This window comes from Musa acuminata, chromosome BXJ3-1 (assembly GCF_036884655.1).
Source record: "Musa acuminata AAA Group cultivar baxijiao chromosome BXJ3-1, Cavendish_Baxijiao_AAA, whole genome shotgun sequence".
Taxonomy (NCBI): Eukaryota; Viridiplantae; Streptophyta; class Magnoliopsida; order Zingiberales; family Musaceae; genus Musa; species Musa acuminata.
This window is the reverse complement of record NC_088349.1, coordinates 19,059,458-19,203,636: the sequence shown is the minus strand read 5'-3', so window position 1 is coordinate 19,203,636 and position 144,179 is coordinate 19,059,458. Positions and strand designations below refer to the sequence as shown.

At 37.2% G+C, this 144,179-nt stretch overlaps 2 protein-coding genes across 3 annotated transcripts; both read right to left on the bottom strand.

Moving 5' to 3' along the window:
- Nucleotides 1–43,415: 43,415 nt before the first annotated feature.
- On the bottom strand, nucleotides 43,416–106,865 carry LOC135629582 (probable polyribonucleotide nucleotidyltransferase 1, chloroplastic). The gene is made up of 24 exons (XM_065137142.1): nucleotides 106,469–106,865; nucleotides 106,159–106,227; nucleotides 104,856–104,962; nucleotides 104,738–104,780; nucleotides 101,358–101,441; nucleotides 74,518–74,582; nucleotides 74,224–74,380; nucleotides 72,853–72,909; nucleotides 63,545–63,658; nucleotides 60,536–60,799; nucleotides 58,218–58,292; nucleotides 56,126–56,239; nucleotides 55,421–55,513; nucleotides 52,687–52,865; nucleotides 52,323–52,506; nucleotides 52,177–52,224; nucleotides 51,937–52,009; nucleotides 50,244–50,317; nucleotides 50,049–50,156; nucleotides 49,876–49,970; nucleotides 47,025–47,088; nucleotides 46,638–46,691; nucleotides 46,507–46,548; nucleotides 43,416–44,509 (listed from the first exon to the last, which is right to left on the bottom strand). The coding sequence occupies exons 1-24, from the start codon at nucleotides 106,769–106,771 to the stop codon at nucleotides 44,105–44,107; spliced, it is 2,871 nt and encodes a 956-aa protein (XP_064993214.1). The 5' UTR covers nucleotides 106,772–106,865; the 3' UTR covers nucleotides 43,416–44,104.
- Nucleotides 106,866–108,155: 1,290 nt separating this feature from the next.
- LOC103992019 (sulfate transporter 1.2) lies at nucleotides 108,156–111,597 on the bottom strand. Of its 2 annotated transcripts, XM_009411572.3 has the most exons (13): nucleotides 111,529–111,597; nucleotides 111,048–111,429; nucleotides 110,761–110,968; nucleotides 110,510–110,684; nucleotides 110,367–110,432; nucleotides 110,182–110,295; nucleotides 109,984–110,100; nucleotides 109,769–109,895; nucleotides 109,416–109,702; nucleotides 109,146–109,336; nucleotides 108,845–108,930; nucleotides 108,654–108,730; nucleotides 108,156–108,576 (listed from the first exon to the last, which is right to left on the bottom strand). In XM_009411572.3, the coding sequence occupies exons 2-13, from the start codon at nucleotides 111,415–111,417 to the stop codon at nucleotides 108,433–108,435; spliced, it is 1,962 nt and encodes a 653-aa protein (XP_009409847.3). In that variant the 5' UTR covers nucleotides 111,418–111,429; nucleotides 111,529–111,597; the 3' UTR covers nucleotides 108,156–108,432. The 2 variants fall into 2 exon arrangements, with proteins under 2 accessions (XP_009409847.3, XP_064990661.1); XM_065134589.1 differs by having other exon boundaries at nucleotides 108,290–108,576; nucleotides 109,416–109,895.
- Between the last annotated feature and the right edge of the window lie 32,582 nt (nucleotides 111,598–144,179).

The window sequence follows — 144,179 nt, the reverse complement described above, 5'->3', positions numbered from 1 at the left end:
CCACAATCACCAGAGTACAAAAGGGCAGTTTAACAATAAGTAGCATATATCAGAAACACACGCGGAACAACAAAAACATACGTGTGCCTTTTCGAGACAATACGATGCAAGGAACAAAGCTCTCACAAATGTATTCAGATTTGAAATGAAATGAAAGCCAGAGTATATAGGGATTCCAAGCAATCATATTTGGCTCAATTCAAATAAGAAGAATAGATGAATTCAATATCCAAAGGAACGAAACAGAATACGCGAAATCGACCAAAGCTCGATTTCTGACAGAATTCCAATGGCACATAGAACAAATATTTCAGATTATCAATTATGCTCCAATACCCATAAGAAAACTACTGTTGAAAGATATATCAATCTGTTTTCTATCGAAATAAGTTTCGTACGAATCAGGGTTTCCCACAAGGAGTTACCTTTGATTTGGTAACACAAGGTCAAGGACACAATCACTGTTTTGCAGAATACATAGGGTCGGATTCAACAGATAATAGGGTAGGCATTTGAATTCCAAAATTTTCAAACTATATGTCAAAAGAAAGGACTGCAAGTCTAATTTCGGACAAAGTCGGTTTGGTACAAATCAGAATTTTTAACAAAGAGTTATAGGCATTTTAGTATCGAAAGGTCAGAAATCTTGATCCCTGTTTTGCAGCATCTATAGGCTCATTTGAAACAGATGATTGGGTAAGTATTCGGTGTCCAAATCTACAAAATCAGTGTCAAAAAAAATTTATAAGAGTCTAATTTCAAACAAAATAGTTCCTGCTTGAATTCACATTTTGTACTAAAAATTATAGCTGAAACAGCGTATAGGGGTCAGTTTACCGAAAAAATTTCAGAATCCATGGTTCTATGTCCAAAGAGAGACATATCAGTTTCTAGATATAAATCCTTCAGTTTATTTTAAAACAACATAAAAACAGAGACTAATTTTCTGTAGGATGGGGTTAGAAATACTTGCCTTTGGGAATTTTGACCCTAAGTGAAAGGATTTGGGCAAGAACCCTTAAAGCCCCAAATTTTTTTTTTCTTCTTCTTCTTCTTCTTCTTCTCCTTCTTCTTCTTCTTCTTTCTTTCTTTCCCTGATCATCCATGCAGCTGCCTTCTCTGCTTCCTTAAGAACAAAGGCAGAGAGGCTTAAGCGGTGGAATTTGTCATTTTATGCATTTTTACAGTTTAGTCCTTGTTTTTATCATATTCACGATTAGGTCCTTAGGGTTTACATATAGGTCCTCAGATTCTTTCTTTTTTTTTTTTTTTGAACAGATCTCCCAAATCTTAAAAATAAGTTACCTCTGATTCATACTCTATTTCTTTTGTCAATTTAAAATAGATGCTTACATTATCACCAGAAATTTATACGAAAATTCGGAAATGAGGGATGTTACACTCTCCCCCCCTTAAAAGAAAATTTTAGTCCTCTAAATTTATCGTACCTCTATCGATGAAAAGACGGGGGTACACCTTTTTCATTTCCTCCTCTAGCTCCCAAGTTGTCTCCTCTCCAGAATGATGTCTCCAAATTACTTAAACCAGTGGGATGACCCGATTCCTTAGGACTTTTTCTTTCTTATCAACAATCTGAATAGGCTCTTCCACATAAGATAAATCCTTATCGATCTTCACCAGCTCATACTTAATGATGTGAGAAGGGTCATATATATACTTCCTAATCATCGAGACATGAAATATATCATGGACATGACACAATGTTGGTGGCAAGGCAATCCTGTAAGCGACAGAACTAACCCTCTCAAGAACCTCAAAAGGTCCAATAAATCTTGGGCTTAATTTTCCTTTCTTCCCAAACCTTATAATGCCTTTGGAAGGGGAGACCTTTAAGAATACAAAATCTCCGATTTCAAACTCAATATCTCGTCTTCTATTGTCGACATAACTCTTTTGACGACTCTGAGCAGTTTTTAACCTTTTCCTTATTACTTGAATTTTCTCGGTAGTTTCTTGTACCTTGTCCGGTGCTAACAGCTTCCTGTCACCAACTTCCTCCCAACATATAGGTGTTATGCACTTTCGCCCATATAAAGCTTCATAAGGAGCCATCTGAATACTTGAATGATAACTATTATTATAAGTGAACTCAACAAGTGAAATATCTTTATCCCATTCACCTTTCCAATCCATAACATAGGCTCTAAGCAGATCCTCAAGTGTTTGAATTGTTCTTTCTGACTGACCATCAGTCTAAGGATGATATGCAGTACTAAACTTAACTTTAGTGCCCATAGATTCCTGTAATCTTCTCCAGAATCTAGAGAGAAATCTGGAGTCTCTATCAGAGATGATCTCCTTTGGAATACCATGAAGTCTTACTATTTCATTAACATATAAATCTGCAAGTCTATCAAGCGAATAAGTCATATTAATCTGTAGGAAGTGTGCAGATTTTGTTAACCTATCGATGATAACCCAAATAGCATCATGCTTTCTAGAGGTTCTGGGTAGTCCTGAAACAAAATCCATAGTAATACATTCCCATTTCCATTCAGGAATATCTAAAGGTTGCAACAACCCTCCAGGTCTTTGGTGTTCTACTTTGATTTGCTGACAAGTCAAACATTTTGAAATATACATTACAATTTCCTTCTTCATGCCTTCCCACCAATAATGACTTTGAAGATCTCTATACATCTTAGTGCTTCCAGGATGTATGGTGTACTTTGAAGTATGACTTTCCTTTAGGATTTGATTCTTGATATCCGGTTCATTTGGTACACATATTCTCTCCCCAAATCTCAATAGGCCATCCTTTGAAACTTGAAATTGTGGCTTCAATTCCTTTTCTACTTCATTCCTCAAGTAGATTAAATATGGATCTCGTAATTGTCCTTCCTTAATTTGTTGAATAAGATCAGATTGCACTTGAATGGAGGCCATCAATATCGTCGAGTCTTGCTCTTTCCTCAAAGCTTTCAAATCAAAATTTTCTTCTAATAACTTCCATTGCTTCACGACCAAACTAGCCATAAAACTTATAGATTTCCTACTAAGTGCATCAGCTACAACATTGGCCTTGCCCGGGTGATAACGGATGGCACAATCATAATCCTTCAGAAGTTCTATCCATCTTCGCTGCCTCATGTTTAACTCTTTCTGAGTGAAAATATATTTTAAACTCTTGTGATCAGTAAAGATTTCAAACTGTCAACCATACAAATAATGTCTCCAAATCTTTAGAGCAAAAATAATTGCTGCCAATTCCAAATCATGAGTTGGATAATTCAATTCATAACCTTTAAGTTGCCTAGAAGCATACGCAATTACTCTCCCTTCCTGCATCAAAACACATCCTAGGCCCTTTCTTGAAGCATCAGTATAAACTACAAACTCATCACTACCACTTGGAATAGTGAGAATAGGGGCACTAGTCAATCTTCTTTTTAACTCTTGAAAACTTTGCTCACAATCATCACCCCATACAAATTTCATATTCTTCTTAGTGAGTTTGGTGAGAGATTGAGCAATTCGAGAAAATCCCTCCACAAATCTCCTGTAATAACCTACCATGCCCAAGAAGCTTCTAACTTCCGTTATATTTGTTGGTGCTTCCCATTCAACTACAGCTTCTATTTTTCTTGGATCAACAGATATACCCTTCCCTGAAATCACATGGCCTAAGAAAGCAACTTCATTCAACCAAAATTCACATTTGCTGAACTTTGCATACAACTTCTTTTCTCTTAGTATGGACAATACATTTCTCAAGTGTTCCTCATGCTCTTGATTACTCCTTGAATACACCAATATGTCATCAATAAATATAATTACACAGATATCCAAGAGCGGTTGAAATATCCTATTCATTAGTCCCATAAAAGCTGCAGGGGCATTTGTCAAACCAAATGGCATCACCAAGAATTCATAATGACCATATCGAGTTCTGAAAGCTGTTTTTGAAATATCCTCCTCCTTGATCTTCAACTGATAGTAACCTGACCTCAGGTCAATCTTAGAGAATACTTATGCACCCTGCAGTTGATCAAACAAATCATCAATTCTAGGTATGGGATACTTGTTTTTGATGGTCACCTGATTCAACTGTCTATAATCAATACAAAGCCTCAATGTTCCATCCTTCTTCTTTACTAATAGTACCGGAGCACCCCATGGGGATACACTGGGTCGTATGAAACCCTTATCTAATAATTCTTGTATTTGCTTCTTTAATTCCTCTAGCTCGAGTGGTGCCATTTTGTAGGGAGGCTTAGATATTGGGGTTGTACTGGAGACCAGATCAATAGCAAATTCACCCTCTCTGTCTAGAGGTAAACCAGGCAAGTCATCTGGGAATACATCAGGGAATTCTTTGACCACTGAAATTTCATCTAGGTGGGTTTCCTGATTTGAATGCTCCTTTACACACACCATATAACAAAAACTACCTTTCTGTATAAGACGATAAGCTTGAAGTGCTGATATCAAGCAAGGAGGCAAATCATGCTTAATGCCCTCAAAGAAAAATACAGGCTGATATGGTATGCAGAAAGTAATTATTTTTTTGTAACAATCAATACTAGTGTGATGAGAAGATAACCAATCCATGCCAAGTATAATATCAAAACCCTGGATCTCTAGGAGAATCAAATCAGCAAAGAGTTCGTGGTCTCCAATAGAGATCAAACAAGATGGGTAAACCAAGTTTGTTGCCAATGAATCTCCAATAGCAGTTGTTACATATAACATATAATCTAGGGGTTTAGGTAGAATATGCAAGTGACAAGCAAAGTATTGTGAAACAAACGATAAGTTGGAGCCGGGATCAAACAAAACTTTTGCATTTCTTTTAGAAACATGAAGAATACCTTCCACCACTGATTTAGAGGCTTTAGAATCTTGTTCAGTGATAGCATACACTCTAGCATGGGCTGAGGGTCTAGGAGACAGTGGCTCTTTCTTCTTCCTCAAAGGGCAATCTTTTATTTGATAATCCAACTTTCCACAACCAAAACATGCTCCAGTCACCCGAAAACACTGACTTGTTTCATGATTTAATCCACATTTTGCACATGACTGAGTCCTCTGCAATGGTTTCCATTTCTCAAATCCAGATGTCTTAAACCTCTTGTTACCAGCTTCATATTCATTTTCTCTCCTGCTTTTGCTAGTAAATTTGTCCTTTTTGTTCTTGCCAATGATTTCTTGAATTTTCTCCACGTCTCATTCAATTTTCAAAGCTCTTTCTACCGTATCTGCATATGTTTGTAGTTTTAAAGCTGACATTCGGCTTCTTATTGCTGGCCGTAATCCCCTTTCAAACCTTCTTGCTTTCCTAGATTCATCATCAGTCATATGTGTGGCAAACCTGGAGAGCTCAGTGAATTTAGATTCATACTTTGTAACCGTCATACTTCCCTGGATAAGATTCAAGAACTCCAATTCTTTTTGCTCTCTCATACAATCTGGAAAATATTTATCATTAAACTTTTCTTGGAATAACTTCTATGTCATTGGCTCATGTTTGATTTCAGACATCCTCTTAATCATTCTCCACCAGTGTTCAGCTTCTCCTTCCAGCATAAAGGTGGCAAGAAAAACCTTTCGATCATCAGGGTAATTTAAGGCATCAAATATTTTCTCTATCTGCATCATCCATCGTTCTGCCACCATTGGATCAGACTCACCACTAAAACTGGGAGGACTAAGCTTCTTAAACTATTCAATTCCCAACCCCGTCTGGTTTGATGTTCCTGTTCCATCATTTCTTCCTTGTAGGACAGGTTGTTGTTATTGTTGCATCACTTGTGCCATAGTCTCCAAAGTCCGCATGATACCACTCAATTGATCAGCAGTAGATGCAATAGGAGAACCAGATGATCTCGTCATCCTTGCTTCCTAAAACACCAAAAGAACATTTTCTTTGATCAATCTCTAAATAATAGTCAATAAACCTAAAAAAAAAATAATATTCTTAGTGATTCTCAAATCATGCTCTGATACCAAATGTCACGACCCGGGTCTGATGAGTTAACTGGCCAATAACTCCATTTTGGTCCTCAACGGCGGACCAAAATGCTTAAGCGGGAGGTAACGTAGTACACTCATCAGGCCCTTATAAGTTAATCATATACATTCCCCACTTCCGATGTGGGACTAATGGGATATTACACTTATCCCCAACTCAAATAGATTGACGTCCTCGTCAAGGCCAGACATAACCCAGATCGAACCCTAGCACAGTGCATGTGAGGTTTAACTCAATGGTGGCTCCACACCATGATGAGTTCTCTGACTCCATCCACGGGTAGCCCTTTCCTACTGCAGCCCTCTCACCCTGCCCTAATGCTAGGTCGGCTCTGATACCAAATGTCACGACCCGGGTCTGATGAGTTAACTGGCCAATAACTCCATTTTGGTCCTCAATGACGGACCAAAATGCTTAAGCGGGAGGTAACGTAGTACAAGTCATACGTGCGATCACTTACGTGATTGGCTTGCTGGGCACCTATGACTAGCAGTTTTCGGTATGTCTTCTTTGCACACTCATATTTGATGATACCCGGATCAAAGGTCCAGCTTTGTAAAGATTTGTGCTCCCTTTCATCTAGTAATTCATCTGCTATTGGAATAAGGTATTTGTCCTTGATGGTTATGCCATTGAGAGCTCGGTAATCAACGCATATTCGCCATGTTCTGTCCTTCTTGCGTACAAGTAGCACCGGTGAAGAATAGAGGTTGCAACTTGGCCGAATAACTCCTGTTTTGAGCATTTCTTTTACAATCCTTTCTATTTCATCCTTCTGGAGATATAGATATTGATATGGCCGAGTATTTGCTGGAGGTTTGCCTGAAAGAATCATTATATAATGATCATACCGATGGGTAAGAGGTAGGTTGTACGGTTCGTCAAATATATATGAAAATTCAGCAAGCAAAGGAAGTAGGTTTGGATCTTCAAATTGTATTGGCTCTCCCTTAGTTTGCTGCTCAAGTTGTATAAAAAATCTGCTGCATGGTTTATGCAAAACCTTCTCCATTTGTTGTGTGCAAATCGTCGTTATGTTGCCCCCACGTCTCCCGTTCAGTATCACTTGTTTCTCCTTACTATAAAATTTCATAATTAGTTGCATAAAATTCCAAGATATATCACCTAATGTCATCAACCATTTAATTATGAACATGGCCTTATGATCATCAGGAGGGAGAAGGAAGAAATCTACAATTATCTCTTGGTCCTGCAACAATAGTTTCTCCTGCGGGTGCCTACAGTCATAATTCAAAATCCGTCCGTCGACGACCTTAACGTCAAACCTGCTGCAATTCTCAATAGGTAAGGCCATCTGGATAGTAACCTTACTGTTTATAAAGTTATTAGAACTGGCCGTGTCGATGAGAACAGTGATCGGTTGTTGTTTGAGAATGCCTCCAACTTTCATCGTTTCCGGGTTTGAGTAGCCGGCTAGTGCATGTACTGTAACTTCAGTCGGTTGTGGCTCTTCTTCTGCATCTTCTTCTTCATGTTCAAGGCTCTCTTCTGGATGTTCAATGATCTCTTCTTCTATTGGTTCAATCATAAGAAGTCTCCCTTTACTACAGCGATGCTCACGACTCCACGGCTCGTCACAATGCCAACATAACCCCTTCGCATATCGCTCCTGAAGCTCTTCTCTTGTTAACCTCTTTAGTGTATGGACTTGGTCGACAGTAGGGGGGGCTAAGGGCTTCAATATTACTAGTTGAGGAGCGACCCTAGTCCTCCGAGCTTCATGATTCAATTGCTCCTCTTGATGTCATGCGAAAGAGATAGCTGCCAACTTCTCCTCGGATCTCCGGCTTCAAGCCCTCAATGAAGGTCCTCAATAGCTGTTTTTGAGACCAATCATGAGTTTGATTAGATAACCTTTCAAACCTAGTTTGGTACTCCTGAATGGTGGAGGTTTGTCGGATCTTTGCTAGTTGTCCGTCAATATTCTCGTAATCGGTTGGTCTGAAGCGGATTAGCAGTCCTTCTTTGAATTGTCGCCATGAAAGAACTCCATAAGTATGTTCAAACCAGTCAAACCACTATATAGCATCCCCTTCAAGATGTATAGCTGCAATTTTCACAATAAATGCATCCGCGGTTTTGTGGTACTGAAAATATCGCTCCGCGCGCGAGATCCAACCAATCGGGTCTCCTTCTTCCCATCTAGGGAAGTCCACTCTCATGCATGGATAGTTGGGGTCAGTCATAGAGCTTCCCCTCTCTTGGAAGTCATATCTTTGGGTTTGGTGCGATTGAGCATAGCTCTCTCCTTGATGTGATTTCTTCGTGCTTAGTGGTCGGCCCAATCTGAGTTCGGTAAAGAGCGTCCGAATCTTATCCTCCATTCGCGCCTCGAAGGCTTCGAATTTAGCATTGATTACCTCCTCAGATGCCATAGTATATGCCGTCAAATCTGTGATGTTAAGATCTCTCTTTTGTTGTTGGGTTAAAGGCATGTATTGGTTGAGAGAGGTGATGGTCGAAAGGGTTGGTAGATCGGTGGATGTAGGCTACGGTTTAGGCTTGTTTTGTGGCTATTTTGGATGCAGTTTAAGGGTGTGGTTTGGTGGAGTTTTAGGGCTATAGATGAAAGTTTTGGATCTGTGGTAGATAGTAGCAAAGGTTTGATAGAAATAAGTAGAAGTTGCAGCAAGTATGTGATGTCTTGTAAGAGTAGAATTATCGTCGAAGAAATAACAGTCTCTCGACGTAATTTCCACCAAAAACTTGAGAGAATTGAGGAGGAAATTGATAGCAAAATCACAGTTTATATGACAGCAAGGATATCTAATTTAATCAAGAAAATTTCAGCAGTATAACAGCAAGGAAATTGGTGCAAGTTGCGATTGCAGAATTCTCGTCGAAAAATTTCAGCAGGTTACGACGAAAATTTGCAGCAACATAAAATCATTTTTAGAGATGAATTTCTTAATAGATCAATCTTAGATGGAAGCCAAGATGATCTATAAAGTGTATAAGAAATTTCATTCAAAAAAGATTACAAATAGATGGGTTAAGGCAACAATATGCGGCTGAAATTTTCTGCAGCACAGATTTTTAGGTATAGCAGATTGAACGTAAAAGATCAGTGGTTTATATTGAGAATTTTTTGATGAAACCAAAGGGAAATCCACTGTTAAGAAGTGTCAAAGCTGTCATAAAAATTTCGTAGAGATTCGGATAGAAACAATATAGTATCAAGATCAAATAAACAGTGCTATGCGGCTGAAATTTTACAGTGCAGATTTTCAAGTATAGCAGATTAGACGTAAAATATCAATGGTTTATATTGAGAATTTTTTGAAAAAACCAAAGGGAAATCTGCTGTTAGGAAGTGTCAAAGATGTCATAAAAATTTCATAGAAATTTGGATAGAAAAAGCACAGTAGCAAGATCAAAAAGATGGTACTATGCGGCTGGAATTCTGCAACGTATCTTTCGTCGTAGAGATGAAAACTTTGTGACGAAAGGTTTATGCAGCAATATAGTAACAGTTTTTTTTTTGGATTTTCGAATAAGGATAACTAAATTGCAGCAGCAGTAAGGTAGGAAACCAGAACCTGTTGCAATTCACGGGGAGATCAAAGGATGATCCGCGGTGGTGGAGATGATGGCGGAATTCGGCGACGATCTTTTAAGCAATTGTGGGAATTGCTTTGGGCGGTTGTGGAGGGCTGATGGATGGCAGTGGAAGGGCAGCGAGATGCCAAGAACGCTGCTCTGATACCAGGTGTTAGAACCCTTGCAGATTCTAAACTTGGGGTTGATCTCTTTAGGGGATTGACCTCCTTGGAACTCTATAGGGGTTCCTCCCTCCAAGTTGCTGCTCAAAGGCTACAGAAAAGATTCATCTATTGCTTAAGAAAAGAGAAGGAATACATGGCTATTTATAGGGCTTCTAAACCCTAACTCCTAATAGGACTCCTACTTAAGACTCTTACTTCTAACCAACTCCTAATAGGGCTCCTAGTCAAGACTCCTATTCCCTTACAACTCCTAATTCTTCTCTAAGAAAACACCTCCTATATGAATGCCCCTCTCAATTAGGACTCTCATAGCTATAGTCCGAATAGAATGTCCCTCTCAATTAGGACTCTCCTAGCTAGAGTCCTAACAGTTTTACATGAATGTCCCTCTCAATTAGGACTCTCCAAGCTAGAGTCCTAACAGTTACCTTTCATTGCTGAAAGGGTGGGGTATTTATAGGCCCCAACCCAATTTGAATTTCGAGCTTAAAACTGTCATCTCTCAAAATTCCGGGGTCTAGTGGTTGCACCGCCTAGTAGAGCTCGAAGACTAAGCCTCTAGGCAGTGCCACCGCCGACCCAAGCGGTACCACCTCTGGCCAAGTAATCTGGGTCCGAATGGGTTGATCCATTCGGCCTAATTTGGGTCTTTCAAGAGCCCAATTGCCCCAAGATTAAGTTAATGGGATCACCTCCCATTTCTAACTTAATCATCGTGCTAACTACGAATTTCTTAAGGCATTTACTACAACTTGCTCCGGTGCGTCAATCGCTTCCGGCGAGCTTCCGGCGAACATTCGGTGATGCTCCGGCAGACTTTTGGTAAACTCCTGGACTTGCGATGATCCACTTAGCGAGTTCCGACGAGCTTCTTTTGGCAAGCTCCTGGACTTCTCGGATTTGTTCCCGTAGAACCTCCGACGACCGTCCGAACTTCCGTCGAGCTCTCGAGCTCCCAACGTGATCATTGTCTTGACTCCGGTGTAACTCCTGCTGCAAGTCTTACTTTCATCATAGTTAATCCTGTACATGTAAAACAAAACTTCGATCGAGACAATTAATCCTAAGCAATTAACCAAGTTGTCCGACATGTCATTGGTCCCTCGACGCTTCGTCCGATTCTTCGGCGCATCATCCTCTCCTGCGGCCTATTGCCCAATCGGCCAGTTGACTCTGCAACTCCGATATCGTTGGCACAATACCCGCTCTTCTTGGCCCGATGTCCGAGTCCATGACCCGAAGCCTTCTGTCGATACGTCGACCGATCCACCGGCCCGACGTCCAATCTTCTGACATGTTCCTCCGGCACAACATGATTTTTCCTGCTTTAATTGTCTCATCTTAATTGAAGCATCCTGCATCATTCAAAACGCAGATTAAAACATAAACACATATTAAGTGGTTTCATCATCAAAATACGAGATTCAACAATCTCCCCCTTTTTGATGATGACAACCACTTGATGACGGAGTTAAACTTAACTCCCGGAGTTTAAACAAACTCCCCCTATTAATATGCCATATCGATAGAAACTCTTGGATTCAAAAATCCAAGCAACATGTCATCATAAGCTTATGCATAACATGTCATGTCATCAACATACTTCTCCCCCTTTGTCATCATCAAAAAGGAGAAGTACAACTATTCTTGTGTTTGTGATATAGGTTTAACTCATTGCATGAAAAACATAATATTAAATTTTTATCATGCAATCTAGCAATTTTACAACATTTTAGAACTTGGAAGCTAGCAATTTAGAGATGTTCAAGAAAGCAACTCTTGCTTCTTGAAATATGCAAGTTTTAAAAGCTAGCAAATTCAAAGATATGCAAGTTGGCATATTTGCGTTTCTTGAGATAGGCACGATAGCACATTTTTGAATTTTCTTGATGTTTCAAGCTAGCAATTCTCGGTGATGTTCAAGATAGCAATTTCTTCTCTTTTGAGAAGTGTAATTTTTGTTTTCTTCTTGAATTATGCATGCTAGTTATCTCCCCCTTAGTCATTGTCAAAAAGAAGGGAAGACCCTTTCTAAAGAAGGGAGGACCCTTTATGTCAATTTTTAAATCATGACAAAGGTGAGTAATCATTCTTATTTCAAAATTCCATAATTGAGATAAACCTTAAATTCAAATTAAGGTAATTTTAATCATGATTCATATCATCATATAAAAAGCATAAGTATTGCATGAATCATTTTAGCAACAAATCGTAGCATTTCATCACATGGCAAGATATCAGCAAGTAAAATTACAATGCAAGTTATTGATATCTTAACATGATTCAAACATTTCAGGTGTTTAGCAATCATAGCATTTCATCTATTTCTCATTCAAATATGACACTCATAGTATCAATTCATATATTTCTCCCCCTTTGTTATCAACAAAAGGAAAAGTAGCTCTAGATATTTTAAAAGATATGCAAGTTTTTGTAACATCAAGCTAGATTTTCATCACAACATATAAGCACAAAAGCATAGCAAGATTCTTAAGTTCAATCATGGCAATTCAACACTTGCTTCTTGTGCAAGATTGCACTTTGCTTTTCTGTGCATGTTCTAACTAGCATTAGCTTTCTCCCCTTTGTTTTTGTCGAAAAGAAGGGAGAAATCAATGACCAAAAATATTTAATCATTATACAGTCCATATCATGTCATGATATCAAGAAAATTCAAGAAGGACATGATTCATTCGACAAATCCTTTTAATAAAGCAAAAGAATTATACAACCAAGGATCATGATTAAAATATATCAATATCATAGATCAAGTCATGATTCGTGATTTATCATAAAGCAAATTAATTTTCAGTCATCACATAAGGCATTTAAAGAATTTTTGAAACATAGGAGAATGATTAATTTAAGCATGCAATGTTTCAATCAAATTCAAGTCATGAATACCAATACTTTCATATTGTGAGTATCAATTCATGAATATCAAAAGATATTATTTGTGATTCTAATTTTACAAGATCAAGATTATGATTTAGATAAAACTCATTCAAATCAAATTATTAACTTGAAACTCATAATCAAGTCATCAAAATCAATTTCAAGATTCACAAAATATCATAAAATTTTTAATCTCGATCAGATGGGAAATGCATTTTTTAAGTGATTATTTTTCATCTAAGCATGCCTTAGTCTTTATATGCCAAATCAAGATAAGCATGAAAGTTCAAGACGTAAAGGTAAAATCTTATAAAACAACTCATCAAGCAAGATTTTAAACATCCATTTTCAAGCCATATAAAGAGTAAGTCAAGGATTCAATTATCTCATGTCATGAATTCCAATAGGCATCTCAAAATATCAACATCACATTAAAAAGATATTTCAAAAAGATATATCAATAAGTGATTCATTTGTATCATTTCATTCATTCGAAAGATTCTCCTCTTTAGTGAATAAATGTAGGAGAACAAAATGAATTAAGGAGATGTAACATGATTAAAGCATTGAACATGATTCATATTTAAAATGTGTCTCATGTCATAAGTATGAATCAAGCATTTGTAAAATCCGAAATCATCCTCAAAGTCACATTCAATAAATTCATTCATGACAAGCATAGATTTATTGAAAAAAATGATAAGATAGAGGATCACATTTCATTTTTATAAATTTCTATTCATGTGATTTGCTTCTTATAAGCATGCCATTACCTTTAATAAAACAAGTGTCAACATTTAAGATGGAAAGGTAAAAAACAAATCATCAAGCATGATTCCAAGATAACATCCTTTTAATATCTTGATATTCATCATCAAGTATGATTTCAAAAAGTATGTTAAAGAGAAATCATTAAGACCAAATGCATGATACACTCATTTATTTTCAAAATATTCATCATGTTTATTTTCATGAGATTCACAAGCTTGGTAAAATAAATTCATTAATCTCAATAGGATAGAAAATTATTTCCATTTCATACAATTGATTTCATGTGAGGGTATTCAAGTCTTTTGTGAAAACATGTATCATCATTTAAAATCAAAACATAAGTTTCATCATGAAGCCATCAAGACCAAACACATCATGATATCACATCTATCAAAAGACTATCAAGAAATTCTATAGATGTACATGCACTATGTCATCTTAATATGTCATGAGAATGTCATCTTAATTCGTCATAGAAACGATTAGACTAAAAACATATTAATCTAAAAAGAGAGTTTAAAATCAACATTTACTTCAAAAACTCATGCATGACATACAATCATCAAGATACACATGCATGGATTAATCCTAAGCATTATCATATATCATATTATCATCCCTAATGTTAAATACATCATTCAACATTTCCAAATATAACATGCATGAAACCTTAGTAATATACTTTTCATTATCAAATTTTTAATTTTTCAAAGATGCTAAAAAGAAAAACATGATATAATTTTTGAAAAATAATTTATTTATTTCCTATTCCTACTATCTAAATTAAGCACCCATGAAAAACTTCAAGTAATTTCAAAATAATTTAAGAGAGTTGAGTTACTTACCTTGTAGTCGAAGCTCGTCAAAGCCCAATTCACCGTTTCACCTTTGGAAGTTTTTGATTCATCATTGGTTCCCTTCCTCTTCTTTGGCCTCTTCATCCGTTCAAGTTCATTATTTATTTTAGATTTTTATTTAATAAACTTATTAAGATTTAGCATTCAAAGTTCAAGTTCATCATTGTCCTCATCTCTTGAGTCATCGCTCAAGTGGTATCCATTTGTCCGGAGTTCCAAATCCTTCCTGTTCTTTGGAAGGTGATTTTGTTCATTATATTCATCATGTGCATTGTGCACCATTTCATATGTCATCAACGAACCAATTAGTTCTTCAAGTGGAAAAATATTTAAATCTTTTGTTTCTTGTATTGTGGTTATTTTAGGATCCCACCTTTTTGAAAGGGATCTTAAGATCTTGCTTACGAGATCAGAATTCAAAAAAGATTTACCAAGAACTCTTAGATTATTGACGACATCCGTGAAACGGGTGTACATGTCGCCTATAGTCTCGCTTGGTTGCATTCGAAAAAGCTCAAAATCATGCAATAAAATGTTAACTTTCGAGTCTTTGACTCTACTAGTTCCCTTGTGCGTGATTTCAAGTGTTCGCCAAATATCAAAAGCCATTTCGCATGTCAAAATCCGATTGAACTCATTTTTGTCCAAAGCGCAAAATAAGGTATTTATAGCCTTTGCGTTTAAAGAAAAATACTTCTTCTCCAAATCCGACCATTCGTTCATCGGTTTAGAGGGAAGTTGAAAATCGTTTTCAACAATATTCCATAAATCCAAATTCATAGAAATCAAGAAAACTCTCATTCGAGTTTTCCAATAAGTGTAGTCCAATCCGTTAAACAACGGTGGACGAACAACCAAAAAACCCTCTTGAAAGCTATGAAGAGTCATTTCTCTCGAGTGTAAGTCCAAAATGAGAAATACCGGGCTCTGATACCAATTGTTAGGATCAAGAGCACTAAGAGGGGAGGGGGGGTGAATTAGTGCAGCGGAAAACTTTCGATGATTAAAACTTTGTTCGTACGATAAGAGCGATTTCGGTAGAAAAGCCGATTCGTAAATCACTTTAACTTGTGATCAAGCAAGATGCAGTTAAAGCAAGTCTATGAAGGCAGTTTGCAGTTATGATGGAAATTAGAATGTAAGCGCAAACTGAAATATGATGTTCGTACGATAAAACTAATTTACGTCTAAACACCGATTCGAAAAATACTGAACTTTGAAACACGATCATAAATGTGCAGAAAGCAGTAAGCTATTGAGGAGGTTTGCAGTAAAGATAATATGCTCAAAGTAAATGCAAACCAGAGAGCACCGCAATTTGAGTGGTTCGGTCAATCTTGACTTACATCCACTTCTGGCTTCCTCCACCGACGAGGTCACCGACATCCACTAGAGGCCTTCCTTCAATAGGCGAAGGCCAACCATCCTTTTACAGTTTCACTCCTTTTGACGGGCTTAGGAGACAACCCTTACAAACTTTTCTCTCCTCTCTTGAAAGATCAAAACTTGGAAGAAAAGAGGGAGGAGAACTTCTAGACTTTACAACACTTTTGAGCTCTAAAATCACAGAGTAAGATCAAGCTTTCGGTGCCTTTGGGTTACCTTTCATTGCTGAAAGGGTGGGGTATTTATAGGCCCCAACCCAATTTGAATTTCGAGCTTAAAACTGTCATCTCCCAGAATTCCGGGGTCTGGCGGTTACACCGCCTAACTGGGGCTGTCGCACCGCCTGGCAGAGCTCGAAGACTGAGCCTCTGGGTGGTGCCACCTCCTGTCAGGGGCGGTTGCACCTCCTGCCAGAGCTCGGAGACCGAGCTCAGGCGGTTGCACCTCTGTCAGAGGCGGTTGCACCGCCTAGCCAGTGCTCAGAGACTGAGCCCTGGGCGGTGCCACCGCCGACCCAAGCGGTGCCACCTCTAGCCAAGTAATCTGGGCCCAATTGCCCCAAGATTAAGTTAATGATATCACCTCCCATTTCTAACTTAATCATCGTGCTAACTACAAATTTCTTAAGGCATTTACTGCAACTTGCTCCGGTGCGTCAATCGCTTCTTCCGGCGAACTTCCGACGAACATCCGACGAACCTTCGGTGATGCTCCGGCAGACTTTCGACAAACTCCTGGACTTGCGATGATCCACTTGGCGAGTTTTTGGCAAGCTCCTGGACTTCTTGGATTTGTTCCCGCAGAACCTCCGACAACCGTCCGGACTTCCGTTGAGCTCTCGAACTCCCAAGTGATCATTGTCTTGACTCCAGCGCAACTTTTGCTACATGTCTTACTTTCATCGTAGTTAATCCTACACATGTACAACAAAACTTCGATCGAGACAATTAATCCTAAGCAATTAACCAAGTTGTCCAGCATGTCATTGGTCTCTCGACGCTTCGTCCGATTATTCGGCGCATCGTCTTCTCCTGCGGCCTATTGCCCAATCGGCCAGTTGACTCTGCAACTTTGATATCCTTGGCACAATACCCGCTCTTCTTGGCCCGATGCCTAAGTCCACGACCCGAAGCCTTCTATCGATACGTCAACCGATCCACCGGCCCGACGTCCAATCTTCTGACATGTTCCTCCGGCATAACATGATTTTTCCTGCTTTAATTGTCTCATCTTGATCGAAGCATCCTGCGTCACTCAAAACACATATTAAAACATAAACACATATTAAGTGGTTTCATCATCAAAATACGAGATTCAACATCAAGGAGTGAAGGCCATAGTACCGCAGAGGCGGGTCTTCCGTGCGTGCATCGAATTTTGCATCGGATGAAAGCCTTGGTCATCAGCTTATGGGGGTTGTGTTCCACCAAGGGAAAAGTTCGAATGCAAGTATCAGTGAGTCTCATGGGAGGGACTTGATCATGCAGATGTATGATCGAAGCAGTTGGAGAGTTGGACTGCTCCAGAGCCATATTCGCTTAAGGGAGCCCGACAAGTCAGAGGACAAGGTCGAGTAAGCGAATGTTGCTACCAAGGAAGCTAAGGAGAATAGAATCGGCGCAAATCTTACAACGTGATGGCAGAGGCCATGCATGAGAGTTGCAGTCTGTCTTTCCATCGACCAAAGGGATTTGCTTGGAGAACACAGAGGTGTTGAAGCAAGGGGTCAAAAGGGGCGAGGAAGCGATGACGAGTCCAGAGGGACTTAGCTACCCAAAATCAAGCATTAGTCAGAATAGAGGTGGACTCAGAGGAGTGCCATAGAGACATATCTACTGATTGTGAAGAAAAGAGATGTAGATGCGAGGCGATGGATAGTAGGGTCATGGGCATGGCAGTGCCATGGTACCGCAGAGGCGGGACTTCCATGAAAGTCATTGTTCCCTTGCTCTCATGGAGGGAGAGCACTTGGTCGTGAAAGGGGCCGAGGAGGTGGAGCATGCAGAGGTAATCTTCAAGTATCGAGACAAGGCTGAAGGGCAGAGGCCAAGGAACTTCGTAAGACCGATGTCAATGAGCTTCTCATCAAGATAGCCAAAAGTGAAGGACTTCGGGTCATGCAAGAGTGCCCGACCAAGGAACGAAGCAGACAGTACGTGGTGTTGTACATTTGCTACTCAGTGGAGTAGGTGGCAAGGTTGATGGAGAAGATGGTACAATCCCAGAGGTGACCAAAATTACTAGAGACTTACTCCAAGTTGGGGTGAAAACTTCCAACATTCCAGAAGTTTGATGGCATTGAGAAGGTGAATCACAGTAGCTAACTCAATGCAAGGAGTGCAAACACTTCAAGTGCTTCAGAAGTGTAAGCAAAGAGCAGGCGAATACCAGTAACCAGCTCGATGCATGGAGTACAACCTCGAGGAGGCGGGCAAAGTCAAGTAACCTTTGCTTTCTCAACTCTTAAGAGAATCGACGAAACCGAGTACCCCAATTCTCTTATCTATCCAGCAGAGGAGCTCTACACAGGTTCAACGACCCTTTGAAGATAATGAAAGACAATAGTTGTCAAATCCTCACCAACGGTGATCAGTACTTTTGAGAGTAGATAGTCCGCTTCATTTCCCAACGAAATACCAATCGAAAGAGGAAGTGATGTGAACCTACTTGGAAGGGACAACTAAGTGAAAGAAGAGTCGATGAGCAAATTTTGTGGAGAAAGGACCCAAAACTTCAAAAGTTTACGAGGCGATACTCGTTAAAGCTCCAACAAGCATCCACCCAGTTCAAGCAGCACGAGGCATTTGAGAGACTGACGCATAGTAAGGATGGTCTTTTCCTTCATCTAGAGGATCCGCAGGAATCAACAAGGATCAACAAAACTCAGCCAACCCCACACTAGAGTCAAAGTCATTGGTGAGTTGAAATAGCATAGCAGATCAAAAGTTCGACTACTCAACAACAGCAGTGGAGAGTAGCTGGGAGCCGAGAGGCGCATTGCAGCAGGAGCAGAAGATTGAAGACTCAACAAAGGCGAGGAGTTATAGTGTCCACAAAGGCTTCGACGAGGACGTCGAAGGAATGGGTGGGAGAGAATGTCATGGACAAACTTCGAAACAGGATGCTTGATGTAATGCTTATGTATGTCCGTGTCTTTTGGGTATGTTCATGCTTTGCACAGCATGTAGAGGGATGGCCGAAGGCTTAATAGTCCCATTTTAGTTGGGTTTGGTGGCTGCTTGTTGGGAAATCTTGGGGGCGACATCATATGTGCAGCGGAAGAACAAGAAAACAAAATCCTCGATTCCCAAAAAGATGTTCGTCATCGTGCGAAGATTGATGCGCAAAGTCCGCGAAACTTAAAACTGCGTATAGAGTAGATTGTGTTACCTAGGGAGATCGTATATCCCTATTTCCTTGCAGATCTTTAGGAGAGGGTGAAGGAAGTCAAGCTTCCTCCTCTCTAGCGGTGATCCACACAGCAGGGTTGCGACAACGCTCCTCAAAACTCCAGGCCTGCTCTGAGGTGGAGAGGGAGAGGAGAATATGAAAGGCAAGCAAAGGCTCTAGCCTATGAGGCTCTGAATCCCTCCTATTTATAGAGGTCTCCTGTCAAACCCTAATGGGTCCTCCCCTAGTGGGTATTGGATCTGCATCCAATAAGACAAGGGCTCCATCGGATATCTCATATCCGAACCTCTACTCATCGCAATACCTACCATATGTGTGTGACCCTCTAGGCCCAATATCGAGCTGGCCGTGAGTCATACATGTCAGAACTCCTTCTAACTCAGTGAATTATTATCTCTGTAATAATTCACTCGACTCATCGACTACGGACATACTAGGCCACTACGCCGTAGTCCCCAAACGATACAGGGGAATCCAATCTATTGGACCTGTCTGTCCTCAATTACCGTGTACCTATAGTCCCTCATCCATCTAATATCCCAGAGACCGTATATCGAGCATGGTGCTATCAGACCCATACGGTTTTTACTCGAGTCTCGTTCTAATCGGATTGTCCCGGAGAACTCTTTCTCTCTCAACCCGAATGACCCTGGCCAGGGATTTGTCTGAGCAAGAACACATGGGATATTCCTATCATGATACCGAGAGTGGATGATCCTCTATCGATACTCAATAGCCCTCGTAAGGTCGACTACCACTCCCAATGACCAGCTGTACTAGATCTGGGACAACCAAACCTATAAGTCTGGTATCAAAGAGTGGAACACTCATACAGGACATCCTTGGTGTCTCAAGTCTAAGGACCAGATATACCACTAGGACTACGGAATCGCTGTTTGACAATAAGGCACCATCAACCATCTAGCATTCCGTAAGCGGATCAATTAGTGAACTCATTCTCCCATGAGCACCTGTACTGTATCCCTAGTGTCCCTACACGAGCAGCTATGAGACCAGCTGCATCCATCATATGGACGGGTATACAGCACACCAGTATGTCCGATTATCACGATGTCCCTCTCGAGTAACCTATGACCGGGATTATTTAGGAAATGTGTTTAAAGGTGAATCGATCTCATTATCGTGAACTCATCACGATCCGATTCCCATTACACAAATCTAAGGACATCACAATATATATATATGCACATATGCAATAGTTATAAAGTGATATACGCCAAAATATAATAAGCAAAAAGATTCTGTATCAAGTCACACGTGCCATCACTCACGTGATTAGCTTGCTGGGCACCTATGACTAGCAATCTCCCACTTGACCTAAAGCCAATCACCTATGTGTCTGATCCCCATCAGACCCCTGTGACGCTCAAAGATAATATGAGACAACGACTTTGTCAGTGGATCTGCAATGTTATCTTTGGATGGAACTCTTTCCACTGCTACATCACCTCGGGTTACGATCTCTCTGATAAGCTGGAACCTCCTCAGAACACTTCTGATGAGACCCGGGTTCCCTTATTTGAGTAATCGCCCCATAGTTGTCGCAATATAAGGAAGTCGACTTCTTGCTATCCGGAACGACTCCCAAATCTGTAATGAACTTCATCAACCAGACTCCCTCCTTTGCTGCATCTGATGCAGCAATGTACTCCACCTCTGTGGTCAAGTCAGCAGTAGTATCTTGCTTGGAACTCTTCCAGCACACTGCTCCTCCATTCAAGGTGTACACATACCCTGAATTCGACTTGCTATCATCGACATCAGACTGAAAACTTGAGTCAGTGTAGCCTTCAACCTTAAGGCTATTACCTCCATATACTAGTAAAAGATCCTTAGTCTTTCTCAAGTACTTAAGGATTCACTTTACTGCTTTCCAATGCTCCAAGCCTGGATCCGCCTGATACCTACTCGTGACACTCAAAGCATGCACTATATCAGGCCTAGTACATAGCATGGCATACATGATAGACCATATTGCTGAGGCATAAGGTATCATATTCATGTTCGCCCTTTCTTCTGGAGTCTTTGGGAACATACTCGTAGAAAGCGATATCCCATGTCTCATCGGTATGAGACCTCTCTTGGAATTTTTCATGCCAAACCTTTTGACAATGGTTTCTATGTACCTGGACTAGGTTAAGCCAAGCATCCTCTTGGATCTATCTCTATAGATTCTAATCCCCAAGATATAGGATGCTTCCCCTAAGTCCTTCATGGAGAAGTGTCTAGATAACCAAGCCTTTACTGTGGATAGCATTCCAACGTCATTCCCAATGATGAGGATGTCATCCACATATAACACCAAAAAGGGTAATAGCACTCCCACTTACCTTCTTATACACACAAGGCTCATCTTCGTTCTTAACGAAGTCATAAGATCTGATTGCCTAATCAAATCTTATGTTCCAACTTCGGGAAGCTTGCTTTAGTCCATAAATGGATCTAAGCAACCTACACACCTTATCTGGGCAGTTCTTGGACACGAATCCCTCAAGTTGCATCATATACACCTCCTCCTCGAGGTTCCCATTGAGGAATGCGGTTTTTACATCCATCTACCAGATCTCATAATCATAGTGTGCTGCAATAGCCAATAGAATTCTGATGGATTTTAGCATTGCTACGGGTGAGAAGGTTTCGTCGTAGTCAACACCTTGCCTTTGACGTTACCCCTTAGCCACTAGCCTGGCTTTATAGGTCTCTACCTTTCCATCTACTCCGATATTTTTCTTAAAGATCCACTTGCAACCGATGAGTACAATACCTTCGGGCACATCAACTAGGTTCCAAACCTTATTGGAGTACATAGAATCCATCTCAGAATTCATGGCTTCTTGCCACTTCCCGGAGTCTATACTCATAATAGCCTCCTCGTAGGTCTGAGGATCAATATCCTCAACATCCTCTCCTCTAATATGTCCCACATATCCTTCAGGAGGATGGGATACTCTATCAGACCTGCGTAAAGTTGAAACTTGTGTATTAGGTACCTGAACAGACTCGGGCTGTAGAGTGGTGCTTGAGCTTGGTTCTCCAACCTCGCTCAACTCTATCATTCTCCCACTATCTCCGCCAAGAATGTGTTCCTTCTCAAAGAACACTACTCTCTTAGCTACAAAGACCTTTTGGTCTTGGAGATGATAGAAATAATATCCACAAGTTTCCTTAGGGTATCCCACAAATTTGCATCGCTCTGTCCTTGATTCTAACTTATCGGGGTTGTGTCTTTTAACGTGGGTAGGGCAGCCCCAAATCTTAATAACCTTAAATTCTGGCTTCTTCCCTTTCCATATCTCATATGGTGTAGACACTACCGACTTAGTTGGAACTCTGTTCAGAAGGTAAGCTGCGATCTCTAGGGCATATCCCTAGAATAAGATGGGTAGGTCAGCGAAACTCCTCATGGACCGTACCATATCTAATAGCGTACGATTTCTCCTTTCAGAGACACCATTGAGCTGAGGTGTGTAAGGAGGTGTCCATTGGGATAATATCCCATGGTCCTTGAGGAACTGAGTAAACTCTGTACTTAAGTACTCACCTCCTCGATCTGATCGAAGAGTTTTGATACTCTTTCCAATCTGGTTCTCCACCTCATTCTTATACTCTCTGAATTTCTCAAAGGCCTCGGACTTGTACTTCATTAAGTACACATATCCATACCTTGAGAAATCATCAGTAAATGTAATGAAGTAGGAGTAACCTCCAATGGCATGAGTTGACATGGGTCCACATACATCACTATGTATAAGTTCCAACAACTCAATGGCTCTCTCTCCAGTTCCACTAAATGGAGAGTTGATCAGTTTTCCGCGAATGCATGGCTCATAAGTTGCATATGACACATAGTCGAATGGATCTAGATATCCATCATTTAATAACTTTTGAATCCTTCTTTCATGGATGTGACTTAGCCTACAATGCCACAGGTATGCACTGTTCAACTCATCTCGTTTTCTTTTGGACACATTTACATTCATGATATGTGGAGTAGTGTCTAACATAAATAAACCATTATACAATGTTCCTTTCGTGATGATCTTATCATCTAATAATATCGAACAACCATTGTTCTCAAAAACAAATTTATATCCACTAACTGTTAAATATAAAATGGAGATAATGTTTTTGATAATAGAAGGAACAAAATAACATGCATCTAATGCAATAAAAGCTCCACTAGGCAGATGTAGGGCGAGCTCGCCAATAGCTACTACAACAACTTTTGCTCCATTACCTATCTTGAGTTCCATCTCGCCTCTCTCTTGTCTCCTAGGCCTTGCCAGAACCTGCAACGAATTGCATATATGATAAGCACTACCGGTATCCAATACCCATGTGTTATCATAAGAGTCTGACAAATGGAGACTGATCATGAATGTACCTGAAGCTTTTTCAAGCTTTTGTTTTGCCCTTTCTGCAAGGTACTCTTTGCAGTTTCTCTTCCAGTGCCCATCTTTACCATAGTGGAAGCACTGGCCTTTGTCCTTTGCTGGGTCTTTCTTAGCAACCTTTGCTTTACCTGGTTTACCCTTGCCCTTTCCCTTCTTAAGGGACCTTTCTGCTTTCCTTTTCTTTCTAGTCTCACTAGTGTAGAGAACTGGCTTCTCTTTCTTAATAGTACTCTTTGCCTCCCTCAACATATTGAGGAGCTCTGGGAGAGTCACCTCAAGCTTGTTCATATTAAAATTCATTATGAACTGTGAAAAGGAATCTGGTAGGGACTGAAGCACAATGTCCATACACAAGTTATCCTCTAGGACCATTCCTAGACCTGTGAGTTTCTCTATCCACTCAATCATCTTTAGGATATGGTTCTAAACTAGTGTCCCCTCAGTCATCCTAGCGCGGAAAAGGCTCTTGGATATCTCATATCGTTGAGTCCTTCCCTGTTCCTCAAACAATTTGCGGACATGTAGGAGAATGGATCTGACATCCATCTTTTCATGTTGTCTCTGTAACTCAGGAGTCAGAGAGCCCAACATATAGCATTGAGCAAGAGTGGAGTCATCAATGTACTTCACATAGCGAGCGATCTCATTCTCGTTTGCCCCTTCTTCGGGCGTAGGCATCACTGTATCAAGGACGTATACGATTTTCTCCGCTGTGAGAACAATTCTCAAGTTACGGAGCCAATCTATATAATTTGGACCAGTGAGGCGGTTGACATCAAGTATGCCACGTAAGGGATTTGAAAGCGACATTTTTTGAAAATAAAGATGCAGTAGAAATGAATAACATACAGATTGTGCAAGAAATAAACTATCAAGATATGGACTTCTATCTTAATATGCTCCCACTATTTTACTAACGAGTCACGCGACACCCTCAGCACGTGAAACGGAAGTCTCTGGCAGACTTCTAGTGGGGATCAGGATCCAATCAGCATCTTAGTGTAACCTCGAGGGACTCGACCAATCACACTAAGCCTAAAAGGTAGGCAACTCTTGCCGATCACAACTCCTTATGGTTCCCGTCCTGTTCGGCCTCCGAATCACCATGGCATCGAGGGACTCGACCAACCATAATGCTCGGTTAAGTCAGCACCTTTGTTACAAGATGAGTCTGATTTGATGATATACCCTCGAGGGACTCGACCATGCATACCATGCCCTCAGGTCACCGATGACATCTCTATGTTGTAAGCAAGATAGCGAATCGCGATATAGGTGAGTCTCAAGGGACTCGACCAACTCAACCTATACCGGGAATCGGTTCCTACTCATAACGATGGAAGGCCACATGGGTCAATCTAATTGCCTCACGTTTACCGACTTAATATTATCGAGAGATGTTTCTATGATTTTTCTCCTAATATGACATGTCACACATATACATATTTAATATATATCTACATCGCATGCAAATATATATACATATCTAGTATGTGTATAAGCAATCACACCAGATGATCATGGACCACAACCTAATATAATTAGGCCCGAGCCAGTAGACCTAATCACTCACATCAAGATCTATGTATGCAATGGTGCATCTCCATGCCCTGTGATCGTCCATCTCGTCCTCGTCGGTTCCGTCGACATTTTAATGCATCTTGATGCATCGCGATCGTCCGTCTCGTGGGTCCCGCTATCGCATCAACGCTCCCGCTGTGCCTCCTTATGTGATTACAACTTAATCATAGGCACGTAGGCCCGACAATAAACGAGAAATATAATGGAGGCACGCAGACCTCAATAATAATAATCACAAGTACACACATCACACGGTCCATGATCATCCGTCCACACATCATACATCACACGGTCCCGTCGGGCAGCCGCCCCTGTGGGGGGGGGTTTCGCCCGCAGGAGCAGCGGCAGCTAGCGCCGCTGCCTTGCGACACCTCACCCCGCGGGAGAAGCGGCCGTAGGCGCCTCTGCCCGCGGGCTGCCAGCCCCGCCGGACGCAAGCCTGCTGCAAGCAAGCCGCCGGCCGGCTGCTGCAGATGCAGCCCCTATGCTGCACGCACACAGATCGAGGGCAACAACTGTTGCTGCCCTACCTTGTTTTTGCGTCAACGATTTTGACGTCAAAATTCTTCCTAAACACAACACACGTAGTTCAAAACAAATCATTCGCACAAACAACCTGGCTCTGATACCACTGTTGGGAAATATTGGGGCGACATCATATGCGCAGCGGAAGAACAAGAAAACAAAATCCCCGATTCCCAAAAAGATGTTCATCGTCGTGCGAAGATTGGTGCGCAAAGTCCGCGAAACTTAAAACTGCGTATAGAGTAGATTGTGTTACCTAGGGAGATCGTATATCCCTGTTTCCTTGCAGATCCTTAGGAGAGGGTGAAGGAGGTCAAGCGTCCTCTAGCGGTGATCCACACAGCAGGGTTGCGACGACGCTCCTCAAAACTCCAGGCCTGCTCTGAGGTGGAGAGGGAGAGGAGAATAGGAAAGGCAAGCAAAGGCTCTAGCCTATGAGGCTCTGAATCCCTCCTATTTATAGAGGTCCCCTGTCAAACCCTAATGGGTCCTCCCCTAGTGGGTATTGGATCTGCATCCAATAAGACAAGGGCTCCATCGGATATCTCATATCTGAACCTCAACTCATCGCAATGCCTACCATATGTGTGTGACCCTCTAGGCCCAATATCGAGCTGGCCGTGAGTCATACCTGTCAGAACTCCTTCTAACTCAGTGAATTATTATCTCTGTAATAATTCACTCAACTCATCAACTACGGACGTACTAGGCCACTACGCCGTAGTCCCCAAATGATACAGGGGAATCCAATCCATTGGACCTGTCTGTCCTCAGTTACCGTGTACCTATAGTCCCTCATCCATCTAATATCCCAAAGACCGTATATCGAGCATGGTGCTGTCAGACCCATACGGTTTTTACTCAAGTCTCGCTCTAATCGGATTCTCTTGGAGAACTCTTTCTCTCTCAACCCGAATGACCCTGGCTAGGGATTTGTTTGAGCAAGAACACATGGGATATTCCTCTCATAACGCCGAGAGTGGATGATCCTCTATCGACACTCAATAGCCCTCGTAAGGTCGACTACCACTCCCAATGACCAGTTGTACTAGATCTGGGACAGCCAAACCTATAAGTCTGGTATCAAAGAGTGGAGCACTCATACAGGACATCCTTGGTGTCTCAAGTCTAAGGACCAGATATATCACTAGGACTACGGAATCGCTGTCTGACAATAAGGTATCATCAACCATCCAGCATTCCGTAAGCGGATCAATCAGTGAACTCATTCTCCAATGAGCACCTGTACTGTATCCCTAGTGTCCCTACACGAGCAGCTATGAGACCAGCTGCATCCATCATATGGACGGGTATACAGCACACCGGTATGTCCGGTTATCACGATGTCCCTCTCGAGTAACCTATGACCGGGATTATTTAGGATATGTGTTTAAAGGTGAATCGATCTCATTATCGTGATCTCATCACGATCCGATTCCCATTGCACAAATCCAAGGAAATCACAATATATATATACACATATGCAATAGTTATAAAGTGATATACGCCAAAATATAATAAGCAAAAGATTCTGTATCAAGTCACACGTGCCATCACTCACGTGATTGGCTTGTTGGGCACCTATGACTAGCACCGCTTTAGGCTTGTAAATAAAGGTTGTGTTATGTGGATACTTGTGAGAGATTTTCGGTCTGTAATGAACCATCTTACCCTTTCGTTGTGCAACTGTTCAGAGCTTGTAAAGTCTATTTATAATTTGTATTGTCTACTAAGTGTTTCCTGGAATGTTTGCTTGTGGATCCTGAGTGAGGCGCTTTCTCTAACTCATTTTCTCTTTTGTGGGTCCTAAGGGACCATGGGAGGCTTCCGGGAGGCTAACCTTTGCGGACGGACACACAAGGGTGTCGCACGGCTTAGGCAAAACCAGCTAAGTCCGTGACACGCAAGCGCCGCCCTTGCCCGCCACCGCTGTAGGCGGCCTGCCTGCACGAAGATGCAACAAGCAGGCATCCATCTTCGAGCGCAGCAAGGGCAGCAACAGTTGCTGCCCTTCCTCGTATACTAGGTCAATGGTTTGACATCAAAATTCTTTATAAACACAACACACGTAGTTCAAAACCAATCATTCGCACGAACAACCTGGCTCTGATACCACTGTTGGGAAATCTTGGGGGCGACATCACATGCGCAGTGGAAGAACTAGAAAATAAAATCTCCTATTCCCAAAGAGATCTTTGTCGTCGTGCAAAGATTGGTGCGCAAAATCCATGAAACTTAAAACTGCGTATAGAGTAGATTGTGTTACCTAGGGAGATCGTATATCCCTATTTTCTTGTAGATCTTTAGGAGAGAATGAAGGAGGTCAAGCATCCTCCTCTCTAGCATTCATCCACGTAGCAGGGTTGCGATGACACTCCTCAAAACTCCAGGCCTGCTCTGAGGTGGAGAGGGGGAGGAGAATAGGAGAGGCAAGCAAAGGCTTTAGCCTATGAGGCTCTGAATCCCTCCTATTTATAGTGGTCCCCTGTCAAACCCTAATGGATCCTCCCCTAGTGGGTATTGGATCTGCATCCAATTACCCAAGCCTTTTTAGATTAGTGGATCTCTATCCAATAATCTCTCATTGGCTCTTATTGGATCTCATCTATAGGATCCAATAATTCAGGGGCTTATTGAATATCCAATAAGATAAGGGCTCTAGCATATATCTCATATCCGAGCCTCTACTCATCGTAATGCCTACCATATATGTGTGACCCTCTAGGCCCAATATCAAGCTGGTCGTGAGTCATACTTGTCAGAACTCCTTCTAACATAGTGAATTAGTATCTCTGTAATAATTCACTCGACTCATCGACTACGGACGTACTAGGCCACTACGCCGTAGTCCCCAGACGATACAAGGGAATCCAATCCATTAGACATGTTTGTCCTCAATTATCATGTACTTATAGTCCCTCATCCATCTAATATCCCAAAGATCGTATATCGAGCATGGTGCTGTCAGACCTATATGGTTTCTACTCGAGTCTCGCTCTAATCGGATTCTCTCGGAGAACTCTTTCTCTCTCAACCCGAATGACCCTGGCTAGGGATTTGTTTGAGCAAGACCACATGGGATATTCCTCTCATGACGCCGAGAGTGGATGATCCTCTATCCACACTCAATAGCCCTCGTAAGGTCGACTGCCACTCCCAATGACCAGCTGTACTAGATCTGGGACAACCAAACCTATAAGTCTGGTATCAAAGAGTGGAGAACTCATATAGGACATCCTTAGTGTCTCAAGTCTAAGGACCAGATACACCACCAGGACTATGAAATTGTTGTCTAACAATAAGACATCATCAACCATCCAGCATTCCGTAAGCGGATCAATCAGTGAACTCATTCTCTAATGAGCACTTGTACTATATCCCTAGTGTCCCCACACGAGCAGCTATGAGACTAGCTGCATCCATCATATGGACAGGTATACAGCACACCAATCTGTCCGGTTATCACGATGTCCCTCATGAGTAACCTATGATCGGGATTATTTATAATATATGTTTAAAGGTGAATCGATCTCATTATCGTGATCTCATCACGATCCGATTCCCATTGCACAGATCCAAGGACATCACAATATATACATGCATATATGCAATAGTTAATATAAAGTGATGAATGCCAAAATATAATAAGCAAAAAAGATTTCGTGTCAAGTCACACATGCCATCACTCACGTGATTGGCTTGTTGGGCACCTATGACTAGCAAGATGGTATCAGAGTGGGACAAGTACTCATAAAAACACTTGACATTCAAATGTGGGGGACCTAGTGGGGCTACGTTGAGGGCAGTCAGCACACGCATGACCGTTTGGGGAAAACGGGCATGGAGATATAGGGAAAAGGAGTCGCTTAGAGGAGCGGGTATCTGAGATTGGAATTCAGAGGAATGACCAATCCTTCGCGCAAAAGGCACCATGAGAAAAAGCAAGCTTGGAAGAATGTGTAGCACACAAAAGTTGGGATGGTTGAGTTTGAGCTACGGCTTGACATTGACAACTATACTTGATGGTGCTCAAGGCAAGCGAGGCACTTGGTAAAGGATGAGACCATGCAAGGTGGAATGAGTTGCTTAGCGACCGAAAGAGTTGTGCAAAGCTCACAGAGGTGAGGGGAATTGCTAACTCGAAGAATTCGGTACTCATGCAAGGGCTTGTATGCGGACGATGGAATATTCGCGGCCATCCCAAGGCAACCGAAACTCGGCACCATGGAGCATTGAAACTTTCTCTTCGGCATTTGTAGGATACGTCTGTAGGAGGCTGAAGTGTGTAGCGAGTTCAGGATGTTACTAGGCCTTGAATGGTGCAGCGGGGGCTGTATTGACGTGTAGTCGTAATCTAGCAAGTGCGTTTGTAGGAGGCAGAACAATGCACAGTTTGTTAAGCAAATTGGAGTAGTCCAAGGGGATTGTGGTCTCCGAAACTTTCAGAGAGAAAGAAGTGTAGATAGATGTTGCTCTAACGGGATAGTTATCCAAGCGGGATAGATCTCGGTTCTCCAAAGGGAGAATCATGTGCAACAAACCGCACACGTTGAGGAGGAGTACCTCAAAAACAACAACTCCACGAAGCTCAATGGACCGAGTGAGCGGCGAGGAGTCGTCGCATAATCTCACTTGAGAGAATGCATTGGTGGATGCATTGCGAGATCAAGTGGGGGAGCGACCCAAAGCAACACAAATGAAGGCACACTTGGAGTCGATATGGAGATCAGACTCAAGGGAGAGCTTACCCATGGAATGGTGGGCGCCCACCATCAACTCAATGCAAAACGAGGAGCGGAGCAACTTAGGTGTAACTTGGCGAAGTACCCAAGCCGGTTGAAGTGAGCCGGCATAGAAGATGGAACATGGAGCAGAGGCACAGAGCTTTCCTTGGACAGAGGTCAAGGACATGAACTCTTATAGAGGCAAGAGCAGGATCATGTTGTTCTATGGGTCCTTCATTCTGATGGAGCGAACTCATCTTGCATAGTGCCAAAGACGAAGGGAGCTTCTGGGCACATGTACCTTATCTCGGAGAAGCATTTGATGAAGGAACTAAGGTAACTCAACTTGCGGAGGCAAAATTGGGTTTAGAAGGCCTTGGCACAGGGCAAGAGGATACGGTGGCGAGTACTCTTGAAAAATATGCCATAGTTTTGCCATTCAAGTTGTCATGAAGGAAGCGGTGCGCAACGGAGATTGTGCTGGTAGGGGCAGAGGCCCAAGATCCAGACAATGGTGCACTAATTTCAGCGAAGTCAGAGGAACTTCGGGAGCTACAAGGCGATGGACTTTCCAAGAGCAGTGCTTCATCTAGGTGTGACCCAAGAGCGGGTGGATGAAGGTGTAATATCCCTCGCTTTTAAAAATTATTAATAAAGATTTATTTATAAATCGTAGGACCTATATGTAAATATAGAAATTTCAAGGACTAAACTGTTAAGTTACAAAAAAGAGAAAAAAAAAAAAAAAAAAAGAAGAACCGAAAATTTCGGTTTTATCCCACCGCCACCCATGCTCTCTATTTCAAACAGAGAGAGGAGCGGTGGGGTGTGGGGACAAGGAGAAGAGAAGTAGAGGGAGAAGAAAAGAAAAGAAGAAGAAGAGGGAAAAGAAGAGAGGAAGAAGAGGGAGAAGAGAATAAAAGAAGTAGAAGAGAGGGAAGATGGAGAGGAGAAAGAGAGGCGGCTGCAGCAACTAGGGCTGCAGCACCTCTGTTTGCCGCAGGTGGAAACAGAGGAGAGGATGTGTGGGGCATTGAGGAGGAGAAGGGAAGAAGAAGAAGAAGAAGAAGAGAGGAGGATAGCTGCGGCAAGGTTGCAGCGAGGAGGTGTGTGGCGTTGGGGAGGAAAAGGGAAGAAGAAGAAGAAGAAGAGAGGAGGATAGCTGCGGCAAGGCTGCAGCGAGGAGGTGTGTGGCCTTGGGGAGGAAAAGGGAAGAGGAGAAGAAGAGAAGGAGAAGAAGAGGGAAAAGAGAGGGACGAGGGAGGGGAGCGAGAGGTGGCAGCAGCTAGGGCTGCAGCACCTCTGTTTCCTGTAGGTGGAAACAGAAGAGAGGTGTGGGGCATTCCGGGAGAAGAAGAAGAAGAAGAGGAAGAAGAAGAAGAAGAGAAGAAGAAGAAAAAAAAAGGATGGCTGCGGCATGGGCTGCAGTGAGAAGGTGTGGGGTGTCGGGTAGGAGAAGAGGAGAAGAAGAAGAAGAGGAAGAGAAGAAGAAGAGGAAGCAGGAGAAGAGGTTGTGATACCTCTGTTTCCTATAGAGGAAACATAGGAGAGGGTGTGTGTGACGCCGGGGAGGAGAAGGGAAGAAGAAGAAGAGAAAAAAAAAAAAAAAACAAAGGATGGCTGCGGCACAGGCTGCAGTGAGAAGGTGTGGGGTGTTGGGTAGGAGAAGAGGAGAAGAAGAAGAAGAGGAAGAGAAGAAGAAGAGGAAGCAGAAGAAGAGGTTGTGATACCTCTGTTTCCTATAGAGGAAACAGAGGAGAGCATGTATGTGACGCCGGGGAGGAGAAGGGAAGAAGAAGAGGAGAAGAAGAGAAGGTAAAGGAGGAGCTGCGGCTGCGGCGGTGGCAGCTGCAGCTGGAAGAGGAGAGGAAGAAAAGAAGGTGAGGAAGAAGAGAAGAAGAAGAAAGGAAGGAGGAGGAAGAGGAGAAGGGAAAGAAGCAACTGCGGCTGCAGCTGTGGCAGCTGCAGCTGTGGCAGGGAAAGAGGAAGAGGAAGGAAGAAGGGAAGGAGAGGAAGAAGAGAAGGGGAAGAAGGGGCTGCGGCTGCAGCGATGGCAGCTGCAGCTGGAAGAGAAAAAGGAGAGGAAGATGAGCAGGGGAGGAAGAAGAGGTTGCGGCCGTGGCTGCGGCCGCGACTGCAGCAGTTGCAGCTGGGAAAGAAGAGAAGGAAAGGAAGAAGAAGAGAAAGGGAAGGAGAGGAAGAAGAGAGGAAGAGGAGAAGGGGTGGCAGCTACGGCAGTGGCAGCTGCAGCCGGAAGAGAAGGAGAGGAAATAGAGCAGGGGAGGAAGAAGAGGCTGCGGCTGTGGTGGTTGCGGCCATGGCTATGACTGCGACTGCGACTGCGGCAGTTGCAGTTGGGAAAGAAAAGAAAGAAAAGGGGGAAAAAGAGGCTGCGGTCGGGATTGCGGCCGCGGCGGCAGCGGCTGCGTTTGCGACAACTACGTTTGGAAAAGAAAATGAAGGAATGAGAGTAAGAGATAGCAGGTGACTGTGCCTCGATGATCGGCACAAGTTGTAGTTGCGGAGAAAGAAAGAAAACGAGTGCAGAAAACGAAACAGGGAGAGGAGATGGAGGAAAAGTAGAAAATGGATTCGAGCGTACACCTTCTTCTAATCTTTGGATCAAAACCTTTGAAAGGCAAGTTTCCTGATCGTTTCTCCTGTAATTGTTCTAATTTTTCTTATTGCAAGTATTATGATCTTCCTCGTGCAAGTGTTTCAATTATTTCCATTGTTTCGATCCTTTCTATTGCAAGTGTTCCGATCATTCCTATTGCAAGTGTTCCGATCTTTCCTTACTACAATTTCATCTCTACATTTGCTTTGAATATGAGGAACTTTGAATTGTTCTACCCTTGCATTTGATATATCTCCTGTTTAGACGTAACGATTCGAATCTGTGCAACTTCCGAGATTCTGACCTTTCTACCTTTTAATGGTTATAACTTCATGCACTGACCTCTGATTTGGAAAAAACTTATTTAATCAGAATATAGACTCATAAACCTTTCTTTTGATGCTTATTTTAAGAATTCAGAATAAGTTTGCCTATCCAAACGTCTGTTTCAAATGAGCCAATGAATTCTGTAAAATAGGGATCGTAATTTATGACCTTTCGATATTAAACTACCTATAAGTCCCTGTTGGAAACTTTGATTTATTCCAAACTTATTTCATTATAAACTAGACTCATAGATCTTTCATTTGATTCCTGGATTGAAAGATTTAGAGTTCAAATGCCTGTCCATTTATTTATGGAAACTAACCCTATAGATTCTGCAAAACAATGATTTTGTTCTCTGACCTTTGGTTACTAAATCATTTGTAACTCTTTGTTGGACAGTTCAATTCATATGAAGTTTGTTTTATCTGAAAGTAAATTGAAATATCTTTCCAATGATATATTTTTAAGTAAATTGGAGCATGATTGATAGTTTGAATCATTTGTTCAATATGCTTCTTGAATTCTGCCTAAAATTGAGCTTCACTTCGATGAACAACACGATGGCAAGAAGGGCTATGGATTCAAGGAGTGAAGGTCATGGTACCGCAGAGGTGGGTCTTCTGTGCGTGCAACGAATTTTGCATCGGATGAAAACCTTGGTCATCAGCATATGAGGGCCGTATACCACCGAGGGAAAAGTTCGAATGCAAGTACCAGTGAGTCTCATGGGAGGGACTTGATCATGCAAAGGTATGATCGAAGCAGCTGGAGAGTTGGACTGCTCCAAAGCCTATAGTCGCTTAAGGGAGCTCGACAAGTCAGAGGACAAGGTCAAGTAAGCGAACGTTGCTACCAAAGAAACTAAGGAGAATAGAATCGGTACAAACCCTACAACGTGAAGGCAGAGGTCATGCATGGGAGTTACAGTCTGTCTTTCCATCGACCAAAGGGAGCTGGTTGGAGAACACAGAGGTGTTGAAGCAGGGGGTCGATAGGGGCGAGGAAGCGAAGACGAGTCCAGAGGGACTTAGCTACCCAAAATCACGCATCAGTTAGAATGGAGGTGGACTCGGAGGAGTGCCACAGAGATATATCTATTGATCGTGAAGAAAAGGAATGCAGATGCGAGGCGACGGATAGTAGGGCCATAGGCATGGCAGCGCCATGGTACTGCAGAGGCAGGACTTCCATGAAAGTTATTGATCCCTTGCTCTCATGGAGGGAGAGCGCTTGGTCGTGAAAGGGGCCGAAGAGGTGGAGCATGCAGAGGCAAACTCTAAGTACCAAGACAAGGCTGAAGGGCAGAGGCCAAGGAACTTCATAAGACCGGTGTCAACAAATTTCTCATCAAAATAGCTGAAAGTGAAGGACTTCGGGTCATACAAGAGTGCACGACCAAGGAACGAAGTAGGTAGTACATGGTGTTGTACCTTTGCTACTCAGTGGAGTAGGCAACCGGGTTGATGGAGAAGACGGTACAATCCCAGAGGGGATCAAAACTATTAGAGACTTACTCTAAGTTGGGATGAAAACTTCCTGCATTCTAGAAGTTTGATGACATTGAGAAGGTGAATCATAGTAGTTAACTCAATGCAAGGAGTGCAAACACTTCGAGTGCTTCAGAAGTGTGAGCAAAGAGTAGGCAAAGGACAGTAACCAGCTCGATGCATAGAGTATAACCCTTGAGGAGGCGGGCAAAGTCAAGTAACCATTGCCTTCTCAACTTTTAAGAGAATGGGCGAAACCGAGTACCCCAATTCTCTTATCTATCCAGTAGAAGAGCTCTGCACAAGTTCAAAAACCCTTCGAAGATATTAGAAGATAATACTTGTCAAATCCTCACCAATGGTGATCAGTGCTACTGAGAGTAGATTATCCGCTTCATTTCTTAATAGAATGCCAATCGAAAGCGGAAGTGATATGAATCTACTTGGAAGTGACAACTAAGTGAAAGAAGAGTCAATGAGCAAATTTTGTAGAGGAAGGACCCAAAACTTCAGAAATTTACGAGGCGATGCTTGTTAAAGCTCCAACAAGCATTCACCCAGTTCAAGCAATATGAGGCATTTGAGAGACTATCATATAATAAGGATGGTCTTTTCCTTCATCTAGAGGATCCGCAAGAACCAACAGGGATCAACACATCTCAACCAACCCCACACTATAGTTAGAGTCATTGGTGAGTTGAAGCAGCATGGCAGATCAAAGGTTCAACTACTCAAAAACAACAGCGGAGAGCAACTAGGAGCCAAGAGGCACATTACAGCTAAAGCAGAAGATTGAAGACTCTGCAAAGGCGAGGAGTTGCAGTGTCGACAAAGGCTTCGACGAGGACGTCGAAGGAATAAGTGGGGGAGAATGTCACGGACAAAGTTCTAAACAGGATGTTTGATGTAATACTTATGTATGTCTGTGTCTTTCTGTTTGTTCATGAGGAACAATCAAAGGCTTAACAACCCCATTTTAGTTGGGTTTGGTGGCCTTCTTAGGCTTGTAAATAAATGTTATGTCATGTGGACACTTGTGAGAGATATTCAATTTATAGTGGACCATTTTGACCCTTTGTTGTGCAACCGTTCAGAGCTTGTAAAGTATGTTTGTAATTTGCATTATCTATGAGGTGTTTTCGGAAATGTTTGCTTGTGGATCCTGAGTGAGGCGCTTTCTCTAACCCGTTTTCTCTTTTATAGGTCCTAAGGGACCATGGAAGGTTTCGGGGAGGCTAACCTTTGTGGACGGACACGCAAGGGTGCCGCACGACTTAGGCAAAACCAGCTAAGTCCGTGACAGAACGTTCGGACTTCCGACGAACTCTTGAACTTCCAACGAGATCTCGATCTTGACTTTGGCACAATACCTGCTTTATGTCTTACTGCTATCGTAGTTAATCCTGCACATTTTTCTCAACATATAGATTAGATCAAACAATTAACAATTGATTTCATCATCAAAATTCGAGATTCAACAATCTCCCCCTTTTTGATGATGACAATAAATTGATGACGGAGTTAACCTTAACTCCCCCTATCTATATGTCATACTTGAGAAAATACATTCTTGAATTCAAGACCTTTGAATTCAAGTATCAAATTAATAAGTTAAGTTCATTTAAACTTATCAACATGTGTATCATGATACTTATCATGATTTACCAATTCAAAATATGATGCTTCGTATTTGTGAAAATGATGTCAAGGCATGACATTCATTTTCAAGTACAATGATAATAAATTATTATTTACGAATTTCGAATATGAATTTTAACAAGATGACAATTCTTGATAAAAGATAACATTTCATCAATCCATAGCAAGATATCAATTGTAAATAGCAAGTTGAGCTTATGATATCTTAACATAATGAAAGACATTTATCAAGTATCTACAATGCAATACATTTTACACATTATTTAATATGTCAAGTTGTCATCAATTTGTCATATTTCTCCTCATTTGTCATCAACAAAAAGGAGAACAATTCAACAATGCAAGTGTGGTAAAAATTCAAGCAAGTTTCACAATGAATATATGCAAGCAATAAATGATGGCAAGCAAAACTTTGCATGATAGTTTTTCTTTGAATAAACTAACATTTTTACTCAAAGGGCTTTTTGGTTCTTTTTTAGTTATGCAAGTCTCTTTCTTCCTTTGTCATAAGAACAAGAAAAGGAAGAAGGTAAGAAAAGGAAGAAGGGTAAGAAAGGAATCCATGAAGACCCAAATTCATGAAAGGATTTGAACCATGTCAAAAACAATAAATGAGTTTCAGTAAATCATGCTCCAATTTTAACAAAGAGAAGTGAGGTAGAGTTCATGAGAAAGGTAGAGTTCATGAGAAAGGATAAAAAAAGAGGTCCATGAATACAATTTGTTTCTCAATAAAATTCATAATAGTGAAATATATGAAAGATGCATTTGTCATAAGTTCAATGGGTGAAGGGACTAAGTGTATCAAACATCATTACATGATGGAGCAAGGGTATGGAATAAACTTGATACGACATAAATTTATGAAAGCTCCATTCATGAAATACATAAAGATAGTCTGAAAAAAATAACAATTTATACATTCGGACATTTTAACATGTCTATTTCTCTTCTAATGAAATCAAATTGTTATTCATTTAAGGGTTTTGTAAAGATATCGGCCAATCGATATTTTGTATCAATGAATTCTAAAATTATATCATGATTATTAACATAATCTTGTATAAAATAATACCTAATGTCAATATGTTTAGTTCTAAAGTGTTGAATAAGATTTTTTGTTAAACATATTGCACTTGTGTTATCACATTTTATGAGAATATTCTTAAGACAAATTCTATAATCTTTTAATGTGTTTTTCATCCATACGACTTGTGCACAACATGCACTAGCAACTATGCATTCAGCTTCGGTTGTAGATAGTGCAACCAAGTTTTATTTTTTGGAAGACCATGAGACAAGTGTATGACCTAAGAATTGACATGTTCCGGATATGCTTTTTCTGTCTAATTTATATCTACTGAAATTCGCATGAGCATAAGAAATTAACTCAAGGTTTTCATATTTTGGATACTATAATCCTAGATTAGTGGTTCCTTTAAGATATCTAAAGATTATTTTATCTGCTTTAAGAATGAGATAGCTTAGGATTAGATTAAAACCTAGCACAAAGACCTACGCTAAACATGATATCCGATCTTATTGCGGTGAGGTATAGTAAACTACCTATCATACCTCTATAAGTTTTTTGATCAAAGTTTTCTCCACTTTCGTCAATGTTTAACTTAGTGGAGGTACTCATAGGAGTATTGATAGCCTTTGAGCTATCCATATTAAAACGTTTTAGCAAGTCTAATGTATATTTTATTTGACTAAGTATTATTACTAAGTTGTTTGATTTGTAAGCCTAAGAAGATGGTTAGTTCCCCCATCAAACTCATTTCAAATTCTAGACTCATACTCTTTACAAATGATTCGCATAAAGATTTATTAGTAGACCCAAAAATGATATCATCAACATAAATTTAAATAATAAAAAAATTATTTTTAAAATTTTTAATAAATAATATGGTATCAACATTGCCTTTAGAAAAATTATTTTGTATAAGAAAGGAGCTAAGTCTCTCGTACCAAGCCCTTGGGGCTTGTTTCAATCCATAGAGAGCTTTAGTCAATTTAAACATATGATTAGGAAAATTATCATTCTCAAATCCGAGAGGTTGTTCAACATAAACTTCTTCGAAAATAAAGCCATTAAGAAAAGCACTTTTAACATCTATTTGAAATAACTTAAAATTATTACTACTAACATAGGCAAGGAGCATCCTTATGACTTCTAATTATGCCATAGGAGTGAAGGTTTCTTCATAATCGATACCTTCTTCTTGGTTGAAACCCTTGGCCACTAATCTAGCCTTATTTCTAACCACGATACCAAATTCATCTTGCTTGTTTCTAAAGATCTATTTAGTACTAATAACTAAATGGTCATTTGGCCTTAGAACAAGCTTTCATATCTCATTTCTCTCAAATTGATTCAACTCTTCTTGTATTGTGATAACCCATGAATCATCTTTCAAGTCTTCGTCAATGCATTTAGGTTCAATTTGGGAGAGAAAAGCGACATTGGAACAAAAATTCTTAAGAGAAGAATGAGTTTGAACCCCTTTTGTTGTGTCTCCTATCATTAGCTCCTCAGGATGAGCATCTACATACTTCTATTCCTTGGGTAAGAATGTTTTGGAAGAAGATGCATCTAAGTTGCTAGATGGAGAAAGGGTTTCATTTAAATTCAAAGCATCAAAATTAACATCATCATTAAGATCATTTTTCTTAACTTCGAAAACTTCATTAAAAACAACATAAATGGACTCTTCTATAACCAATGTTCTTTTGTTAAAAATACGAAAGGCCATAGAAATAAAAGAATAGCCAAGTAATATTCCTTCGTCGGATTTTGCATCAAACTTTCCTAAGGCATCTTTTTCATTCAAGATAAAACATTTACAACCAAAAACTTTAAAATATGAAGCGTTGGGTTTTTTATTGTTCTACAACTCATAAGGAGTTTTGGAAAGTAATGGTCTTACTAGAACCCTATTCATGATATAGCATGTCGTATTTATGATTTGGCCCAAAAATATTTGGATAGGCTATGTTCGTTTAACATGGTTCTTATCATTTCTTGTAAGTTTCTATTTTTTCTTTCTACTATCCTATTTTGTTGAGGATTTCTCAGAGTAGAGAAATTGTAGTTGTATCCATTATATTCATAAAAGTCTTGGAAATCATGGTTTTAAAATTCACCACCATGATCGCTTCAAATTGATGAAATCATAAAATCCTTTTCATTTTGAATAAGTTTACAAAACTTAGAGAAATACCTAAAGCAATCACTTTTGTGTGCCAAAAAGTAAGTCTATGTGTATCTACTATAATCATCCATGATAACAAAGGCGTATTTGCTACCCCCTAGGCTTGATGTAGCAATTGGTCCGAACAAGTCCATATTGATCAATTGCAATGGTCTAGAGGTGCTTATTTGATTCTTTGGTTTGAAACCACCTTTTATTTGTTTTCCTAGTTGATATGTATCACACACATTATCTTTAATGAACTTAATGTGAGGAATTCCTCTTACAAATTCTTTAGATGAGATTTGAGAGATTAGTTTAATGCTAGTATGACCTAATCTCCTATGCCAAAGCCAAGCATCATCATTTAAAATCGAAAGACACATTTCATTATAAAGATCATCAATGTTGATAGTGTATATATTATTTTGTTTTAGGGCAATCATAGATGTATTTTTGTGTGATTTTTCTATAATACAAGCATTCGATTCAAATATAACAATATATCCTTTATCACACAATTGACTAACACTCAAAAGGTTATACTTTAAGCCATCAACCAACAACACATCTTCAATAAAAAGGTTGGATTTGTTATCTATGGTTCCTTTGCCAATGATTTTACCCTTATTGTTGTCTCCGAAGGTGACATATCCTTCGTCTAAGTTAGTGAGCTTAGAGAATTGAGATGGATCTTCGGTCATATGCCTTGAGCATCCACTATCAAGGTACCATCTCTTGCTCCTAGCTTGTAATGATACATTTTTCTACAAAAAAAAGATGATTTTTAGGTACCCATTTAACCTTAGGTGCCTTAAAATCGATCTACATAGCTTATCATGTTGCATTGAGTCATTTGAGGTTCTTTTAGGAACTCAAATCAATATATGTGGACTATATCTCTTAAGTGGATATTTATAGGCAACATGTCCGAGTTTGCAACAAAAGTTACATTTTGTGTGAGGTGATACATGCAAGGTAGGGCCTTTAACAAGGTGGTCAGATTTTGGTGAGAGCTAGTCACAAATCCGATTCCGCCTCTCCTACGAACGTAACCCTTAATGGCAAGGATCATGTTCAAAGACTTGCTACCAACCTCAATTTTTTCTAAGATTTTCTTAAGTGACAAGTTTTCCTTTTGAGACATTTCTAGTTCATCACATTTCATACATGGAGCTAAACTATCATTGTGCTCAACTTTTAATCTATCGAAATCACTAACAAGAGAAACATGCTCCTTTTTTAATAATTTATATTTTTTACTAATTAATTTATATTTATCAAATAAATCATGAAAATCATTTAATAATTCATCAAAGGATAAATCTGCATCAAATGAACTACTCACCTCATCTCCAATAGCCATTAGCGCATAGTGAGTAACTTGCTCGGTGTTGGTTGGCTCTTCTTCGGATGCACTTGAGTCATCCCAAGTTGCTTGGGGACATTCACTCTTGAAGTGTCCCGGCTTCTTGCATTCATAGCATATCACTTATTCTTTCTTGGGTTCAATTTTATTTTTAGTATTATTTTTAAATTTATTTTTTTTATGAATTTTTTGAACTTTCTTATAAAGAGTGTCAAGTCTTCATCAAAGTCCTTATCACTTGAATTTTCTTTCTAAGTGCTCTTCTTGAGTTCTTAGTGTCATATCCTTCTTGTTCTTTAGAAGGTTGTTTTCAAGCTCTTCATGAGCATTACAAGTCATCTCATAGGTCATTAGTGACCCGATTAATTCTTCAAGAGGAAAGTTATTTAAATTTTTGGCCTCTTGAATGACCGTGACTTTAGGGTCCCAACTCTTTGGAAGGGATCTTAAAATTTTATTAACAAGTTCAAAATCTAAGAAAACTTTACCAAGTCCTTTTAAACAATTGACGACATTCGTAAATCGGGTATACATGTCTCCAATGGTCTCACTCTGTTTCATCCGAAACAACTCATAAGTGTGCACTAAAAGATTAATTTTCGACTCCTTCACTCTACTAGTGCTTTCATGAGTCACTTCGAGTGTGTGCCAACTATCAAAAGTTGTTTCACAAATAAATACACGATTGAACTCCTTTTTATCTAAAGCACAAAATAAGGCATTTATAGCCTTGGCGTTTAAAGCGAAAGTTTTCTTGTCCAACTTATTCCAATTGTTCATTGGAAGAGAAGACTTTTGAAACCCATTTTCTGTAATATTCCATAATTCGAAATCCATTGAAATTAAGAAGATCCTCATTCTAGTCTTCCAATATTTGTAATCCGCCCCATTGAACATGAGCGGACGTGTAATTGAATGACCCTCTTGGTTCCCGACAAATGTCATCTCTCTTGGGTTTTAAACCAAATGAGAGTGAATCTTGCTCTAATACCAATTGTTAGGATCAAGAGCGGCACTAAGAGAGGGGGTGAATTAGTACAACGAAAAATTCTCCGATTTCGTATAAAGTTCGTCTCGATTCAAATCGTTTCGGAAAGATGTTGAACTTAAAACTTTCGTAAGAATGTAAGGAGAAGCTCAAGGAGATTTGCAGTAAAGTAAATTACACAAAAGGAAAAGCAAACCAAAATTTAGAGTGGTTCGGTCAATGAGACCTACATCCACTTCGGATTCCTCCTCCGTCGAGGTCACCGGCGTCCACTAAAGGCCTTCCTTCAATAGGCGAAGACCAACCATCTTTTACAGCTCCTCCTTTTGACGAGTTTAGGTGACAACCCTTACAAGTCTCACTCCTCTTTCTTGGATGGTTACAAGGCCAAGAGAGGGAGGAGGAGAACTCTTCTCACTTTTACAACACTTTTCACACCTCAAACACTTAGAATTTTTCACACATATAATAGCACTTTGTTACCCTTTCATGCAGAAAAGGGTAGAGTATTTATAGGCCCCAATGGCTTCAAAAATGGAGTCAAAAAGTGTCTCATCTCAGATTTCCGGAGTATTGACGATACCATCGCCATTACTGGGCAGTACTACCGCCTGCAGTCTGACACTGGACGATACCACCACTGGCAACACTAACTACCAACGGTACCACCACCTATCTCCTAGGTAGTGCCACCGCTGACCCTGGCGATGCCACCGCTGGCTATGTTTTCAGGGGCTAAATGGGCTGTTCAATCCGACCCAATTCAACCCTGTTAAGAGTCTAGTTGGCCCCTAATTAAGTTAATAAGATTACCTCACAATTCTAACTCAATCTACTATCTAACTACAATAACTAAAGCATAATCAAAACACTCTTGTTCCGATACGTCAATTGCTCTTCCGATGAACTCTCGACAATGTTCCGACGGACTCCCGACAAGCTCCCGGACTTTACGAGATCTTCTTGATGAGTTCCGACGAGCTTTTTTAGCAAACTCCTGGACTTCTCGGTTGGTTCCAGTAAAACTTCCGACGAATTCTTAAACTTTCAACGAGATCTCGATCTTAACTCCGACACAATACTTGCTTTACGTCTTATTGCTGTCGTTAATCCTACACATTTTTCTTAACATATATATTAGATCAAACAATTAATAATTGATTTAATTATCACAATTTAGGATCATGCTCAGCCCAACAGGATAGATATCTCATGAGATGATTATGTTTCTACGTGATAGAGAAGCAATCCACTTATTATAAATAAGAAATTACTCCATGTCAGCTAAATCACATATATTTCACTCTAAATCTACATATTTACCAACTCCTACTTGCAGAAGGGCTACCGCACAAGCCAATTATTGTTCGGATACCACTGAGATCCAAGTCTTTTTTTTATTTAATTAAAGAGACCATAAATTAAATCACCAGAAAGGTTTTAAAAAACAAATAATAAAATAAAATAAGTCTTGACAAAATAGAGGTTCCCAACTTCCTTGTAATGTAGCCAAGATCTCAGCAGTGTCCAACACCATATATTCTGCATATACAATTGATTGTACGTCCTCCTAATTTATAGAGACAAGCTTACCAAAACAAATAAACTGAACAACAACAACAAAATTTGTTCAACTCTAATCAGTTGTAGGTTCGGGCTCACCCATGGCAGGCCAAAGAAAAGGAGAAAGATCCACTAGTTACTCTGCCAAATTGATCTCATCTTCCCACACCAAAGAAATAACTACTCATACACATAATTTTGCTCGTCTGTTCTAATCTGATGATTGCTCTTGCTGTGGGAAATCCATCCTGAATCTCACATTGCTTTCATTAGATGAAAAAATAAAAAGGAATGCATCCGAAGAAAGTGTTTGCAATTTGCATAAAGCAGGGTGTAAATGATGGCAGATATTCTGCACGGTTTACTGCAATGCATCCATGGTCAGAGTCCAGTTTGATGATCAAAATAATGGCTACTCAGGAGTGAAAGAAACAAATGGAGCCACCATCTTCCTCGGATGTAAATGAATACAGTTAAGAAACCAGCATCATCTCATTCAACATCTTGAGATCCTTTCCCAGAGACTGCAGTGCATATTCAGTACCAGAGGTTCTGAGCTGTGGTACTTTAAGCAAGTTATGAGATAATACACAACCACTACCCAGTTTTGACTTCTCCGTTAACCATTCCTTCTGACGGAACCACACCAGTAACTGCTTTGTCAATGCTCTTTTTTTGTTTGTTGACAAACTGACCATCTCTAACAGGGCGAGCTAATTTCTTTATAGCCTTTTCCTTGCTTTTATCACTCAATTTTCCTTGAGCTGAAGTAGCTTCCTTAAGTGGAACTGTGATCTTTTTCTGAGAATTCTCACCTTGATCTACAATCTGTCCAGTTTCATCTTTTCTCAATGGCTTCTTCGCTGCAATTTTAACAAGATCATCTTGGGGAGGTATATTCTCTTTTATGGAATTACTTGTTTTTGGTTTTCCACTAGTGTCCAGGTCTCCATCAGGAAGCAGGGCTCGACGGCTTAATCGAAGTTGACCCTTTTCATTTATCTGGAATACAAGATATCATATAATAAATACAGAAAAGCAAATATTGAACAATTATTAATTAAGAAAAGAAATTTAAAAGACTAAACAGCCACTGGTTGACAATCTTTAACCTGTGGCAACACTAACTACCATGGTAAATTTTGTTGGACATGAGTAAACTACTCCAAGTAAGAGTGTGATCTGAGACATTTGTTTCACTGAAGTGAATAGTATGTTAGTAATGTGTGAGTTTGAGTTATGCGAATAACTACCATCATGGGACTATTATCTTAAATGGATTTCTCTCAAATTGCTTAAGACTCCAATCTAGTATAAGTCAATCCTATCCAATATGCCAATTTAAAAAACCACGACTTCGAGTTCTGTTTATCACTAAAGACCTCTCTTTTAGTCAAGTTCCTTGTATTTTCAATAATCAACTATATTGTACCTTTTTGTTACTACTGCAATTTTTTTACTTTTTTTTTTCTTACTTCTGCAATATCAAGATTTAATATTTGAGAATCAAGATATTTTATCACGTATTGGAATAAAGGAGTGATTTGGGGATTTAAAGATTCTTCATGAACTTGTCATGTTTGGTATTGTATTATATCATTTAAGTTAGTATCACCAATCAGCATGTCCCACATCGGTACGGTGAACAGGAACACAGGAAGGGAAGGCCAAATCTACATTAGGAGTGTCCATATCTTGAAAGGAACCTAATCTACAAGACATGGTCATGGTTTTTTCTTACATGGATCTTTGGCCGTAATTGACTTTTGTAAAAAAACTTAGGTTAAAAAGTATTTAAATCTTTATTTATTATTTTTTAAAGATTTTTTTAGGACTTCCTCTACCACTGAATAATTTCACTAGGAAATCTTCTAACTGCTGCATCTACATAAAAAATTTCTGCACCAAAACCCTGCCTCCTCCCTCAAAGACATCCGAAGCCATCTGCTTGTTGAACCAAGATGAAGGAATAGGAGAAGGTGACACTAGAGAACAGAAGCCATTAAACACCACATCTTGAGTCTTGAATGCAATAGCACATCCTTTGCCCCTCTCCTACCTCCTCAATTAAAGACAACTCACCCCAATAGAGGTGATGCCAGAAAACGGAACTGAACAGGAATGTCTTAACTTTTGCAAAATCAAAAGTTCTTTTTATTTATTTTCTTTCCTATTCCAATGGCACACTAGCTGTGCTAACTATCACATATTGAACTTAAATATGTTCTCCATGTTGCAATGTTTTTCTTACACCAGAAAAGAAAAAGAGAATCATTTATGTCATTAGAGGTGATTAATGTCTTCTCTTTGCTGATTAATGTGGTAACAGGTAAATATTTATCTTTGGCATTTGCTACTATGAATTTTGACTTCAGTTAGAACAATGCGATCCATCACATACAATGACTACCAAGAAAATCTGAGTTAGTTTTCATCATCAAATATTTGCCATTATGTAGGAGACAGACCTCTTCATGAACTAATGTAACCAATCAGTATGAATCCGTCTAAGCTTTCTGAAATATATTGATTTTTCCAAACATTCCGTTTTCTAAACATAACCCAGCACCTATTGGAGGTATGTCAATCAGGGTTGGATCTATACATGTTCATTGTCTGTTCTGTAAATATAAATTTAGCGGTCAAATTTACTCCACATGAACCTTTTTATGTTTGTGCATTTCAGATGTATCATATAGGAGTTTTTACATGCCATTAGATAGTAAAAAACAGTTTTCCTACTTTATTTTAGATTCAATACCTAATTTCACTTATACAATGGATCACTATTTCTTTCTTAGTCATTAGAAACTAATGTTGTACTAGTTTAAGATATGTTTCAAGGAGTAAACAATTATTAAATATGGTAAATCAAAAGCGTAAGTCCAAAGATAATGAAACAGCAACAGGAGAAATCAAGATGAGTGCATGTAAACAAGCAATTCACAAACAAACATTTTGTCAAGTTGTCCAGGTTATATGTCAGAAGGCTAACTTACCTCAATAAGTTTCACATCAACATGGTCTCCTACATTAACAACCTGAAAATAAGGTATCAAAACAATTAGTTCTTAGTGAACATGACACATAGTAGGACGAAGACTTTAGGTATACAATATATTGTTCTTACATCTTCAGCCTTTGCCAACCAAGTTGAACTAAGCTCACTGATATGACATAGACCCTATCGAAGTTTAAAAGAGAACTTATTACACATAGCAGTAAGTAGTTCATAAAGGTAAGAGAAAAGAGAGCCTCTAACACAAAAATATTGAATATGCATATTTTTCATCATAGTAGAATGACAGAAAATTAAATTCATTCTTTAAAAGTTGACATTACTTCATTTCAATTGTTTGTATTCATGAATAAAACACTTTGGCATGTTGAGAATATCAAGCACCCATATTCAATGAAGTACCAAAATATATAAAAAATGTATAAGCTTGTAGCAGAAGACAATACATCTAATAAGGTGCTAGTAAACCTGCACAAAGGCTTAAAAGTTTAAACAAACCTCCCGTCCTGGTGCAATTTCAACAAAAGCTCCATAAGGTGCTATTGACTTGATTTCACAGTTCCTGAGAAGTTCAATTAGAAGGAAAATGTGGGTGTCAGCTTTTGACCAAAAACACTAAAATGATATCATGCATAAGAAAACACAAAATCCCCTCACTGACATAACCGTAATCAACAAAATTGAAGCAATGTGCTAGACATAAATCCCTCAAATACAGTTGAAAAGTCTCTCTTAAGGAATGAAAGCCAATTCCATTCAACTCCTAATCAACTTCTAGGTTATCTGTTATAGTGACTGCATAAAATTAAATTTAATAAAACATGAATCGTTTGGATGGAAAAAGGGGACAACGGATGAAGATGGAAAATTGGTTAAAACCAAAAAATGCTACTGCTACAATGTGACAACCATGTCAAACAACTCCAGGTCTCTAGAATGGAAGATAGGCACATCTCCACTACACCAGCCACAAAAGTTTGTGCTTGCACAAGCATGGGCCTACAATAGCAAGCATGGCACACAGGTGTACAATGACAAGCTGGAACTTATAGCATGCTTGGAAGGGGGCTTGCTGATTCCTAATGCAAAGCTAGAATTAGATAAATGAACCATAAAAACATAATAATCATTTTTAGGATTATTATTTCTTCTTTCAATACCCCCCAATTGATTTAGTATTACATAAATCGAGTATCATTATGTTAAGAAACATGTCACAGCTAGTGGACTTGATGAAATCTTAGAGATGCATTTTATAATGGTTAAAGATATTATAATGCACATCTTGCACTGTAAAATAAAGAAAATCTGACAAATGATAAATCCTGTGTAACTACAGAAATAAAGGGATTAGCTGCTAGCATTTCATATGTTGTGTTAGAATTAATGGCTTTAGTTTAGACAATGATGGCAAAAGAAAAATTAAAAGATCATGCTGGACAAATTTAAAAGATATATAGATTCTAAAGAAAATCCTAAAAGAGATATTAGCATGATAAGATATAAGGTTGATGATAATATTTTTAATAAGTTAGGTTACTAAGAATTAAAAATATATATATTGAATTGCTAAGGCTAGGAAAAGAAAGTGCAAGAGTTTAGATAATATTAGATGGATTAAAGATAAAGTTCAAAAAATACAAAATTGAGAAATTATTTTATAAATTATTTAATGAATATTTCATATATAACTTAGCTTTAATGATAGATAATAATGGTATGATTCATAGATTTATTTATAAATTTAGAACTAATGATATAAAAGAAAAAAAACTTAAAATCATCAAAATAGGTAGGAGTGTGGGACCTGATGTTATCTTTTTGAGGTTTGTAAAAGTTTAGAAGATACAACTTATTAAATAAAATTCTAAAATTTAGAAAAATACAATGAATGGACAAAGAACTTTTGTGTCAATTTTTAAAAATAAGGATATCATACAAAACTATTCTAATTACAAAGGAACTAAAATTGTGATTCATACTATGTAAATTAAAAGTAGGATAACAATTAAATTAAAAATCTTCAAAAATCAATTTGATTTTATGCTTGGAATATCAATAATAGAAACTATTTATTTATCAAGATAATAAACCAAAAATATAATAAAGATTTTACATATGATTTTTATTGATTTAAAGAAGGCCTATAATAAAGTTCCTAGATTTCAAAAAAGAAAGATGTATCCACTAATTATATTAATGTCATAAATGAAATGTTGATAATGTAGTTGAGAGTTTGTTTAGTGAGCTTTCCATAACATAGGACTATAACAAGAATTCATATTAAGTTCTTACTTTTTTCACGTTGATTATAAATGAATTTACTTGTCGGATAGTCCTCCTTGGTGTATGTTATTTAAGTAATAATATTGCATTAGTTAATGAGAGTTTGAATGAAATTAATTTTGAACTTGAATTGTGGAGGCAATCCTTAGAATTTAAAGATTTCATATATGATATGTAATCTTAATAATACTAGAAATATATAACAAGATATAGTTAAGTTGGATAGATAAAAAGTTCCATTAAGTTTTAGGTATCTTATTATTCAATAATATAGAGAGACTGATGAATATAAAATGTGAGATTAGGAGACCTACAAATGTACAAATGTGTTAGGAGAAGTGATACGAGGAGAAATAGAGGAAGAATTAAAAAAACTTTAACAAAAACTATAAATAAAAATTTAAATACTCTTAATTTAACTATCTTAATAGTGACAAAACATCAATTTAGCTAACCTAATAGTTGAGACTTAACGGCTCTGTTGTTGTAGTTCATGATGTTATCATATCTTGCAAAAAAGAATGATGTTATCATAAGATCACAACATCAAATATGGATTATTAATGTCACAAGATACACATGGAAGAGTCATGAAGTAAATTCCATGATGGAATAATAATAAATAAACATAAGATAGTGTGTTTTTTAAGAAGCACCAAAGTGGCATAATCAATGTAAAACTGAGTATTAATATATGCCTAATAGAACAAATTAAATTTAAGCACGAAATGTGGTATCTTCTAACCAAGAATTTAAATATTGATCCACTAAAATGTCAGCCTGGTACAGTACAGTACCAGTGTAGTATGCCTACTGCCTGGTCTAACCAGAATAGACAATAAAAGATGTTACATGGACCAGTATCAGGCCCTGGCTGGACGTGTAAAAACCAGTTGTTATGTACCAATCAACATATCGTTACTTGCTTTCAGCTAGAACATGGTATGGATTGTTGCCATGGAAGTTAGTCCAGTCTCAAAAGTCTGTTATATCTAGGCATTTAATGTTCAAAATACCTAATATCATATAAAGCTTAAAAGACACTCCACCAATAACATCTGACCTGTAAATATCACCAACGGTTGGAACCATTGTCAAATTGGCTATTATAGCTTTCGATTTCTCTAAACTTGACAAGTCCTTTGCAGTAATTTTAATCTGCAAGATGCAGTCATATCAAGTGAATCTGCGAAAGCAGAATGAAGATTAAAGAACAAGTTCAGTCTGAATCCTTACTAGCCCATCATCTTGGGTATCAATAGCTTCAACTCCAGTCTCCTCGATGATGCTTTTAACCTTCTTCCCACCACTCCCAATAATTATATTGACTTTGTCAGGTTTAACCTGAAACATTATTTTCAATAAAGGGTATGTGACAGAGAATAATATATGCCACATGGTTCAAAACTGAGAATAGTACCCATGTATTACCTTCATAACATGAATCAATGGAGCATACTTAGAGAGTTGCTTTGATGGAGGGGGGGAGCTCTTCATCATTTCAGCTGAATGAATACAACAAAACAAGTCCACCTTAAAGTAACTATTAAGACAAAATGCACACTTAAAATTATAGCAAGTATACAAAATGGACAAAGAAACAAAATAGCAGCCAAGCTTACTATTAGCATTCTTTGCTAAATTGTCATAATAAATTTGTCGGTCATTCTTCCACTATTTAAGTACAATATAAATAACTAGAACACTTAGAGTTAAGAAATAGATCAATTTTCCATATGAATTACAACTAGAAACCATCATTTTGCAGATTTTTTTTTCAATTCACACTTTTGGGAGGAAAAATTAGTTCAAATATTAAATGTTAAAATTCCTAAAGGGGATGACCCAGTGAGGAGGCTCCCACTAATAGATGACATAGAGAGGACTAACATACACAGCTTTAAACATGCAAGCAAAGAGGTTATTTTTACAATTTAAACCATTGCCATCTAGATTCCAAAGGAGAAACCTTATTAGTGGCACCAAGATACACCCTCTAACATTTGGCTGAGATTGAGGATTATGTGAAAAGCTAGTATCTTAACTTCTTCAACAAAGCTGGCTTGCGGAACTGGACAATTCTTGTTGGTTGAAGTCAGATTTCTAAAGAAAACAATCCTTGCAAACAAAATCTAACTAAGAACTACACAAATATATGGTGTATACACACAATTTAACCTTTCTACCAGTATGGATTTCATTAGCCAGGGTACAATATTGACAAATTACAACTAGTCTCATGCTAAGGGATCCTATTATCCATGAGGGAGTCATAGTAGTAGTTTCAAACTTCTACTGATCAACAGCCAGCATGGTGATTCATAAAACCAACAAACCTTTCTCTTCTATTTGGTGGAGCATCATGTCAGACCAATACTGTATGGTTACATACTCCCTACTCAAACAGGTAGGAAGCTATCATGGATATTGTTCATCTGATCAACATGCCACAATTTCTACCAATATCATAAGACATACAAACAATATATGTTTCTAGGTTATGTAATGAGAAATAAAGCATGCATCAAGTTTTATGTTGGTAATTTGTTATTACCAAATTTTGTAATCTTAATCCCATGTCAATTTGAACTTGTATATATGATATTTTGATATATGCCGTGATCAACATTTTATATATGCTAACTTTATGGATTCTAAAAGTTTTACTCATGTTTTTCCATGATATGACAAATAATATGTCACACAAAGATATAAAAATAAAATAAAATAAAATCTGAAGTAAACTATGCATAAAAGAGGAAGGATCAATCAAATATTGAAAACAACTGATCCGATTGGTATTAACCATCACCAACATGTATGTCACACATGGTACGGGTGGGCATCAGTACCGTACGGTCTATTGACTGATACCAGTATTGCACTAGTATTTGAATCATTGCTTTGAATTATGAAAACCTTATGATGCCAGTGGTACCACAACAGATTTGTTAATGAAATTGTGAAAAAGATGCATACTTGTAATGTGTAATAATCATGGATAATATGAAATAAACTTTAACTTTACATATTATAGTTTGGTTATGGCAACAGCAAAACAGAACATTTGATAAGGAATGAAGTGCAGTATCATAACACAGAAAAGTGTGAATTAGAGGCTTACCTAAAACATGTTTCCGTCCATCTCTTGCTTGAACAAGTGCTTGTTGCATTACAGGCAAGGTAATCCCTCCAACCTACATAGCATAAGAAAAAAAAAAGAACTCAATAGTAACTACATGAAGACTCACTTTGGGTCTATTAAAAGTCCTAAAACTAGACTACTCCCAACTAGGCATAATACAGGATAGGTGTGTGAAGTAAAAAATAAGTTGTCAATTATGCTCTTAGGACAATCAACAACCTTGATATCCATTTGAAATGCAGTTATACCATTTTCATCACCCGCAACCTGCAAAGTTAGCTGACAGTTATCTTTCATTGGACGTAGAAAGATATTTAAATAAAGGACAACATAATGATTTGGATGAGATAAAAAGAAAAGAGAACCTTAAGATCCATATCTCCAGAAGCATCTTCAGATCCACTAATATCAGAGAGAATTAGTGGGGTCCCATCCCCTCCAAATTCTTTTGTATCCAAGACCATACCCATTGCTATCCCAGCAACAGAGTTCTTAATAGGAACTCCAGCATCTAAAAGTGCCAAGCAACCACCACAGACAGATGCCATACTGGTAATTATTTGAGAGAATCACAGGTTTCAGATACATTATAGAATCTTAACTAAAGTAATTGATTTTGACAAGAAGATTTAGAAATTACAAATCTAAACAGCTAGAGCTTCAATAAAAAAGTCAACAGTCTTCCATCCCAAAAAGATTCAAAAAATAAATTGACTTATCAGAAATCACCTCGACGAACCATTACTTTCAGTTATGGTGCTCTCAACACGAATGGTATAAGGAAACTCCTCATCAGAAGGCAAAATAGGTTCAAGTGCACGTTCTGCAAGCATCCCATGACCAATCTCCCTCCTACTGGGTGCTCCCATCCGCCGAACTTCACCAACACATGATGGTGGAAATGAATACTGCAATCATGATCCACAGACTGTCAAACAAAGGTTGAACTGAGATGTCAAGTGTGAAGTTCATACTATGAACTAATCTCATTTAGAACTGACAATACAAGTAAATTATTAAATGTAAACATTACTAATCTTATAATTATTCAACTTTGTTGGATTCATGCTTGTCCATTTTTTCATGATTAGATTCTGAGGCAAAAGGAGCACCGAGGTTCACCATGTAGAAATGAATCTCTTTTAAAAGTTAATACCATGAATATAAGTAATATAATATGCTGCCTAGAATCAATGAAAGGGAGCAGCACCTAGAACCCTTCTTGTGAACTTTGGCTTGGGAACTTGGCACACTATATATCCAGATATCGGAGAAGCACTTGGAAACACTAAAGGGGGAATCATTGTGACGCACATAATTTATAGAATGTTTATTCAGTCAGTTAAATATACACATCTTAACTGGGTTCTTTTTTTCTAAAAACAAAAAGAAAACTACATAAGACAAAGGCACAAGTATATATTTAGTTTTTCTGTGTTTCAAAGACCACCTTTTTCAATTGAGACCTATCATCTCTTCCAAAAAATCTTACACCGTCGACCAAGAGAACAAGGAAGCAGAGGAGCTTCACCCAAGATTCCACACAGCACATTGTGGACAACAGCTATCCACTGTCACAGTGACCAACCTATCCCCAGCCTCTCACAACAATGTTTATTTGTTTTTACTTTTCTCAATACAACCACTGATGTACCCGTAGGATATAGAATGCCATGCAGAACCAGTATATTTAAAAGCTAGCTGCTAGACAGCACATGTTGGACAATGATATAGAAGACAGGAGATGAAATGTTGCATGCAACTGATAGGTCCTTCTATAATCATTTCTCAAATAAGTGGTCTAAAATCATTACTCAACATTATTACAACAGCAACAACAAAACCGAATATCCCAATAACTTAGGGTTGGTAACATGGATCTTTTACTGACATTGAGATATGTAAAAAATCATATGTTTAATTAAGTTTAGAGTGCTTAAATCTTTCTTTATAGTTTCTATTAAAATTTTTTTAGGTCTTCCTTTGTCCCTCCCAATGTTTTTAAAAACACTAGGTGTCAAAAGGTGCCAAGGTCCCAAAATACCCAAGGCACTAGGCGCTCGCCTAGGCGCCCACCTGAGCGAAATGAGACACTCCTGAATATTATAATTAAAATAATAAGCGGCTAAATAGAAATATGCTAAACAAGTTTATGGAGACCTATGTTAGAATTAAATTGCTCCAAAAGTATATTGTTAACCAGGAATGTTTTGTTGCTCTAAGACATCATTAAGTAAAAGCAAAGGGAGTTTCATGTACAAATCAAAGTGCATATTGCCCATGGTGTTGTAGATACAACAAATATATTTAAACTACTCCAAACAAGTTGTTGCTCGTCCATTCGCAATTTAATTAACAAGAAAGTGGGGAAAGCAAAGAGCGAAGGATGAAACTATAGCTACGAACGGACGAAGCTGCTGCGGCGAACGAAGGTAGTAGACAACGTTGTCAACAGTGACGAATGGAGCTGCAGCATTGGATGGAGCATGAGAAGGTGCCAAATGAAGGCGATAGAAGAGGTTGTCGTCAACGACGGATAGAGCTACTACAGCAATAGACAAACTATAGCGGCAGATAAGGTTTAGGGTTTAGACGAGCTGTAATGGCGGACAAGTAGCAGCGGCGAATGAGATTGGACAAGGTTGCCGACGATGGCAGGTAGAGCGAACGAAGGCGACAGATGTAAGGTTTCATTTCACTTTTTGTTTTCTTTTAGTTAGTTCAATTGAACCAACTTCTAAGTCCAATTAAACCAAAGTTTGAACCAAACCAAATTTAGTTCGGGCGCTCACTTGAGGCACCCGACAAATGGGCTCAAGCGAGCACCCGAGTAGTGCTTCATTGAAGCGCTACGCTTAGGGGTTTTACAAGGTACTCGAGCCTTGCCTCGCTTGAGCGCCTTTTGAAAACACTGACCTCTCCTCGTACCGCTAACATTAATTATTTCACCTCTTCCGACCATCGCATCTGAAGGTAAACACATGCCAATACCATCTTAAACGATTGTCTCTCATCTTATCCTCTATCGAAGTGATACTTAGTTCTTCACAAATAAAAGTATTTCTTTTCTTATCTTTCCTAATAACTCCACACATCCATCTCAACATTACTCAGCATAATTAAACCCAAAAAACAATAGCACTTATTTTGCTTAAATAAGAACAATGGCCTACTAGCATACTTAATAATCAAAGTCACAAAACAGTTTCAGTTAAACCCATGGTTTGCCTTACCGATCCGTACTGTTGTACTAATCGACTATCGATATGGTACGTACCGAACTATACCGATGTACCAACACATGGTACGATGGAATGCACCGACAAACCGATATGAAATACCCATATCGGGTGGTACGTTGTGGTACGACAAACCTTGATTAAACCAACAAAAGAATTCATACTTCACCCAAATGTAAAAGAGATTTTAACTGCAATACTAGCATATGGAACATAAGACATACCTGAAGATAAAATCTCTTTAATTCTTCTGTATCCACAAGATTGTCTATCCTTTGTGCCATTTGTTTATCTCCAAGAGTAACCACCGCAAGTGACTAGAAATTCAGATAATATGATGTTAAGAGTTAAAATCATCTACCTTATGTGCATTCTATTGAAAATTTAAGAACATCTAAACATTAACTTTTCATAAAAATTATTTTTGCAATCACATTAACTTAGTTTTATCTTACAAATGAACATAAAAGTTCAATAATATTTTTTAATAAAGAGAGGGTCTGAACAAACAGATTCCATTAAGTTCTGTTAATCATTACTTATGGTAAAGAAGCTCTAGCATTAAAAAAACAAAAAAATAGAATGTATTATTACAATATACTCAAAGCTTTGAAAAAATTAATAAATCACGTATTTTTCAAGAAAGAAAAGAAACAAGAAAAAAGAAAACCAACATGCTAAGCTAACATTTGCGCTCACACAGTACATCACCAGGGTCCAACTTGAAATCAACAGTTACTAACTGGAAATTACATAGTAAAATAAGGCTTTCAATAGCATTTAGAACCAAAAAGCCAACTCGTTAGGATAGTATCACAAAAAGGCTTTCAATAGCTTATATAGCCAACTCGTTAGGGACAACAAGTGCAGATATCACCAGATGTCATATTACTGCAAAGAGCAAACCACAACTAGGCACTTCAGCGAACCTGTGTTTCTCCACGAGTGAACAGAGCACTTCCATGTGCTCTCGGAAGTAATCTACACTGTGAGTTAATTGGACGAATTTCTGAAGGGCTTCGACCGTCACTGCGTTTTCCACCCTGTGATAGTCAAATTTAGTACAAATTGGAACATAAAAGAAGACGACATCACAGTATGTGACATTCATGTTTAGCCTTTCTAGGTGCCTGCAGATGACAGGTACAAACAACTTGATTCCTCAATTAATCTTGCTATACTAGGTCACAGTATGACAATTTTGAAGGAAAGAAGTGGGGTCACATTAATTACATGGAGCCTGAGAAAAAGATATACCTAACAAGTATATTATAATGAGCATAATGAACACAAATTTGAAAGCATAATTAGGTCTGGGGAAACAAGACAACAATCTGGATTACAAGTGAAATGCCTTCACAAGGATAAAACCAGAACAGACCTAATCACAAACTTAAAATGCATATCTGGTAAAATAAAAGAATGCTATCACCAAAAGCATAATTATATAGTTAAAAGGACATTCACCAGCAAATTATTAGCCAAAACGCTTGTTGAACACAAATATTGCTTTCAAATCTATTGTCCAATTATGCATTCATCATTATGATAAACCTTTACCCAAAATGGTTATGCATTCTTAATAAGCAAATAGAATCAGTGGTTTACCAACCAAGCACAAAGAAAAATAATAGCCTTCAAAAATATTTGCTTCATTGTCTCCACCCTCTCAGATTTCAAAATATGGCTCATAATTTAGATTCCCAAATAATCTGCTCAGTTCTTAAATGTCTCTTCATTTTAAAATATTGGCATTTGAAATGGTTTTTAAATATTAGTCGAAACAACACAGTTTGCCAAGTTAATCTTGCTCCCAAATTTTCTATGATCCAATAAAGATACTACATTGACCTATTCAATCATTTTTACGATAATCTTTACTTCATTTATCCTAATTTTTCTTACAATTTTATAATCTTGATATTAATATCTTATCTTGAAGTTCCAAAAGCAATAATCTTTCAGATTTCATTGCATCACTGTATAGCTACTGCAACCACTAATATTGATCACCATTCATTAACATCGCCCTGATTTCCACTATTTCTCTCTTTATGGCTTTCAGTTACTTAAATTGAAAAGGCAGTCACTCCAATACCACTCTGGTCCCCAAACTTCAAAGGTATCCTAGTCTTATAAATGAGATATCATAATTACTAAGACTCCACCAAAAATAACAAAAGCTAACAGAAAGCCTGTTAAAAACCATAGATCCAGATTGGGCATCTGCCTCATCAACAAATGATAAACACAATATAATAGATGCAACAAGTTATTGTCCAATTATCATGTCCATCAAATCATGCACTTTTATGCATGGTATACAATTTCGAATGGTACCACCTGGTACGGGCGGTACATACCAATCCGACGGCATACCGGTACGCGGACTGCCCGGTACCAAACGGACCGTGCTACAGTAGAGGAAGAAATATTTAAAATCGTTCGGTACGCCCTGGTGTACCACTCGGTATGCCAGTATCGTACCGTACCGAGCCAACCTCGAAACACCGGTACGGTACGGTATTGCATATCTTGCTTTTATGCATGATCAATAGGTACCTTTGACAAGACTATGCATGCAAAATAAAGCAAAGCCAACAGCAATTATCATACAAGACTAATTGTACAGATCGTATGTCAACAAGCAATTTTGCTGTCTTATTCATAAACATTAAGAGAGGTAATTTGTCATTCACAAGGAATTCAATACAGCTAACTCTAGTTGCTATGGGTGCCTACCACCCAATCAATGTGATGCCGTCTCAGAGAGAGGCTCGGTGAAATAGACATGTCTATGAAGATGCGGACTGCCCTCACCTAGACAAAAAGACCCTATGAAACTTTATTGTTCCTTGGGATTGGCTTTGGGCCTTTCATTAGGTGGGAAAGTGAATGAAAGACACGGGACAGGAAGAGAAAGTCACAAAAGAGTGGTGTTTGAAGCAGTCTGAAAATAAGAATTAAAACTGTACAGTAATAGGAACATAACAGAATGCCAACATATGACAATCAATATACCTCCACAATACGCTTCCTGAGAAGCTTGGATGTGACTTCCTTGAAGACCAGCTTCACATCAACCTCAGAGAATAGCTAAATCATGACAAGGTAGTCTATGTCAATATGATCGGTTAACCAATTAAATTTATTTGAGATTGATAAAATCTACTATGAACTTGAAATCAAAATTGTAAATCAATAACATGGAATTAAATGATGGGAAAGAAATGTGCAACACAAGTATTGCTATGTAAATCAGTATGTGTTGGGTTGTGTGGCACTAAACAGGCACCAGCATTTGTTGTGCTAAGTTGTGCTGACAATGCTGACACATGGTTAGGCTAATTTTCAGCCTATGCCAGGCAGCCCAAGGTAGCCAACCAGCAAGAGATGATACCATAAGGCACCAGAAATAACCCAACATATTCTTTCTTCAATATGAGTCCTCAAAATAGGACAAATATTGAAGAAAACAACATGAAGCAAATTTTAGAAGGCCAACTTCAGTTCAAACTCGCACAATTTACCTACTAGCGCATGAATAAGAGGGATAACAAGCTGATAACATGTTCAAGATTTTGGTGTAATAAAAGAGGTTGAAAAAGACCAGAAACTATCAATTGTTAGTTAAAACACTATCCAGATTCCAGACTATACATTATGGATTTTGACCTTAAAGCAAATTATGTTTTGCATATGAAAGAAAATTGAAGTACTACTATCATATACGTTTCATGGACAAAAAGGCTACAAATATATTATAAGATTCAACAAAGTAAACCTCACAAAACATATATTATATAAGTTTCATGGGCAAAAAAGCTACTAATAAAGATATGATAAATTTTATGGACAAAAAGCTGCTGATAAATATATGATTGTCAGTAAGCAGTTTATAAGAATCAAATACCAAATAACCAGTATCAAATTGGAATGTTCAATTGCCAGTCAGAGTGTGCTGGTCCCCTAGTTTTTACTGGTGCAACAAGGAACTGGTAGTAAACCACCCGTAACCCTCTCAAAACCACAAACCTATCAGAATGATCCTATTTTGTGTATTTTAAGTTTTTAAGTGTGACCTGCCTGGCCCAAACTTTTAGGGACATGTTGGATAGCTACTTTATAACTTTGCAACCAATTTCCTACAGAAGTTGTCAATCTTAGACAGATCCACAAATTATAAGATTTATATTTGATTTTCAAAAATAAAAGTTAGATACACAAAATTCATATTTGATCCATGTGGATTTAGGCTACATCTTTGTGCATCTAGGTTAGTTCCATGTCTATGCTAGATCTATGCAAACCCAACCTAGATTTACGAGCCTTGAACCTTGTGGGAAGAATGAAGTTACTATTAATTTTCACAGATCAAGGGTAGATCCAAAGGATAAAGCCTTGATCCTCATCAAATCTACCCTAGGTCCACTAGGTTTAAAGTTTAATCTTTATATAGATTGAGCCCCAAATCCATTAAGGAAAAGGGCCTAAATACTAACCTACATTTATGTAATACCTGATTGCAATAAACCATAGGCTATTCGAAACTAAATGGAATGTGATTATATTAATGGATTAGGTTTGGATTTACCTAACTTTGGAGAAAATTCAATTCAGATCACCAGATTGACCTTTGTTGAAATTGAGCCTCCCCTTGAGAAATTGAGCCTCCCATTGAGGATTTGAGTGAGTTTGGGAAAAGAAATTGATGAGATTTGAAACGAATTGAGTGAGGGAATGTGATGATGAGAGGAAGGGGGATATGTTGGTGAAGGCCACTAAAAAGAGACAAAGACACCCTATTTGGATCCAAAGTCAAGCGGTGAGGTTACTGCCCAGTGAAAGTCAAAAAACAATACTGGAAAAGACAATGTAGTTTAGTTTGGTCTGAGTACTAGTTTAATGGTGAACCAGTAAATTCCGGATGGTTCCATGCACCCAGTTTTTTTAACAATGCCATCTGTATGCCATACTTTACCACTCTGACATGAAACTATATGGGTTTGATCCCACAATTAAAAATCTTAAGTACAAGAAAGAGTTACTTAAATTGTGGCTATTTGTTAGCATGATTAATAACCAGCACAAAGACACCTGATCAGACTAGTATGTACCTACAATACAATCAATATAGATCAGTATTTAGATAAGTGGTTTAATAATTGTTTGAAACTTTAAATATAAACTTGAGCGTGACTCTTTGAGTGAAGGGAGAATATGCACAAAAACATTCCCTTGGCAAAGAAACTACAAACATAGAAGGTTAAAAAGGTAAGTCATAATCTACACAGCATGGTATCAGTGATATTATCATCTAAAAATTAAGGGAAACTTACCAGGGGCACAGGTTTACGTGACATTGGCTTTATATGAACATCACCTTCGTCAACTTCACCATCAACAACTATGACCTCATCTTCATCTTCTTCCTCATAGACATCCTCTGACACCTCCACACCTCCAATGGTTTCTTCCTTCAAAACATAGCCTTCTTCAGTAAGTATTGTCAAGACATTTTCTTCTATGGCAGAAAGAGACTTCCTTCTTGGTATTTTGTTTTTTATTTGCAGTGCTTTTACTAAATCATCACCAGATATGTCCTGCAAAGTGTCACTACTTGTTTAGAAATAAAATAGCAGTAAGAAGTTAGACAAAAAATACAAAAGTTGAATGTGGGAATTATAGAAATAATATTTTACAAAAGTAAAATGCATCCAGAATTGTGCTGATCACATCCACAATCAAAGCAATTGCATATTTTGTATATACTGAGATGGATATGTACTGTTTGTTATGTTAATATGACAGTATCTCTTCAGCTGCATGCACGCACATCTATAAATCTGGATTCACACATGGGTGTGGATACCAACATAGATGGGTTACTGCAATCAATAGTATGTTAGTAAGCTATGATTTGATTAGGGGTAATGAAAGTGAAACAATTTAATATTTACTTTTTATCGATTGAATTTATCGCTGTCTTGGGTAATCAGTAGGGTATTTTTTATTGCTTCTCTGGATTCTGAGTCAGAGGTTTCATTGCAAGTGTTGCAATGAACTAGCAGTTCAATTGGGATGAGTTGTGGCAACATTCTATTTATAGTCGTCCAGACTGCAGCCCTAGAAAGATTCAAGTGCTTAGGAGAAGAAAGGTCAATATATAGTTGTTTTTCATTCTTGTACAAATCACTGTATGAGTCAAAATCTGCCTCGTTTTGGAGTAATTTACAAAGGACCTTTTAAGTATATGAAATGATAAAATAAAGTGAAGATTCAAATGTCAGTCTGGTGCTAATACCAGTTGATGACCAAAACAGTACAAATTGATGTACTGACAACCAATATGGGTTGGTACTGCACATGGGCGGGCACACAGAGAAAGAGGAGGAGGAGGCATCAGTGAACGAGAAGGAACCGGTGGCAACGCAGATAAGGAAGTGGAGATGTGGAAGAGGAAGTCGGAAGCGGAGGAGGTGAAGGAAAGATAGGTATGAATATCAACATGGATGGAATTACTGCAATCAAAAGTATGTAGTAAGCTATGATAGGCTAGGGCTACAAGGAACAATTTACTTTTACTTTTTATTCATTTAAGTTTTTGCTGTCATGGGCAATCAGTATTCGGTAGTTCAGTTTTTACTGCTCTTCAAGTCCAATGTTTGATCGCAAGTGTTAAAATGAACCAGCAGTTTAATTGAGATGAATAGTGGACAATGTTCTATTAACATCCTTCTCTTAATTGCAGCCCAAAAAGGACTTGAGTACCTAGGAGAAGAAAGGTCAACACAATAGATGTTTATTACTACAAAATACAAGTCAACAACCTTGTTTCACAGTAATTTACATGGGTTCATTTACGAATATGAAATAATAATATAAAGCAAGGACTAAAATTGTGGACCAGTATAATACCAAATAATGGCCAAATCAGTACAAAACGACACCCCTGTACTCTGTACAGGTCCTGTAAATAACGCCTATATGGTCTGTTACCTGGTTGAATGGATAAAAGATCCAAACCCACATGAAAAGAGGAGCTCAGCCAAAGAAAACAAAGAAGTGGCTTTTTGCACATGCTCCCGTGCAAGCTTGCCAAATTGCATGTTTGCCCCTCCAAGTCTCCATCTATATAGTTGACCTTCTTCAAACCCGCATTGGCAAGAGCCTCATGCAATAAGTTCACATTTTTCGCCTATTTTGGTATCTCAGCTATCATGTCAAATGATATATTAAAACTTGCCAATCAATAACTGAATAAAAATCTATCAACCATCATGTAGCTGGCACCAAAACTTATGAGGGTACACAAACTTTTACAAGTGCATGAACATGAAATCAAGTTTTATGAGGATATAGAAAATTACTACAGCTTCACAAGGGTTTTATGAGGGTTCATCTAAATCACATCTAGATATAATTAGTTTGATGCCTATGGACCAACATGATCGAAAGTGTACCACCATACACATAATTGTGATTGCAGGTTATATATTCGAAAAGACATCTCATAAGGGCAAATAAGTAATTTCACATAGATGCTAAATACTGAAAAGGGATAAGAAAAAAAATATTTATTCCTCATGTAACAGTCTTATAAATCAAAATTGATGTATAAAATTATAATACTTATACAGGTTTGTCATGCTTGCTCTTTCCAAGAAACAACACGGCACCCAGCAGGCCTGTTTTCAACTATGTCTAGTCTCTTACTCTGCCATAAATTTCTCTTCATTCATGTTCTATCATTCCTCTCTATTTCACCTCTCCCTCCCTGCTGATATAACTTCCATTCTCATTACTTTTTCCACGTCAAAAGCATGACTGATAGGGACTAGATAGCAGGTATTGCAATTGTTTTATGAGTTCATTTGGAATGAAATAAGCAGAGTGCAAGGTCATATTAACAATCAGTTCCGCGTGCTGATCTGAATATACTATTATGTATTAACTTTACCTACATTTCTCTCCTCTCTGATGGAACTGCAGTCTTCTATTCGCTGACTAGAAGTCTCTGATCAGCCACCAGAACCGAACAGAACCAATATCTTTGGACCACACTATGGAATATAGACACATTCTATGGGTGTGTCGCTGAATTTAGAAAAGAAAAAAAAATGACCTTTGAATGGTGAGGTTGACATCATGTGTATGGATGTACTGGAAGAAATGGAACATAAAAACAGAAATAAATTGAATTTTTTATTGGAAGAATTTGTAAAGTTAAAACACATGTTAAAACCATTTATCGGTATCATTTATCACAAGTATGAAGTTAAAATGGACTTATAATTATCAAGAAAAGTTCTACTGCCATTTAAAAGAAAGGCATGAGAGTTTCGTACTTCAACATGCCTATAAAGCTCAATAGGAGGCAACTTGATAGCTTCAACCAATTTCCGCTTTCCACACTTCTTAACCAAGGACTCCACTTCATAGCATATCTCCCTTATTGCAACCTGGTATCAGAAGGAACAGTATGAGTCAATAGAGTGAGTGGCATTTTGATAAAAATGAGATTTCCCTATAAATTTATTGCTTAATCCCATAAAATCATTCCACTTCATGGAAGCAGGATATTTTTACAATAAACTAACTTTTTTTTTTCCAATAGTCATCTTTTAGTATAAAATTGTACATATTACATGGAAGCAGTCATCTTTATCATTGTCAAATGTCAAAAATCATTTCAAAGTAAAATCTTCCTTTATAGAAACAATAAAGTTAACAATTTATAAGTACAACAAAACTTCATGAGAAATGATAATATACTTGAAGCAATTGGTTTTCGAACTCATATTATGTATTTATAAACAACAAGAAAATTTGTATTACAACTATCTTAAAAGTTTTCTTTAGTACAAGGGGCAGACGACAATCACACAAAACTAAACTCTTCATGCTCTTCACTGTTCCGACCAAGATTTGCAATGCCGCAAGGTACCACTTGGTACGGACATAATTTACCAGTCTGAAAATCTACTGGTATGCAGATCAATGTAAAGTTGTAAACTAAACAATACACCTGGTACAGGGCATGTACAGGGAAGTACAGGGCTCATACCAAGCAGATTCTTTTTCTTTGTTTTTCCCTGTCTTTTTTCAATATTCTGAAACTTAGTACGTAGTACGTACAACATATCAACACTTGGTATACCAATATGGCACCAGTAGTGTCTGAGCAGTCCAGTACGCTATTAGTATACAGAATTGCTAACCTTGATTCTGACCACCCTGATTTACTTTATAAAAAGCTCAATTAGTATTCATAAATTTGTATGCTACAAGTAGATATTCACCTAACATGGACATAAAAAAAGAAATACCTGTCTGCTAAAGTTCTTTGCCCCATCAATTGAAGAGGACTGCAAGACTTACAATTTAGCTTAACTTTGGTAACAAAGCCTAGTCAGACCAAGAAATAACAGTCATTTGGCCAAGAATTCAAAATCGTCCTATCACGGACTTAGCCGGAATTGCCTAAGTCGTGAGGCACCCTTGCAGCCAAGACGCGAACTTAGCTTGAGTTACCTAAGTCACGAAGCACCTTTGCGCCAACTTCTCGGACTTAGCTGGGATTGCCTAAGTCTTGACGCGTCCTTGCGATATGCGTCCGCAAATGTCAACCAATTTGCAACCTCATTCAGGTCCCGAAAGACCTGTAAAAGAAAAAATTGATTAGTTCGAAGAACGAGCGACAGACAAGTCCCGATGTCTCGCGAAGAGAGAAGCTTTACAAGCAATTCAACAAGCACCTTGCGTGCAGGAGAGAAAACAGAGAAAGGAGAAAAGCAAGGACTTTAGAGGGTTGAACGAACAGCTGCAAGTCCACAAACAGCTGCTCACCGGGTGCCGGGCACGAAGGCAAGTTCTCGTCAAGAAAACATACGAACTTGTGAAGATTGTTCAACGCCCGACACTATACCGAAGCCCCATCTCCCATGGTGCCACCAGGGTGGTTCCAGGGTGCTGAGATGGCTGACGTTTCGCATGCGGCAGTGGGCTGCAGAAAACAGCCCGTGGCAAGCGAAAACGGAGCCATTTTGGGTTGTTTTGCTCGGTGCGGTGAGCGGTCGCACTATAGCGCTGCAACCTATTCGAACTTACATTTTTACAAGCAAAACAACACAAAACCAAGGCAAAACATGCTGCCAAGCATCTGTAAATGTAAACAAAAGCGACGAACGGTTCGTCGAACGAAGTTGTTGCAAGTGCGCGCCAACCGTTCGTGACATTCTCCCCCACTTAGACTGTCGACGCCCTCGTCAACGCTTGTAGGTAGTTGTTGATGATTGCTTATTCATGTCGACGGGCGTCTTCGGGCTCCCAACTGGCTTCGGTTCAGGGAAGCTTTCGCCACTTCACAAAGTACTCGGTCTACTCGGCTCCATTGGGTAGCTTTATCTTACGATCTGCTAAAATGGTTTCAACTCGCTTCTCGTAGGAGGCTCTGGTGGGGAGTAGCCGAGTTGGAACATTTCGGGAAGCATCTTACGGATCTGAGTAGTAGGCCTTCAAGTTGCTGGCGTAAAAACATTGTGAATTTTGAACCACGCCGACAACTGCAACTTGTAGGAGACGTTGCCCACCCTACTGATAATTGGGAAGGGCCCTTCATACTTGCACACCAATCCATTGTGTACTTTGTTCCTAAAGAATTAGAGTGATGCTGGTTAGAACTTTACCAACACCAAATCGCCGACTTTGAACTCCTGCGGTCGCCTTCCCAAGTCTGCCCACATCTTCATTTTTTTGGTCGTCTTCTCCAAGTAAGCCCGCGCAATATCTGCATTTTAGTGTCATTCTTTTGCAAAGTGATAAGCTGGTGAACTACTCCCAGTATATCCAATAGCCAAGGTGTGAGGAGATGACGATTGTTGCCCTGTAATGATCTCGAAAGGGCTCTTGTTGGACGCAGAGCTCCTCTGCAAGTTGTAGAAGAATTGGGCTATGTCCAACAGCTTCACCCAATCTCGTTGGTTGGCACTCACGTAGTGCCGAAGTTATTACTCCAGGAGCGAGTTTATCCTTTCGGTTTGGCCGTCCGTCTAGGGGTGGAGGCTTGTGGAGAAGTATAACTTAGACCCCAACAATTTGAATAGCTCGGTCCAGAATCGTCCCAGGAACCGAGCATCTCGATCACTGATGATATTATGCGAGACTCCCCAATACTTCACCACATTCTTTATCATCAGCTTAGCCGCCTCCTCTGCTGAACAGTGTAGGGTGCAGCAATGAAAGTTGCATACTTGAAAAATCGATCGACCACCACGAGTATCGATCTGAGTCCCCCTACTGCCGGTAAGCTTGATATGAAGTCCAAGGAAATGCTCTCCCACGGCCTTTCTAGTACGGGCAACGGCTCCAAAGTCCCATCGGTTTCCGCTGCTCCACCTTGTCTTGTTGTCAAGTGAGGCACGTTCAAACATATTCCTCCACATCAATCCCTATCTTCGACCAGTAGAAGGCCCTCTCCACGAGAGCCAAGATTCTGTGAATGCCCAGATGTCCAACCAAAAGGGAATCGTGACACTCTCTTAAGAGTTCACGCCTCAAATTATCCACTCGAGGGACAAAAACTCTATTCCCTTTTGTGTAAACGAGTCCCTCCTGGACCCAAAATCGTCGTACCTTGCCTTCTTTGATGAGTTGCATCAGGGTTACTACTTGGGGATCACTGTATAGTCCATCCCTGATCTTGGAAAGGAAGATGGAGTGCAACTGACTTACTTGGCCTCTACCCTCCAACTGTACGGCACTCACTCGCTTCATTTTCCGGCTCAATGCATCGGCCACGACATTTGCTTTTCCGGGCTTGTACTCCATTGCCACATCCAACTCAACCAGGAAGTCCTGCCATCGTGCTTGCTTTGGTGAGAGTTTCTTTTGAGTTTGGAAATAGCTCAAAGCGATGTTGTCCGTCTTCAACAAAATCGTGATCCAAGAAGGTAGTGTTGCCAAACTCGTAGGCAATGGACCACCGCTGTCATCTCCTTCTCGTGCACCGGATACCGCGACTCGATCTCGTTGAGCTTGCGGCTCTCGTAGGCCACCGGATGACCTTCCTGCATAAGTACTCCCCTAATAGCGAAGTCTCAAGTATCTGTATGGACTTCGAAGGGCTCCCCATAGTCCGACAATTTGAGCACCGGTTTTTCCAACACAACAGCCTTCAGATCTAGGAATGCAGCTTCACATTTGTCAAACCACCTCCAAGGTTGCTCCTTCTTCAGCAACTCTGTCAGTGGAGTTGCACGCTTCGAATACCCCGCTATGAAGCGTCGATAGTAGTTGACGAAACCAAGGAAGGATCTCAACTCCGGTACCTTCTTTGGAGTTCGTCATTCCGCAATAGCTTGCACCTTTGATTGGTCCATCAGAATGGAGCCATCACCGATTCGATGCCCCAAAAACAAGATCTCCGTTTGAGCAAAGTAGCATTTCTCCCTCTTCACGAACAAAGTGTTCTCCTTGAGAACCTTGAAAATTGTCCGAAGGTGCTCGACATGCTCCTCGAGCGTTTGGCTGTAGACGACGATATCGTCCAAGTAGACAACCACAAACTTATCCAAATACTCTTTGAATAATTGGTTCATAAGAGTGCAGAACGTGACCGGAGCGTTGGTTAAGCTGAAAGGCATCACCAAGAATTCAAACGCTCCATACCTATTCATGCATGTAGTCTTCGCTTCGTCGCCTTCAGTAATGCGCACCAGCCAGTACCCCGACCGAAAGTCGAGTTTGGAGAAATACTTGACCTTGCCCAATTGGTCGAACAAGTCCGCGATGAGTGGGATTGGATACTTGTTCTTCACCGTCACTTTGTTGAGGGCTCGATAATCGACGCATAGTCGGAGGTTCCCATCTTATTTCTTTTAGAAGAGACCTGGAGCTTCGAATGGTGCTTTAGAACTGCGGATGAGACCACCGCTTAGTAGTTCATCTAACTGCTTTCTGAGTTCTGCCAACTCAGGAGGGGGCATGCGGTATGGTGGTCTCGAGGAAGATGAATAGCTTATCCTTCTCTGACATGTCTTGTATGTCCAGCATTAGTGCAGAAAATTGCTTCATGTAGTCTCGAATTAAAGTACTTTGGCGGAGTTGTCTTAGTTTCCTCCTTGCAACGAACTTGGTGTTCTCAGGTAGAAACTGAGTTCTCAACTCTCGCTTTAAGTCCTCCCATGTGTCCACCCAACACCGACCTTGTTGGATCTCCTCCCAACAGGTTCGCCACCAAAGTTTTACATCCTCATTCAAATACATAGTTGCTATCGAAACTTTGGTTTCTTTAGAATCAGGCCTTATAGCTCAAAAGTATTATTCCATGTCGAACAGGAAATTCTCGAGCTCTTTAGCATCTCTGGCACCTCCATAACAATGCGGCTCGGGTGCCCTCAAGTTTTGTTGCAGCGCAACGCGGGTGTTGCTTCCTCCCGCATTCAATGCCCTTGTGAGCATGGTCACCCTGGAAGTGAGTTCTGCCACGACTTCGTGCAGATGTTGCATGGAGTCTTTGGTGTCGTTTAACAGTCGGTCGACTAAGGCCTCAACCTTGTCGATCCGGGATTCAGCTTCTTGCGAGCTCTTTACCCCAAGAAGCCTTCGTTGGCCATGGTAAAGTTCCTCCAAGCTCGCTTCAAGAACATCCAAGCGAGTTTCCGTTGCTGTGAGTCTCTCCTTATGGCTCTTTTTCCAGGTTGGCGCTCCAGATTGCGTCTCCTCTGCTCGCGGAGAGTAGCCAACTTCTCGCTTATCATGTTCGCTATCGCGCTCCTCCTGAGCGGCTCCAACAGCATGAGAGCGAGTACGCACTTGCAGCCCACCTGCGACTGCTTGGGGCAAGGGTTCGGCTTGCCCCGTCTTGCTTGATTTGCCACAATGCTTTGCCATGGCGAAATTGCGAAGTTCCTTCGTTGCTTGCTCGAATTGCTTGCCTGCTCTGATACCACAATGTCACGGACTTAGCTGGAATTGTCTAAGTCGTGAGGCATCCTTGTGGCCAAAACGCGAACTTAGCTTAAGTTGCCTAAGTCGCGAAGCACCCTTGTGCCAACTTCTCGGACTTAGCTGGGATTGCCTAAGTCTTGACACGCCCTTGCGATATGCGTCCGCAAAGGTTAGCCAATTTGCAACCTCACTTAGGTCCCGAAGGACCTGTAAAAGAGAAATTTGATTAGTTCGAAGAACGAGCGACGGATAAGTCCCGACGTCTCGCGAAGAGGGAAGCTTTTCAAGCAATTCAGCGAGCACCTTGCGTGCAGGAGGAAAACAAGGACTTTAGAGGGTTGAACAAACAGCTACAAGTCCACAAACAGCTGCTCACCGGGTGCCAAGTGCGAAGGTAACTTCCCGTCAAGAAAACATGCGAACTTATGAAGATTGTTCAATGCCCGACACTATACCGAAGCCCCATCCCCCATGGTGCCACCCGGGTGGTTCCAGGGTGCTGAGATGGCTGATGTTTCGCGTGCAGCATCGTCCAGCAGAAAACAACCCGTGGCACGCGAAAACGAAGCCATTTTGGGCTGTTTTGCTCGGTGCGGTGAGCAATCGCACTGTAACGTTGCAACCTGTTCGAACTTACATTTTTACATGCAAAAGAACACAAAACCAAGGCAAAACATACAGCCAAGCATCTATACATATAAACAAAAGCGATAAACGGTTCGTCGAACGAAGTTGTTACAAGTGCGCGCCGACCGTTCGTGACAGTCCGGACCGTCCAATTCGCACCAACCGATACTTATTAGCTAGAGTGCAAACCTAGATACAGACAACTCCTTTTCGAGTGATCTGATCCCCTTATTTAACATTACGTTTAGGGCAGAAATTGGCAGAAATATCTTTTTGCACATCTTCTCCTTTTCAAGTGGTACCACTCGTACCGGTCTTATTGGACCAATAGGTACCACCCATACCAAGTGGTATGTCTCGATTCGACGAACCCTAAATATATATATATATATATATATATATATATGTATATATATATATATATGTATATATATATATATATGTATATATATATGTATATATATATATATATATATACATATATGTATATATATATGTATATGTACATGTATATATACATATATATATACATATGTATGTATATGTATATATATATATATATGTATATATGTATGTATATATATATATGTATGTATATGTGTGTGTGTGTGTGTGTGTGTGTGTGTGTGTCTATGTATGTATATAAATATATATATATATATACATATATATATATATATGTATATATGTATATATGTATATACATATATAAATACATATACATATATATACATATATATTTATAAATTTATATACATATATATATAGACATTTATACATACATATATACATATATGCAGCGATTTAAAAAGGCGCTCGGGCGAGGCAAGGCGAGGCCCGAGCGTCTCGCTTCACTTTCAGGCGACGCGCTTCAAAGAGGCGCCGCTTGGGCGCTCACCCGAGCCCAGGCGCTGGGCACTTCGGGCGAGCGCCTGGGTTAAACCAGGCGACCGAACCAGGATTTTAGGTCTGGTTCGGTCTCCGATGGTTAGTTGGTTCAATCGAACCAACTAAAATCGATATCAGCTGTCGCTGCCCAACCCTAACCCTACTCCTTGCCGCTCCTGCTACCGCTCCCGCTGCCGTTGCTCGCTGCTTGCTGTTGCTATCGCTGTCGCCGCTCACCGCCCCCGCTCTCGCTGTCGCTACCTCCTTACACTCCCGCTCCCGCTGCCGCTGCCTCCTTATACTCCCGCTGCCACTACCTCCTTACACTCCCGCTGCCGCTACCTCCTTACACTCCCGCTGTTGCTACCGCTACCACTTCCTCTTTTCTCAATCAACACCCTCTTACACTCCTCTTCCTTCTTCTCCTTCTGTATACTGTTAACAGTATACTATTTTAAATAATTATTTAAAATTTTAAATAATTATATTTATTATTTATATTTTATATTTTTATATTTTAACGCCTCGCTTCACTCGGGCGAGCGCCCAGCGCCTCGGGCGTTTTTGGACCTTAGCGCCTTTTGGCGCCTAGCGCTTTTTAAATCACTGCATATATGCATACATATATACATACATATATATATACATATACATATATATATACACATATATTTATATATACATATATATATACATACATATATATATATACATATACATATATATATATACATATATATACATATATTTATATATATATATATATGTATACACATAATTATACATATACATATACATACAAATGTATAAATATACATATATATATATATACATATGTATATATACACATATATATGTAAATATATATGTTTATATGTATATATGTAATGTATATGCATAAATGTATATATATATGCATATGTATATATATATATATACATATATAAATGTATGTATATATGTATGTATATATATACATGTATATATATACATATATATACATACATATACATATATACGTATATATACATATACATACATATACATATATATGCATACATATACATATAATATTTATACATACATATATATATACATATATATACATATAATATTTATACATACAAATATATATACATACATATACATATACATATGCATATACATACATACATACATACATACATACATACATACATACATGTGTGTGTGTGTTCTAAGTTCTCACTCCTAACAATGCACCCACCTCAAGCTTGTGCAACAAAGTAATCAACGAAAGGCTATAATTCACTATATTACCTATAAAGTGAGAAAGAGAGGAGATGGAGAAGTAACCAGTGTAAGGTTATGGAGGAAGGTGGGGGAAAGGGCAAAACCAGTGGCGGACGAAGCTGTAGATGACGACAGACGAAGTTGCCAACAACAAAGCACGAAGTGGACAAAGCTATAGTGACGAACGAAGTGGTAGGGTTTCGTTGGCTGCTTTCACTAGGTCAGGCGCGAGGGAGTAGGTGTTATTAGTTGGTTCGATTGAACCAACTCAGTTGCCCATGCTCGAACCCGAGCTGAGCCACGACCAATTTGGCTTGAGCGCACACTCGAGTTGCCCACTGCCTGAGTGGCGCTTCATTGAAACTCCTTGCCCTGAGGTGTTACGAGGCACTTGGGTTTCGTCTGACCTCGCCCAAGCACTTAGGCAAGCACTCGAGCACCTTTTAAAAGCACTACTATTCACCCAAGAATTCTGTAGACTTTATCTCAGCCTCTGTTATCTCCTTTGATATATCTAGTCCTCTTTCTTGTCCCTATATCAGAATCAATTGAAATGTTAGACAATGCTTCATAATACTACAGGAACCATAGACATGGTGTTTCAGACTCAAAACCTACGACAACAGTTAAACATCAGATCGGACTTATACAAGATCAAATCTAATTAGTAAAACCTTCTTAGAAATTTTTTTTTTCCGTCATAACAAAACAAACACTCAACAGAGACTTTTCATGGAATCCAGACCCTGCACTTGACTCCAACTAGATTAAACTTTTTTTTGCTATTGTCTGATCACATTATCCAAGCAACACCGGAAAGGAAACACAAGTTTCACGATCACAATTGCAAAAATATTAGAATTAGATATTCAAAGAATAAAAAATTTGAGTACGAAAGCATAATATTTAGCAAGGATACCTGCCCAATCTCCACAGCTTCAAGCAGCCTTTCTTCTGTGAGAAAGTTACAGTAGCCCTACAAAATGAAAAGCTATCACTTCCAGGGGCTGACTTATATGAACATCATCGATCATTAATTCAGGTAACACGCTATTTTGCCATATGCATTTTAATTCAGCTAAAAAGAGAATACAACTAAATTGAAGAGATAGGTGCAACACTTGATACAATAAGCACTTTGGCATGAGAATTAGGACATATTTCTTTCAGTTTCTTTCACCGCATAATGCATCAACTCAGGGAATGATATCAACATGAAGACAAACAATAAAAAAGCGATGTTTCATCCAAATCATAGCTGGAAAAAGAATATCAAACTTAATATTTTGTTTTAGTACTCTTGTATAATGATCATTGTCTAATATACATCACTTCTGATTATTTCAATAATTTCTCCCTCGTTCTGCAATTAAAAAAATGGAAAGAAAAATAATAAAGAATTCCAACCACATCAATCTGAAAAATATAACCATGGTGCCAACCGCCAAGATCACCCTCAAGCCCAACAATCAAGTTGCTAGAGCTATTTGTATAAATCAAAATGTATCACCACCAAAAAGACAGTTTAGAACCACAGCAGGAAAAGCTTGGCTTACACAGCAATAAATTAATGTCTTAACGGGTGCAACGGAAAACATAAGTACCATAAGAGCGAGGCTACTACAAGTAGGTTACTAGGTTTATTTCATATTGATGGCACCACTGGGGTCAACCCAGTGGGGTGTATGAAGTAAAACGTTGGCAACAAATTACTACAATCTCCAAATGATATGCAGTTTGATTGATTCACCCCAACAACTTTAAGGGCTAAATTCATGTTGATCTGGACAGTATCGACATAAATCTATTCTAGATTTGCAAGGATATGTCAGATCAAACAAAACTAGACCAAGTCCATGAAGGTCTAGGATTGTAAAAAAGTGCCTTGCAATCTAAGCTAGATCTATTTCAGGTGATCGTATAGAAAAATATAAATCCTTCAACCAAAATCTTCTGATCAAACATATATTTTTCATGCTTCAATTAGTAAGATTTATCGGATGATCAACTTCCACATAACACACTGTTATGGGCCTATAACTAGCGCCTTGGAACCATGAATATAGCTAGTTAATGGTTGTACTTTCATAAATTTTAAGTGAAATCCATATTGTAAACATACGATAATCCAAACGGTTCACATATAACAGTCATCTATGAGGCATACAAACTCAAATTGCTGCTACCAATATATATTCTCACTAATATGCATATCAACTATTATATTTTATTTTTAATAGCAAAATGAGAGTGATATACTTCCATAAATCAAATGGTATTAAGAGTGAACCTCTATCATCAATATGGCACTATCAGTCCCTGCAATTATCAAGTCCAATTCTGACTCTTCCATCTCTTTGGTAGTTGGATTGACGACAAACTTTTCTCCCACCAAACCAATTCTGACACCAGCAATTATTTTTGTGTAGGGTACTTCTGAAAGAGCTCTGCATTTAAGTGAAATATTAGCCAAATTATTGCCACAATTTTAATCAATTATACCATGTTGAAGCAGTAAATAGCATGTTTAGCATCCCCGAAACTAGAAAATAAAAGATACAGAGAAGAGCATTAGTACACTCACACAGCTATGCCTGCTGCTGTGACAGCTAAGCAATCAGGGGAATGAATGCCATCATAGCTAAAAACCTACAGATCAAATATATATTTAACATGCGATGACATTGCAATCTCAATCTTTAACATGAATTTACTTCATTAGCACAAGAAGCAAGACACAGGATTAATAGAAAGTCACTATTAATGGAAATGATATAAATTGAAATATCTAATAGCGAAAATATAGAAATCATAACATCTGAAAAGAATTTGTCAAAAAGAAAGTAATAGATTGAATGACAGAAGATAATGACAAGAATGAGGAAGCATCACTCAGTTGGATGCTTCCTATAAGCGCACTGCCTCTTGAAGCAGCTAGCATTATCCTTCATACCATATAGGACTGCTGAGAAAAATTACCATTGCTATTGTCAACAAACGTCCAGAAGTTTTGGACCTTTTTGAAAAATGTACTTGGTGAGAGACATAGGAGTAGTTGAAGAAATAAAAAAGGACAAGAATAGCAACAATTTTCCAAATAAATTTTCTCTGGAGGTTGCTCTAGAGACAGGGGTGGTAAGTGAAGATTTGTTGTTCCAAAAGGATGCATTAAACATTCAATCTTTCCCAATTAGCTTCATCTATGTGAAAGTAAAGAAACACAGTTCCATCTCCATGCTGTCAAGAGATCACATGATCTTGGACTCCTTGTTTTCCATGCCTAATGCATCAGGAAACAATGCAGATCACTTGTAAGCGACAGGGGGTTGATATAGATATTTACAAGTGTAAAACATTGGACATGCAGAACACTACTAAGCCAGGATGCTGAAACCGACTATACCACTATACATAGACTGTAATTTATTAGTGCACTCGCTCACCAGTATGAGAACTAGGCAATTTTACCTGATCCAGTTCGATACCAGAAGCAAGGTGCACTAAGGTTACACGTATTGGATGTATCATTCGATAAGATTAATGGTACCATGCAGAACCATATGATCTCTCAAATATTCATTTTCCTCAAATTTAAATTCAAGATCAAGCAAATCAAACTCCAAAGGTAGGTAAAGCTAATATTCAATTTTTTCACTTAGTTTTTTGTTAAGTGAAGCTTCGTCCTTCCACTTTCTCCAAAAATTAACTGTGTCAAAGTTACTATGTAAAACGATCTCATATCCCTTGATTGATTATGATTCTTACCATCAGGAGAAGATTGGATATTTCCCATAAATCTTATCATACAGAGGGGATTTTACATCCCTTGATTTGTGTGAATCCCACAATTAATGCGATTGATTTGATTGCCTTTCACCTTATAAATAGGGTTGTGATATACACAGCAAACCCTAAACCCAGATTCCCAAAAAGGACCCTTTTATAACCCCAAACCCTCGGATCCAAAACAAACTGTGAAAAATAGAGTCAATGTGATATATGTAGTTCAATCAAGCAATGGAACCAGAGATTTCCAATGTTTCCAAGTCTTTTTGTTTCTGAAAGTTATATTTCTAAGCCTTTTCTTTTCTGAAAAGGCCTTTTCTTTTATGAAAGTTCTGCCTTTTCTTCTAGAAGTTCTGTTTCTGAGCATTTTCTTTTTTGAAAATTCTGTTTCTAGCCTTTTCATTTCAGAAAGTTCTTGCTGTAGTATGGAAGAACTAAGCAAGCTTGGATATGTAACAAGTAATCTTTCGGATATGCTTTAAACCAATTATAACACTTGATCCACCCAATAATTCATGCAAAATGGGCCAACAGACTGAAACAGAATATGCAGGTATTAAAACATGTATCAGTAAGGAACTTTACAAACAAAACTGCTAAGTTTTCAGACTAAAATAAAGACTGACAAAGACTCAAGAGTTAGACGCGAACTTCACGTATGAAGACTCTTTAGAACACCAATGAGCTATTGATAACCAGCGTATGGTTTCTGCAAGCCAATGCCTTTACAACTTAAGGCAGGGGATATTTATAAAGTTTACAGAAGACTAAAGGCGGTTACAGATATTTTCTGGACCTAGACGGCTATCATCCTTGCATTGATGAGTTGGTTGTTTGTTTGCATCGGTGGAATTGATATCTTATCTTCAAGCGTCGACCGATTTAATATCTGTCGCCTTGCGTCAGCAGTGTTATACAGGTGGCAATTTTTGTAGTTACATGTGGCTTTCATCCATCATCTCGGCGTCAATCATCTGTTGTGCCAGCTATTGTAACTTATCATGGGATTGATCGGGATTCTCTGCTTCCAAATATTCTTCATTATTTTCTTCTTCATTAGTCAGAAACTCTTCATTGCCTTCTTCACGATCTTCGTTATTTTCTTCATTATTTACAACATTTCCCCATTCCCAAGTGGTCCTGTCCTATGGTGTCTCTCTTTCATGATGCATTTGTAGGTCAATTTCAAATATAATTTCCTGATTAACTTCCTCGGTCCTTGGTATAAGTTGTATCAAACAGTAATTTCAAAAGGCACTCAGGTGCTCGCCTAGGCACTCGAGCGAGGCGAGACGAGTCAAGGCCGCAACACCTCAGAACTATGTTGGGCAAGGCATTTGAAGCAAACGCCACTCAAGTGTGTACCGGCCCGACCCAATGTAAGGAAACGGAAACCCTACCACGAGCGCCTCTGCCCTATGCCGCCGGATCGTCAAGCTTCCTTCACACTACTCCACCAGACCATAAGCTTCCTCTACTCTATGCTGCCATGCTATGAAACTCCTCCCCCCTACATCGTCGAATCGTGAGTTTCCTTTACCCTACACCACTGTCAAACCACAAGCTTCCTCTGCTCTATGTCATCGGGCTGCGAGCTTCCTCCACCTTACACTGCTGAATCACGAGCTTCCTTTGACCTACGTCACCGAGCTACGAGCCTCTTCCTCCCTGCGACACCGAACTGTGAGCCTCTCCCCTTATGTCGTAGTCTGCAACTTCATTTCTTCAACATCTAAGATTATGTCATCAACCAATCTCGTTTTGCCGTCAATTGCCACTATCCTCCCCCAACCCTATATTTTGACCAAGTTACTTTTGAGACGACTTTGTTGGATTATCAATTTTACTATTATGGATGACACCAGTGATTTAAAAAGCGTTAGGCGCCAAAAGGCGCCAAGGTCCACAAACGCCCGAGGCGCTAGGCGCTCGCCCGAGCGAAGCGAGGCGCTAAAATATAAAAATATATAATATAATTAATAATTTCAAATAAATAAAAATTAACAACATTAAAATCAAAATAATATATTATTAATCTATTAACAGAAAATTAATCATTTTAAAATTATAATAAACTTAATATTAAGAGTATACTGTATACTGAGCTTGATGGAGAAACGAGGAAGCAGCGGCGAGCGGCGGCAGCAGCAGCGGCGAGCGGCGGCAGCAGCAGCAGCGAGCGACGGCAACAATAGCGGCGAGCGGCGGCAGCAACAGCGGGAAAGGGAAAGGGAGCGAAAGGCACGAGCAGCGGGAGGGCTCGCGGGAGGCGTAAGCGGCGGGAGGGCTCGAGGGAGGCGCGAGCAGCGGGAAGGCTCGCGGGAGGGCTCGTAGGAGGCGCGAGCAGCGGGAGGGCTCGAGGGAGGCGCGAGCAACGGGAAGGCTCGCGGGAGGCGCGAGCAGCGAGAAGGCTCGCGAGAGGCACGAGCAGCAACAGCGGCAGCGGGAGCAGGAGCGACGAGCAGCGAGATCGCGATCGGGATCGGGATCGGCAGCGGCAGCAGGTTAGGGTTGGGTAAGGGTTAGGGTTGGGGTTATATCGGTTTAGTTGGTTCGATTGAACCAACTAACAACCGAACCAGGACCGAACCAGACCTAAAATTCTGGTTCGGTCACCTTGGTTTACCCAGGCGCTCGCCCGAAGCGCCCAGCGCCTGGGCTCGGGCGAGCGCCCAGGCGGCGCCTGTTTGAAGCGCGCCGCCTGGGACATTAGCGAGGCGCTCGGGCCTCGCCTCGCCTCGCCCGAGCGCCTTTTTCAATCACTGGATGACACTATGTTTGCTGCACTTTATATAGCATTTCTTCCATGTCTTATTTTATTCTCTTTATTGAAGCTTTCTTTTCATCTTTCTCTATTTTAAATATTGCTCATATTTTTAAGCTATCTCTATGTGGAGAGATTGATTTTGTTTTGTTGGTGGTTTGGATTTGTGTATACAGTACCTCTATATAATCTTTGATATCTGTTGTTATTTTCTACAATGTAACATGGTACTTTATATAAATGTGTCATTTTTATTTTTTTTATCATATTTATTAATCATAATATTTTTTAAAATAATGTTTATATTTGAGAGCGCCTAGCTCTTTTGAAAACACTAAGATAACATCAACAATAATAAAGCTATAAGTCCTAACTATTTGAAGTCGGCTATACAGATCTCTTGCCACCCTTGAGATCTGTAAAAAGTTATATGTTTAGTTAAAGTTCAAAGTACTTAAATCTTTATTTATGGTTTGCATTAAAATCTTTTTATGTCTTCATTTACCTCTTCGCGTACTACTAATATTAATAATTTCACCTCTTCTGACTATCACATCTGGATGTCTCCTAAACACACGCCTATATCTTAAATGATTTTTTCTCATCTTATTATCTATCGAAGCAATACATAATTATTCACAAATAAAAATATTTCTTTTCCTATTTTTCCTAGTAACTTCATACATTCATCTCAATATTCTCATATCAGCAATACGAACTTCTTGTATATGTTGTCTCTTGACTGACCAACACTCAGATCCATAAAGCATTGTCGATCTCACAACTGTCTTATAAAATTTTTCTTTTAATCTCAAAGATAGCTGACGAACATATAAGACGCCTGACACCCCTCGCCATTTTAACCATCATATTTTTCTTCTATAAATAATATCTTCATCGATCTCTTTATCTTGTTGAATAATGATCTAAGATACCTAAAGCTTTTACTTAAAGGGACTTCTTGTCATCTAACTTAACTATATTCTCCTGACTATTTCTAGAATCACTAAGATTGCATTTTATATATTTAGTTTTAATCCTACTTACTCTAAAACGTTTAGTTTAGCTTAAGCTTATAATTAATTTTACTTAAGCTCTCATCAGCTAAGACAATACCATCAGCAAATAACATACAATTGAGAGGTCTATCATGTAAGTGACTAATAAATTCATCCATCATCAAAGTGAAAAGATAGGGACTTAATACTAGGGTTTTTAATTTCGAATAATACTACCCGATACAGGCAATACGTACCGGTACGCGGACCGCCTGCTACCGGGTGAAACGCTCAATAACACCCCGTATCAGACGATACGAGGGTATATCGAGCGGTAACAATCGAAATTTTGACCGTTACCGTCTGGCACAGCTTGGTAACAGTTGATTTCAACCATTACTGCTCGGCACAGCTAAATAACGATCGAAATCGACCGTTACCGATCTATAACAGTACTCCAACGATCAAAATGACCGTTGGAGCTCTTTCTCATGGGTTTTTAAACTCATCTTCTCCCCTATTTCATTCCATTTCACTCTCACACTCTCCCTCAAACTCATTTTTTCCCACATTTGCACTTTCCTAAACTCTACAAAGCAACAATTTGTGAATTGAATCGAGGCTAATTTGGAAAGATTAAGAGGAAGAACTTTTTAATCAAGAGGTATGTATTCTCTTTCTTTAATTAGAGAGTAATTAAGATCTTTAATATTATGATTAGTGTGTTTAATATTAATTAATTCAAAATTAGACACTTAATTGGTCAAATGTTTATATTTTATACATATTAAATATTAAAAGATATTTATGATGGTAAATTAGGTTTAATTAGGTTTTATTAAACTTATTTAACACTACAATTACTGATTTTAATGATGATTTAATCGAAAAATGATCGATTTTGGATCAATTCAATATTTTTAATACATATTAAGGTGTTTGACATGTTTATAGTGTTGAAAGAGAAGTAATTACTAGGTAACTAAATATGTTAATCATATGATTAGTGTATTTAACGATGATTTCATTATAATTTGATGTATATTAGATCAATATTACATATTTAATGTTTCTTGTATATGTTTCACATATTTATGATGGTAAAATAGGTTTAATTAGTTTTTATTAAAATTATTTAATACTATGATTATTCATTTTAATGATAATTTAATCAAAATTTGATCGATTTTAGGTCAATTCAATGTCTTTAATACCTATTAGGGTATTTGACATGTTTATAGTGTTGAAAAAAAAATAATTAGTGGGTAATTAATTATGTTAATCATGTGATTAGTGTATCTAATGATAATTTCATCGTAATTTGACTTATATTGGATCAAAATTACGTATTTAATGCTTCTTTTATATGTTTCACATATTTATGATGGTAAAATAGGATTAGTTATGTTTTAATAAAATTATTTAATGCTGTGATTAGTGGTTTTTTATCAATATTAGGTAAATTCAACATGTTTATACTTCATAGCTTATTTGATTTAGATTTGATAGGATCATGGCACCAAAGGAACAGCCACATGATGATGCATGGGTTCATGCCTGAAAGATAGATGGGAACCGTCATCACTGACAATGTATTTATTGTGACTACATTGGCAAGGGTGGAGGAATAACTCGAGTGAAGATGCATTTGGCCGATGGGTATCGTGATGTTGAAAAATGCAATAAGGTTCCGACGGAGATCAATAAATTATTTCAAAACAAACTACAATAAGCAAAGGAAGATACATTAAAAAAGAAAACAAGAATTAAGGAAGAATACTATAGGGTTACGTAGGAACCAGTTTATGATCAGTATGAGGGTTGCAGTGATGAAGTCGACTCGAATCTCACAATTGGGATTCGTGCATCATTGGAGCATCAGTATATGGTCGATGAAGCAATGAGGCATTGACGACCTGACTCACAATTGAAGCATGGTAGTGGTAATGGAATCCAGAGGTCGGCCAGCATGAGGCAGCCAACTGCTCCACCTCAGTTAGGCCGAACTAGTAGCATGAGATATGGTGAACTCCGTGGTCTTATGAGAGGTCTTGGCAGGAGGTCCGCACCAGATATTGTTGATATTGATCCGCAAGCCTATCCCTCACAAACAGCAAAACAGACACGGATTGATGATGCATACACAAAAAAAAAAAGGTAAGATATTGGAAAGGCAATTTCAAAATGGTTTAACTTCCTCAGGATTCCAGCTAACATAGCTCAAGGTCCATATTATCATAGCATGGTCTCATCTATTAAAAAGTCTGGCACGAGGATCCAACCTCCAACACCGAGGGAGATTCACGACGTGTACTTAGATGCAGAGGTGGAAGAACTGAAGGATTGGATCAAATCCTTCAAAAGGCAATAGAATGAATATAGGATGACACTGATGTGTGACAGTTGGACAGGACCAACAAGAATGAGTATCAACTTTCTTGTTTATTGCAACAGAAGGGTGGTGTTTCATAAGTCAGTTAATGCTTCTGAAAAGATCCAAGATACAAACTACATTGAGAGCTTGATGGACACTATTGTAGAGGAGATCGGACCACAAAATAGTAACCGACAATGGAGCGAATTTCAAGAAGGCAGGTTTGCAATTGATGGAAAAAAAAAACATTGTTTTGGACTCCATGTGCAGCTCATTGCATAGATTTAATACTGAAGGATATTGGTGAGCTGGACACAATCAAGAATTGTGTAGCTCAAGCATAATCAATTACAAAGATTATATATAATCGTCATTGGGTCCAAGCTTTAATGCAAAAGTATGTAAACAGTGAGATACTCCGATCTGAAGTCACTCGGTTTACTACCAATTTTATTGCATTAAAGTCATTACAGGAAAAAAGGCATGGCTTGAAGGCAATGATCACCTCACAATAGTGGTATGATTCTAGATATTCAAGATTAAGCGATGGAAAGAAGATAGAAAAGTTCATTCTTTCCTCTATATTTTAGGAGACCGTTGAAAATCATAAAAGGTGTGAAACCACTTTATATTGTTCTCCGTAAGGTCGATGTGGACAAGCGTCCACCGATGTCATATCTTAAATATATGTTGATTTTAGCAAGAGAGGTCAGGAAAGCATTCAAAGATGATTTTAAGGCCAACCAATACATACGAATCATTGATCGTCAGACCGAAGTTCATATGGATCAAGATATCCATAATGCAGATAAAATCATATTCAGAATAATTTATTTTATTATTTTTTATATAATAAAAAAATCATACTAACAAAATTATGTTTTGCAGCGTATTATTTAAACCCAACAATTCAATATCGGTATGCTCTCGAAACGCAAAATAATTTACTAATGACACTACGAAAGATGATATATCGGCTCTTGCCAAACACTACTGATGCAGCTGATGCTCTTATAGAGGGTCGATTATTTCGAGAAACAATTGGTTCATTCTCCGACGTTGTAGTTGTATCGTGTCGTTACACTATGGATCTTGGTGAGAAAAAGTTACACATATTGATTATCAATTATATTTAATATTAATTATTTGTTATGCTAATAAAATCTTATTTATATCTTTTTACAGTCCAGTGGTGGCTACAATTTGGAGGGGATGCACCACATTTAAGGAAGGTTGTCATTCGTGTACTTTCACTGACGACAACATCTAGTGGTTGCGAACCTAATTGGTCAATGTTTGCATTGATTCACACGAAGGTCCGCAACAAACTCTCGTATAGACGGTTAGAGAAATTGGTATTTATCCACTATAATATGCGACTAAGGTTGTAATGTGCTGAGCTGGATAAGGAGCTAAAGGAACCAGATATTGATCCCATCGACCTCTAATTCTACAACGAAGATTCAGAGCCGATGTTAGAGTGGGTTGAAGCGGCAGAGAACCAAGAGGATCCTTTACTTAATGAGGTGGGAGATCCTCAACGTCCTTCGCGTTTTTTCACTGAGGCAATAGAAGAAGAGAAAGCACAACCCAAGCAGGTGGAAAATACCTCTCGATCACAACATGGCAGGAGTCAAACAACATCAAGTCAAACTGCTCGACGAACTATAGACACCCAACGGTCACAATCGCCCGCCCAACGTGCAAAGGCAAAGGGGAAGGCAAAGGGGAAGGCAATAGTATCAGTTGCATCGTTGGAAAGAATCGAGTCGGGCGACGAGACAACTTTACAATCGCATTCAACAACTCACTCGGTCCAGAGACATAACAGCAACACGTACAGCAGTGCCTCGATGGATGATGGTAGCGGCATCGAGCAATCGTTGGTCTCGTCTACACAACTTGAGGGTGATGCATGGATCAAGGAGTAATATTTTACACATGCCACCTAAAATTCAGATCATGAAACTCAACAAGGTACTAATCAAGTTTATGCGCGGAAGGGGAAGAGGAAGGGAAAAGCAGTGGATGAATTTTAGCAGATGCGATAGAGCCTACATGATGTAAACACACAAAACGAAGCTTATCGTATTCACTGTCGTCGTATTATGGAGAATCATATGGCCAACAATAGTACGGTAATAGTAGGTCATACTTCTCCGAGCAACAATATGATACAGAGCAGCAGATCAGTAGCGAAAGTAGAAGCTCTGACATTCACCAATATATGCCTCAGGAGCCGCCTCAGACAAATGTGATTCATAACGATCAACCTACGATCATCACCACATTGATGCACCAATAGCATACAGTGTATCAATACACTATGTCGTAGGATCAATTTCATGATTAGGTCCAACAAACATATCATATTGATTTACAGATGTATAGGATCGAGGACCCCGATCCACCACCCGTAGAGGCTCGTCGTTCGTTTTGGTGGTAGAATCAGGCAATAATAAGGTATATCTACATATGTGATTATTTAATTTATTTAAATTTTAAAGTTTATATTGTAACAAAATAATCTAACAATTCAAATGATTTTTCTGTAGATATTTTAATATTTACAGAAGGACATCCGTAACGGACCAAAATACGAACATTGCACAAGACTATTCCTCAAAGTCCGAAAAAGATTTTGCTTACTATTCTTACCTAATTTACATTGATTTTGCTAAACTTATACTATTACTATATTTATTTCTAACTTAAAAACCCTATCCTAACTTTTTTTTTATTTTCAGGTATTTTCGGAGGATTTTTACGTCTAAATTAAGTGTACTGCTCGATACACAGTACCGTATTGTACCGAGCAAAACTCGAAATTTCGATATGGTACGAAATTTCAATCCTTACTTAATACAGATCAATATGAAAAGGTAGGGACTTAATAAAAAAACTTACTAGACACACTCCCTATAGTTCTAATACTATTAGCTATATTATCATATAATTAATGAATACACCTTTCTTTTCTAAAACTCACTATAATAAATCTCTAAGAACCCTATCATAAGCTTTCTTTAAGTAAATAAAAGCCATATGTAAATCTTTCCTTTTCTCCCTATATGTTTCCATTAATTGTCTTAATAAATAAATAGCTTATATGGCTAATCTCTTAAGCATAAAATTTTTAGCGATATTTATATTAAGTCTCATCCAACTTTCAATAACTCTTTCCTAAAGTTTCATAGTATAGCTCATGAATTTAATTCCTATATAATTTGAATAATTTAGTATGTCACCCTTGTTTTTGTAAATTGACACTAAAAAACTCTTTCTCCATTCATCGGGCATCCTTTCGAATCCCATGATTTTATTAAATAAGCTAGTTAACTAAGCTATTCCCTTATCCCCTAAACTTTTCAGACCTCAATAAGGATACCATTAGGCCCACACTCTTAATTATTTTCATCTTCTTTAATATATCTTTTACTTAATTAACTCTAATTTTATGAACAAATTTATGATTATAAAATTTATCACTATTATATATCATTAAATCTAAACCTTATGTGAAATATTCATTAAATAATTTAAAAAATATTTTTTTCATCTCTCCTTAATCTCATTATCATTAACAAGTATTCTTTGATCTTCGTCTTTAATGCATCTAATATTACTTAAATCCTTACACTTTCTTTCCCTAGCCTTAGCAATTCGATATATATCTTTTTCACCATCTTTAGTACTTAGTTTATTATAAAAATTATCATTAGCTTTATATCTTACCAAATTAACCACATTTTTAGCCTTCTTTTTCAAAATTCTTTATATCTTTTAAATTTTTTCATATTTTTATAATTTTGTCAATCTTTAAAACATGATTTTTTTTTAGTAAAAGTTGCTTTTTGAACTTCCTCGCACCACCACCAACTCTCTCTTAAGGTTACACCTCTATCTTTAGTTTCACCAAAAATCTCCCTTGTTACACTCGTAATATTATTAACCATCATAGTCCAAAAAATAGTAAAATTATCCTCATCTAAGTTCCAAGTCGCCTCAATATCCATCTTGTTCTTAAAAGTGTTTACATTATCATCTTTAAAATTCCATCATCTAGTCCTTGTAAAAAATTTTCTACTATTTCTTCTTTCATTTTCTATAGTAATTATCTAATACCATCAATTTATGTTGATTCGTCAAACTTTCGCTAGGTATAACTTTACAATTCTTACAAATAACTTTATCTACATTTCTAGTGAGAAACAAATCTATTTGACGATAGTTATGACCAAGGTATGCAATATCGTACCATACCGGTGTTTCGAGGTTGGCTCGGTACGGTATGGCACAATGTGCCGAGCGATACACCAGGGCATACCAAGCGGTTTTATATATTTCTTCCTCTTACTGTAGCACTGTAGCACGTTCCGTCCGGTAGCGGGCGATCCATGTATCGGTATGCCGTCGGACCAATACATACCACCCATACCGGGCGGTACCATTCGAAATTACACACCATGGTTATGACCACTCTTATAATAATCAAATGTTTATCTCTCTTCTTAAAATAAGTATTTACAATTATAAGATCATACGAAGTTGCAAAATCTAAAGTCATACCACTATCTTCATTTCTCTCCCCATAACTAAAGCCCCCATACACCTCTTTATATTTGTCATATGTTTCCCCTATATGACCATTCAAATCTCCTCCAATTATAAGTTTTTTTATTATAGCATTCCTTGAATGATAGCATCTAAGCTTACCAATGATTTCAATAGGCGCTCGGGAGAGACAAGGCGAGGCTCGAGCGCCTCGCTTCACTTCCAGGCGACGCGCTTCAAAGAGGCGCCGCTTGGGCGCTCGCCCAAAGCGCCCGGCGCCTGGGCTCGGGCGAGCGTCTGGGTTAAACCAGGCGACCGAACCAGCGTTTTAGGTTTGGTTCGGTCTCCGATGCTTTAGATGGTTCAATCGAACCAACTAAAGCACCGATATTAGCTGCCGCTGCCCAACCCTAACCCTACTCGTGTTCATGCTACCGCTGCTGTTGCTCGCTGCCGCTGTCGCTCGTCGTTGCCACTGTCGCCGCCAGTGATTGAAAGAGGCGCTCGGGCGAGGCGAGGCGAGGCGAGGCCCGAGCGCCTCGCTAATGTCCCAGGCGGCGCGCCTCAAACAGGCGCCGCCTGGACGCTCGCCCGAGCCCAGGCGCTGGGCGCTTCGGGCGAGCACCTGGGTAAACCAAGTGACCGAACCAGGATTTTAGGTCTGGTTCGATTATTAGTTGGTTCAATCGAACCAACTACACCGATATAACCCTTACCCAACCCTAACCCGTCGTCGCTGCCGCTCCCGATCTCGCTGCTCGTCGCTCCGGCTCCCGCTACCGCTGCTCGTCGCTGTCGCTGCTCGCGCCTCCCACTGCTCGCGCCTCCTGCTGCTCACGCCTCCCGCGAGCCCTCCAACTGCTCGCGCCTCCCGCGAGCCTTCCCTCTGCTCGCGACTCCCGCTGCTCGTGCCTCCCACGAGCCCTCCCAGCTGCTCGCGACTCCCGCGAGCCCTCCCGCTGCTCGCGCCTCCCGCGAGCCTTCCCTCTGCTCGCGACTCCCGCGAGCCCTCCCGCTACTCACGCCTCCCGCGAGCCCTCCCGCGAGCCTTCCCTCTGCTCGCGACTCCCGCGAGCCCTCCCGCTGCTCACGCCTCCCGCGAGCCTTCCCTCTGCTCGCGACTCCCGCGAGCCCTGCCGCTGCTCGCGCCTCCCGCGAGTCCTCCCGCTGCTCGCGCCTCCCGCGAGCCTTCCCTCTACTCGCGCCTCCCGCGAGCCTTCCCGCTGCTCGCGCCTCCCGCGAGCCCTCCCTCTGCTCGCGACTCCCGCGAGCCCTCCCGCTGCTCGCGCCTCCCGCAAGCCTTCCCGCTGCTCGCGACTCTCGCAAGCCTTCCCTCTGCTCGCGCCTCCCGCGAGACTTCCCTCTGCTCGCGACTCCCGCGAGCCCTGCCGCTGCTCGCGCCTCCCGCTCCCTTAACCTTTCCCGCCGCCGCTTGCCGCTGCTTCCTTTCTCCGTCAGGCTCAATATACTCTTAATATTAAGTTTATTTGAATTTTGAAATGATTAATTTTCATTAGTAGATTAATAATATATTATTTTGATTTTAATGTTATTAATTTTTATTTATTTGAAATTATTGCTAGGTTTCAACATAAATGGCAAGTGTAGAGAGCAACTCAATAGAGTCTCCAATGGTATCAAAAAAAGATCCTGTATGGAAGTATAATTATTTGAAGGATCCGAAAGATCATAATGCAGTGACTTGCATATTCTGCGATAAGACTACCAGAGGTGGTATTTTTCGTGCAAAACAACATCTAGTAGGAAATTTCAATAATGCAGCAGCTTGCAAAAAATGTCCACTTGAGGTAAAAGAAGAGTTGTTGAGTTATATGAATGAAAAGAAGACACAAAAGAATGAATCTTACGGGAATTTACCAGAAGACAATGTTGAACATCTCAGGGATGAAGAAGAAGATTATTCTATGAGTATTAACCCAAGTGAAAAAATAGTATACGACAAAAAGGGAAAAGAAGTTATGAGTACTAAGAAAGGTAAAAAAGGACCGATGGATCTATATATGCTTCAAGGATCCCAGAAACAACAAGGGCAAGCAGGAGGCTCAAAATTTAGACAAACAAATATAAGTGATGCTTGTAATAAAGAAATAAGAGGAAGAACAATTCAGCACATTGCTCGCTTCTTCTATCAGGCTGGTCTTCCCCTTAGTACAACTCGTTTAGACAATTTTAAGGATATGATTGAAGCTATTGGAAGATATGGTGCAGGATTAAAACCTCCAAGTTATTATGAGATGCGAGTTTCATTGCTGCAAAAAGAGTTGAATTATACAAATGACTTACTAAAGGGTCATAAAGAATCATGGGCAACACACGGTTGCTCTTTTATGTCAGATGTTTGGACTAACAGGAGGCGCAGGAGTATAATTAATTTTATGGTTAATTGTTCTTTAGGGACTATGTTTGTGAAGTCAATAGATGCTTCATCTTTTGTAAAATCTGGAGACAAGATATATGATTTACTTGACAACTTCGTGGAAGAAATTAGAGAACAAAATATCGTTCAAATCATAACCGACAATGGAAGCAACTATGTTTTAGCTGGTAATATTCATCTTTTGATTTTGTTAATTATTTTATCTTCAATTAAGTATGTTAAACTCTTAAGTCTTATCATTTTTGTTATCCTTTGTCTCAGGTAAATTGCTTGAATCAAAAAGACAACACTTGTAGTGGACTCCAAGTGTAGCACATTGTATTGATTTAATGTTGGAGGATATTAGAAAGATCTTAGAAATCAAGAAAACCTTAGAAAGGGCAATTTTTATTGTTGGATTTCTTTATAATCACATTGGGGCTTTGAATATGATGAGAGAATTTACAGGAAATAAAAAATTAGTGAGACATGGTGTTACCCGATTTGCTACTTCATTCTTGACATTACAGAGCGTGCATCGTCAAAAACATACTCTGAGAAATATGTTTACCTCTAAGAAATAGGTGACAAGCAAATGGGCAAAAGAAGCAAAAGGCAAGAGGGCTGCTGATATCATCTTAATGTCATCCTTTTGGAATCATGTAGTTTATATATTAAAGGTAATGGGCCCTCTTGTTCGAGTCATTCGGTTGGTGGATAATGAAAATAAGCCTGCAATGGGATATATTTATGAGGCAATGGGATATATTTAGGAGACGATTAAAAGATCTTTTAATGAAAATGAAGAAAAATATGAGAAAATTTTTACAATCATTGACGAAAGATGGAATTGTCAACTTCATCATCCCTTACATGCAGCAGGATATTATTTGAATCCTGAATTCTTTTATAAGATTAAATCTGTTGGATTTGATGCAGAAGTTTTGGGTGGGTTATATCAGTGCGTTGCAAGATTAGTTCCCAGCCTTGAGGTTCAAGATAAGATTATTCATGAATTATCTTTATATAAAAATGCTGAAGGTCTTTTTGGAATTCCAATTGTCGTTCGATCCAGGACAACTACCTCTCCAGGTATTAATAATTTGATATAATTAATTTCATATATATTATGTTACTATGTTATTGCTAATAATAACATAAATTTTGCAGCTGAATGGTGGAGTCTATTTGAAAATTCCACCCCGAACTTACAGAAATTGACTATCAAAGTACTTAGTTTGACATGTAGTGCTTCGGGTTGTGAGCGAAACTGGAATGTCTTTGAGCATGTAAGTATTACTAAATATTTTTGTTTTAATTAATTTATTTATTTAGATATATGTATTAATATATTTTAAAATTATATGACATGACATATTCATTCGAAGAGAAGAAATCGGTTAGAACATCAACGATTACACGATCTTGTTTACATAAAGTATAATCAAGCTTTGAAGACTCGTCATGAATTGAAAAATAGATTTGATTCAATCTCATTGCAAGATATTGATGATTCAAATGAGTGGTTGGTAAGAGAAATGGGTGCTAACTTGCAAGATGCTGAAGACAAACTTGTATTTGAAAATGATAGATTGACATGGGGAGATGTGGCAAGAGCTTCAGGTGCTGGAGAACTACAAACATATACAAGACAGATGTCAAAGAGAAAAATGAGTGCAAAAGCATCAAGCTCGGCTCCTGCTATTGTTGAAGACATAGAGAATGAAACATATCTTGATGAAGAGGAAGGAATCGAAGGACAAGAGGAACAAGACGAATTCAATGAAGATGATTTGTGTGAAAATAATGATAATATTGATTATGATGAATGACTTTGATGTAAAATTTTATTGTTTTGAATTTTGAAACTTTTTATTAATGTGACATTGTGATTTTGTATCTTAGATTTTCTTAATTTAATAGCATATTTTTATTTAAAATTTTAAATAATTATATTTATTAATTATATTATATATTTTTATATTTTAGCGCCTCGCTTCGCTCGGGCGAGCGCCTAGCGCCTCGGGCGTTTTTGGACCTTGGCGCCTAGCGCTTTTTAAATCACTGGTCGCCGCTCGCCGCTCGCCGCTCTCGCTGTCGTTGCTCACTTTTACCGTTATCACTACACCCTCGGTCTTCCCTTACACTCCGCTTCCTTCTCCTCTTTCGAAAATATACTGTTAACAGTATACTGTATACTGTTAACAGACAGTATACTAGTAACAGTAATGTATTTGTATTTATTAGATTAATAATATATTATTTTGATTTTAATACTGTTAATTTTTATTTATTTGAAATTATTGTTAGGTTTCAAGATAAATGGCAAGTGTATAGAGCAACTCAATAGAGTCTCCAATGGCATCAAAAAAAGATCCTGCATGGAAGTATAATTATATGAAGGATCCGAAAGATCCTACTGCAGTGACTTACATATTCTACGATAAGACTACTAGAAGTAGTATTTTTTGTGCAAAACAACATCTAGTATGAAATTTTAAGAATGTAGCAGCTTGCAAAAAGTATCCACCTGAGGTAAAAGAAAAGTTGTTGAGTTATATGAATGTAAAGAAGACATAAAAGAATGAATCTTACGGGAATTTACTAGAAGACAATGTTGAACATCTCAGAGATGAAGAAGAAGATTATTCTATGAGTATTAACCCAAGTGGGAAAAAAATATACGACAAAAAAGGAAAAGAAGTTATTAGTACTAAGAAGGGTAAAAAGGACCGATGGATCTATATATGTTTCAAGGATCCCAGAAGCAACAAGGGCAAGCAGGAGGCTTAAAATTTAGACAAACAAATATAAGTGATGCTTGTGATAAAGAAAATAAGAGGAAGAATAATTCAGCACATTGCTCGCTTCTTCTATCGGGTTGGTCTTCCCCTTAGTACAACTCGTTTAGACAGTTTTAAGGATATGATTGAAGTTATTGGAAAATATGGTGCGGGATTAAAACCTCCAAGTTATTATGAGATGCGAGTTCCATTATTGCAAAAAGAGTTGAATTATACAAATGACTTACTAAAGGGTCATAAAGAATCATGGGCAACACATGGTTGCTCTATTATGTCAAATGTTTGGACTAACAGGAGGCGCAGGAGTATAATTAATTTTATGGTTAATTATTCTTTAGGGACTATGTTTGTGAAGTCAATAGATGCTTCATCTTTTGTAAAATTTGGAGACAAGATATATGATTTACTTGACAACTTCGTGGAAGAAATTGGAGAACAAAATGTCGTTCAAATCATAACCGACAATGAAAGCAACTATGTATTAGCCGATAATATTCATCTTTTGAATTTTTAAATTATTTTATCTTCAATTAAATGTGTTAAACTCTTAAGTCTTATCATTTTTGTTATCTTTTGTCTTAGGTAAATTGCTTGAAACAAAAAGATAACACTTATATTGGACTCCATATGCAGCACATTGTATTGATTTAATGTTCGAGGATATTGGAAAGATCTTAGACATCAAGAAAACCCTAGAAAGGGCAATTTTTATTGTTGGATTTCTTTATAATCATATTGTGGCTTTGAATATGATGAGAGAATTTACAGGGAACAAAGAATTAGTGAGATATGGTATCACCCGATTTGCTACTTCATTCTTGACATTACAGAGCTTGCATCGTCAAAAACATAATCTGAGAAACATGTTTACCTCTGAGAAATGGGTGACAAGTAAATGGGCAAAAGAAGCAAAAGGCAAGAGGGCTACTGATATCATATTAATGTCATCCTTTTGGAATCATGTAGTTTATACATTAAAGGTAATGGGCCCTCTTGTTCGAGTCATTCGGTTGGTGGATAATGAAAATAAGCTTGCAATGGGATATATTTATGAGGATATAGATAAAACAAAGGAGACGATTAAAAGGTCTTTTAATGAAAATGAAGAAAAATATGAAAAAAATTTTACAATCATTGACGAAAGATGGAATTGTCAACTTCATCATCCCTTACATGCAACAGGATATTATTTGAACCTTGAATTCTTTTATAAGATTAAATCTGTTGGGTTTGATGCAAAAGTTTTGGATGGGTTATATCAGTGTGTTACAAGATTAATTCATAGCCTTGAGGTTCATGATAAGATTATTCGTGAATTATCTTTATATAAAAATACCGAATGTCTTTTTGGAATTCCAATGGCCATTCGATCCAGGACAACTACGTCTCCAGGTATTAATAATTTGATATAATTAATTTTATATATATTACGTTACTATGCTATTGCTAATAATAACATAAATTTTGCAACTGAATGGTAGAGTCTATTTGGAAATTCCACCCCGAACTTACAGCAATTTACTATCAAAGTACTTAGTTTGACATGTAGTGCTTCGGGTTGTGAGCGAAACTGGAGTGTCTTTGAGCATGTAAGGATCACTAAATATTTTTGTTTTAATTTATTTATTTATTTATTTAGATAGATATATTAATATATTTTTTAAATTATATGACATGACAGATTCACTCGAAGAGAAGAAATCGGTTGGAACATCAACAATTGCACGATCTTGTTTACATAAAGTATAATCAAGCTTTGAAGGCTCGTCATGATTTGCAAAATAAAACTGATTCAATCTCATTGCAAGATATTGATGATTCAAATGAGTGGTTGGTAAGAGAAATGGGTGCTAACTTGCAAGATACCGAAGACGAGCTTGTATTTGAAGATGATAGATTGACATTGAGAGATGTGACAAGAGCTTCAGGTGTTGGAGAATTACAAACATATACAAGACAGATGACAAAGAGAAAAATGAGTGCAAAAGCATCAAGCTCGGCTCCTGCTATTGTTGAAGACATAGAGAATGAAACATATTTTGATGAAGAGGAAGGAGTCGAAGGACAAGAGGAAGAGAACGAATTAAATGAAGATGATTTGTATGAAAATGACGATAATATTGATTATGATGAATGACTTTGATGTAAAATTTTATTGTTTTGAATTTTGAAACTTTTTGTTAATTTGACATTGTGATTTTGTATCTTAAATTTTTTTTTTATTTAATAGCATATTTTTATTTAAATTTTTAAATAATTATATTTATTAATTATATTATATATTTTTATATTTTAGTGCCTCGCTTCGCTCGGGCGTTTTTGGACCTTGGCGCCTAACGCTTTTTAAATCACTGAAACTTACTAAAATTCTCTTTTTGTTTAATCATCCTTGGTTTGAAAACACTAGTATCAAAGGCATAAATTGATCAAAATATACTTTATACCAAGAATCTTGAACAATAAGTCTAGTTCCACTCTAATTTTTGTTGTCCATAACAAGGTTTTTAATCCCGTACCGTACCAATGTACCGAGCTTTGCTCGAAAAGCTCGATACGACATACCAAGCGATACGCCTAAAATAGGCATAAAACCCACCGTAAATACCTAAAAAAAAGAAAAAAAAATTATGATAGGTTTTTAAGCTAGAAATAAATATACATTTAGTATAGTTTTAGCAAAACTAATGTAAATTAGGTAAGAATAGTGTCATATATCTTTTTCGAGCTTTGAGTAGCCTTGTGCAAGGTTCGCAATTTCGATCCGTTCCGGATCATCCTTCCGTTAATATTAAATTATCTACATAAAATTATTTGAATTGTTCGATTATTTTGTATACAACTTAAACTTTAAGATTCAAATGAATTAAGTAATCACATGTGGAGATATACCTAATTCTACCACCAAAACAAATGACGGGCCTCCACAAGTGGTGGATCAGGATCCTCGATCCAATATATCTGTATATCAATATGACATATTTCCCGAACCCAATCCTGAAATTAATCCCATGACATAGTATATTGATACATCGAATGTCATTAGCGCATCAATATGGTGGTGGTCGTAGATTGATCATCATAAATCAAATGTGTCCGAGGCGGCTCCTGAGACATGTATTGGTGAATGTCATAACTACTTTCGCTATTGATCTGCAGCTCCGTATCATATTGTTGCTCAGAGAAGTATGACCAATTATCACCGTATTGTTGTTGGCCGTAAGATTCTCCATAATACGACGGTTGTGAATACGATAAGCTTCGTTCTATGTCTACGTTGTGTATGCTCTGTCGCATCTGTTCAAAATTATCCACTAGCTTCCTCTTCCCCTTCCGTGCATAAACTTGACCAGTGCCTCGTCGAGTTTCATTATCTGAATCTTGGGTGGCATGTGTAAGATACTGCTCCTCGGTCCATGCACCACCCTCAAATTGTGTAGACGGGACCAACAACTCCCCAGCATTATCATCATCATCATCAGTTAAGGCATTACTGTCCACGTCGCTGCCATGTCTCTGGACCAAGCGAGTTGCTGAATACGATTATAAAAGAGTTTAAGAGTGTGAGAGTGAAATGGATTGAAATATGGGGGGGGGGGGGGGGGGGGTGAGGGTTTAAAAACCCTTGAGGAGGCCTCCAGCGATCATATTGATTGTTGGAACACTGTTACCATTAAACCGACCGTTACAGCCCGATATAGCCCTGTATCGCCTGATACGAGGCCAAATACTTGATACCACCTGATAACGACGATCCACATGTTGGTCTGCTGGCGGTATAGTACGGTATTCAAATCCTTGGTCCATGATATATTTTGTTTTATATTTCCTAAGGGAATCTTCAGTTGGCCTTCTTGTTGATTGTATTAGACTAAAGGTCATTATAAAATAGATATTTGCCTTAAAGCAATTGAGCAAGCTAAGAAAAAGCAAAAATATATCATGTTTCCTTAAAGAGGATTGGTTTGAAAGAGCAATTTCTACTATTCACATACAGAAAATATCGAGAAAAAAGACATCCCCTACAAGCTCAAAATGATGAACTTTCAATACTAAAGAGGTAGGATTTAGTCAATGTTAAAGTCCAATCCTACCTCGTTGAATGGACAAAAAATAGCCAAATGATTTCAGAATTTTCTCAATTTTTTATCCACTCTTCAAATTATTTTATAAATGATATATTGAACCTCTTGGGAATGCAAAAATGATGCTACATTATTTAAGATATATCGTTATAGATTAAGATTAAATCAGTTTTTAATGGCTCTAAATGATGATATCGAGTATGTTCAGGCATCTTTGCTTTATCATAAACCGCTTCCTTAGATGTTGTTCTTTCATAAGTTTTATTTGAAGAAACATGTAAAAGAATATTGCATGCTCATCAACCTCTTTAAAATGAGATTGTCCTTGCAACTACTACAACACCATTAAGAAATAAGACACAATCATACTTCCTGGTCAAATTATTCACCAAAAGTAGAGCATAAAAAGCTAATTTACAGATATTGTCATAACACTAGACATACAATTCAGGAATGTCATAAACTTGCTAGAAACCGCTGCAGTTGCAACTACTGAGTCTTCCTTCATGTCCAACACTTTATGCTATAGACGTTGAAGTCATAGTCAACCAAGTTCTATCTCGTGCATCACTTCATTTTGGGTTTACAATTTCTAACACGCTAGGTAATACTATTTGACTTCTTGATTGTGTCTATTCAAATCATATGACACTGGATTCTTCAAAAAAAATTTAAAAAACTCTAGCATTTAATATTCCTAAGATTCAACACTTCAAGTCACATTTACTCAATTTATATTTCGAATTTAATAATTTCTATTCAACATCTCAACTTTCATTAAAGTTATTGTTGATTGGTCAATTGTGTGGCCTGTGATTTGATGTTCATTTTTTCTTCCACTGGTTGTACAATGCAGATCAACAAACTCTTCAAATCATTTGGAACAGATCATAAAGTTAGATGTTTGTTCGTTCTCACTCAGCTTCATATTCTTTCTACAGCTATCCACCTAGAAACCTGTAAAACCTACTTCATTGGGTCTTTGGTATCTCGATTAGTACATACTTCACTTTCTCAACTAGAACCTTTAGTCACTGGTGGTCAATTGGGTCAAGTTTCTTCTCATTATTTCAAATGTATGTCTTGTCAAATGGGAAAACAAACTATTCTTCCATTTCCTGGTGGTAGCTCTATTTCTCTTCCATTTCTTATTAGTAGTTCTATTGCTTCTGCACTGTTTGATTTAGTTCATTTTGATCGATAGGGTTCATCTCCTATACCTACTATCAGTGGATCTAATTATTTTGTCATCAACAATTTGTTGATGATTTCTCACATTTTACATAATTTTTTTTTATGTGTAACCAATTTAAATTTTTTGATATATATAAAACTTTTTTTGAAATGATTCAAACTCAATTTTCTCATACCATTAAAACTTTTCGTTCCAACAATGCCTAAGAAATACAAATCTAGAGAGTTTCTTTCATTTCTTAGTCAACATGAAACTATTTCAGAATATTCATGTGCAGGGACATATCAACAAAATGGGCATGCAGAATGAAAGCATAGATACATTTTTTCCTCTGTCCGTGCCATGTTTCTGCTCTTAAGACTTTTTGGAGTGAAGCATCTCTTACAGTTGTATATGTAATTAATCACACCCCATCTTCTGTTATTATCATCAATCTCCATATGAACTTTAAAAAGCTCCCCAGCTTGTCGATTACGTAAGGTTTTTATATGGACTTAAACAAGCTCCCCATCTTGGTTTACCAAATTTAATTATTCTATGATATCATCAGATTTTCAGTCAAGTGCTTATAATACTGCTTTGTTCTCTGCAAAACCAATCGACATGCCACTATCCTTCTACTCTATGTAAATAATATGATTTATTATTTTCCACGATGATATTATTGGAATTTGAGATCTAAAAAATTCTCTTCATAAACAATTTGAAATTAAGAATCTTGGCCCTCTTACTTTATTTTTTTGGATTGAAGTATCTTCTTCTGATAGTTACTATTTAAGTCAAGCCAAATATGTCACTGATTTTCTTACTCAAGCCAATATTTTTAATAATAAAGTATCTGACACCTATTGAACCAAATATTAAATTGTGTTGTAGATGAAGAGCCCTTAAAAGTTGCAACTCCTTATTGACAACTTGTTGGCAGCCTAGTTTATCTCGCTGTTACACGTCCATATATATATGATATGCAGTTCATTTGGTTAGTCAATTTATATCGACACCTTGGCTTGTTCATTATGCTGCTGTACTTCAGATTTTATGCTATATTAAAAGAACAATTTTAAATGGGCCCCATTTTTTTAACTAAGGCATCCCACTAATAGGCGTTTTACTACAGGTATTACTTTCTTTTAGGTGATGCTTTGATAACTTGGAGGAGTTAGAAATAAAGTGTTGTTGCTCACTTGCTCGTTGAAATACTGAAGCAGGATATCATGCTCTTGCTAATACTACAACAGAATTACTTTGGTTACGCGATTACTTCAAGATTTAGGGGTCTCATTTCAGTCTCCGACACAACTCTGTTGTAACAATTCTAGCATTATTCAAATTGCTCATAACAATGTCTACCATGAAAGCACATAATATATTGAGATCGACAGTCATTTTATATGACATCATCTTCAACATGGGAACCTGCAACTTTGTTCAATCAAGACTGACAATCAACCAACAGACATATTTACCAAACTATTATCATCATCACGATTTAGCTTCTTAGCTTCCAAACTTAAACTGGATCTACTACACCATCTTAACTTTGCAAGATGTCAAATTTACTATGTAAAAGAGATCTCATATCCCTTGATTGAACATGATGATTCTTACCATAGTAAGAAGATTAGATATTTCCCCTAAATCCTACAACACAAATGGGATTTGACATCCCTTGATTTGTGTAAGTCCCATAATTTATGGGATTGATTTGATTAACTTTCACCCTATAAATAGGGTTGTGATGTACACAGCAAATACAACAAATAGATACAAAGTTTCTTCCTCTTCATCTTCTCGTAATCTCCTTACAATCTTCTCAAAGTTCTCTTTCAAAGTGAAGCTAATGGTTCATTCTTAAATTTTGATTTTCTTTGTAGATCTATCAATCAAAGTTTAACTAATTATTTTATTAAAATGAGGTCGGAACAACACAAATCTAGTATTAATTTCCTTGTGTCTAAACTGGATCCACTCAGATCTGGCTAAGATTTATCAGAATTCAGTAAACATCTTTTCAAATACTGCCAAGATTTGGATCCGACCAAGTTATGTCCAGATCCAACCTAGATCCAAATCACTTAGGTCACAATGGAGGAACAACCAAATCAAAGCATTGATAAGTGGAGTTTCCGATGTGACCAAATGCACAAAGGCCACATAAGGAAGACCTGGAAAGGAAGGCATGTAAGTCACCCACATATAAGCTATGCCATGGGTAATGACCAGCTCTTGTTCAACCCCTTGATAGGGACTACGAAACAATATTTCACATATTCCATTAAGATATTACTATAGTGGCACATACAAATCCACTTATATGGTCAAAAAATACAAGAAAAAAGAGAAGACAATTGATGATTTCGAGAAAACAAGTGAGAGGTTACATGAAATTAAGTCAGGTGGGAATCTCTCCTGATTCCCATCTGACTTAACCAGGACATGTTTCATGGGCTAGAAAATGATGTGGATAATTGGTCACAGTTTGTAGAAGGATTCATACAAGATACAACTCACAATGCCAATAGTGATAATAAATTGATCGTAGTAATTCTATGGTGATGATAATAGTAGTTTTACTACAGAAAGCCAATGCAATTTTAATTAATATAGACATATCTGTCACGCCAATACGTATCCCAACAGCCTATGCCAACCTCCATAATGGTTATTGCCTTAGTTGTACTTAATGACCATGAAGGCCATGACTCTTACAACTTTGCTTCATCAATGCCATACAATATATCAAATCAGATATCCTGGGAGTAGTAACATGTGTGGGTTTTTCAAAATCACAAATTTGATCAACAATCAAGTTACATTGGGAACTTGGACCAACATATCATTATAACACAAGGATTCTTTTTGGTGGTAGTAGTAATTGAAAAGGTATGACATGCATGCTTCTAATTTTCGTACATGAATTTATAAGGATGTCAATTTTACAATTGTGTTTGTAATACATATATCAAGTGCCAGTTCGAGCATTTTTACAAGTTTTTTTGATCATGCTTTCTTAGAAACATATTCTTATTCATTTTTAAGCAGAAAAATACAAAAAAACAATATTTTTATTAGGCTAAATAGTCCAGAAGATGGTCTGACAAAGAACATAACAGTTCCACCGAGGATAGTATCAGTAATGGATCGAGATTAGTCCTTCCTACTAGGAATAATGACAACATTATAACATCAACCATTGTACAATCTATTATCAACTAGGCAACACATTAGGAGATCTTTTTCACAAGGAACAAAATTATAGCTAGAGAGATGCCCTTTATTCTCAATTACTCAGCTAGATAAGAGGCCATGATAGCGAGAACTATGGATGCACTATTATTCCAATTACTCGGCTAGATATTAGTGCATGCTAGCGAGAAAGAGATTCCCTTTTGTACCTCACTACACTATTTTCTTCCGAGCAAGAAATTTCAGATGAATACATCTCCCTGGCATGGACCAAAATATCATAGTTTATATGTTCTTGAAAATTTCTCATCCATGTGACATAACCTTGCTAAATAATAGAAGAATATATAGCTTCTTCTTCCTCCATTTCAGTTATTTCTGCATCAATGCTCCCCTCATTTGAGAAGAATGTCAAATATTTCCACTAATATCAAGGCATCCAGATAAACCATTGACAAAATATTTGTACTTTCTTGATGTGAAAATTAGGTTTTTCTGACCAGTCTATTGACCACCAGTCTCAAAGATGAGAATCGTCCATTGCCGCAGGTCATACATACCTTGAGAGTCGCGTAAATAAGTTTTTGGCCCTAAAGTATTTGTTCTTTACCAATAAATTCTGAACTCCTGAAAATGATATAACCTTCCCTCGGAGATATTCGATTGCATCAATTCATTTCTCCCCTAAAGTTAATCAATAAGCTCATGGAACTTAGTTTTAATCATATTCAACCATGCACCTCATCATGATAATTTTTATATAGTAATTTCTATTGATGCATGTGATTTCAATCACATCTTAGTTATCCATCTACACAAATGATTTATTATCTTATTCCTTCTAGAAGTTGCAGGTTTATCTCAAGGTATGCACATATCCACTGATCAGAAAAATAACAGCGCATGAAATAATTAATAGCAGATAATACATCATAAAATGGAAGATGCTTTAGTTTAAGATAGAAGTGCATGGTCTGGAAAGAAGACTTTTGTCCAACAGTAAAACAGATCATATATATGCATGCAGATAAACAAAGGTGCATGTCTTTAGACTTTCTCTCTGCCTGGCCTATCAAGAGCCAATTTCTAATTAAATTGTTCTTCAATTTGTCAAATGCATCAGATCATCTACCACATGTACATACTGTGTACCAACTTTGATGTGTTAGTGGTAGTGAACGAAAAAAAAAATTAAACCATCATGTGTGCTGTGATGGGATAGTAAATGCCTAAACACAAGCCTTGAATGAAGTCAGAACGAGTGAAAAACGCATCCAATAAATGATTATTGCATAGCAACTTACCCATGATAATATTTGTGTTTCATAGTAGAAACCCTTTGGCATGGTCGGACGCAGAGGTCTGTCTATCAATCTGCAAGTAAGAACCTGAATGAAACAGGTATACAGGTTAATATAAACAATCATCTTTAGAATAAGAATAGCTCAGCTGTTGAATTATATGCATTAAATCCATAAGAAACAGAAGTAGTGCTCCAGCTGGATAGTTAACTGACAGTACTACGATAGTAGCTCATGGTAAAATCATTGCAGAGTTAAGATCTCAGTCCATCCTGCATTAAACATATAGAAAGCAGGTCTATGTGATTCTGTGTGAAGAAAACTCTCTTTTCCTTGGCAATCAGTCACAAACAATAGATGACAAGAAAATGCTGTTCAGAGACCATAGAACCACTGATGTGATAACTTTTAGAGAAAGGAAAAAGACTGGATCTAAGAAGTAAATGAACCATCAGATGAAAATTACAGAAATGCCACTACAAGGAAAACATTGCTTCCATGTTTGCCATTAAAAAGAGAGAACAGTAAAAGCAGCCTCCTGTTGGGAAAAGAAAGAAAACAGGAAGACGAACAAGAGGAAGATGATAGATATCTTATTAGCATAATAGAAGCAAGAAGAACGAGATGAAAAGAGAAAATGAAACCAAAAGAAGAAGACAAGAAGAAACCAAGAGTCATAACTAAGAAAACAAAATCATGATATTGAAAATGCATCATATGCATGTTTTCCCACCCATTTATATGGTCGCTTACAGATCTTAAACAGATACTATTTCTAGTCCTTCTAAGTTATAAGTCTTCTAAGTATCTAAACTAAAAATAGGTATGGATAAGGATTTGCTACCCAACAAAGTTTAACCTACAATATCTGTCTTCCAAACTTAATTAAAAATGACAACTCTACCCCAGACCCAATTTAGGTGTTTTATGACCACCAAAAATGGAAAATGGAAAATGGCAATTACTTCAAATTGACCCTCGAAAACAAATTAAGGTTGAAAATTATCGAAATTCTAAGAAATTAGAAAAAATGCAAGATTGTAAAACAGAACATCTTTCTCAAACTTGGTTCAGCCTCAACCATAACTGACTTAAATTTTCCATGTGTGAGTTCAATTCTAGAATCACATCCTCTCGATCTCTTGGTGTCCCAGCAAAATCTCAAGATATTAAGTTACAGGTTGATAATGAACAACAACCTAAATAATCAGTGTCAGACACCTTACCAATGTCAACTACTGGTGATAGCACCACTGATAATAGCACTTACCTACTCAATCATGATCATACTTTATGGTAGATGGGTTAAAAATGGGTTTCATTGTATATACTGCAGACTGTTAATGGAGAGCTCTGAAAAAAAAAACAAAAATTGGATAGCTCATGTTGCTGTTTCTCTAAAAAACAGACGAGCATTGACCGCATCTCAATATCAAGGCCCTCTATTTAGATCCTCCAACTATGTAGTCTTTCCGCTTTTCAATTTGACATGTCCTTTTTGTAATTTCTTCTCGAGGGCCCATTGAGCGCACTTTTTTGCTCTATTTTTTTCAATGCTATATGGTTAATCTTCTCCTTTCAGCACCATATTCAAGCAAAGGGACGATAATTTGCAGTGGAACCTTAGGAAATTTTCAGTAAGCATTCCTGTTTCATTTCGACCTTCCAGCTGTAGATTAAAATATTGTACAAGACGGTATGGGCCAGTATTTACCAGTCTGAAAGCCAACTAGGAAGCTGACAAGGCAATTTCACCCAATTGAGTCCAGTACAGGTTGTGCCACACAGCATGCATACCAAACCATGTGACCAAACAGCAAGGATCAGTATACACAACATTATCAGACAGTACTGATCCCATATGCTATTTAATATGTTTTTAAGAAACTATTGATAGCTTTTTAAGTTTTAATAGTCTCCTCTCTCTCTCTCTCCTCCCACTTTTACCCCACCACACCATCCTTTTCTTCTATTTTTCCTTCTCAACCACCTACTCCTTTTCCTTCCTCCACCTCCATGTCACTGCCCCTTGTTCTTGTCTATGTCACTGCCTCTCTGTGTGTGGAAGGCCTTCAACCATCCTTCAGATCACGAGGACAAGATCCACTTCACTGAAGTTAGCTAATGCAGGAAAGATTCTAGGTTTGGGTCAATCTAGAGTTTGATACATATAGAATAAGAATCTTGCGTTTTTAATTTTTTTATTATGCTTATCTTACTTTGAATTTCTTTCTTTATTTTTGGCTTCAATATGGTGTCAAAATTGTGACATCTAAATCTTTCTTTGGGTCCTAATAGAAACCAAAGCATTGTGGGAGATGTACATTACGATTTGGATAGGGTCTAGCATCCTACATAAGGTAGGAGATGATTTGATATTAATTGGTGTTCCTTCTGTGTAGTCCAAATCATATAAGAACCCTTCCCAACATGATGTAATAGATAATTTATATTTATTCTTCCGTTAGGATAATTTAAAATAATATATGTTTTGTTATCTAGTCGATCAGTCCCTATTATCTTCTCTCCCTCTTCCACAATATCTTCTTACTCTCGTATATTCTTTATTTTTTCCCAAAACTAACCTCTATTTGTTTCTCTTCCGTACATCAATAGTTTCCATCTGTTGCCAGAATTTATTGTCGGCAACCTATACATCTAAATTTGTAGTTATTTTCTGTGACACTAGCCAATTTTTGGATTACAACATATCTGAGCCCACAACTCTGTATGATACCATATAATCTGTTGATGTTCAAGATAGAGACATATCTACTGCAGCCTATACTAGCTGCATCTGCATAGAAAAAACTATTTTGAAGACATGATCAAGGTTAAATGGTCCTCAAAGAACTTGAACTCATATATAGCAACCGGATTCGTCACCTATGGGACACTAACTCACCAAGGAAGTCAAATGAAAGCGATGTCAATGAAAAAGCAGCAGAATTTAAAGCTCGTCAGAAAGAATACTTGGAGTGAGATGAACTCGGGGTGGAAAGAATAAGTACAACTTAAAACAATTTTCAATAAGTGTAATCAAGTATATGTTCTCTACAAATGCTAGCTCTTCAAACCATTTCCCAGTTTAATAATTCTTATAGAAGTGCATTTTGATACATTATAAGATGCTAGCTTCTTTCTTATATGTTTCCTTTTTTACCACCCCCATAATATTTCCTTTCCTTCTTGTTTTCACCTGTTATCATGTCATGATAATGGTGAATACACATGGCTATATGCAAATAGTTGACCTACAAACACATACTGAACATTAGAAAATGCATACAGATGGACATAACATATAGTCAAAGAACATGAAATAAAATGGTATCATTTGCTATGTAACACAAAACAATGGCTTTTCCATAAAATATTCTGACCTCATGGTCTTTTGCTCTCCCTTCTCGTTTAAAGAACCCACCACTGGATCCAAGATAGATCATAAGCAATGAAGAAGGTGAAAGATTATGAAGATTAAAATATTTTTACAGCACATACCTAGTTCGACCGGCAGCTGAGAGGCGTTCTTGATAATTTACAGTGAGTGGAAAAAAATCAGAAGGCTCACTTGGTACGTCAGATAGACATACTGAACAGTACACAATCTGTATGTTTAAAATAAAATCAAAATGTTAACTGCAAAGAAGACATGTTATTGAACATTAAGCAAAGCCATCGAAGATAAGATTTGTCCAACCAATAGTAAGGCATCATTAAGCAACGGACGAAACAGTCCAGAATGGCGGGATTATGCAAAAATGATGAACCTTCACAATTTAGCAGTTTAAAATGTTCAAATTTTCAAAAGAACAGCAGAGGGGCTTTCTATTGAAAGAATTTCATCGCAAAAAAAAGGAAATTCCAACAGGAATATCGATAAAAAAAATTATCAACAATAAATACACTATACATTATATGTCACATACCACCACCAGTCACCAACCTCACAAGCTGCACTTTGTTTTGTATGCATTTGATTTGCCAGCTCATTAGAAATTTAAGCATCAAAACTGAGTAACAAGTAGATGAGACACCGAGTATCTTTAAGAGCATGTAGAAAGCTAGGTTCAAGCTTTAAAAATTCAAAATTCTCGGTGTAGTATTAAGAAATTTGTTTCCCAATAATCTTGAAAAGTGAACCAAAATCAATGTAGCATCCGGAAATTTGATTCATTATCCCAAAGAATATGCTAAAATGGACTAGAACAGAAAATATTGGCCAACCAGGAATATTATTGAGTATCACTTAAGTTATCTGCTCAGTTATACAGCAGAATGAGAAATATATACCATATATATTTAGGTGCATGGGGGGCTGGAGATGTAGATGCAAGTCATGGTAACAGTACTGGTGGAAAAGTTGAAACACTAGTAAGAATCGCATACATTCTCCCTCTTTCTTCCCCACTGTTGGCCTGTTGTGCACTACGGATAGCTAGGCAATTAACAGTTCATAGAAGTAGCCACCATCAGGCATCACAGTTATTGGTTGATGCGAATGACCAAGACACACAAATTGCTTTCAGGAAACTGTTAAGTAGTCTTCTGTGATTCTTCAAAATGCAGCAACCCACATACAAGTCTTTTTCCTTTAATCATAACATTCATCAAATGTTTAACAAGAACTGTCGTGGCCATTCAAATCGGACACAAAGTGTCTAACAAGAACTAAAAAATGGGGAAAAGGGCGAAAAACAATTCATATTTCATGGCATTTGAGCTAGCGACCTTTCCAGAATCCATTATGTTCTTTTAAAAAAGAGTTAACACCGTTATTAAAGTAAAACAAGAAAGGGCTTACAGTTTCCCCATCGGTGACCGTCACAGAAGCGCTAGCCTGCCTCCCAATATGGCCCGTCTCCACCAGTATCTGAAATTTTCGGAACTCAGCCATGTTGAGGCAAAACATGCAAAAGGTAGGAAGAAAAACATCTAAAAGAAAAGAAATTTTCGCCCTAAACTTCAATGGTTGAACAAAGAGAAAGATTATCTCCGAACAAAAGAATTGCATTTTCTTTTTCTTGGAGCAAGAAGCAACGAAGGGTTAGAGAAAGAAAACAAGACATCAAGATATCAGGCGACAACGCATGGCAATTGAGAGAGGAAATTACACGACGGTTGCCGAAGGGAATCTCGACGGAGAACTTGTTCGACACGGTACCGGCTCCATCATCCGCGGAGCCGCCTACCTCGCACGGAACCGACTCCAGAGAAGCGCCGACCCGAGACCTCCTCCGCTTCCATCCGAGCGATGGGAAGGAAGAGAAGGAGCGGGAGAAGGGGGCAAAGGGGCAGACGCGAGAGGAGGCGATCAGAAGGCTCGTGCGCCACGGCGAAGACAAGAAAAGAGGAGGCGAGGGAGACGAGAAAGGATGAGCGCGACCGCCATGACGTAGTGTAGGGTTTGCGAGCATCCCGTCGGCAATAATCTCCGGAGAGACAGGCGACAGAGCGAAGCCGCGACGGAGGGAGGCGGAGGAGGCCTCAAAGCTTTATCCAAAAGATGGGAGCGGTAACGATACTGAGAGTCTCGACTCCCTAATTTCAACTTTTATTACCGCGGGAACCCTCTGTTTCTTTCTTTAATTACAAATAACCCATCGTTTTTAAATATCAATTTTGCCCCTCCACAACTATCTTTCCCCTTTCCCATTTATCTGTATTTTTAATTAATTTACAAATTAAATCTGGTTCAATCTAATTAATTCAACTGTAAGATTAACAGAGTAGAAGGGATATAAAATTTAAAATATGATTAAAAAATGGTTAAACTAATGTCGATGCTAAAAACCTAAATTTGAATGCCTTTAATATTTATATGAAAGTAACAAAAACTCAATCATATTAACTTTTCCATAATATAGTTGTATTTTTAAACAGTTATATCAAAGCAATAAAAAATTAATCATCCTATTTTTTAAAGCGATATAGTTGTATTTTGAAATAATTATATTGTCATGACATAATCAGATGAATGATTGACTCATTAATTTTGTTAAATCTAAGTCACTGATATAAAATACTCAAACTCAAATTCTGTACTCACTGAATCATTATAAGTTAATTCAAATATTTATCCATCCAGGGATTAAAACTTAAGGTATGACATATATGGTGAAAGATTATCGAAGAAACACTTGAACCTAAACTTTAAGTTTTTATAAGTGTGTGTGTGTGTGTGTGTGTGTATATATATATATATATATATATATATATATAGCAATTCCTCAATTCTAATGTCAAAAGATAATCTAGAACTTGAGATATTATGACGCATAAAACTTTGTGTGTTTTTTATTTCGATAAATTATTCAACAAAATGTTTTATACTTTGGGTCAACATACATCCATGGCTGTCCTCACAAAGCCTGTTATTTTTCTCACTTCATCTATGGATAAAATGGATAGTACCTTAAGCAAAAAAGACAACATACTTCTCATCAATCAAGTCAAATTTAGACTCAGAAACTACTCTCGAGTGTCTTAGTTGAAGTAATTTGAGTTGGTATATAGAATTTAGATACGTCATTCTATGTGTGAAAGGATGCATGATTTAATTTATGATTCCTGGGCAAAGAGAAAAAATGTCATGATATCAATTGAAGCACACAGTAGATACATAATATTGAAAGATAAAACTCATTATATATATAAGGATATTATAAAATGCATCATAACAATATATATATATATATATTGTTAGGGGATGTGTTAATTAATTAGACATTGACAAGTTGACCACCAAAATTGACTTCCAATACTCAAAACCATCAAAATTAATCATTTACTACAGCCATAAGACTTTCAACTTTGCTTTATTTTGTTTGAATGAGAATGGGAAAACAAAGTAAAGTTTAGATGTAATAAATGGATATATAGTCACACTTATTTTGATACAGTACAGTACCAAGAAGCAAACAACTAAACACAAATTTTTCTTTTTCTCCTTTTTTTTTCTTAGAGAGAAAGAGAGAGAGTATGGCGCACATACATCCAAACTATATGAACTATTTTTTCTCTTGATTCTGATGAACATGAACTCTCAGAAATATAGATCATCATATGATGGGGTACTTCATACGCCTTCCCTTGCCTTTGGAGCACAAGCCTTCACAGCATCTCCCACGGTCAGGAAGATCTTGTCGCGGCCGATGATCTCGATGAACCCAGAGGAGCGCAGCTTCTGGATCACCGCAGCCCCAGGATTTGCAAGAAGAAGCTGAGGAATCATGCTGTTAGTAGTAAGCTATTTGAGTTCGACAGTGATCAGCAGAAGCTCTATGGACTCTTACTAACCTGAACACCATGCTTTTGGAGGGCAGTGTGCAAGTCTTCGAAAGCGTGGATGCCGCTCGTATCGATGTCGATCACCGCTGTGGAGAGAAAGGATTTGATGGGAGAAGACAAAGCGCTCATGAGCGAAGCCCTATATGATTTGTTGACAGTGATACAGGAGAAGAGAAGAAGGCATGCATAGAACTTCTTACGTGACAGTTCTACTATCAAGAACTCGATCATTGGCAGGTTTTTGGCTTTTATTTGCTCCACTTCGTCCCTCAGCCATCTCAAGATCCTGTATATCACACAAAACTAACGTCCTGTTCAAAGTCTCTTCGTAGTTTTTATATATTGGGTTGTCGAACGTCATAGTGCATGCGAGGGAAAGTTTTTGATGATTGAGTACTTCATATGCTTTCAACTCTTGTGTAAATTCTAACATAATACTCGTGAATCATGTTAAGCATCAGCCGTAATGTGTGTGGTAATAGGGCTTATAGGAACCGATACCTCTCCCTTGCATAATTGGAGTTGGTGAAATAGATGGCAGAATCAACTCTCACGATGAGAACTCCTGGAACTTTGATCGTCTCTGGATACTGCTCAACGTTTCGGTAAATCTCAGTTCCTGGAAGATTCCCGAGCAGGGCTGTTCTTGGCCTCGTCACCTGTAACAAGATCTTGGCAAAGGATATCATCACCTGTCATGGATTTGATCCAGCTCAGCATTCCCGTGCAGATTATACGAAACATTCAAGAGGAGAGCAGGTGCGTTCTCACGGCGATCAAGAGGCCGATCTCGACGGAGATGAAGACGACACCGAAGAAGGCTCCCATGCATGCAAGGAAGTCCAACTTATCGACCTTCCATATGAGAAACGCTGTTTGGTAGTCGATTAGGCCGATCACAGCCGAGATGATGATCGCCGCGAGGACGGCGTTGGGGGTGTACTTGAAGAGGGGAGTGATCACCAGCAAGGTTAGCATCACGGTTACGGACATGACGATGTTGGATACTGCTGTGTGGCAACCAGCCATGTAATTGACTGCCGAACGCGAAAAAGAGCCTGCCAATTCAAGAAACCATATCAATGGCGTGGATTTGCAGGAACTCAGAGGAATCCAGCACTTACCTGTTGCAATGTAGCAAGAAGTCAATGAACCAGCCACATTCATGGTTCCCAGTGCCAACATCTCCTTGTTTCCATCCAGTCGGTAGTCCTTCATGGCAGCGAATGTTCTTCCAATCGCTATTGCTTCCTGTTGATTTATAGTACTCAATATATATATATACATATACAAGACATATACTGATGCATTGTTGAGTTCCAGAATTGATTTAGGGTACCGTCAGGGCTATAAGTCCAGCCACTATTCCAATCTTGAGTCCTTTCGTTGCATATGAGCCACTGAAGTAGATCTCTCCGGCAGATGATGGGTTGATGCCTTGCTTTATGTGTCTCACCTGCACCAAAATTACAGATCAATCCAACTGCTAATGATCGATCGATGAAGTTTGCCGTTGCTTTAATGGATATCTACTAACGATCTGCACGCCGTGCCGGTCGGCGCGAGTTATATACACGAAGAAGGTTGCAAGAATAACTGATACGAGTGGTGCAAGTGCAGAAACCCAGAAAAGGTTCTTCCTCTTCTTTCCCTGCGGGAATCAAATAGGGTGAGCAGTAGATGATGCAAAGGCTTCCTTCACGGACGAGAATGAGTACTTACAATGTACTTTGCTACGAGAAGGAAGGTCAGAAATGCTGTGGCTATCAGTATCGTCTGCCAATTCCACTAAAAGTTGGACGCGATGGAGTCAGCACCGAGGTATAGCAGATGAATCAGAAATGGGGTGGCATACAGTTTCTTACACCGTGATGAACGGGACGCCAAACGGATTTCATGACGGATACGATGTCGGTCTTGGTGGTGAAGTTTTTGATACCGAGAAATCCTTTGAGCTGTTGAAGCGAAATCGTGACGGCGGCGCCTGCCATGAATCCGACGATGGCGGCATGAGAGAGGAACTCGATAAGGAACCCTAATCTGCAGCATGCAAACACAAGGATGAGAGAGAAGAGAGACGAGGTTGCCAACATATCCAGACGTTCCAAGGTTGGACCTGAAGAAACCGAGAGCTGCTTGGATGACGCCAGCGAAAAATGTGGCCGTGAAGGCAAGTCTTAGGTACTCTTCGGGGTTCTTCACGGGATCGATCTCGTTTTGAAGTTGGGTCCCCAGCAAGAGCGAGACGACGGCCACCGGTCCGATAGCGATGTCTCTCGAGCTACCCATCACAGCGTAGACCAGAGGTGCAACGAAGCTGGTGTCTGCAACAAGGATCCGATTGAGAGGGATCAAGAACAAGTCTTGCATGACGCAGATCATCACGGGTGTGACAGAACTCACACAATGCGTATTGTGGTTCCAAGTTTGCGAGCTTCGCGTATGCGATGTCCTGAGGGATGCAAAGACTTGCGATTGTGAGCCCGGAAACAACATCTCCTTTGAGCTTAGCGAGATCGTAGCTTCGTCCCCAGTCAAGGATGGGAAACAAGTACTGAAGGCCAAGTAGGAACTTCATCGATCTCGTCTGCCCCTTGTAAGGCCGTAAAGGGTCGTCGGCGAAGAACATCTCCTTCACTTTGTGGGCAAACTGCGACGCCAAGTTCATCCGAGGAGGGAATCCAACGCTGTAAACAGATGGAGAATCGTCGATCGTCCTACCAGATATCTCCATGTTCATGTTCTCAGCAACGTCGGAAACCGAACGGCCCATCAGTAGATTTGCCTATGGAGAACAGAGATGAGGATGAGAGCACCATCAGGTAGTCAAACAAAGAAATCAGCAAGAACACATATTTGACATGGAAAAGAACAGGAAACCCACAGATTCACGAGGGCTGTTCCAACTGTTTCACACAAGATTGAAGCTGAGTTCAAAGAACATGCATCACTGCAACGTATGAAGATTGTGAAGTGTGGAAGCACCTTATAGAGAACTGCAGCTGCTGTCCAAATCAAAAATGTCAACGGGTAGCAATGCTGAATGTGGACCAGAATACAACCATGTTCAGAACAAGGAAATAAGCAATGGTTTATGTCACCAGGCAACTAATTCCTGCACACAGTTGCATATGATAAGCTTGTAGGTCAAACTTCTGATCCAAGTCTGGGAATGAAAACATTGTGGATCTGGACGATATACCTGACACATTCAAGATCAAGATAAAGCAAGATGAGAAATAAATAAGGTCAAAGAACTTGATCTACAGGTGCATGACTTAGAGTTCCCTGGGGATGAACCTAAATACTTGGTTAGGAATTGAAGGAGGCAGTTGACTTGTAATAGACAAATGAAGGGAACAGCTCAATCAAGGAGCATATTGACGTTGTTTTCTGATGTCAACTGAAGCAATTTGACAGCGAATCAAAGGATATGTTCTCTGATTGTGATCGAGACCTCCATAAATCAAAGTCAAATATCACAAACAATTATAGCAGGGTAATACATTTCGGCTCTGTGAATGTTTCTTCATGACCTTTGGATGAAGTTGGCGTTATCACAGACAAGAAGTGTGAACTCCTTTCTTGTTCTTATACGGATATATAATTCTTTGGCACACTTATTCCTCAGAACAAATGCGAAGGATGATGACTCAAGATGATGAAGATGTTTGATATTAACTGATTTATAATTAATTAACTAGAGAAATTTGATACATATTGTTCTCTTGATATAATCTTAGGTCTCAGAATATCTATTCCAATTGTAGATGTGAATCATGACCCAAAAGTTGGTGCCCATTTCACTCATGTAATGGTTCCGGTAGTTCAGAATTAAAATGAAACTTATATAATCCATGGGTTATAATTCAAAAACTAGGTAAGGAAGAAATTGAGGATTAAAAAAATATTTTATTTCATTTCAAAAATCAAGGCAGAACGACATTCTTCCCCCACTATATATATATATATATTCCGAAGTAAACGAAATGTAGCTTATAAAATCAACTTCTATCACTCTCAGATCAAAACTAAGAATATAAAATCTTCCACAGCTACTCGCCCGTTAATGTTTCGACACTTTCAAGTGGAATGTGTTCTTCTATCTAATCTTACACTTAACTTTTTCGTCCCATCCTATCCTCACTTCTCCGTTACGTAATCTTATACTTAATTTTCCCATGTCCACCTATCCGCACTTCTTTGATATCTAATTTTACACTTAATTTTCCCACCTCGTCCTATCCGCACTTCTCTGATATGTAATCTAACACTTGCTTTCTTTGTCTTATCCACACTTCTCTTTTACGTTCAGATTTAACATCCAATTATAATTCTCTTTTTGTATTTAAAATTTATAAAAAATAAATTATCATCTCATAATTCATAATTAAAAATATATATTTGAATTTAATCACTATCTTTACAATACTAAATATTTTTAAATGAAAAAAATCCACATCTTAATTGATCATTATTTATTAATCATATAAATTTTAAAATTAAAATATTATATGCATTATACAAATTATAATAATTATAATATCAAATATTTTAAAATATGAAGAAAAGTTAGTAATAGAAAATTAAAATATCATACCTCTTTTTAGGGAATTCTCTCCTAAATGCTTCCGTTGTCAATAAAAAATGAAGAAGGAAGAGTCGCTTTATATAGGAGAAGATAGTTTCTTTCTAAAAGGTAAATAATAATTTAAATTTTATTTTAAATTAATTTTTATTTTACTTTCATGCACAAAAAATATAATTGCGATATTTATTCTTATGATTCACACACAAAAATAAAAATTAAACTATTCACTGTCTATGAATCACATCAATTATTAGAAAATAAGTTAATTAATAATTTAATTAATTGATAACATTATTAATTTATCCACATCAATTTTAATTATTTTCTTAATAATGCTATATAAATAAATAAGTTAATAATTAAAATAAAGTAACACATTATTTATAATAATTTACTTTATGTTAAGGCAAAAATAATCGATTATTATATTCCTATCTACTTAACAAAAAATTAATCCCCAAATTTGATATAAGGAATGATATTAATTCAACACAATTTACATTTAAAAGACGAAGTCAAAAAGATAAATCTAAATCAACTTAAAAATATTTAGATTAAATGAACCACTTGAAAACTTTAAGTCAAAAAATAAATTAAAAATTTGAGAAAACTTATTTAATAAATTTGGTTTTAGATCACCCATGTAAAGTGATAATTAACAAGCATATAAAAAATACATCATTAGAATTTTTAAATTTTAAAAATTAATTGCTTGTTGACATAAAATAAAAGTTGAGGGTGTAACTCAATAAACAAAAACAATTGAAAGGATAAAAATTTATCCAACTATTCAACATATATTCTTTTATAATTCTAAACAATTTATATATTTTATGTGTCAAAGAATTAACTTATATTTAATCATTGTTAGATCTCATCATTGCATTAGACAAATGATATCTAATAATTGATGTGACATATTAAATCAAAACTTTATTCTCGCACATATAATTAAATTTAAATATCAATGCATGATCAAATTTATTTAGTAAAAACACATATATTATTAATGTCAAGAAACAACTTCATGTACACAAAGTATCCTAACATATGTCAAATCTAATCTTAATTTCAAAAATAATATTTGATATAAAAAATCATAAGCGTAAATACTTTTTTATTTATATATTTATGAAAGACTCTACAAAATTTTTGTACTTAATATTTATAAAAAAATTTACATTTGAGAAAACAATTAATACCAATAATTATCTTCAATTAGTAAAACTAAACATGTTAACAAAAAAACTTTCATAATAATATAAGGCAAAAGTGAGGAAGAAAATCAATCATCAACACTAAGTAAACCACATAATTAAGTAGTAAATTTATTCTTATAATTTCTTATTGAATTTATCCTATTCAGAAGTATAGACAAAAATAATATTTCAAGGCAAAGGCTAACAATATTCAGAAAGTAATATGTTAAACTAGAATAAAAATTATGTCAAACTTCATTCATGTATAATCTACAGAAAATTTATAATAAAATTATACAAAGGAATTATAAATCCTCAACATGAATAAACTATAGTCGAAAAACAATATTATAACTCTCACTAAATATTTTTTTAAATAAAAATTAAATATTTCATAATAAACATAAGCATTATATAATGTTTCCAATTAGATTACCAAACTATTTAAAAAAATATATATTAGATATAAATCTAATATGTATGTTTTCATAAATAACCAAGTAAATTAACAAATACATCTCAAAAAGGAAAGAATGTAACATTCTGTAATCAAATTAATAATTCTTAATAACTTTTCAAAAAGTGGATAAGAGTATCATGGTAAAATTATATTCAAAATGTAAAATTTTATAATAATCTCTACAATAAAAATATTATAACACTTATTATAATTTAGTGAATATACATTAAAATTTTGGCCCTCTACGTAGTAATCTCTGTTCAAGTCATTTAATGAGACTCTTTTTAAATAATATTTTAATTAATAAATTTTTATTTAAAATAAATTATAATTGATTCAATAAAATGATCTTAATCTCTAAAAACCATGCTTTAGTTGCACTCTTGAATCAACACAAAATTTTAACCTCAAAAGTCACTCGGGTCATCTAATATACAAATATTAGAGTCTCATATTCCAATAGGTTTTCAAAACTATTATTTTGATGCCATTAAATTATCACATCCCAAATTTTTTTAAAAATAAATTATTATTTCATAGTTCATAATTTATAAAAAAAATTATTTTTTATTTTTGAATTCAAATATATATTTTATAATATTAAATATTTTTTAACCGAAAAAATTACATCTTCTTAGTAAGGCTACAAGTGATGAAAAAATCTTATTTGTCAAATACTCAAATCAATTACAAAGTAGTGAGTTAGTCTAAAAATAAAGATAAAAACATATTGATAATTGCACATGTTGATAGGAATCTTCAAAAACATAAAAATAATATTTAATATTTATGAAACATATATAAATATTAATTATTTAATATAAAAAATAATATATCAATTAATTATAAGACTCATGTATTAAAAAATAATAATAATTTTTATATAGTAAACAAAATCATGCATTAGTTGCAAGTAGCACATCTTGATGATATAAATAATAATTAGATAACAAAAGTGTACATCACACCTGATGCACTCTCCCAATACAGATAGAGAGGCACTGTATAGATTTCTTTTAACAGTAAATGAAAAAAACTAATATTATACTCCTAACAGTGAACAAAATTGTATCCCTCACCCGTAAAATGGTATCCCTCAGCTGTTTAAGTTGGAACACGTTCTCCTAAATAGTATATGGAGGAATCATTTAATTATCATGTTTGACGGCTCATTAATCTCTAAAGAAAATCATCTTATTCACCCGTAAACTTTTTGTTTTCACCTTAATTTTGTCGGCTGGCTCAAATCTCCCACTAAAACTGTCCCTGTTCACCATCGAACCATGCCTTGACCAAACCGCTCTACTTCTAATTACCCTAACCCTAACCTTAATCCAACCCAACCCAACCCAACCCGTTCTACTTCAGTCCCACCTTCCACCAACCCACCCACCTCATCACCCAAACCGGCCCAATCTTCCTCTCATCCATCCACTTCATCACAGTTCCGATCGCCTTTCTTCCAACCCGTCTTCCTCGAGTCCTATAACAACTTCCAATTATTCACACCCATCATTTCGAACTCTTCTTCTTCACCGCAGCCCATCCTTTCCTATTCCAAGCAATCCAACCCTCTCATTCAATCAGTTGCAATAGATACCTCCGTATCATTTCAATCCAAAAAGGTAAGCATCGCTGCCGCTTCCAATCTATCACAACATTAAATCCACCGTTTAATCTTCCCCAATCCACTCCAAAATAATAACTCTCACGGCGGTTTTAATTCTACTTCTTCGGGCAGTCATGTGGCAGTTTCATTTCTTCCCACCTCTGTAATTTCGTCTCCTTTCATTTCTCAATCATTGCCACCGATGATGGACACCCCCTTAAACCTCCCGTCGATCATTCCATCTCCCACAAGCATAACTCCTCACCAACGACCGTTCTCTACGAAATGTATACCTTCTCCCCATCATCCTCTAGTTAGATTATGTGATTTTATTTAATTAGATAAGATATATTATAGATATAATTGGATTGGTTATTGGTCAATGTAAAAGAAGTTCATGTTAAAATAGGACCTCTAGGAGCTAAGTGTGTATCTGAGTAGTATCTCACCAATTGAGAGATTAAGGTTTTTCTTTTAATCTCCCTCTCCTCTAATGCCCTAATCCATCAATCTAAGTGGTTCTGTGAAAAGATAGGAAGAGAGGAGAAGGATCTAGTTCTCCTTTCAGATCCTTATAGATTGATATTTCAGATCCGAAGATGAAGCGCTTGTAGATCAGATAAAGTTTATTCTTCTGAACAACAAGAAAGGTACCCATCATAATATTATCAGATCTAATTTATTTGATTTCAATCTTGACAGAAAAGTTTTTCCGCATTATAAATAGTATGATTACAGATTTTATGCTAACAATTGGTATCAGAGCCAGGTTCTTGAGATCAAATATATTAGATCTATTATTTTTGTTTACGATGCCTGAATGATTCGTTGGATATTATTGATCTGTTTTTCTATATGATTTGCTCTGTTATTGATTATGAGCAATATATAATTTTATGTTTGATCGATGAATTTACTGTTTACTATCATTGATGTTATTGAGACGATCATCTCTGTTGATCGTTGTCGACGAAGGGCCGTGTACCACCCCGCAGCCGCGCATCATAGTCGTGCACAGGCAACGATCCGCTTATGAGTAGTGGCGGCACCACGGGCATCCTGCACCGCCTGACCGCGGAAGACGACGGTTGCACCCCATGTGAAGGCGGCGGTCACCCTCACGCATAATGGTGGCACCCGCAAAAGGCGCTTGCGGAAGGGTGGTGGTCGCAGATGGCGGCAACCGTTGCCCATTGTGGACAGTGGGCAGCGGCCGCGCCAAGGCAGTGGCCAAGCGTGGGTAGGAACCGCGGTAGCCACACGCAGGTAGTGGCAGCGGTCGCGACGGGCACGGGCGTCACAAGCAGCGACGCGGTGTGGCAACCGCGCACCGACGGCGGTCGCACGTTGATAGCAGCCACGCGTGGGCAGGAACCGCCATAGCGGTCGTTCATAGGTAGAGGTAGCCCCCGCGGTGGCAACGGCCGTGCACGGGCAAGTGCCGTCGCAGCGGACGCACGCTGGCAACAGCCGTGGCCAGCCCTTCAGCGTCGTAACGGTCGTGTGCAAGCAGTGGCAGCGCCACACGCCAAGCGGCGACGACAAGGCAATTTTTAGCATAATTATGATTTTGACCTTGAGGCTAGGGTTTTATAAAATTATAGTTTTGCCCTTTGTAAATTTCTTAATTCCAGTTTATGTTCTGTCAACATATTTATAATTTTACCCTCGGGTCTGTTTTTGTTAAATTACAGTTCTACCATTCATAAATTGCATATTTTTGATTTATATCCTATCAAATATTTACAGTTTTATCATTATGAAATTAAGAAATTTGGTTTATATTCTGAATTATAAAATTGATAAATATGATTTATTATAATTATGATTGAATTTAATTATGATTATATTTTGGTTATTTAATTGGATTTAATTTTTGATTTAAAAAAATATAAATTATGGTTTACTTTATAATTTTCTCATATGAATTATTGATTATACATGTGATAAATAAAATTCAATTATTGTTCTTGGATATTTATTTAGTTATTCACATGTATATATTTGAAATTGTAAAATAATGTTTAACTTTTACAAGCATGATTTATATGTTATCATGATTATCATATGAGTTTTCTTTTGCTGATTAATATTCAATAATTATTATAGTTATTATTCTATTATTGAACTATTTATCATTAATGTTTAATAATGATTATAGTTATTATTTTATTATTGAACTACTTAACATTAATGTTAAATAATTATTATGGTTGTTATTTTATTATTGAACTATTTAGCATTAATGTTTAATAATTATTATGGTTGTTATTTTATTATTGAACTGCTTAGTATTAATGTTCAATAATTATTATAATTGTTATTTTTTTATTGAACTACTTAGCATAAATTAAAGAAATTTGATGAATATTATTTGTAATTCATCTCCTTAAGTTTTATCAGACTTGTAGTTACCAAAGTGACATTGGATAATAAACTTTTGTGATATGAATTACAATAAATGTCTTATCATTTATAGGACATTTTAGATTATATTTTATATTTTTGTATTGGTCCTGCAGCCATCAAAGTGACCTAGACCGATAATTTATAAAATACATTATGAAATTAGTCCTAAATGATATTAAATAAAAATAATATTAAATAAAATAATATTCATAATAGTAGTATGATTCAGGATAAAGAAATTTAGTGAATATTATTTGTAATTTATCTTCTTAAGTTTTATCTGATCGGTAGCTACAAAAGTAGTCTAGGATGATAGACTTATGAGATATGAATTACAATAAAGTTCATGTCATTCATGGGATATTTTAGATTATATTTTATCTTTTTGTATTGGTCTTATAGCCACCAAAGTGACTTGGACTAATAATCTATAAACTACATTATGGAATTCATCCTAAATGATATTAAATAAAATAATATTCATGATGACATATATAATTATGAGATTTAGATAATCCCAAAGGAGAATATATTTCAAATAATTATGTGATGAAGTAGGATGATACTATTTTGGATATTCTTTCAGTTTAGGGTTGTATACCCAAAGGTAACAATACTATTCCACAAGGATGGTATCAGTCCTCCATAAGTGATCTTGAGTGAACACTAGATATGTCAATATTTTATCCAAAGGTGAAATATAGATGATATCAATAGTTCATCATATTTTGGAAACTCAATGAATTAATATTATATTATTACAGTGGCACTTCCTTTATTGTGTTTATGTAAATATCCCTATACTTTCTGAAATAAATGGCTTGAGTATATACAAGTTGTATTGAGTGAGTGAGATTTTGATCATATTAATTGAACAGAACATAATTTTAATTACTGAAAGTTCTATGAAATAAATAATTAAGGTGACTGATCAAGAAAGGTATGAAATATATAATTTTATGATACTTAGACTTCAGTATGTTGAATCTCATATTTTGATGATGAAACCACTTGATATGTGTTTATATTTTAATCTACGTTTTGAGTGACGTAGGATGCTTTGATCAGGATGAGACAATTAAAGCAAGAAAAATCATGTTATGCTAGAGGAACATGTTAGAAGATTGGACGTCGGGCCGGTGGATTGGTCGATGTATCGACAGAAGGCTTCGGGCCGTGGACTCGGGCATCGGGCCAAGAAGAGCGGGTATTGTGCCAAGGATATCGGAGTTGCGGAGTCAACTAGTCGATTGGGCAATAGGCCGTAGGAGAGGACGATGCGCCGAATAATCAGACGAAGCGTCGAGGGACCAATGACATGCTGGACAACTTAGTTAATTGCTTAGGATTAATTATCTCAATCGAAGTTTTGTTTTAAGTGTGCAGGATTAACTATGATGGAAGTAAGACATGTAGCAGGAGTTACGCCGGAGTCAAGACCATGATCACGTTGGGAGTTCGACGGAAGTCCGGACGGTCATCGGAGGTTCTACGGGAACAAATCCGAGAAGTCCAGGAGCTTGCCAAAGAAGCTCATCGAAACTCGCTAAGTGGATCGTTGCAAGTTCAGGAGTTTGCCGGAAGTCCGTCGGAGCATCGCCGAAGGTTCGTCGGATGTTCGTCGGAAGTTCGCAAGAAGCTCGCTGGAAGAAGCGATTGACGCACCGGAGCAAGTTGTAGTAAATATCTTAAGAAATATCGTAGTTAGCATATAGATTAAGTTAGGAATGAGAGGTGATCCCATTAACTTAATCTGGGGGCAATTGGACCCTTGATAGATCTAAATTGAGCCGAATGGATCAACCCATTCGGACCAGAATTCCTGCTAGGCGGTGGCATGTTAGGACTCTAGCTAGGAGAGTCCTAATGGAGAGGGACATTTATGTAAAATCTACCTAAGCTGACCCTTATTAAAGAGGTGAAGAGGCCGGCTAGGGTTAGGAGGTTGTTTCTTAGAGAAGAATTAGGAGTTGTAAAGGAATATGAGTCTTGAGTAGAAGTCCTATTAGGAGTTGGTTAGAAGTAGGAGTCTTGAGTAGGAGTCCTATTAGGAGTTAGGGTTTAGAAACCCTATAAATAGCCATGTATTCCTCCTCTTTTGATAAGCAATAGATGAATCTTTTTTGCAGCCTTTGAGCAGCAACTTGGAGGGAGGAACCCCTATAGAGTTATAAGGAGGCCGATCCCCTAAAGAGATCAACCCCAAGTTTAGAATCTACAAGGGTTCTAACATGGCACCACCAGGGTCAGCGGTGGCACCGCCCAAGAGATGGTCTCCCAGGAAAGCTGGGTAGTGCAACTGCCCAGGTCAAGCGGTGGCACCGCCTGGGCTCAGTCTTCTAGTGAGACTGGGCGGTGCAACCGCCCCAGTCAGGCGGTGGCATCGCCAGAGCTCGGTCTCCGAGCTCTGTCAGGCGGTTGTACCGCCCCAATCAGGAGGTAGTACCGTCAGGACCCCGGAAATCCGGGAGGTGATATTTTTGAGCTCCAAATTCAAACCAGTTTGGGGCCTATATATACCCCACCCTTTCCTGCATGAAAGAGCAACCAAAAGGAACTGAAAACTTGATCTTACTCTATGAATTTAGAGCTCAAAAGTGTTATAAAGGCTAGAAGTTCTCCTCCCTCTTTTCTTCCAAGTTTTGATCTTTCAAGAGAGGAGAGAAAATTTTGTAAGGGTTGTCTCCTAAGCCCGTCAAAAGGAGTGAAACTGTAAAAGGGTGATTGGCCTTCGCCTATTGAAGGAAGGCCTTTAGTGGACGCCGGTGACCTCGTCGGAGGAGGAAACCGAAAGTGGATGTAGGTCACATTTGACCGAACCACTCTAAAATCTGGTTTGCATTTCCTTCTTGCTATTTATCTTAACTGTAAACTGCCTCCATATGTGCTTTACTTCCTCATTACTTTTGCTGCACTCCTTTACGAACTCGCTTTCAAGTTAAGTTTCAGAAAACGGTTTTACGTCGGAAACGATTTTATCGTACGAATGCAGTTTTAATCTTCGAAGGTTTTTCGGGCTTTCAAGATGGCTTATCGGTTGTTCGTCCACCGTTATTTAATGGATTGGACTACACTTATTGGAAAACTTGAATGAGAGTTTTCTTGATTTCTATGAATTTGGATTTATGGAATATTATTGAAAACAATTTTCAACTTCCCTCTAAACCGATGAACGAATGATCGGATTTGGAGAAGAAGTATTTTTCATTAAATGCAAAGGCTATGAATGCCTTATTTTGTGCTTTGGACAAAAATGAGTTCAATCGGATTTCTACGTGCGAAACGACTTTTGATATTTAGCGAACACTTGAAATCACACACAAGGGAACTAGTAGAGTCAAAGACTCGAAAGTTAACATTTTATTGCATGATTTTGAGCTTTTTCGAATACAACCAAGTGAGACTATAGGCGATATGTACACCCGTTTCACGGATGTCATCAATAATATAAGAGTTCTTGGTAAATCTTTTTCGAATTTTGATCTCGTAAGTAGGATCTTAAGAACCCTTCCAAAAAGGTGGGATCCTAAAATAACCACAATACAAGAGATAAAAAATTTAAATGATTTTCCATTAGAAGAATTAATCGGATCATTAATAACCTATGAAATGACACTTTTGGAACATTTTGAACCCAATGAGCACTTGAACAACCTTCCAAAAAATAGGAAGGATTTGGAACTCCGGACAAATGAATACCACTTTAGCGATGACTCAAGTAATGAGAACAATGAACTTGAACTTCGAACACTAAATCTTAATAAGTTTATTCTACAAAAATCTAAAATAAACAATGAACTTGAATGGAGGAAGAGGCTAAAGAAGAGGAAGGCAACCAAGGATGAATCAAGAACTTCCAAAGGGGAAATGACGAATTGGGCTTTGATAGGCTTCGACTACAAGGTAAGTAACTTAACTCTCTTGAATTATTTTGAAATTACTTGAAGTTTTTCATGAGTGCTTAATTTAGATAGTAGGAATAGGAAATAAAAAATTAATTTTCAAAAATTATATCATGTTTTTCTTTTTAGCATATTTGAAAAATTTAAAATTTGATCATGAAAAGTATATTGCTAAGGTTTCATGCATATTATGTTTTGAAATATTGATTTGAAACTCTCATTTTAGATTAATATGTTTTTGGTCTAATCATTTTTATAACGAATTAAGATGACATTCTCATGACATATTAAGATAACATAGTGCATGTACATCTATGTATGAATTTTTTGATAGTCTTTTGATGATAGATATGATATTATGATGTGTTTGGTCTTGACGGCTTCATGACGAAACTTATGTTTCGATTTTAAATGATGATACATGTTTTCACAAAAGACTTGAATACCCTCACATGAAATCAATTATATGAAATGGAAATGAATTTTCTATCCTATTGAGATTAATGAATTTATTTTACCAATCTTGTGAATCTCATGAAAATAAACATGATGAATATTTTGAAAATAAATGAGTGTATCATGCATTTGATCTTAATGATTTTTCTTGAACATACTTTTTGAAATCATACTTGATGATGAATATCAAGATATTAAAAGGATGTTATCATGGAATCATTTTTGATGATTTATTTTTTACCTTTCCGTCTTAAATGTTGACACTTGTTTTATTAAAGGTAAAGACATGCTTATAAGAAGCAAATCACATGAATAGAAATTTATAAAAATGAAATGCGATCCTCTATCTTATCGTCTTTTCAATAAATCTATGCTTGTCATGTATGAATTTATTGAATGTGACTTTGAGGATGATTTTGGATTTTCACAAATGCTTGATTCATACTTATGACATGAGACACATTTTAAATATGAATCATGTTCAATGCTTCAATCGTATTACATATCCTTTAATTTATTTTGTTCTCCTAGATTTATTTACCAAAGAGGAGAATCTTCCGAATGAATGAAATGATACAAATGAATCACTTATCGATATATCTTTTTGAAATATCTTTTTAATGTGATGTTGATAATTTGAGATGCCTGTTGGAATTCATGACATGAGATAATTGAATCCTTGACTTACTCTTTATATGGCTTGAAAATATATCTTGCTTAATGAATTGTTTTATAAGATTTTGCCTTTATGTCTTGAACTTTCATGCTTATCTTGATTTGGCTTATAAAGACTAAGACATGCTTAGATGAAAAAGAATCACTTAAAAAATGCCTTTCCCATCTGATCGAGATTAATGATTTCATGATATTTTATGAATCTCGAAATTGATTTTGATGACTTGATTATGAGTTTCATGTTAACGATTTGACTGTAATGAGTTTTATCTAAATCATAATCTTGATCTTGCAAAATTCGAATCACAAATAACATCTTTTGGTATTCATGAATTGATACTCACAATATGAAAGTATTGGTATTCATGACTTGAATTTGATTAAAACATTGCATGTTTAAATTAATCATTCTCCTATGTTTCAAAAATTCTTTAAATGCCTTATGTGATGATTGAAAATTAATTTGCTTTATAATGAATCACGAATCATGACTTGATCTATGATATTGATATATTTTAATTATGATCCTTGGTTGTATAATTCTTTTGCTCTATTAAAAGATTTGTCAAATGAATCATGTCCTTCTTGAAATTTCTTGATATCATGACATGATTTTGTAATATTGCTTGTATAATGATTAAATTTTTTAGTCATTGATTTCTCTCTTCTTTTCGATAATGATAAAGGGGGAGTTAGTTTACTAGCCCGTATATTTCAAAGGAAGAAAAATTTGCTAGCTCGATCATTTCATTGAAAGAACTTGCTATCATGAACATTACCAATGAATTGCAAATCTTGCAATATAAAGAGAAGCAATGAATTGCTATCTCGAAAGAAGCAAAAAATGCAAAACTTAGAAAACTTGCAATATAATTGCTCTTGCCATGCTTTGTATCAATAATAGGTTGATATCCTTAAAAGCATCACATTAAATTTTTTAGTGTATCGTAAATTGAAATTTTTGAGACTATTATCATATCATGTTTAACAATTGATGTCTTTCATGACATGATTTCTTTGCATTGTTGTCTTGTATGTATCATGTGATGATTAAAATATTGATTGATGCAAATTCATAGTTTATGTAAAAGTCTAAATCATTGGTTCCTCTCATTCTTTTCGGCAATGACATAGGGGGAGAAAGATTGCTAGCTCAAGGCAAATGTTGGCTAGCTTGTACTCTTCCCTTCTTTTTGGCAAAAACAAAGGGGAGAAAGCTTTTGCTAGTTAGAACATGCAAAGAAAAGCAAAGTGCAATCTTGCACAAGAAGCAAGTGTTGAATTGCCACGATTGAACTTAAGAATCTTGCTATGCTTTTGTGCTTATATGTTGTGATGAAAAGCTAGCTTGTATGTAGTAAAACTTGCATATCGTAAAAATTGCTAGCTTGTAGTCTAAAGAGAAGCAAACAGTTGCTATCTCAAGAAAAGCAAACATGCTAAAACTTGCACATCTTTAATTGCTAGGTTGCATGATGATAAAATTTGATACTATGTTTATCATGCAATGATTTGAACTTTTTATCTCTAAACACATAAGAGTAGGAACTTCTCCTTTTTGTTGATGACAAAGGGGGAGAAGTATGATGTTATGCATAAGTTTATGATGACATATTGCAAGTATTCATGATGAATATTGCAATGACTTAAATTCAGTTTGAATTCAAGGTTATATCAATATGGCATATTGATAGGGGGAGTTTGTTTAAACTCTAGGAGTTAAGTTTAACTCCGTCATCAAGTGGTTGTCATCATCAAAAAGGGGGAGATTGTTGAATCTCGTATTTTGATGATGAAACCACTTGATATGTGTTTATGTTTTGTTAGGATCAAGAGCACTAATAGGGGGGTGGGGGGGGGGGGGGGGGGTGGGGTGAATTAGTACAGCGAAAAACTTTCGACGATTAAAACTGCATTCGTACGATAAGAGCAATTTCGATAGAAAAGCCGATTCATAAATCACTTTAACTTGTGATCAAGCAAGATGGAGTTAAAGCAAGTCTATGAAGGCAGTTTGCAGTTATGATGGAAATTAGAATGTAAGCATAAACTGAAATATGATGTTCGTACGATAAAACTAATTTACGTCTAAACGTCGATTCGGAAAATATTGAATTTTGAAACACGATCATAAATGCGCAGAAGGCAGTATACTATTGAGGAGGTTTGTAGTAAAGATAATATGCTCAAAGTAAATGCAAACCGAGATTTAGAGTGGTTCGGTCAATCTTGACCTACAACCACTTTTGGCTTCCTCCACCGATGAGATCACCTACATCCACTAGAGGCCTTCCTTCAATAGGCGAAGGCCAACCACCTTTTTACAGTTTCATTCCTTTTGACGGGCTTAGGAGACAACCCTTACAGAATTTTCTTTCCTCTCTTGACAGATCAAAACTTGGAAGAAAAGAGGAAGGAGAACTTTTAACTCATACAACACTTTTGAGCTCTAAAAATCACAGAGTAAGATCAGGATTTCGGTGGTTTTTGGTTGCTCTTTCATTGCTGAAAGGGTGGGGTATTTATATGCCCCAACCCAGTTTGAATTCCGAGCTCAAAACCGTCAATTCCCGGAATTCCGGGGTCTGGCAGTTGCACCGCCTGACTGGGGCGGTTGCACCGCTTGGCAGAGCTCGAAGACTGAGCCTCTGGGTGGTGTCACCTCTTGTCAGGGGCAGTTGCACCTCCTGCCAGAGCTCGTAGACCGAGCTTAGGCGGTGCCATCGCCCAGCCAGAGCTCGGAGACCAAGCTCAGGCGGTTGCACCTCTGTCAGAGGCGGTTGCACCGCCCAACTAGAGCTCGGAGACTGAGCCCTGGGCGGTGCCACCTCTGGCCAAGTAATCTGGGTCCGAATGGGCTGATCCATTCGGCCCAATTTGGGTCTGTCAAGGGCCCAATTGCCCCAAGATTAAGTTAATGGGATCACCTCCCATTTCTAACTTAATTATCATGCTAACTACGAATTTCTTAAGACATTTACTGCAACTTGCTCCGGTGCGTCAATCACTTCTTCCGGCGAGCTTCCGTCGATCATCCGATGAACCCTCGGCGATGCTCCTGTGGACTTCCAGCAAACTCCTGGACTTGCGACGATCCACTTGGCAAGTTCCGATGAGCTTCTTTGGCAAGCTTCTGGACTTCTCGGATTTGTTCTCGTAGAACCTCCGACGGCCGTCCGAACTTCCGTCGAATTCTCGAACCCCCAACGTGGTCATAGTCTTGACTTCGGCGCAACTCCTACTGCATGTCTTACTTTCATCATAGTTAATCCTGCACACTTATCTCAATATATGGATTAGATAACAAATGACAATTGACGTCATCATCAAAATCCGAGATTCAACAATCTCCCCCTTTTTGATGATGACAATCAATTAATAACGGAGTTAACCTTAACTCCCCCTATCTATGTGCCATAATTGAGATAAGTCATTCTTGAATTCAAAGCCTTTGAATTCAATAGACATATTGATAAGTTAAAATCATTTAACCTTATCAATACTCCCATCATGATTCCCATCATGATGTATCTCTCTGAAAATGATGTATGATGTCAAGGCTTAACATCCATTTTCAAATTTCAAATGTGAATGATGGTAATGATAGTAATTCATCATATGGTAAGATATTAACATGTAAAATTTCGAAGTAAGATTTTGATATCTTAACATGATGCACACATTTCAAGTATTTTAGCAATCATAGCATTTCATCACATGGTAAGATATCAACACGTAGGACTACGATGCAAGTTTTTGATATCTTAATATGATGCAAATATGGCATATTGCTAATATGGCAATCATAGTTATCATTAATTCATATATTTTCGATGATGCAAGCATGGCATAATCATAGCATCAGTTCATATATATGCTTTTTTCAACATAATATGACATTTATAGCATCAATTCATATATTTCTCCCCCTTCATCATCAACAAAAAGGAGAATGATATAAACGACTTTTAAATATACGTGTGATGCCATAAGTAGGTTCATGTCATTTATCTATATAGAGTGATAGGATATAAATTATACAAACATCTCAAGAAAAACATGACATGAAGATTATAGAGTGAAAACTTCTTCCTTTTTATTTGTTATTATCTTTTTGCATGAAGGAGGAAAGCCATTTGTGTAGTTCAAATCCATAGGATATTAAGGCATGCTTTACAAGGATCAGGATATTTAAGTGAATCAAATCCTTGCACATAAAAATATCTTCCTTTTATAAGAAGGAATCATCAAATCTATTTCTCAAAGAGAATATTTTTCACATGATAAGTCTAAAAGATATGCATTTGCTCGATGATTCTATTTGTCAAAAATCAATGATGTGAATCAAACTATATGTGACATATGTTTATTAAGTCCGAAAGAGAATAATGTATTCATGAAATCCGATTGGAACTGAAAATTTAATTTAACACTTTCATACAATCGGACAAGACTATACAATCATGAAGACATGCTCATTGTTATGAAAATTTTTGTATTAATTTCCAACATGTTATTTTAGGCATGTAATGACAATTAAGTGATTTGATCATTCAATCAATAAAGTCTGAATAATAATTTTAACAAGTTTATACATTCGGACACATCAACATTCCTAATTCTCTTCTTATGAAATCAAATTGTTCTTCACTTATAGGTTTTGTAAAAATATCAGCTAGTTGATGCTTAGTATCTATGAACTCTATGTTTACATCATGATTAGTAACATGATCTTGTATAAAGTGATGTCTAATATCAATATGTTTTGTTCTTGAGTGTTGAAAGAGATTCTTTGTTAAACATATTGTACTCGTGTTATCACATATAATGGGAATGTTTTTAAGATAGACTTTATAATCTTCTAAGGTGTTTTTCATCCACACAACTAGTGCACAGCATGCACTAGCTGCAATATATTCAGCTTCGATTGTTGATAGTGCAACCGAGTTTTGTTTCTTAGATGACCAGGAAATAAGGGAATGTCCCAAAAATTGACATGTTTCTGATGTGCTTTTTCTATCTAGTCTACACCCTACAAAATCCGCATCAGCATAAGCAATTAACTCAAAATTTTTGGATTTTGGATACCATAATCCTAGATTATGATACCTTTAAGATATCTAAGTATTCTTTTAACCACTTTGAGATGAGAAGTGAGGTAAAGTAAACTTCGTATCATATCCCTATAAGTTTTTTGATTGAAGCTTTCTCCACTCTCATCAACTTCTAACTTCGTGGAGGTGCTCATAGGGGTATTAATAGCTTTTGAGCTATCCATATTAAATCTTTTCAGTAGATCTAAAGCATATTTAATTTGACTAATAAAGATGTCATTGCTTAATTGCTTAATTTGTAAGCCTAAGAAAAAGGTTAATTCTCCCATCAAACTAATTTCAAATTCGAGACTCATGGTTTTAGCAAAAGATTCACAAAGAGATTCATTCGTAGAACTGAAGATAATATCATCAATATAAATATGAACAATGAAAAAATTATTTTTAAAATTCTTGATAAACAATGTAGTATTAACCTTGCCTTTTGTGAAATTATTTTCAATAAGAAAAGAACTAAGTCTCTCATACCAAGCCCTAGGGGCTTGTTTTAAACCATAGAGAGCTTTAGTTAATTTAAACACATGATTAGGGAGGCTATTATTTTCAAATCTAGGAGATTGTTCAACATAAACTTCTTCGGAAATAAAGCCATTAAGAAAAGCGCTTTTAACATCCATTTGAAACAACTTAAAATTATTACTACTAGCATAGGCAAGGAGCATCCTTATGGCATCTAATCGAGCCACAAGAGCGAAGGTTTCTTCGTAATCGATACCTTCTTCTTGGTTGAAATCTTTTGCCACTAATCTAGCATTGTTTCTAACCACGATACCATATTCATCTTGCTTGTTTCTAAAGACCCATTTAGTACTAATAACTAAATGGTCATTTGGCCTAGGAACAAGCTTCCATACCTCATTTATCTCAAATTGATTTAATTCATCTTGCATTGCGATAATCCATGAATCATCTTTCATGGCTTCGTCAATACATTTAGGTTCAATTTGGGAGAGAAAAGCGGTGTTGACACAAAAATTTTTAAGAGAAGAACGTGTCTGAACTCCCTTTGATGTGTCTCATAAGATTAGCTCCTTAGGATGAGCATCTACATACTTCCAATCCTTGGGTAAGGATATTTCAGAAGTGGATGCATCCAAGTTGCTAGTTGGAAAAAGGGTTTCATTTAAATTTAAAGAATCGAAGTTAACATCATCATCAAAATCGTTTTTCTTGATTTCAGAAATCTTATTAAAAACAACATGAATGGATTCTTCAATAATTAAAGTTTTTTTATTGAAGATACGAAAAGCTTTAGAAACTGAAGAGTAACCAAGAAAAATTCCTTCATCGGATTTAGCATCAAATTTTCCTAAGGCATCTTTTTCATTCAAGATGAAACACTTACACCCAAAAACTTTAAAATATGAAATATTAGGTTTTTTGTTGTTTCACAACTCATAGGGAGTTTTGGTGAGTAGGGGTCTTACTAGAATTCTATTCAAAATATAGCATGCAGCGTTTATGGCTTCAGCCCAAAAATATTTGGGTAGGCTATGTTCATTCAACATGGTTCTTTCAATTTCTTGTAAGTTTCTATTTTTTCTTTCTACTACTCCATTTTGTTGAGGATTTCTTGGAGTAGAGAAGTTGTGGTTGTATCCATTAAGTTCACAAAATTCTTGAAAATCATGGTTTTGAAATTTACCACCGTGATCACTTCTAATTGATGAAATCATAGAACCCTTTTCATTTTGAACAAGTTTACAAAACTTATTAAAATATCTAAAGCATTCATTTTTATGTTTTAAGAAGTAAGTCAATGTGTATCTGCTATAGTCATCTACAATGACGAAGATGTATTTGCTACCTCCTAGGCTTGATGTAGAGATTGGTCCGAACAAGTCCATATGGATCAATTGCAAGGGTCTAGAGGTGCTTATTTGATTCTTAGATTTGAAACTACCATTAATTTATTTACCTAATTGACAAGCATCACATACATTATCTTTAATGAACTTGATATGAGGAATTCTTCTTACAAGTTCTTTGGATGATATTTGAGTGATTAGTTTCATGCTAGCGTGACCTAATCTTCTATGCCGTAGCCAAGCATCCTAATTTAAAACCGAGAATAAAATTAATATGAATCATGAGTTTACAATAATCCTATAATTAAATATTGAAGTGAAATATAGTTTTATAAACTCCCTGAGGTTATGTTTATTACTCTATGCTTTTGTCTCATTAAAGAGAGACATTTTATCACCATATAAATAATCTGTTGAGATATGATTATATATATATATATATATATATATATATATATATATATATATATATATATATATATATATATATATATATATATATATATATATAATTCATGTAAAGTCTTTGACCGTTTACACTCTTGAAGTGTATATAAATGAAGTTAATAGACAATTAGATAGAAAAGTTAAGATCATCATATTTGACAAGGGTGATAAATTTTATGGTATTTATGATGAACCCAATTATAATTCTTTTGCTAGATTTTTAGAAAAATAAGGTATATGATTTATTAAATATGTTACAACAGAATATGATTGCTGAAAGATATCATCGTACCTTATAGATATGGTTAAGAGCAATGATAAGTTATTCTTTTGTACCCAAATCAATGTGAAAAAAAGCTTCAAGGACAACAATGTATATCTTAAATAGTGTTCATAGTAAGTAAATTATATGACTTTCTTTAAGTTATGAAATGATAGAAAATCTAACTTAAGATATTTACATATTTGAGATTGTCCTATCGAGATAAGGATCTTCAACTCACATAAAAGAAAATTAGATTTAATAATTATTTTTAAATATTTTATTATCTATTAAGAAAAGTTTAAAGGGGTACATATCTTATTGCTCTAATCATAGTACGAGGATAATTAAATCTGGTAATGTAAGATTCCTATAAAATAGTAAATCAGTGGGAGTGAAATTCTTGAAATTTAATTTTGATATAGAGGAGATACAAGTTAATACACCTTTATTATTCGAGAGATTGTTGTTACTTAAATCATTAAATGATTTGATAAAAAGTAAACAACAAAATAACATTACTAAACTCCCATATTATATTGATATAATTATTAATGGTCTTGTAGAACAACCATAATTGACAACTTTGAGAATATCTCAAAGGGGAAGGAATCATATCATTTATGGTTATTATATTACATATCTACAAGAATTATATTATGATATAGGAATCAGAATGGATCCCTTATTGTTGTCACGGGTCATGAAAAGTAATGATTATGAAAAGTAATATGATACAATAAAAGAAGAGTTAAAATTAATAACCAGAATATTGTCTGATAAATTTATCGAATTGTCCAATAATTGTAAAAGAGTCTATTATATAAATGTGACTCAAAAGACAATGTCAAATGATATAATGGTCAGACTTATGGTTAAAAGTTTTACTCATAAAGAATGTATCGATCATAACGAGATTTTTAATGAACTCGTTAAGAATCATCATTACATTAGTGATTCATTATGAGTTTGAGTTATATCATAATGATATGAAAATATTTTTAAAAGATCTAGTAAAGGTTACTTTAAATGATTTACAAAGAAAATAAAAGAAATATAAAGTTTGGTATGCAAATTCAGGAATCCATTTATGACCTTAAACAAGCTTAAAGATAATGATATATAAAGGTTCTTGATATCATTATTTTTAGATTTAAGATAAATACTATTAATCAGTATTTATATTAGTGGGAGCAAGCTTATTATATTGATCTTATATATGGATAATATTTTGCCTTACCAATAGTGATCTTGATTTATTATACTAAATCAAGAATTTATCACTAAGAGTTTTAAGATGGTTGATATGAATAAGACATCTTATATTATTAACATTGAATAATTCAAGGATAGACCTCAATGATTATGAAGACTGTCTTAGAAATGATATATCAACCGAGTCTTGAAAAGATTTTAATATACAATTTTGTTTAGTAAATCATTAAAGTAAAATTTTAGTCAATAGTAAATACCTGAAAATGACTTGAAAAGAATCAGATAATTTGTATATGCGCAGTTGGAAGTTTATGCTTAAGCCTTTGTTAGAAAAGATATCCGTTTATATAATTAAAATATTAGATATATATTGGAGTTACCCAGAAGTAATCACACTAAGGACTACAGAGAAAATAATAAGATATCCGGAAGGGACAAAGGATTATATGCTCACATGTATGAAATTATATCAGCTTGAAATAATGGTATTTTTCAGATACTGATTATATAAATTACCTCGATAATAGGAAGTCCACCTTACTGTTAATATCTATGTCAATTAGAGGGGCAATTTATTATTATTAATAATAGAAGTTGATTTTGTGGCATGCTTTGAGGCCGCTAATCAAATTTTTGACTACAAAATTTTTATCCTAGGACTTGGTGTAGTCAGACTCAATTACTAAGTCATTGAAGATATTTTATGATATTGCAGTAGTTTTTTTCTCTAAGAATGACAAGTACTATTGCATATATATGCATTATGGTATAAAGTACTTGATGGTTAGAGAAGATGAGTCCAGAAACATATAATGTCAATTAATTACTTGAGTTTCACTATATTGATTGTTGATCCATTCAGTTAAGACTTACAGTCTAAAGTATTTTGAAAGAATATGTTCTTATGATTGGGTTTGTGAGCAACTCATAAAGGATATGGTAATACATATTTGAGTGGATACTATAATTGACATTCTTGCTTACGTACTTAAAGTTATCTGTTTCTGCTATCCTGTTCACAATTATGTATGTAAATATTATGGTTGAATGTGATGACAGGATTGTCTTGACAAGACAAATTATAGGGGTCATTTTGGACTGCATTAGGAAAGACTAACAATATTATGGTACATAGAAGGAAGTGTGACATTGATGACATACAACCGCTATATCTTATATTGTTAGTCAAACTTAATGTATTATTATTATTATTATTATTATTATTATTATTATTATTATTATTATTATTATTAGATTTATTGGCCTATTTTCTAAAATTCACGTGTGTGTATATAGTTTTTCCAAAAATTTCAGCATCTAATTGAGTCAAATTATTTTTAAATAAATTTTATTTATTTATTTTTGATTTTAAGTCTTTTCGTATCTTATCTATTATTGGGCCAAGTGGGAGAATGTTAGATTATATGACCCTATTTAATTAGGTAAGATATATTATAGATATGATTGGATTCTGATTATGGTTATTGGCCAATAGAAAAGAAGTCCATGTTAAAATAGGATTCCTTAGGAGATAATCTTGATGTGAGGAATTCTCCTAATAACTTATTCTAGACCCTCTGTTCTCGCTTATAAATAGACAAGACCTCTGAGGCTAAGTGTGAGGCTAAGTGTGCATCTGAGTAGCTGAGAGATTAAAGTTTTTCTCTCAATCTACTCTCCTTTAATCCCTTAATCCATTAATCTAGGTGGTCCTGTGAAAAAATAGGAAGAGAGGAGCATGATCTAGTTCTCCTTGCAGATCCTTGCAGATTGATATTTAAGATCCTTGCAGATTGATATTTAAGATCCGAAGATGAAACACTTGATTGATATTTCAGATCCGAAGATGAAGCGCTTGTAGATCAAATAAGGTTTATTCTTTTAAACAACAGTATCATCGTAATATTATCAGATCTAATTTATTTGATTTTAATCTTAGCATAAATTTTTTTTCACATTACAGATAGCATAATTACAGATTTTATGCTAACACCTCCTACGTTCTTTAATCCCACTCCATCATCTATTCCTCCTTCCTCGCTATCGGGTCCCAATCTTCTGATGGTGGACGACGGGCCCTCCATGGCTGCAATCTTTCACCATCCGCTCCCAGGAGAGTTCTCTCACCTCAAAGCTTTGGTAGCCAAGGTTGCGGAGGCTTTTAACAAAGCCGCTGATGCTGCTACAAAAATCGAGGGAAGTTTTCTGCCTGATGATGATGACCCTAAATGGACGAGTGTTTTTTTTTTGTTGTTGTTTGAGAAAGGGGCCCCCGAAGCTCGGAAGAAACCTCCATAGATTACTTGTCTGCCCCATCTAACTACTCTTAAACACACCAGAAAAAAAGAAATCAAAAACTCTTTCTGATCCTACTGTACATGTTTGGAACCTCTACTTTTGCTCAGCCTGTTTATATTATCCGCAAGCAGCGGCACAATATTTCACTGCTGGATCTTCTCGAAACTCATTTACAAGAATCTGACAATGTTGCCTTCCTATGGCACCATGGGAGTAACTGGAAAGGATGTTTCACTCGTGCCCGTGGAAGAGCTGGTGGCATTCTTGTGGCTTGGAGGTCTGGTAAGCTCAGACCCTCTTTGGTATTCTCCTGTGATCAATCAATTAATCTGTTGGTGAAAAAACAAGGTAAATCTACTTGACACCTCACTGTAGTTTATGTGAGCATGTGTTCTTCCCCACTTTGGAATATGTTAACTGCTATTGACATTGATGATTTTCCTTGGTTTCTATATGGCGACATAATCTGTATTTCATCTTTTAATGAAAAGTTGGGTGAAAAGTCTTTTCTTTTTAATAATTTTGTAAATATTTTTTTATTTTATATTTAAAGTTGGTTTGATTGATTTGGGTTTTCGGGAGTATCATTTTATTTGGTGTAACAATACAACGAAAAATTTTCACGATTTCAAAAGATTTATTTCGATTAAAACTGATTCCGACAAAAATAGTTTCGATTCAATCCGTTTCAAAAAAAAATTGAACTTGAAAACTTTTATAAAATTAAAGTCGATCTCGGAAGGTGTTTATTTTAAAGCATATGTAGGTGTAGTAAAAGTATAATAAGGAGGAGAGATAATTTAATATAAAAGTAAATTGCTCAAAGTAAATGTAAACTGAGTTTTAGAGTGGTTCGGTCAATGTGACCTACATCCACTTTCGGATTCCTCCTCCGACAAGGTCATCGACATCCACTAAAGACCTTTCTTCAATAGGTAAAGACCGAACACATCTTTACAGCACTTTTTCCTTTTTGGGGTTTAGGAGATGAACCCTTACAAGTCTCACTCCTCTTTCTTAGATGGTTATAAGGCTAAGAGATGAAGGAGGAGAACTCTAACTTTTATAATACTTTAAGACTCAAGAACTCAAGATTATGCTAATATGTTTCGTTCTCTTTCATGCAGAAAAGGGTGAGGTTTTTATAGGCCCCAATGCCTTTAAAATTGGAGCAAAAAAGTATCTAATCTTAGATTTTTAGGGTCTTGGCGGTACCACCGTCATTACTAGGTGGTACCATCGCCTGACACCTGATACTGGGCGATACTACCACTTAGTCTGGGCGGTACCACCACTTGATAGAGCTCGGAGACCAAGCTCTGGTGGTACCATCGCCTGACAGGGGTGGTACCACCGCTGGTAGCAATAACTGCCAGTGGTACCACCACCCAGACCACTTGGGAGACTGGGTATTCTGGGTAGTGCCACTGTCAGCTATGTTTTCAAGGGCTGATTGAGCTATTCAATCCAGCCTAAATCAACCCTGTTAAGGGCCCAGTTGGCCCCTAATTAAGTTACTGGGATTATCTCCCAATCCTAACTTAATTTACGCTCTAACTACGATAATTAAGACATGATCACAGCTCTTTTTATTCCGGTGCATCAATTGCTCTTTCGGCGAGCTTCCCGCGTACTTCCGACGAACATCCGATGAACTCTCGACAATTCTTCGATGGACTCCCGGCAAGCTCTTGAACTTTACGACGATCTTCTTGGCAAGTTCCGACGAGCTTCTTTGGCAAGCTCTTGGACTTCTCGGTTGGTTCCGGTAGAACTTCCGACGAACGTTCGAACTTTTGATGAACTCTTGAACTCCCAACGTGATCTCGATCTTGACTCCGGTACAACACCCGCTTTATGTTTTATTGTTATCATAGTTAATCCTACACACTTTTTCTTAACATATAGATTAGATCAAACAAATTACAATTGACTTCATCATCAAAATCTGAGATTCAACAATCTCCCCCTTTTTTATGATGACAATCAATTGATGATGGAGTTAACTTTAACTCCCCCTATTTGTATGTCATACTTGAGAAAATACACTCTTGAATTCAAAACCTTTGAATTCGAGTATCAAATTGATAAGTTAGATTCATTTAAACTTATCAACATGCACATCATGATTACTGTCATGATCTAACATTCTCAAAATGATGTCAAGGCATGACATCTATTTTCAAATATGAAAATGACAAAGATAGCAATTTATCATTCTATGACAAGATATCAATTGTAAAATAGCAAGTTAAGCTCTAAATATCTTATCATAATGAATAAAATTTACCAAGTACACATTTCAAGTATATATAATGAAATACATTATATACATTTGTCATCAATTTACCATATTTTGGTATTATTTCTTTTCTTTTGTCATTAACAAAAAGGAGAATGATTCAACAATGATGAAATGCATTACATACATTTGTCATCAATTTATCATATTTTGGTATAATTTCTCACCCTTTGTCATCAACAAAAAGGAGAATGATTCAATAATGATGAAATACATTATATACATTTGTCATCAATTTATCACATTTTGGTATTATTTCTCACCCATTGTCATCAACAAAAAGGAGAATGATTCGATAATGCAAGTGGTAAAAATTCATGTCATATTTCAATTTGTAAAAATTCATACCAATTATATTTTAAGCATTCATGGTATCATTCAAAAGTTCTCAACATTTAAAAGTTAAAGAAATAGCTTTTATCAACTTCTCTCATTTTTTTCATCAAAACTATGCATGAAGAAGGAAAGGAGGAAATCCATTAAAAACCATCTATGTGAAATGATTTGAATCAAGTTAAAAACGATAAAAGAGTTTCATTAAATCATGCTTCAATTTTCATAAGGATCAATATATTCATGTGAAATCAAATCCTCACTCTTGCAGGTGTTCATCTAAAAAAAAATTATAAAAAAATCTTTCTTAATTAAGAAAGAATTCATATGAAAGAATCATCATAACGAAGGATAAAAGAAATTCCACGAATAAACCTTCATAATGAGAGGAGCATCATATCAATTCCATTTCTCATTAAAAATTCACAAGAGATAAATTCGTGAGAGATGCAAATGTCAATTAATTCCATGTATCAAAAATCATTAAGTGATGGAGCAAGGGTATGAAGTGAACTTGATATGGCATAAACTCATGAAAGCTCCATTCAAGAAGATAGTCCGAAAAAGTAAAAATATAATAACTCATGCATTCGGACAAATTAACATTCATAATTCTCTTCTAAAAAATCATATTATTCTTCACTTAAAAGTTTTATAAAGATATCGGCTAATTGATGTTTCGTATCAATAAACTCGAAGATTATATCATGATTAGTGACATGCTCTCGTACAAAGTGATGCCTAATATCAATATGTTTTGTTCTAGAGTGTTGAATGAGATTCTTTGCTAAATATATTACACTTGTGTTATCACATTTTATGGGGATATTTTTGAGATGAATCTTATAATCTTCTAAAGTGCTTTTCATCCACACAACTTATGCACAACATGCACTAGCTGTAATTTACTCAGCTTTGGTTATAGATAGTGCAACCGAGTTTTGTTTCTTGGAAGACCAAGAAACAAGTGCGTGTCCTAAAAATTGACATGTTTCGGATGTGTTTTTTCTATCTAATCTACATTCAGTAAAATCCGCATAAGCATATGCAATTAGTTCAAAGTTATCAGATTTTGGATACCATAATTCTAGATTTGTGGTACCTTTAAGATATCTAAGAATTCTCTTAACTACTTTAAGATGAGATATCTTAGGATTAGATTGAAACATAGCACAAAGACCTACACTAAACATGATATCCGGTCTAGTTGCAGTGAGGTATAGTAAACTTCATATCATACCCCTATAGGCTTTTTGATCAAAACTTTCTCCACTTTTGTCAATGTCTAACTTAGTGGAGGTACTCATGGGAGTATTGGTAGCCTTTGAGCTATCCATATTAAACCTTTTTAGCAAATCTAAAACATATTTTATTTGACTAAGAAAAAGACCACTAATTAGTTATTTGATTTGTAAACCTAAAAAGAAAGTTAATTCCCCCATCAAACTCATTTCAAATTCAAGACTCGTACTTTTAACAAATGATTCACAAAGAGATTCATTCGTGGAACCGAAAATAATATCATCAACATAACTTTGAACAATAAGAAAATTATTTTCAAAATTTTTGATAAACAATGTAGTATCGACCTTGCCTTTAGAGAAATTATTTTCAATAAGAAATGAACTAAGTCTCTCATACCAAGCCCTTGGGGCTTGTTTTAAACCATAGAGAGCTTTAGTCAATTTAAATACATGATTAGGGAGACTATCATTTTCAAATCCGGGAGGTTGTTTAACATAAACTTCTTCAGAAATAAAACCATTAAGAAAAGTACTTTTAACATCCATTTGAAATAGTTTAAAATTATTACTACTAGCATAGGCAAGGAACATTCTTATAGCTTCTAATCGAGCCACAGGAGCGAAAGTATCTTCATAATCGATACCTTCTTCTTAGTTAAAATCTTTGGCCACTAATCTAGCCTTATTTCGAACCACGATACCAAATTCATCTTGCTTGTTTCTAAAGACCTATTTAGTATAATAACTAAATGGTCATTTGGTCTATGAATAAGCTTCCACACCTTATTTTTCTCAAATTGATTTAACTCTTCTTGTATTGCAATGACCCATGAATCATCTTTCATGGCCTTGTCGATGCATTTAGGTTCAATTTGGGAGAGAAAAACGGCGTTTGTATAAAAATTTTTAAGAGAAGAATGAGTTTGAACCCTTTTCAATGTTTCTCCTATAAGTAGCTCCATAGGATGAGCATCTACATACTTCTATTCCTTCGGTAAAGAAGGTTCGGAAGAAGATGCATCCAAATTACTATTTGGAGAAGGGGTTTCATTTAAATTCAAAGTGTCAAAATCAACATCATCATCAAGTTTATTCTTAACATCAAAAATTTTATTAAAAACAACATGAATAGATTCTTCTATAATCAAAGTTCTTTTGTTAAAGATACAAAATGCTTTAGAAACAAAGGAATAGCCAAGAAAATATCTTTCATCGAATTTTGCATCAAATTTACCTAAGGCATCTTTTTCATTCAAAATAAAACATTTACATCCGAAAACTTTAAAGTATGAAACGTTGGGTTTTTTGTTGTTTCACAATTCGTAAAGAGTCTTGGAAAGTAGCGGTCTTACTATAACCATATTCATAACATAATATACCGTATTTACGACTTCGACCAAAAAATATTTGGGTAGGCTATGTTCATTCAATATGGTTCTTGTCATTTCTTACAAATTTCTATTCTTTCTTTCTACTACTCCATTTTGTTGAGGATTTCTTGGAGTAAAGAAGTTATGGTTGTATCCTAGATTCATAAAATTCTTAGAAATCACGATTTTAAAATTTATCACCGTGATCACTTCGAATTGACGAAATCATAAAACCCTTTTCATTTTGAACAAGTTTACAAAAATTGGAGAAATACCTAAAGCATTCACTTTTGTTTGTCAAAAAATAAGTCCATAAGTATCTACTATAATCATCCATGATGACAAATGCGTATTTGCTACCTCCTAGGCTTGATGTAAAAATTGGTTTAAACAAGTCCATATGGATCAATTGCAAAGGTCTAGAGGTACTTATTTGGTTCTTATGTTTGAAGCTACATTTTATTTGTTTTCCTAGTTGACGTGCATCACACACATTATCTTTGACGAACATGATATGACGAATTCCACTTACAAGTCATTTAGATGAAATTTGAGAGATTAGTTTTATGCTAGCACGACCTAATCTCCTATGCCAAAGCCAAGCATCATTATTTAAAATCGAAAAACACATTTCATTACAAAGATTATTAATATCGATAGTGTATACATTATTTTATTTTAGAGCAATCATAGATGTGTTTTTATGTGGTTTTTCAATAATATAAGCATTAGATTCAAATCTAACAATATATCTTTTATCACACAATTGACTAATGCTCAGAAGATTATGCTTTAAGCCATCAATTAAGAACACATCTTCAATAAAAAAGTTGGATGTGTTACTTATAGTTTCTTTGCCAATGATTTTACCCTTGTTGTTATTTCCGAAGGTGACATATCCTTCATCTAGACTTGTGAGCTTAGAGATTTAAGATGGATCTCCGGTTATATGCCTTGAGCATCTACTATCAAGGTACCATCTCTTGCTCCTAGATTGTGATGGTATACGTTTCTATAAAAGAGGATGATTTTTAGGTACCCATTTAACCTTGGGTGTCTCAAAAATCAATCGGCTTAACATGTCATTTTGTATGGAATTCTTTACAGTTCATTTAGGAACCCAAATCAATTTGTATGGACTACACTTCTTAAATGGACAATGATAAGCTATATGTCCAAGTTTGCAACAAAAGTTGTATTTGTTTTGGGGTGAAATATGCAAGATAGGGCCTTTAATAAAGGTGGTTGGATTTTAGTGAGAGCTACTCACAAATTCGATTCTACTTCATTTATGAATATGACCTTTATTGGCAAGGATCATGTTCAAGGACTTGCTACCAATCTCAAATTTTTCTAAGGTTTCTTTGAGTAGCAAGTTTTCCTTTCTAAGTGTTTCTACTTTATGGTATTTCATACATGGAGCTAAACTATGATTATGCTCAACTTGTAATCACTAACAAGAGAATCATACTCCTTTTTTTAACAATTTATATTTTTTACTAATTGATTTGCATTCATCAAATAAATCATGAAAATCATTTAATAGTTCATCAAATGATAAATTTGCATCAATTGAACTTGTTACCTTATCTCTAATGACCATTAGTGCATAGTGAGCAACTTGCTCGGTATTGGTTGGCTCCCCTTCTTCGGAAGCACTTGAGTCGTCCCATGTAGCTTTGAGAGCATTCTTCTTTAGTTGCATTCTCTTTGCTGAGAGACATTCACTCTTAAAGTGTCCTGGTTTCTTGCAATCATAACATATCACTTGTTCTTTCTTAGGTTCAAATTTATTTTTAGTATCATTTTTAAATTTATTTATTTTTATGAATCTTTTGAACTTCTTTGTTAAGAGTGCCAAGTCATCATCAAAGTCATCATCACTTGAGTTTGCTTTCAAGTGGTCTTCTTGTGTTCTCAATGCTATGTCCTTCCTATTCTTTGGAAGGGTGTCCTCAAGCTCTTCATGAGCTTTATATGTCATTTCATAGGTCATTAGTGACCTAATTAATTCTTCAAGAGGAAAATTATTTAGATCTTTGGTCTCTTAAATGACCATTACTTTAGGATCCTAACTCTTTGGAAGGGATCTTAAAACTTTATTAACGAGTTCAAAATCCGAGAAACTTTACCAAGTCCTTTTAGACCATTGACAACATCCGTAAATCGGGTGTACATGTCTCCAATGGTCTCACTCGATTTCATCTGAAATAACTCATAAGTGTGCACTAAAAGATTAATTTTTGACTCCTTCACTCTACTAGTGCCTTCATGAGTTACTTCGAGTGTGTGCCAAATATCAAAAGCCGTTTCACAAATCGATACTCGATTAAACTCATTTTTATCTAATGCATAAAATAAGACATTCATAGCCTTGGCATTTAAAGTAAAAGTCTTCTTCTTCAACTCATTTCAATCGTTAATTGGAAGAGAAAACTTTTGAAAACCATTTTCGATAACATTCCAAAACTCAAAATCAATTGAAATTAGGAAGATCCTTATTCTAGTCTTCCGATATGTGTAATCCATACCATTGAATATGGGTGGACGTATAATTGAATGACCCTCTTGGTTGCCGGTAAATGCCATCTCTCTTGGGTTTTAAAACCAAATAAGAGTGAACCTTACTCTGATACCAATTGTTAGGATCAAGAGTGGTACTAAGAGGAGGGGGGGAGTGTGAATTAGTACAGTAGAAAACTTTCACGATTTCAAAAGACTTGTTTCGATTAAAACTGATTCCGACAAAAATGGTTTCGATTCAATCCGTTTCGGAGATAATTTGAACTTGAAAGCTTTCGTAAAATTAAAGCCGATATCAGAAGGTGTTTACTTGAAAGCGTATGTAGGTGTAGTAAAAGCACAGTAAGGAGGAGAGGCAATTTGCTATAAAAGTAAATTGCTCAAAGTAAATGCAAACCGAGTTTTAGAGTGGTTCGGTCAATGTGACCTACATCCACTTTCGGATTCCTCCTCTGATGAGGTCATTGGCGTCCACTAAAGGCCTTCCTTCAATAGGTGAAGACCAAATACCTCTTTACAACACTTTCTCCTTTTCCTGGGTTTAAGAGAGAAACCTTACAAGTCTCACTCCTTTTTCTTAGATGGTTACAAGGCTAAGAGATAAAGGAGGAGAATTTTAACTTTTATAACACTTTAAGACTCAATAACTCAAGATTATACCAATATGTTTCGTATTCTTTAATGCAGAAAAGGGTGAGGTTTTTATAGGCCCCAATGACTTAAAAAATGAAGCAAAAAAGTGTATAATCCTGGATTTCCGGGGTCCTGGTGTTACAACCACCATTACTGAGCGGTACCATTGCCTGATAGGGGTGGTACCACTACTGGCAGCAATAACTGCCAATGGTACTACCACCCAGTCTGGGCGGTACCACCGCCAGACCACTTAAGAGACTAGGTCTTCTGGGCGATGCCACCGCCGACCATGCTTTCAGGGGCTAATTGGACCGTTCAATCTGGCCCAAATCAGCCCTATTAAGGGCCCAATTGGCCCCTAATTAAGTTAGTGGGATTACCTCCCAATCCTAACTTAATTTACGCTCTAACTATGATAATTAAGATATGATCACAGCTCTTCTTGTTCCGGTGCGTCAATTGCTCTTCCGACGAGCTATCATCGTACTTCCAATGAACATCCGACGAACTCTCGGCAATGCTCCGGTGGACTCCTGGTAAGCTCCTGAACTTTACGATAATCTTCTTGGCAAGTTCCGACGAGCTTCTTTAGCAAGCTCCTAGATGTAACATCCCATTAGTCCCACATTGGAAGTGGGTAATGTGTATGATTGGCTTATATAGGTCTGATGAGTGTACTACG

Bases quoted from the DNA above. Each gene is read 5' to 3' on its own strand.
- LOC135629582 (XM_065137142.1), bottom strand. From the start codon at position 106,771: ATGCTCGCAAACCCTACACTACGTCATGGCGGTCGCGCTCATCCTTTC. The intron at 72,910-74,223 runs GTTCACTCTTAA...TTCATTTTGTAG, and splicing joins GTGCCATATTGATGATAGAG to GGCTACTGTAACTTTCTCAC. The intron at 52,507-52,686 runs GTGATTTCTGAT...AATAATTACCAG, and splicing joins GAAAGTAATGGTTCGTCGAG to TATGGCATCTGTCTGTGGTG.
- LOC103992019 (XM_065134589.1), bottom strand. From the start codon at position 111,417: ATGGGCCGTTCGGTTTCCGACGTTGCTGAGAACATGAACATGGAGATA. The intron at 110,685-110,760 runs GTCCAACCTTGG...TGCATGCTGCAG, and splicing joins GCAGCTCTCGGTTTCTTCAG to ATTAGGGTTCCTTATCGAGT. The intron at 109,337-109,415 runs GTGAGAACGCAC...AATCCATGACAG, and splicing joins AGATCGGCCTCTTGATCGCC to GTGATGATATCCTTTGCCAA.